Source organism: Pinus tabuliformis, chromosome 7 (genome assembly GCF_031772625.1).
Source record: "Pinus tabuliformis cultivar Carrire ecotype Pingquan chromosome 7, CPIR1, whole genome shotgun sequence".
Taxonomy (NCBI): domain Eukaryota; kingdom Viridiplantae; phylum Streptophyta; class Pinopsida; order Pinales; family Pinaceae; genus Pinus; species Pinus tabuliformis.
The window spans coordinates 1,470,199,136-1,470,343,314 of NC_142293.1; the positions used below are offsets into that span (position 1 = coordinate 1,470,199,136).

The following is a 144,179-nucleotide window of genomic DNA, read 5'->3' on the forward strand; positions in this document are numbered from 1 at the left end:
GAGTTGATGCCACCGCCTAGCTTTGCACAGTTCTGGGATTTTCTGACCATTCTCAATAGGTCTTTTTTTATTGTTGACCAACAAGTCAAAAGAAACCTGACAGAGAACCCATCTGGGCCTGGGGCTTTATCAGGCTCCATGCTGTCCAGAACATCCTTTAGCTCTTCCATACTAATCGGAGCTGTCAGCATGGCGTTATCCGAATCCTGGACGCAATTGGGAATTAAATCCATCGGATAGGCATGAGGATCAATAGCTGGTTCATCAGGAGCCGAATAAAGATCTTGATAGAAGGAATATGCAGCTCTCTTAATGCCTTCGAAGTCCTTAATCGCAGTATTTTGGTAATGAATCTCTGAGACTGTTTTGAAATTCTTTCGGGCTTCGGTTTGCTTATGAAAGAAGCTGGTGTTTTTATCTCCGGACTGCAGCCATAGATTCCTAGACTTCTGTCGCCAAAATTCTTCCTCCTCCCTGCTAGATCTATGTACCTCTTTTTGAAGCTCGACTTCTTTTTGGAGCAGGCTATGAGAAACAGGACTATGCTCCATATCTAACTGATGAGCAGCAAGCCTGTTTAGAGTTTCTTTTCTTTTGGCTGTAGGGGATTTCAATTTTTTGGCCCAATCTTTAAGGTTTCTTTTTAGGACCCTCATTTTCTCTTCCCACACAAAGAAAGGAGAACCGTGAACGGGCCTATTCCAGGATTCAGAGACCACCTCTTGGAATCCTTCTTGCTGGATCCAAAGAGGGCTGAACCGAAAAGGAATGGGGCCTAGATTGCAGTCCAGGGAAAGCTCGAGGAGGATGGGCTTATGATCAGAGGTGAGATTTGGAAGAATTTTAGAGGTTGCCATAAGACCGCAAGTCAGGAAAGTAGAGTGGACAAGGAATCTATCCAAGCGGGCAGCAATGTGATTAGGGGCTATTCTTTTGTTGGACCAGGTGAATTTACCTGAAGAAGGTTTAATGTCCTCCAGGTCCCAGCCCAGCATTATATCTTCAACCCATTCTCTGGCAGGGTCCCTGACAATGGAGCCTCCCTTTTTCTCATCAAGAGCAAGGGTGACATTCAGGTCACCTGCAATGATGATATTCCCAGGATTTTGCTCTAAAAGAAATGAATGAAGCGAGTTCCAACAGCTTTTTTTCTCGCTTGGCAAAACAAGAGCATAAACATTAAACATACTTACTTGCTGACCAGAATCCTTGTGGAGAAGCTGAATGAAGAGCCAGTGGGGGCTGCTTTTTTCTTGAATAAAGTCATATATGTCGCTGTTCCAGAAGGTGGCTATTCCACCAGAGGCGCCTCTTGCACTAACCGCTCTTCCTTGGCCTTTTTTCCAAAAAACTTTACTGGAATGGAGGAGAGGAAGATCCTCCAGCTTTGTCTCCTGGATGAGGAGGATTTCAGGCGAGTATATTCTCACTATATCTTTCATGGCTTCCTCTTTCGACCTGCTACCTAAACCTCTGCAGTTCCAGGAGACGTATTTCATTATTTACTGGTTTGGGGGGATGAGGCTCCTATTGGAGCCTTGTTACTCTTGCGCCCAGATCTAGTATTCATCATTGCTTTGAGAGTTTTTTGGGAACCTTGGAGGACATCTATGTAGGTTTTTTCCTCTCTCTGTTTCTTCTTGGACATCCGCCCTCTAGTCGTCTTGATTGGGGTGACTAACGAGTTGTCAGTTTCAGAATCTCTCTCTTCTGATTCTCCCTCAGAGTCTGAGGCTAGACTGATGTGTTTTTCGTTGCCATCATTTCCCCTCTGATTGTCCTCAGCTGGAGGAACTGATGGTTCAACTTCATTTACTTTCACTTGTTTCTCCTTATTTTCTGTTTCCTCTTGGGTCTCCTTGACATCCACCTTTTCTCCTGAGGAGGGGTCATCTTTCGAGGCTGCAGCGGCTTTTGGATTGAATGGAGGCTTCCCCATCGGGACGTAGTTGTTCTGTCCCGGAGGCTTTGGAACAGCCTTTCCCTTTATGATTTCTTTCCATCCTTCTTCTTCAACCGTGTTCCCTGTTGGAGCTTTTGGGCAGTTTCTCTGGAAGTGTCCGTGCTCATGACAGGTTCGGCATTTGAACGACAACTGCTCGTAGTCCAGCTTCTGGTAGTGCTGCCATTCTCCAACCTTGAGTTTGATCGCTTCTGGTAGACCGGCTTCCAAGTCGACTTCCACGCAGATTCTAGCGCATGTATATTGGCCCTTGTGATCAGCTTTGTCAATGAATCGACCCAACCCATTACCAATCTTCTGCAGAGATTGATAGCTCCAACAGTGTAACGGGAGATTAGGTAACCGAACCCAGACCGGCGCCTCCTTAGGGACATCGACGGATGGGTCAAAGTCCGGACTCCATTTGTTGAGATACAGTCCCTGATTTCCCATAAAATACGACCCGTTTCTGAACACCAGGTCGCGATCTTCTTTGGTGGTGAATTCAAAAATGAAATAGCCTCGTCCCACAGCATAACAAATCACGTTATTTTTCAGCTGAGGTCTTCAGTTTCGCTGAATCCATTCGTCTGTGGTTTTAGTGGACGGCCATCGGCCCATAAACTGCCCTACCAGGCCTCTGTCAGACAGAGCAAGAGCTATTTTGATCGGCTGTTCCTCTGGAAGTGCTATCTCTGGTATTTCTTCAAGCTTTTTTATGAATTTTGGTACCTCGGAATTCTGTTGCTTCTTCCCTTTCTGCGTTAAGAGTCTGCGAAATGCCTCTTCAGAGGACGATGGTGGGGTGGGAGCGGACTCCCCACCCCCAGGGCCACTCATGGCTGCGTCCAAGATGTGGCGGCGGTAAACCTAAACTCGTCTTCGCGGTTCAGAGCAGAGCGCGCGATCAAATTTCTTTTAATATTTACTTTGTTATTGTTATTAAAAATAAACAATATTTTAGAGTTTAAAGATTTAACTTCTAATTAATCAAATACAAATGATTAGAATTTTTGGTTAATCAAATACACATGGTTAGTATATTAGGATAAGGTAATGTAGTTTATTGGTATTATATATATATATATATATTATTATCGAAAAGTATATAGATTATAATTAAGAGTAAGAAATTTAATTTATATTAATATGTGAGAAATTAAATAATATCACATATATATTTTAAATTCGAAAATATTAAGTATAGTTGGTATATTATATTTTATTGGAGTTCAATATAATATTATATAAGATACAAATAAAGAAATTAGTACAAATGTGAATTTTGAGTTTCTCACATCATTTTAATGTCATATATATTTTAAATTGGAAAATATTAAGTACAAATGGTATGTTATATTTTATTTTATTTTATTGGAGTTCAATATAATACAATATAATATAAAGATAAAGAAATTAGTACAAATGTGAATTTTGAATTCTCACATCATTTTAATATTATATATATATTTTAAATTGGAAAATATTAAGTACAAATGGTATATTATATTTTATTGGAGTTCAATATAATATAATATAAAATAAAAATAAAGAAATTAGTATAAATGTGAATTTTGAATTGTCGCATAGTTTTATATCAAATGTATATTGTAGTAAGTAAAATATGAAACTCTAAATTAGATTAGATTTGTGGATTTTAATAAATGGAAATAAAAGTAAGTTTTAGAATAATTTTTTTAATTATTTATTTTTTAATATATATATATATATATATATATATATATATATATAAAATAAAATTATTTAAATTAAAATAATAATAACAATATGATTTTGGCAATAAGAAAAATTAGAACAATAATACAATTATTCTTAATGAAGGGTAAGTATAAGAATTGCAATAATAATATAAGTATATTTTTATAGATAAATTTAAATTTAGATAAATATGTTGCATAAATTTATTTTTTATCATAAATTTTAAAAAGAGAAATTAAAGAGTGGAAAAGTTTAAATATTTGAAGAAAAATTGTAAAATATAATTTATAGAGTTATAGTTTAAAATTTTAGTTTCATGAATAAAAGTTATTAAATTTATTGAAATAGTTATCAAATTTTTAATTTTGTTGTATATTTACAAAAGTAAATATATAAAAAGTGTCATTTAAACCTATAATAACTTTTAAGTTTATCGTTTTCTCCCTATTTATATTTCTTAATCATAATTAAACTTGTTATAAAAAAATTAAGATGGACAATTTTGGAATGCTTGCTATATGATTTGTATATACAAAATTTATTTTCATTCTTTTTTGAAATTAAATCACAAATGAAACTCAAACTTAAAAGATCCTTATTAATATTAAATATGAACATGGAAGGAATAATATCCATTTAATATGATATTTTGATTGGTTTTGCTTTAATACTTTATTTTATATATTACATATTAAGTATTTTATTCTCTATTAAAATAATATATATTTAATAAATTAGGGATTAAGATTTTTAATTGTGAAATAAAAGACGAATAATTAAATGAAAAATGATTTAATAGATTTAATTTTCAGTCAAATCTAGCCGTTGTCAATATAGGCCTTGGAATCAGCCGTTGGAGTTTCTGCTCTATCTATTTAATCATACTAAGCCTAATTTGCTCATTCAACTCCTCCTGACGATGAACCACACTTATTGGTTCGAAACAGGTGGACAAATAAAATTTCTGCTCATTCAACTTCTCCTGACGATGAACCACACTTATTGGTTCGAAACGCGTGGACAAATAAAATTTCTTGTGATTTACGCAGAAGAAACTCTTTTATATTTGATATGGATCACAGAAGCCTCAATTCAACAAAAGAAATTTTAATTTTGAAATAATTTTTATATATTAAATTTTTTATTAGTAAATGCATTCATTATAATATTAATGAATAAATAAAAATAATTTTTTAATTAATTATCAATTATTTAATCACTAAATTACATCTATATAAAAGTTACTTTGACATCATGTTCTATTTTCCTTAATCAATTATAAACACATACATTTAAATTCAAATTATAATCTCTTTAGTTTTTTTGGGTCAATTTTCATTATAATTTTGTTTCATAACTATCTAGAATGTTTTCTTTAAGTACTTTTCCAATAATGTTGTGGTGATGTCTTAATTTTATATATTTGAAATCAATGATTTTATATCCTCTTTTTCCAAAATCACTAAATTATTAATGAAAAAAAATTAATGAATATAATTATAAAATTAAGATAAATATTATTTGATGAGTTATTTATATAGTTAATTATTTATAATATATTATTACATTAATTTTCATATTATTAATAATATTATGATTATATTGAGCTTATTTAAGTATATTTATAATTCAATATATTAATTTGGTATAGATTTTATTATATTGTAATAAGGTTTATCACATGAAATATAAAAAATACTATATAAAAATACTAAAAAAATTATTAGATTTACTTGTAAATACATCATCTCATTAATAATAATTATTGATGATGATGATGATGGTGGTGGTGGTTAACGTCCACTGAGACCAAATTTTGGCCTATCGGAGCTAAAGAAACAAATTATTTAGTTTTATTTAAGATTTTATTCCTATGCTCAAAGAGCTTGGAGAGAAGCCTCTCGAGCACACTATAATTTTGACATCGTAAAAGGCTAGGAAGGTTAGTATTGCGAATAATTACATTTTATATTAAATATTTCTTATTACAATATTATTCATAAGATAAATTATATATATAAAATGAATGTATATATTGTTACCCATTATCAATAATATATTTTTTATTAATTTTTTATGATGATATTATTGATAATTATATTTTAGTTAATTAATAAATTAATAACTAGATAAATTAATAGGTTGACTAAATTTGTTTTAAATGATTTATTAAATAAATTTAATATGATGATTTAATATGTTTTAAATAATTTGTAGGAAAAAATTATTTAATTTATAACATATATATTTTATATAATACTTTAATAAGTATATATTAAAATTAATAATAATTATTATAATAAATATTAAATTAATATTAAATAATTTTATATATTTATAAAATACGTTAAAAATATAAAGAATAATTATTTAATTATTTTATATAATATAAATAACCCAATAAAAATATATTCTTATTTATATTTCAAAATTAAATCTAGAATAAAAAAATTAAGGGATGGAAGCAGCATTACCTTTTGATTCAGAACCTTAAGCAACAAGTCTAGAAACAATCGAGCACACATCAGTGGTTTAAGCAGCATAGGCAGAGGCAGGGGCAACAGTTACAGAGATGCAAAGTGAGATTTCCCCGGAGTCGATTTTGTCGTTTATTTAATTGATCCATCAGCCTTTGATTCATTTGACCAAGTGGCATTCGTGTAAGTATCTAGTTTTTTATAAAAATTTCCTCTGACGTTAGCAAATTTTCACAATATTGTTTTAGCTCGTACAGGAGGCAAAAGCTATTATTATTGTTATCATGTATTTTACAGGTGTCGGTGTGAGATAAACGTCCGAGCGCTAGAATGGCGGAGCAGGAAACAGAGGAAGTTGCTGAAGAAGAGCAGAGAGGGGAAATTCGTAACGCAGAAGTATTTCTGGGCTGTTTGAAAGATAAAGCAAATTGGCCAACAAAATGTCCATTCAGGTAAAAGAAATTTGGTTTCCCTGTATTAGCAGCTATCTAATTGTCAGGTTTCGGTTTCTTTTTTATTTTGAGTTAATGTTGTTGGTTTGTTTAATGATTTCCGGTTTCCAGATTTTCTTCCATTATATAGAGAACGTTCATAATACTGTGCAAAGGGCGGGATAATTTTCTACAAATTATACAGGGTACAGTCTAGCTCCTTCCCAAACACCTCCCTATTTGTGCTTGTTTGTAGTGTTATTATGATTTCATTTTTTAAAATTAATAACAAATTTGTAAGTATTTTATTAATTCAGTTTTAAATTTTTATGTGGGTTGGCTTCCAATGTCTCTGCTAGCATACAAACGAGTAGGCACTACGACAAAGGAAGGAATGAACACTACTATTATGGACCAATGGGCAAGGTTTTTAAGGTACTCTGCCGTTGCTCCTCAAATATCTTAGTGCTGGCTGGTGTTGTGATTGATCACATTCATTTGTGTTAATATAAAAGCCAAATTTATTATGAATGTGTTAATATAAAAGCCAAATTTATTGCTAAGAAATAGTTATGAAAATTAAGTTAAGAAATAATTATGAAAACTAAATTAGTGTGCGAATGTTCTCTAAATCAATCATAATGAAATATAGTCTTACAAACAAATTGTCTAAATAAATACAGTGTGTTCTGCTTGTATAATCATAAAATTTAAGAAAAAATCCACAATTCTAACTAATTTTAGTGGCAGTTCCACACTTTCACACTTACTCTTATTTTAGTCTAGTCTCCACATTTCATGTTGGCTATCATCAAAGAAAATATATTCATGTAATTATATTTGGGTTCATGAGAACTATATATCTAGGGGAGCGCAGTGGATTTTGGTTATTTTTGTTGCAGACTACCTTGTTTCACACTTAATTTTACAGATCCAGGGTCATTTCCTCTCGTAAATTACTGAATCTTAATAATCGTCCATTACTGAAATTTATGACTCGAACTAGCAAACACTTTCGAGACTCATCATCTTGAAGCCTGAAACTTATGGAATCTGAAAGACTCGAACTTAGAACACAGACTGGACATAGAAAGTAGAAGAGTGAGAGTTAGAATATTTTCAACTCTACGAATAAATTAGAGCATTGGTCTGACGGTACAATTTTTACCTTATTAACATATTCTCTTTCTACTTAACCTTCTCAATTTTATTTCTCAATCTTTGGCTTCATCAGCATGGCCTCACTGCCATTGTCTACACATTTATCTATTCAAATCCATAACAGTTTTATATCTTCCCTCCATTGGAGCCAGGGCAATAGGGATTTGAACTTGAAACTTCCTGCTTTCTCAAAAATCGCTCTCCATTATGATTATTGGTTTTAGCTGACATGTGTTGTGTACATACTTGGCATCTCTGTGCATTTTTATCTGACTTGTACAATGGAACCTGGTTATGACCCAATTGTTCAATAAACTCAAAAATCAATGGGTCACGTGTTTTGTTGTAAGCCTAACTGAGACTTAGACCAGCAAGCAAGTTAAATTTTAGGTCATCATGATTAAGGGGAGGTGTTAGACCATTAATCACAACGACCGTATGACAGGGATAGTCGACGTACTCATGAGAGTTAGTCGACGTAAAGAAATTAGAATTCAACAAAAGCTTTTAATGTAGTTTCTAGAAATGTTGACAAAGGGGCAAGCTTCTCCAGGAAGCTCCTCACGGCTCCAACGTTTAACACACAGTCTCCTCCAAGATTCACAACAGCGGCGCTTCTGCGGCTCTCAAGCTCTCAACGCACAACGCCCTCTTTTACCAGCGCTTCGCAGCTCCTCCTGGGAAATCCCCAGCTCCTTCAGCAAGCGGCTCTCCTCGACCCTCCAGGCTCCACACAGGGTGCTTCAATGATTCTCTTTCAACAGCACTCTGCAACAAACAGCGTTTAAAAAAATACTCCAGGGGGCACACAATCCACCATTCTTCAGACCCAAATAGGATCTCGCTCCTTGAGACCTTCACACAACCGAGACCTCTTTTAAGCAGCCCAGCAACACAGGGCTCAACTCGTCCTCAACACACAAGATTCGACTTGGTGATTGACACGCTGGCAGATGCACATCAAGACTAGCCACACCGCTCCGCCTCACCTCACACAGTCTGCACTTAACACAACACTCTTCTAACTCAGATCCGGCCTCACGCAGACACTACTGGGCCTTCCTCACAGCTCACCTGAGTGAGCCAACCACTGGCTGAGCACACAACTCCCAACTATATGAGCACACAGCTCCCAACTAGATGAGCACACAGCTCCACCACACGCACAACTCCTTCTCAAGTTCACAGCCACACCATAACGCAGCACAGTTCTTACAAACATATCTCTCCAGGCGGCAACAAATCCGAGCTCAAACCCTTAGCTCTTCACTCCACCGAGCCCTCACTCCTGAGCTCTCGGCTCAGTCGCCCTCACTCACGGCTCACCAATACTCACTGAGCTCACACCCTCAGCTCTGATACCATGACAAAGGGAGAGAGCAGGAATGCAAACACAGAAATGCAGAACAAAAATTAAACTCCACAACACAACTTACTTTCATTCATTGATCATACAAGTATATATACAAGCTGGAGAAGTTTTTGGAGAACAATTCAGGCGGTGGCTTCCTGGAGAAGCTTGCCCCTTTGTCAACATTTCTAGAAACTACATTAAAAACTTCTATTGAATTCTAATTGCTCTACGCCGACTAACTCTGATGACTACGCCGACTATGCCTATCATACAGTCGTTGTGATTAATGGTCTAACATCACGTTGTCATTTTCTCTAAGGTGTACAGTGGAACGACCATTTTCTCTGATGTGTAGAGTGAGACCCGGCCCTCAATCGACTAGCTCGAGCACCATTGAGGATAGTGTAGCTTACATGCTCAGACTTGCCCTAAGTTTCAGTAGCATACATATCCAGGCTTGTCCGCTCATTTTTGGCTTAAAAGTATAAGAAGACTTCTTAAGGTTTAATTTTCTATTAATCAAATTCAAATGGTTAGGGGTGTATTAATGAAATGTTTGTAGTTTGTTTATTATTTTTTATTTATTTTAAATAAAGTTGAATTCAAGTGAGGGAAGAATGATCTCGGTTTAATTTTATGTTAATCAAATTCAAATGGTTAGGGGTGTATTAATGAAATGTTTATAGTTTGTTTATCATTTTTTATTTATTTTAAATAAAGTAGAATTTAAGTGAGGGAAGAATGATCTATTTATAATGAGATTCTTATTTACTTTGTTATTATGTTAAGATTTAAAATTTTGTTTAGAAGATAATAACTATTTCATTTAATCAATAAAGATGATATCAATTAACTTGTGTTAATTTTTTGTAATAATATTATTTATTATTATTATTATTATCTAATTTTAATTCGCACAATGATTTGACTACTAAGTTTAGGAAGGCATACATATTTTACCCTTTCTAGTTTTTAATCTATGACCTCGTAGGAGGAAACACATGCTCTTAACCATTAAGGCCACTCAACTTAGTTAATGAATAAATTAATAAATTTAATAGTTTATTTAAATTTATTTTTAAATGATTAGGAAAATAAATTTATCCTCCTTATCTTAAATAAGAGTAATAATAATAATTATTATTATAGAATTAATATTAAATAGTTTTATATATATTTATAAAATATAAAAAGTAGCTTAGTTATTTTATTTTATGTAATACAAATAAAATAATGAAAATATATATTATTAATATTTTAAAAAATTATAATGTTAAATAATATTTAGTAATTATATTTTTAAATTAATTTATATGAATGATTAATAGTAAATTTAAGATAATAAAATTAATAATTAATAATTCATATAAAAACTTTAATGATCTTGAATAATATAAAAAAAGTTATTAAATTAAAAAAAATATGTTGTTTATTATTATTCTAATAAAAATATTTTATATTAAAAATAAATAATAAATTTAATACAGTAAAATTAAATTTATTTATAAAAAATAACGTACGTCAAACTACGGAGATGATCGTATGTTAATAGCGAGAAATTATTGGATTTATCAATTTTAAAATAAGGATTATTATTAAGAATTTTTAATAAAATAATTTAATACTTAAAAAAACTTAATATGTTAATTTTAAAATAAGGAGTATTATTAAGAATTTTTAATAAAATAATTTAATACTTAAAAAAACTTAATATGTTAATTTGTGTTTTCTTAAGTAGATAAAATGTATCCAATATGTTAATTTGTGTTTTCTTAAGTATATAAAATGTATCCATTGTATTCTATTTTAATTTCCAATTATAATATATGTGTTTTTGGTTTACGTGTATTTCAATTTAAAAATAAAGATCATTATAAAGACTTTGTAATAAAATAATTTAATATGTTAATTTAGGTTTTCCCAAGGTAGTTAAGTAGATAAAATCTATCTTCTTTATTATATTTCAATTCCCATTTATAATATAGGTGTTTTTGGTTACCCCAATAGTGATGGGAGCATAAGACACAAACTTTGATTCTCAGTTGGTGAAATTTGGATAGAGGACGGAGGACAAAAGTTGGGAGGGTGGCCTTGGCGTCACTTGGATAAAAGCATTAAGAAGACGATATTCTTTATATTCCTGCAACTCGACAGACTTAGCATTATATTGTTTCTTGTATGTGGGGGAGGGTGAGTGGTTTCAATTCGAATGACTATGCACAATGTTATCACTTGTGCATACCCGTCGAATTGGTAAGCTCAAAAATGAGGGAAGCTAGCAAGGGAGAGTATGCTTACAGGGTGGTTTTTGTCCAAGTGAATTTTAGGGCAGTGTGGGATCCTAGAGAGTGGGTTTGGTGGTGCATTTAGAATGCATTCGAGCTACAAAATGAATCTTTGGCAATGAGCATTCACACAAAAGTGCTCGGTGTTGGGTGTCAATTCTGAGCCACAAATGGTATTTTGGTAAGTGAAGATTCTCCTTCGAGTTTCAATTATTCCTTGCCTTACATTCCTGGTCCGGGTTTGGTAGTTTTGGCTCTATCCCTTTCCTGGGAGGGGGCAATTTTATTTCAAAAATTTGTCTTAGGAGTTTGGGGGAGCAGCATTGTGTCGACCTCATCCACAAACAGTTCTGCAAAGGACCCCTCTGCAAGGGTTGATGATAATTTGATATACGGTTGGTGTGTTGATTGGGGTTGTGGCCATAACATTTTATGGGTGGCGAGCCGTCTGTAGTGGGTTGGAGAGGCCATGTTTGTGGGAGTAGACTAGGTGTTCTTTCTCCTTGGCAGCTTTGCTGTCTTAGCAAGTTGGTGGCAATGCTTCACCAAAGAGGGCAGGCTAGGCGAGGAGCAGGCCCTCGGGGCCAGCCCGGGGGGAGAGTAGACCGACCGAATGAAATGGAGGGCAACGTGGCAGGGGGTGTGGGCTTGGAGGGAGAAGTTTCTCAAGCCTGCACCAAGCCTTCGTCCCATGTGGAACAACTGCCCACGCTTGCCTCCATAGCAGAACATTTGCGAGACATCTTAGCAAGTCTCAAGGTCATTCGCTAGCAGAGATATGAGGATTGCAATGAGGCCATTGCGTACATCAATGCCTCCAATTAAGCCAGGGTGACATCGTGGATTGTTTGATTTCCATCTGACGAAGCCAACATTGCTCCAACGAGCGGTTGGATGAGATCGAAGCTCGGCTGATGCATATAGATTTTCATGTCTATGAAGGCCATGGCCCTCCAAGGGCCCCGGGTGTTGGTCATGCACCACCCTCTCCTCCTTGAAATGCTATATGTTGATTGTTTTTTGGTCTTACAAGTGTTTTGGGCCATTTGAATTTTTTGCCTTTGGAACTCATGTAAAAAATGACAATATCTACTCTGTTTTTGCATCGCTCACCTTTCTAACAAATCTGGTTGGAGTGAAGCCATGAGAGCAAGGGGTACGCTTATTATAAATTGCGCTTTTTTGATGAATTAATGAAAGTCTTTTGGTCGACAAAAGAAAATATATGTGTTTTTGGTTTATAGAACCTCAAATCCCTCAAAGTGTAAACCTTTCTTTTATTGGAAAACTTAAGGAAAAGTTTGCACCTCAAGGGATTTGATCCCTCTTAACACTCATAGATCTCGAGTTAAAAATGGATCTACTTGTTATTATTATTATTATCCAATTTTAAGTCTACGAAGGCATACATATTGTACCCCTCTGATTTTGAAACTGTGACCTCTTAAAAGAAAACACATGTTCTTAACCATTAAACCCACTCAAAATATATATATATATATATATATATATATATATATATATATATTATTTTTATGTAATTTCAGCAAGACAAAATATTTAAATAACACAACATAATATTATTACAGTGTCTCTTCCATATAAAACAAAAAAAAAATTCAACACAATTTTTTTTTTTTTCGAAGGTGGCAAAACCTATCAAACTCAGGTGTCAAACCAACAGTGAGGACAACCATCTCTGGCTGTTATCTGCGAATGTCGGTTTGACTCATCACTGTTATCAAGGAAAACCACGCCACCTTTAATAACCCGCTGGTGGTCCGTAAGGGAGCAGGCTTTCGCTCCTGCCAGATGCCTCTGGGTCTTGGGTCGTTACCCTGTTTCCTTACGTCCGAGGAAGACGAACTCTTAGCCAAGCAGAAACACATAAAATTAAACAAAATATATTTTAATATTATTATTAATTAAAATTATCGTAATAAAATTCACACCATATATAAATTAATAAAAAAATACTTAATCTTTTATATACACATATAATTTAATGTAAATAAAATAATAAAAAATATTATATGGCTAAATAAAAAAAGTAATATTCAAATAAATATAATAAAATTGATATTAAATATTAATAAACCCAAATCCATCTTATACTGTATGAGAAAATAACAGAACATTTTGATTATGAATATAATAGGGGAGGGATTCCTATTCTTGTGCAGGGACCAGTAGTTGATATAATACTGGTCCCACCAAACCACCAGTGATTAAGACTTGTGAAACCAAATTTAAACAGAAATAAATAACATTATGTATAAATAAGTTTTAAATTATGTCCAAAAATCACCCATACATTGACTGGGCCCACAACTGTCCATAAATAGTATTTTACTACTTAATATTGCAAAACATATTGACCCAAGTAGAAAACAGCTAGAGCCATAAAGGCTTCCAAACTGGTCTATTCCAGAAGTACAAAACAGCAGTCACTTCAACCCCCACTCATGAGAACTCCAACTTTGCATCCCAAATAAATATGCCTACCTGCACATAACAAAAGGAATGTATGTCAGCCATAACTGCTGTGTTGTTCAACAACTAAGCACCCTATGTTCAATAAATGACACCCAACCCAATAACAATTAAATCCAATTTGTTCAATAAATGACACCCAACCCAATAACAATTAAATCCACTTTGTTCAATAAATGACACCCAGACCCAATAACTGCAATAAATGACACCCAACTCATTGTATTTCTCATTAAAACAAATCAAAGCACATGGATCAACAAATAAACAATTCCCAACCATTAGATCACAGCAAATTAAATCCATACCACACATTCAAAATGAAGCCATTGCAATCCATGTGCATCCATGTCCACCAATTAAAATCAAGTCCCCAAAACTATAAAACAAATCCACCCACTGTTGAAGTTGCATCTTATGCTTTCAAACTATTCAGCAAACTTGAAGACAACATCACAAAACAGTGGCCAATATATTCAAGTTAGTTATATCTTCTTACAGTTCTGTTTTCATTTATCAGATTTTTCTTACATTACAGTTCTGTTTTCATTGTTTTCATTTATCAGATTTCTTACATTACAGTTCTGTCCATTCATTTATCAGATTTCTTACATTACAGTTCTGTCCATAGGGTGGTGACAGTTAACCTATACAGTTACAATTAACCTTTTTTATACAGAGTTTATAGATCATTTTTTCTAGGATTACAAACAAATTAGTGCAGTAAGCTATCAAACATATTGCTCAGAAAGACAGCAAATCAAATAAGAGGACAAGATGCTATTAGATTTTAAGTCTGCTTAATAAAACAGGTGTTTTTAAGTTTAAAAATACTTGGGCTAGGGGAGGGACGCCATTACCTGTGCGCCCTCCCCTCCACCTGGCGGACAAGCACGTTGCAGGCACGTGGCCTCGTACGACACCACGCCAACTCAATCCGCCACCTGTTAAGGAACGTGTCAAGGGTTTAGTGTTTATTTAACGACCATGGAGGAGCTCATTTCCACCTTTACCGCGCGATGTATGCTCCGACTGTGGGTTGTTTTTAAGTCTGCTTAATAAAACAGGTGTTTTTAAGTTTAAAAATACTTGGGCTACATTAGTAATCCAGCTCGCTATTAAGCCATAGCTGCAAAACTCAAAACTTTAAAGGTGCCAATTTCAGAAATACTAGTTTAAGTTCAGTTACATTTTACAATGGTCGCGCTTAAGTGGTATACCAGGAAAAACAGATACTGAAGAAACCCGTGAACTTACATGATTACGAGAGAAAATTTCACAAATATATCAAAATATAATGAAAAGTGAGACCTCTCAGCCGAATTTTAAGTTCAGTCACATTTTACAAAGGTCGCGCTTATTTTTGCTCATGCAACAAGCACATGGAACAAACTAAATAGGATTTTAGTGAACTATCGGTGAAGTAATATGAGGAGATGCAAGCCATTTGTTTCAAAAAGCCTAAGGACAAATTAATTGAAAGAAGAGACAGAGTAACTGTAAAGGAAACAATCAAAACAGGGCACTGAATCCAAATTTCCAGTAAGCATGGTAAACACCAATAAAATACTAAGCACTGAAGCAATAATTTCAACGATTCAAATTTCCAGTAAGCATGGTAAACACCAATAAAATACTAAGCACTGAAGCAATAATTTCAACTCTTTTGAAATTATGTAAAGATAGAGAAAAAGACTCATTTAGACATTACATGAAAAACTAAAATCAAACTCACAAATTCCATATCAGTCAAGTGGGAAGCATTTCTAAGTTTTTGTAACCAGATATGCGAAGCAGAGGAAGACATGTCCCAATAATGTAAATAAAAGCACAAGTTTACCTCCATCGTAAAAATCTTGTTTTGACCTTATTTGTTGACCTTATTTGTTGCTTACCTTACAGGAAGCACTGAAGCAATAATTTCAACTCTTTTGAAATTATGTAAAGATAGAGAAAAAGACTCATTTAGACATTACATGAAAAACTAAAATCAAACTCACAAATTCCATATCAGTCAAGTGGGAAGCATTTCTAAGTTTTTGTAACCAGATATGCGAAGCAGAGGAAGACATGTCCCAATAATGTAAATAAAAGCACAAGTTTACCTCCATCGTAAAAATCTTGTTTTGACCTTATTTGTTGACCTTATTTGTTGCTTACCTTACAGGAATTGAAGGTTAGCTTACAGGAATTATTCGATCATCAGCTTCATAGGGATAATTTTTGCAGAAGTAATAAAGCATAATTTAACATATATTCTAATGTCTAAATGCATGCAATAATTTTATAGGTTGTTTCATCTATGGCAAAAGGAAGTTACTCTGCTCGTACAAGGAGAAGTGGCAGGAGAGTGACAAGGGGTGCGCAGCTGCGATGCACATCGTCCGATGATGACAGGCCAGCTGATGTCGATGCCAGCAATGCACCAGGGAACATTGTTGAAGATGACCATGTGACAGCTGCTGATGTTAACACACCATCAGCCACAGAACCACCATCAACAACAGTCCAAGGGGCAAGCTCAACTAAAAAAATCAGTGCTATAAGAGGATGGACAAAAGAACAAATGTTAGTTGCAATTGACGACATAGAGTTTAATGGATACTCAGTTCGGGCATCTGCAAAAAAACATGGTATTCCTCCCTCATCAATACATTATTGGATAAATGGACTGACTCATACAAAACGTAGAGGGCCTCTTACAGTTATGACTGAGGATGAGGAGGCCGAGGTGGTTGAGTGGTGTAAAGAGATGGCCCAACTGGGACATGGGCTAGAGTTGATACAACTCAAATCAACAGTTGCTCAAATCTGTCAAGGGAGGCCAAACCCATTCAAAGATGGGTTTCCTGGTAAATCATGGTGGTTTGGGTTTAAAAAAAGGCATCCAGAACTTGTATTGCGTACTGCTGAGGGCCTTGACAGAGACAGAGCATTAAATTTGCGCCCTGCAGTTGTGCAAAAATTCTATGACACACTTTCTAGTGCTTATGATAAACATTCTTATGGAGCAGACCATATATGGAACTGTGATGAAACAGGTTTACAGGCAGGGAGGAATTGTGGCATGCGGGTAATTGCCAAGAGAGGGAGCCGAAATGTGCCAAAGATTTTGCCCAAGAGCAGGGAGTGGATAACTATTTTATGTTGTGTTAATGCAATTGGTACTTCAATCCCAGGATTTTATCTATTCAAAGGTAAAAATCAACTGAAAAACTATATACAGAACTGCGAACCAGGTGCATGCATGGCTGCACATCCCCATGCATGGATGACTAAAGAACTGTTTCTAAGTTGGCTTTTTCACTTTGCTGCATCGGTACCAGGTGGCGTCTCGCCTAATAACAGACACCTTTTGATATTAGATGGCCATGGGAGCCACATGGCTGTACAAACAATTGAGGAAGCAAACAATTTAGGCATCGACCTATTGACATTGCCAGCTCATACCACTCATAGACTGCAACCCCTTGATGTTAGTGTGTTTGGCCCTTTCAAGAACTATTTCAGGTCGGAGCGTGCTGCATGGATGGCAAAGAATCCAGGGGTTGAGGTGAAAAGGTTTGAGCTAGCAGAGCTTGCAAGTAAAGCTTTTAAAAGGGCTTTGACACCATCAAATATCAAGGCTGGCTTTAGGAGGACAGGAATCTGGCCACTGAACTATGATGCTCTCATGCATGATACTGGTTGTAGCCAAGCGTTTCATGTGGATGGTCAGGAAGAAGGGAATGCCCAAACAGGTGTTGAAGTGCAAGAAGTAGATGACCAAGATGATGTTGTTGCAGCTGGTAATATGATTTCCTTGTCTCAAGGACACTTATATGCTGAAGATGATGAAACTGTATGTGAAACACAATATAACAATGAACAAATTCGCAGTAACATGGAGATTGTTCCACCAACTCAAGAACATGAAATTCCTGTTGTTGATATTGTTAATGTTATTGCTGAACATGCAGTTGACAATGACCAATTGACATTGCCAAGCCAAGTAACCCCACCTTCATGGCTAGCAGAAGCAATGATCAATATGAATGCACATAGTGTCTCAGCAACCAATGAAGAAAGCATGAACATGCCCTCACAACCAGCAGAATTGAACAGTGAAATTGTTCATTTTTTTGTGGACAATATATCAATGGAAGAAGATGAAGGACATAATGAGGCATCAAATGAAGATAATGATATAGTTCAATCAGTTCCAACAGAAACTGGAAGGGAAGTACCAAGCAATGACATGCGGGTGGGAGGGGTGGAGAAGACACTTGGACAATTCCTAAAGCTACCAGTACAGAGAGTATCAATGAAAAAAAAGCAAGGTGCACCAGGTAGTCTTCGTCTGGGCCGAAGCTCACAGTTACTCACCTCAGAGGACTATATAACCCTGTTAGTTGAGTCTGAAAAAAAGAAATTTGAAATGCAAGAATTAAAACAGAAAAAGAAGGATCTAGTCAAGGAGAAGAAGGCAGCAAGGATTGTTGCCGCACAACATCGAGCAGATGAAAAGATTGAAAGAGATAAAGCAAGGCAAATTAAGGACCAACAAAAGCAAATGGCAAGACAGGAAAAGGAAAAACGAAAGGCACAACAAATGCTTGAAAAGGAACAAGGGATGATCAATATGGTTGACAATGATACAAGAATAGCTAATGAAACCAGAATTATTTCAAACTCATTGGACTCCATTGCAGATAATACACCATTATTCCAAGATCTCATAAACATTCAAGTGCCTCACTATACTACTGAGGGTTTACCCACTTGCCTTATTCCTACCAGAGTTGGTGCCAATTCTATGTATGCTCATTACACACCTCCACTTAATGCAGGGACCAGTAGTGCAAATGTGAGGTATGGGTACTCAATACCTCCATGGTTGGAAGCTGCAAATTGGAGTCAATCATATGGCAGCAATCAACCATTTCCTAATCAACCCTTGACAGGTAGGCCAACCTACTTGGCTCAAGAAGGTAACTCGGGGAGTTTTGGCACTCAAGATTCTCAGGGCCATAAAGAATAGGGGTGTCATATGTTTTTGTTTGTAACCACATTATGATGTGGATTTTGGATGGATTGTGTCTTTTTCTTGTCACAAAAACATTCTGGCTTACAACCTAGGTTGTTTTATTGCTTTGAAACACTAACAACATTATGGTGCTATGCATTCACTACATTGAAAAGCCAACAGCAGCTTGGTTGGTTGTAAAGTAGTTTTATTTGCGAGTTAAGCACAAATGATATCAGTCCACAAAAGACACTACAATGATAACTTAGATACTTATTTCCCTTTTGAAATTGTTATGTCAATTCATATTATGTCTTGGGGCATCTTTTTCCACTGCAAAGATGAACTATATTTCACAAAATAAATCACTTAATACTTCACCATTAGCTTCAAAATGATGCTCCCAACACTGATAAGTGATTTCTTATGGATATTAAACCTTAGCAAATTGATTTCTTCTTACTAAAACAAGTACACCAGATCTCGAAAAGCATATTTCAGATATCAGAAAACATATACCAGACCTTAGATAAACACTTGGAAAGTCACCAACAGAAAAACATATGACTTTATTAGTCTCTTATGGTCAATGTGCAGTGGTCTTGGGCTTATTATTATTGTCTTATGGTATTTATGCAGTCACCGTAGCAATATGCTTTAGATCTAATTATTCATTGCAGTCAACAAGTATCATAGAAAGCAGGCCACTGTAAGCAGTTTTTCAACTTTGAAAGAATAACCTAGATCTAAGTAAGCTTACCTACAAGCACATACTTCTGTAAAATATCCCAACTCTCAAACACATCCATCTTCTATTGAATACAGAAAGAAGTCAATACACAACAATAGCTCAAAACCAAAACTGAACTAAACTTAAAGCCTACACAACATATTTACTCCACAAAGATCATAAAGAGTTACAATTGGAACTACTGGACTCTTTGAAGTCATTTTCTTCATTTTTGAAGTAATTATTATTTAAATTTGTTGAAGAAAACCTGAAACACTGAGATAATAAGACACAGAGCTGCAAATAAATTCTCAACCATAAATAAGTAAATAAATCTAACAAATCTGATTTTAATATAATCAAATATGTAGTCATATATAGTTCTAAAATAATTGAGCTAAGTATTTTTCCAAGGAAACGAACAAAATGCATGTGATAGACAAAATTGAATGGCATAGGCAAACATGGGAGATAGTCTTTAGGAACCTAACCCAAACTACTGCAAGCACTATATCGGTATTCATCAGATTAGTCCCATGGAAGTGAGAAGCTAACACAATGCTTGAATAAGAGTACTCATTGTAATCAATTCAATGGGAATCAGAGCCATATGTGTGAAATAGTTATAGGTATAAATGTATTACAGCTTCTACTAATATGGAGTTTAAGCTTAGTCAATTATATATGGTACATCAATTGATCCCGTGTAAGTGATTAGACTATACGCTTCATATTCCATATCCTTACATTGAGCTTATATCAGTAATATGTAAGAGTTATGATATCACTGTAATCAAGCTATACTAATACAGGAACAAGAGCTTATCGTAATTAAGGCATGTAGATTATGTGAACACTGTCCATAAGGTTATGCATTGTGATTACTAGTAACCAATACAGAGAAACAAGCTATCATAATATATGAATAATACATAAGCTGCTTACACCATAGGCTCTAGTATCCTTCAAGAAGCAAACCAACATTCCGAAGAAGGACAGAGACAATCTGAAGATGGTCTGAGACATTAGCTTAGAAGGACTGAGGAAGCTAGATCTTTGGAATGAAACACTAGACCTTGAATCCTTACAATACCTGCTTAGGAAGGAATCCGCATACCTTCTTATCTGTATAACTCCCTTCAAACCCTCAGAACAAGACTAGACGCAGTAGAACCCTAGAAACAGCTTAGCCACCTTAAGACAGTCTGACAAACTTCCTACAAGCAAACAACCTTACATCTCATAGAAAACATAAGGTGGAAAAACAAAAAGAAAACATCCTAGAGCATGCGTTAAGGTCCCAAAATATTGTGAAAAAAGAATATAAGAAAGTGAAACAATCTAGTAGTCATAAGTTAGACTACTCGTAAGCTCAACCACGCTTCAAGAAGATCCATGTAATGATAGTGTAACTTTAGCCACTATTTATTACTTTATGGTTCCATATAAACATCAATTCAATTCTTGTATTGCGTTATGGCCTTGGGCAACTCCTCCAAAGTCTTTGATATTTCTGTAGACTTTATCCCTATTCAACTCCTAGTAGAGTAAATGTAAGAGAAACAATGTTAGAGCTACTTGTTGTTGGAGATACTTTCCATCTAGCGATACAAACAAAATACCACAACAATCTTTATTGGACAGAACTAGCGATAAGAATAAAATACAACAACAATCATTATTGGACAGAACTAGTGGGGTACTCAATTAACACTGTTCAAAGCTTAGGTATGATAGTGTTAACACATATAAGATGTATTCAAATTAGTAGCAGTAACCTTGTTCAAATCATGATATCAAAGAACTAGTGGTTCAATTCCAATACCTGCTTAGGAAGGAATCCGCATACCATCTTATCTGTATAACTCCCTTCAAACCCTCAGAACAAGACTAGACGCAGTAGAACCCTAGAAACAGCTTAGCCACCTTAAGACAGTCTGACAAACTTCCTACAAGCAAACAACTTAGAACACCACCGGCTTAGGAGTCTTACAATTCATGAAGTATGCCTAAATTATATGGAATGGTACAGAAGCTCGAAAGGCAGTTGAAACATTCTCTGTTCATGCTCCAATATTGAAAGGCAGCCTATAATATGGCAGGGACCTGAAGCCTCACAATCTCCTGGTGGATACGCGAAGAGGTGTAGTAAAAATAGCATATCTTGGCCTCGGAAGAGCATTTACAATTCCTATTAAGAAATATACACATGAGAATCCAAAACCCTAAACCCTTCAACAAAGCAGCTAATAAATTATACCTTCAACAAAACCAGAGGGCTACCATTATATCAGAAAACCATTATATCAGAAAAAAGCACAAGACCTTAACACCGAAAAGCTACAACATCATTTCCGTATGTTCCGAGTCTCACACTAGCTGCAAGCTTTGGAGATGGCAACCAAAACCAAGCTGCCATTAGAATCCAAAACCCTAAACCCTTCAACAAAGCAGCTAATAAATTATACATTCAACAAAACCAGAGGGCTACCATTATATCAGAAAAACCAAGCTGCCATTAGAATCCAAAACCCTAAACCCTTCAACAAAGCAGCTAATAAATTATACATTCAACAAAACCAGAGGGCTACCATTATATCAGAAAAAAGCACAAGACCTTAACACCGAAAAAAGCACAAGACCTTAACACCGAAAAGCTACAACAAAACTTCCAATAAGCGAGGTGAGGTGTTGAGAAACACACGGTGAGAGGTGTTGAAAAACACTTCAGAAAATGGCTGGTAGGATAAAAATCCTACCGGATAGAAGCCATCAGTCCAGAGCTCGCCACACATTCGGCGGACCTTCTCCAGTGCTCGCCGGACCTGCCACACCTGCAACAATTGGAAAAAATTAACAAATGAGCAAATGCAGAAGAAAAAAACCCAAAAAACCAGTCAAATACCACCGAAATTTGCAGTTACCTGTAAATTGGTACTGGCTCCTCCCCAAACAGCAAATAGCACGAATTAAACCACCGACGGTCCTGGCTGAACAGCAATTGGCGGACATGAGCTCAATAATGGCGGACCACCCTAAACCACCGACGGTCCTGGCTGAATAGCGATTGGCGGACATGAGCTCAACAATGGCGGACCACCCTAAACCACCGGCGGTCCTGGCTGAACAGCAATGGGCGGACAGGAGCTCAACAATGGCGGACCTCATGCACAGGTAATGGAGCCCTCCCGCGCCATCATCGGCGGAGGGCTTCGAACAACCACCAGACCCGAACAGAAAACCCACAGTCGGAGCATACATCGCGCGGTAAAGGCGGAAATGAGCCCCTCCATGCTCGTTTAATAAACCCTAAACCCTTGACACGTTCGGCAACAGGTGGCGGATTGAGTTGGCGTGGTGTCGTACGAGGCCACGTGCCTGCAACGTGCCCGTCCGCCAGGTGGAGGGGAGGGCGCACAGGTAATGGCGTCCCTCCCCTAGCATGAAACCAATATCATCCAAAATATATTTAGGCAATGCAAGCACAAAAAAAATTCTATGAACATAATTATTAAACGTATCACTTATAGGCCCTAGTTGACGCGTGGTGTCCCTAAGGATTCACGTTACCATCAATGCGATTAACACTTTAATGCCACCATAGTCTGAGATGCTCAAAATCCAGATTACAATGAAGCAATGGAAGCCCTGTTCACTTTTTATTCAGAACCTCCATCAACCTGACGAGAAACATCCGTCAGCCGGTGATGCATTTGACCAGGTGACATCCTAAGTATCTATATTTTTTATTAATGTTTTCTCTGCCGTTATTTGATAATTTTTCACATATTTTAGGAGGTAAAAGCTACTCTTATTGTGTTTTGTGAGACGAATGTCCCAGAGCTAGAGCTCTAGCATGGCACAAAGGGAGAAGTTGTTGAACAAAAGCAGAGAGGGAAAATTCCTAAAGCAGAGGTATTTATTTCTGGGCCGTTCGATAGCTGAAGTAAACTGGCCAACACAATGTCCATTCCTCTTCTCATTAGATGGATGAGGTGAAGGAAATTTGATTTCCTTATATCAGCAGCATTTGCCATATCTAATCCTCTGGTTTTAGTTCAAGCAACCTTAAATATTTCTGGACTTTTTGCCTTAATGTTGTTGGTTTGTTTATCAATGCCATATCTAATTCTCTGATTTTCGTTTTAGCAACTTTAAATATTTTTAGACTTTTCGCATTAATGTTGTTGGTTTGTTTATCGATTTGCTGTTTCTAGCTTTTCTTCGACTACATAAAGAACTTGCATAGTGACGGAATAATATTCTACAAGATATACAGGTACACTGCAGCTCCTTCTCAACACCTCATGTTTGTGCTTCTTTGTGGTGTTATTACGATTTGATTTCTTTAAATTGACAGTAATTGCAACTTGTAAGTAATTCATTCATTTATTTATGGATTTTGATGTTGTTTATTTATTTTTGCTACCATCATTTTCTAGCTTCTCTGCTAGCATATAGAGAGGATATAGGACTGAGACGATAGCATATAAAGGGTAGAGGACTGATTGCAAAGAGCAGAGCAAGCACTAACACAAAGGAAGGAATCATCACTACTGCTATGAAGCAATGTTTATAAGGTAATGTGCAGATGCTCTTCAACATCTTCTGGCTCATAGTTGATAGCGTTTATTTGGGGTTAAAAATATAAAAGTTGTTTTAAATTTCTTCCTAAGTGATTAAAAGTGGTTAGCATCGATAGGATGCCTCGACAGGAGAACCACTCATCCTGTCCATAAGTCGCCACGGGGTATCACAGGGGAAGGCTGAACCATTCACCCTGTACAGAGCGCACCACTAGGGGAGGATGAGCGCACCACTAGGGGAGGATAAGTCGCCCTATGGTCGCTTGTTGCTCCAAAAAGTACCCCAAGCCCCCCGAAGCTCCTAGAGCTTGATGCAGCATCATACAGGACCCTCATAAGAGGGTCTCTCTCCTCGGAAAGTCAAGAATTTGACCAGGGGCTTCGTCAGAATGTCAGCAACCTGCTCATCTATACCGATATGATGGAGCCTTATTGCTCCTCATTGTACCATATCTTGGATAAAGTGGTACCTAATATCGATATGTTTGGAGCGATCATGAAATACGAGATTCTCTGATAAATGAATCCCACTGTGGTTGTCACACAGGATCACGGTAGTATCCAATGTATATCCAAACAGCTCTTTGAAGAGCTTCCACAACTAGACAGCCTCACAAGAGGCCATACTTGCAACAATGTACTCTATCTCAGTGGTGCTCAAAGCCATCGACTTCTACTTGCAGATCCATCAAGGATATCGAGGCAGATCCATCCAGGATATCGAGGCAGATCCCAAAGAGAAACAACACCCGGAAGTGCTCTTTCGGTCCACCACACTGCATACCCAATCAACATTGGTATATCCATGTAGTCTCACATCTTCAGCAGTGTATCTCAACCCATGAGTGATTGTGCCACGAAGATATCTCAACAGATTCTTGGCACCAATCCAATGTGAGTGGTGAGGCTCAACCATATGTTTGCTCAACGTGTTGACTGCAAAACATATATCTGGACGGGAGTTCGCTAAGAACATCTATGCTCCTATGAGTTGACGATACTCGGTAGCATTTCCCAAAACAGGTCCGGCAGCACTACCGCTTAACTTCTTAAAGTCAAGCTCCATCGAGGTAGTCACGGGCTTTCAGTCCACCATACCGAATCTCTCCAATATCTTCACCACATATTTTCCTTGAGATAGGAAAATCTCCCCTGGCTTCTGCCAGACTTCCAGCCCTAGGAAATAGTGCATCAGTGCTAGGTCCTTCAGCTCAAATTTGGAAGCCAACTCCCTCTTACATTTGTGAATGAGAGGCTTTACACCTGTCAGAAAGAGGTCGTCAACATACAACACCAGTGTGAGAGGCTTATCATCGTCAACCTTAAAGTAAAGGTTTGGATCAACTTCACTCCTAGTGAATCCCAACTTCATCAAGTAGCTATCGATCCTCTCATACCAAGCTCGGGGTGCTTGCTTCAGCCCATAGAGGACTTTCTTCAACCTGCACACGTGAGATTCCCGATCATGAATCTCAAATCCCTTGGGTTGTTCCACATAGACTTCCTCTTTGATCGAACCATGCAAGAACGCGGTCTTGACATCCATCTGATGTAGGTTCCATCCTTGCGAAGCAGCAAGGGCTATGATTGAGTGGATGGTGGTGTATTGGGCAACAGGTGCAAATATATCGTCATAATCTATACCTTCCTTTTGAGAGAAGCCAAGAGCGACAAAATAAGCCTTATACTTTTCAACACTTCCATCAGCTCCATGCTTTATCTTGTAAAGCCATTTCAAAGTGACAATTGTTTTGTCCTGGGGTCTGGGGACCACATCCCAGACATCGTTCTTCATGATGGACTTGTATTCCTTAGTCATAGCATCCTTCCATACTTGATGCTTTACGACTTCTGCGAATGATGAGGGCTCATTTGAATGATTATGCTCATAATGGTCAAGTATCCTTGATACCTGGTCAGCTTCTTACTTTCACGGAAAGTCCCTCTGGGTGCAATGTGTCCTTTGGCATCATCAAGTGTCCCCCTAAGCCATGAGGGCCCCTTCCTAGAAGAGAAAGGCTCTTGCGGAGGGGGATCAATAGGGTCCATAGGTTCTTCCACTTCGAGCATCATCTCATCTTTCTTTTCCTCCGGTTTCCTGGTGTCAGCTTCTCCAGGTTTTCTTAGTATTGGAAGATTGTCAACTTTGCTAAGAACCATATCTTCGTCAAAGGTGACATCATGGCTAATCTCGACTTCCCTTTGACGAGCCACATAGATTCTATAGCCCTTAGTATTTTCGTTATAGCCCACGAAGATTCCCTTCTTTCCAAATGCACCCAATTTATTCTTTTTCTCTTTCGGCACATGAAAATATACAGGACTTTCAAAAATTCTAAAATGAGATATATTAGGTTTCTTACCAGTGAACATCTCTTCGGGAGTCTTGGAATCCAATGCTTGATGAGGGCATCAATTTTGAACATGTACAGTGGTACTCGCAACTTCGGCCCATAGAAACTTTGGAAGCCTTTGATCATAGAGCATGGAACAAACAGCTTCCAAAATCGTACGGTTCTTCCTTTCCGCCACACCATTATGCTTAGGAGTGTATGGTGTTGTGGTCTCCCTCTTAATGCCAACTTCTTTGCAAAAGTCATGGAACTCATTGGATTCATACTCGGTCCCATTATCAGTCCTTAAGATCTTGATCTTCTTCTCAATTTGATTCTCGATCAAGTCTTTGAAGTGACGGAACCAGGAGAACACTTCATCCTTCTTTTTCAAGAAGTATATCCAAGTCTCGCGAGAATAATCATCTGTAAAAGTGATGTAATATAAATAACCTCCCAAAGAGTTCACAGGCATCATACTAGATATGTTGGAGTGAACCCACTACAATATATCGGAGGTATTGCTATGGCTTGAGGGGAATGGTCCCCTTTTGAGTTTTCCTTCGGCACACCCCAGACATACACCTTCTTGCTCCACTTTAAACTCGGGCATACCGGTCAACATTTGTCTCACATCGGGTAGAGCCTTATAGTGAAGGTGGGAAAACCTCTGGTGCCATAGTTCAGACTGAAGAGTTGTGTTGCAAGACATGACTCCCAACGGACTTCCTCCGACTTGATATAGAGAGTCAACCTAAAACCCAAGAGTGAAAGCATCTTTAAAAATCTTTTTCCATACACGTACCTTGCCATCGATGAAGGACACCTTGAAGCCTTTGTCTTCCATTGCCGAAATGGATACCAGGTTCTTCTTGAGATCAGGTACATATAGGACTTTTTGCAAATGAATTGTGTTACCTTGATTTAATTGAAGAGTAACATTCCCCACACCCTTCACGGGATAGGTGGTGTTGTCTCCAAGAATAATTTCCAGGTTGGTCTCCTTCTCTATTAGATTAGAGAGAGCTTCCTTGTAATCAGTGAAGTGCCTTGAGGCACCATTATCAATAAGCCAATTTCCCAACGAGTCCGAAGGAGAAGTAGTGGAAAGGGCCAATATCAGATAATATTCATCTTAGTTATTGTTGACAACATTAGATTCATATTTGGAGTTTCTTGCCTTCTTGGAATTCCTTTTATTGTGGTTGGAATTGCCTCGGGAGTGATTTTGATCATCATTGTGAGATGCGTCCTTTATATTAGGACACTCCCTCGCATAGTGGCCAATCTTGTTGCAAATGAAACATCTTCCTTTCCTTCCACCTTTCGATCCGGCCTTTCGTTTAGATTTTGACCCAAAATTATTTCTCCTTTTAGCATGAGAGGAGAAAGCAGTGGGGTTGCCTATAAATGCAGGCATTTCCTGCTCTTCCATCCTTGTATCTTCTTGAATGCATCTCGCCATCAATTCCTCAAATCTTGGAATTACATTATTGTTGAGAAGAGTGGTTCTAAATACATACCATTCGAATGGGAACCCTCCAAGAGTTGTGATGGTTAGTTCCCTATCAGGAATGACTTCCCTAATCGATGGGAGATCATTCTTGATCTCGGTGATCCTTAAGAAGTAGGCTTGCATATTCTCATCTTTGCCCTTCTTTATTTCCTTCAGCTTATTCTTAAGGAACAAAACTTGATTTGCATCACTAACTTTAAACAAGCTTACCTGTCTATCGTAGATTTCCTTGGAGGTGTTCAACTCGAAAATGTAGGCTACCAGGCGCTTGTCGATAGAGTCTCGGATGATCTTCTTTGCTTTGACTTCACCCTTGGTCCACTTGTTCCTTGCAGCAACTGGTGCATTTGATGGAGGCTTAACAATTCTGCCTCTCACATAGTCCAACACTTCCTGCTCTTCTAATGTCAGATCGAGAGACATCTTCCATCCGTGATAGTTAGACTTCTCACGGAGCTTGTCTTTGGCGGGGAAGTGCAATGAGGAACCCATGAAGTCTTTAAGAATTGTTCCAACAGTCTTCGGTGATTGCTCTTGCTCTTGCTCTTGCTTGGACTTTATCTTCACCTCAGCTTTGATTCCATGTTAAGTTATGGTATATTCTATGCTTAGTGCAATTTACTTCAATTTCTTCTTATTAGTCCAATGTCATTCACTATTTAGCAATGACATTAACATAAAGTAAAATGTTGATAGAACATAAATAGATCAACAGAAAATAAGCGAAGACAAGAGACACCAGATGTGGCGGCTAGCCAGGGACAAACCCCAATGTGGGGAAACCCTTTGATCAATTCTTCTATAATCTTCAATAGTTCAGCAGAGAGAGAAATAGTACAAATATACAAATCTGTAATTTTATGGCAGCAGCAACAAACCCTAACCGGCAAAGTCAAAGCTGGTCAAACAAGATAGAATTGACCTCCAATCAACTTGGTCAATATCCCAGTCAATAGCAAGGAGAGGCAGCCCAAAAACAGCCCGAAAAACCTAGTCAAATGAAGTCAACAGAAGTGAACATGCTGTGAGCAATTAGGGCAGTCAATGCTGGTCAAACCTGAGGTGAGATTGCCTTGTTTTGCGTGCCAAAATTTGCGGCCTACCTAGGAGAGACAACCACACCAAAACTGCAGCCCTAGAAAGTCCACGTTGGTCAACGTTGGTCAAAGAGACCTTTTGCAGCCCTAGTCAAACTCGGTCAATGCAGTGAAACAGTTCTGCGTCCTCCTTCTTCCCACGTGAGAGCTGCTCCCTGTGTGTACCCAATCAACCAAGGAGAGAGAAGAATGTGAGAGATGAGATGAGTGAATAATGCCTCAAGGTAACTTGTATTTATGAGTCGTTGAGGATGTGTGCCACACATTTAGTTGCTGGTTGACCTTGACAAATTGTCAAGTAAATACAAATAAATTCATATCCCCATAAATACATGTCGGAATCGGATGATCGTTAAATCAATCCTACACCTCTCGACCAGAGGAATCCAAGAAAAGTATCAGCTGCCATAAATAAGATGAACCACATGGATTTTGGCCCTAGTTGCCAATTTTAACAATTCTAGACCCCCATGTTGGTGCTGCCACTCATGACTAGATCCTTGATACAGGGATCTCCACTCGGTCACAATTTTATTGGTACATGCAAGTGGTCAACATTTACTAGCATACCAAAATTCTCATGGGGCGATTAATCATTGACCGAGCAGACAATCAACAAGAAAATGCAATTAGATTTGCAAAGCTTGAGGACAAAATCTATCACATTGATCGAAAATTGACTATTCTGGCTAGGAGGTCAACAAATGTCTCATTTTCCTCAAATGAGGATGGTGATTGGCAACTACAGATGCCTGGAGTTTTTTCCGACTAGCTATTATGATTTACTGTTTTTTTGTTTACATCTCTAGCAATCATTTTTGTTTAGCCATGTTTCAGCATGTAAAGTTTTGGTACAACCAACCTGCTTATATTAGTTTTTGTTTAAAATATGCTCTAGTTAGACGAGGTTTTAGTAACCTAAAAGCTTTGAACCTATGATATTGTAATAGTTTCCCTTCAAGTAGTGTAGTAGAAAATAATAACGGTTTATGTAATCTTATTTTGATGTAATGCAAAGTGCCTAACCTTACAAAAAAATAATAAAATTTTAGAGAAACCAACCCTTGTGGACCTATTCTATAATCACAAACAAAAAAGGGAGACACTAAATGTTGCAAAACTGTAAATATTCAAACCAAAACTATGTAGTAAGATTTGCAAAATTATAGTGAAAATAGATGTGAAATTGTATGAATCTAGGGCTGAAACATATGTAAATCTGAAAATTTGTAGCCACTTATCAAATCTGAATTACACGAACAAGACAAGCATGCATGATGATCTAATTACCCTAATTAAATGCTTGTGGGACGGCCAAATAGATTTCCACAAAACATAACTTTTAGCTCAAAATAAAGGGAATCTATCAAATGATCTAGGGTTTCTAGGGATGATTTTTTATTTGCAAGTAACAATTTCCAGATCTACTTAAAACAAAGGAAAAGATGAAAAATATGATTTTTTGTTTGACTAGAAGAAGTGACTAGTGGCTACCTATTGGTTTGCATAGGGGGCTCAACTAAGGCTCTTCTTGAGAAGCTCAAGGTGGAATAAAAAGATACACAGGGCATAAACTCTCAAGCCCTATGAAATTGCTTTTGCAACTTAAGTGATTTCAAGAATGTCAAAGGAAAATCCTAGAACAAATTTTTTCACAAGACTTGAGAGGGAATCTACTAAGCAACAACTAAGATGACATACAACCAAATTTTGAGAAATATAACCACACTTAACTATTCCAAAAGTAAACACCACAAAATTTTTAGAGAAGGATCTTACCCAAAAATTGACACACAAGACCATACATTGAACATTCATCCATCAAATAAGTATCCACATGAATAAGTCCTCCAATAATGTGCTCTAGCTATCCATCCATAGCATCAAATTTGCGCCTAGACAAAATGTTTTGGGAGTTTCTTGTCCATAAGCTTGTAGAAAAATTTAAAATGATAGAAGTTTATGTTATATAGAGAAGAAAACCAACAACCTCCTCAATAGAATAGAAATAAAATCCTATATCTAGTCTAGAAATTCATAAAGAACCATTATCTCTTAAACTAACTAGTGAGATATGGTTAACAATACAATAAAATATGAAGTTCTTATGCCACCTATACAAAGGTGTCCAATTAAAGGGAGAAAGTGGTCAAAAGAGCCCCAGGTTTCCTGTTCAAACAAAGGTAGCAACCTCAACAACCAAGTCGACCCCCAAAAGAGATGAAACGACCCACATGAGTGGTATGTGGGAGCACTCCAAGGTGAGTAGCTCTCCAAGTTGCTCCAATAAACATGAGGGTGATTTCTCCAAGGCATTACAACCTCAAAGATCCATGTAAGCAACATCCTCAACATGCTAATGATAATGTCACAATTCCTAGTGCATATCACAATGCCCAATGTATGTGTCTCCTCAATAGTGATGATAATTTCCTCCAGATATGGGTCAAGGGGTGTTAAATCATTATGTGACATCTTTTAATAGTTCAAGGACTCTTAATTTTTATCCCTTCCTAACTTGACCATGGTGTAGACATCATTAACTTTAATTACATGTGGAAACCCCTATTATAAGATGTATTTACTAGGACTCCAAGTTAGGTGCAGGCGATGTGATGAATGTGGTACAAGGGAAAATGTGTTTTCATGAGTTAACCCTCATAGTTATGTAGGATAATCGAAGAGGTTTTCCCCTTAGCTCTCAAGAGCTAGGAGTTATCATTTATTGTTCCACGTGCCTCTTTAGAAGGAACACTTAGCATAGAGTTACCATTCCTTGAGTCTCTTTTTCTTGCTACCCCTTTTCTTTCCTATTTATTTTTAATTTGCTTGGTCCCCCACTTTTTTAATTTGAGAATGAGACTTGGGGAAATTGAGCTCTTAGTTTTCTTTTTAATAGGCATTTTCATACGCGAAATTTTTGTTTTGGACCTTGGTGTAGTGGCATCTGATAAGTCAATCAAGAAAGGGGAAAATGAAAATGCATGAAAATGGTGATGGAATGACAAGTCTTGGAAAACGACTATGGAAAATGACTACAAAAAATGACTTGAAACACTACCTAGGTTGCTAGTAGTACAAATTGAATTATAAGGTAACACACTTATCTAGAGGTAACTTATGAAAACCCTAGAGTAAAACCTAGTAAGAGACAACAATTTAGAGTGTTAGGTGCAATTATAAAATACACCATTGACCACTGTGTCCTATCACCCACATATAAAGAACAACATCATCATGTGTGAAAGAAAGAGGAAAAGGTGCAACATCATGAGGTTCATTTGAGCAAATGATGGGAATAATCTTTGGAAAATATCCATGCATAACCATAGATCTTATTTGTGGAACTATTGATTGTGATAAAAATCACAAGTGAATCAATATTCTAGTTACCCCTACATGCTAGTGGATAACAAGGCCATAATTGGTAAATCCCTCAAAAAAGTAAAAGGTTGTTATACCATAATTTGAATAGATTCCCTATTTCAAACAATGTAAGGTATAATTAGGAGCTTTCATTGGGGAGAATCTTTATTGATTGTACAGGGCCATTTTGCACTGACAACACACATGAGCTACTTGAAGGTGCGTACTATGTTTCTACCAGTGTTTTGTTATCTCGATCCATTTAACAATGTATACTCTTTTGTCCTTTCCCCCTAATTCCTACCTCTTCCCCTTAAATGTCCCCCCCTTGAACCACCATCTTGTTCAATGATGGGGATTTAGATTCTTATTCTTCCCACCTTCACATGTTCCTCCCTCCCCTTTCCCATTTCTTGTCTCTTGAGTTAGTTTCATCTAAATATGATATTCTCTCTTTGACCATTTGGGAAGTATTCCTTATCTCTTATACCCATGTCACTAAATTTGCCTCCTTGTCTCCCAATTCTAAGTCATACCCTTTGATTTGTTGGTATGATGTTGTGATGTTCCTTTTTCTAGTGTTCCTTATGGATGGATTTTCAGGGTTGGAGGCATGCAAGTCACCAATGCACGTTTACGTCATCAGGGGGCCCAAGGGCTTTTGGAGACATTTCATGGGTTTTTAGGAGTTTCTATGGGATTCGATGGCATTTGCTTTTCATATTTCATGATCTGCACAACTTGCCTTTCATTCTGTTGCATTCTGACAACTTTTAAGAAACAGGGTTATTATTGGGCTTAACTCAATTAATTACGCTAAAGGTGGCATTCCGAGGGGAATACTTGACATAACACCTTAGTGCAATAGTTGGTTGGAACCAGAACGAGGAGATCTACATGATGGGATGGTTAGAAGTGATTTTTAGTGACCTGAAGAGGCATGGTGGCCAATTTACCATTTTCCCACATTAAAAAGAATATTTTAATTGAAATAAAAAGAGGGAAATGTGCTCAATGATTAAAATAATAATAAAATAGAAGGTTCTAGAGGGGTCCATCAGATTTATTAAAGAGAAGGAGGAGGCCATTAGAGGACATCTTGGATTTGATCTTCTTATTGTATGAGAGGTTTGAGAACTTGGTTCATTACTAATGTGTAGCCCCATGACGGAAACCCTTGGATGATTCAGTGAAATTGGACGAGTACCCATCTCCCCTTGGTGAATTCATCTAGAATTCACAGGAGAGCTTAGCAGTGCATTTCATGTCAGTTTGGAGGGCCAGTGCAGTGCAATAGACTATCTTGGCAGCCAACTTTTCATCTCATCTATTTTGGTTGTATATGCATGTAACCCCAGTTTATCTATTATAATAAAAGATGAGACTGCTCCTCTTCACCTTGTTGTTATTTTGCCATATTTTTTGTGATTATATTTTACAGGGCAATTTTATGTTGAATGAATGGTCATTTTATGGAGAAATTTGGTTGAGTTGGATTTCTGCAAAATTGGTCAAAAATTTCCCGTTTGGGATATTATAGTGGTATCTGAGCTATGCATCCTGCTAGCCTGAGGGTTTATTGCAGAACAACCTCGGAGAAAATCAAGGGTCTCAGGTTTCAAAAAATTTCCCGTGCAGAAAATAGATCAAAATCGCTGAAGATTTTATGCATCTGACAATTTGTTTCAAATTGTTGAATCAATAATAGTTGGCCGAGGGTTTAATTTTTCCCATTGCATTATTGGAAGGCCGAAATATTTCCTTTTAAAAAAGGGTCATCGCATTGTTGGGAGGCACAAATATTTCATTTTAAAGTGGGTTGTGAAGTTTTTTTAAAATTATTAAAGGATTGCCAAATCCTATTAACATGGCCAAATTATTATTGCCAGCTGTATTGAATCTCTAAGGGGCCATTGATCCCTAGCGAATTGTTTTCCTTCTAAAGGAGGACCAAGTCGCTGAACATAAATCGCAATTTGTGGGAGCCAAATTTCATGTGGGAGATGAATTTCATGTTAAAGGGGTCGAGTATTAATTCTTTTTGAAGCGCTACAAATTAAATTTTCAATGCGTTGTCTATCCAGTAGTCGGTGGCCAAATTGTGAATGTGTATTCATTTAAGTGTTGTTAAACAGTCGGGGCCTCCATTCCAATTCCAGGTAAAGGTTTCCATTGTGGGCATTAGAGGACGAGCCACCATTGTAACTACGTTGTTGTGCACAAGTCAAAGGGTCAATAGAATAAAGAACTAGGTCGCATTTTTTATGATATTCAAAGGTTGCATGATCAAAAGGTTGACTTGTTTTTAAATCTTTAAAGGGGCCACATAAAATTAAAATTGTAAAGCCACGCGTTCATCAAATCTAGTCGATTCTTCCCTTTTCAGGAAGCACGCACCAAATCTTGGAGTTCCCTATGGCTTTGTATTCTTAGAAATTTAATATCAGCTCATATCAAAGGGCACAATTCTTAAGATTTTCAAGGAACCAACACATATTTTGGTGAAATTATATTTTTTGAAGGTCGTTGTCATATTAAATTTGGAGGGAGATGTAAGGTTTGAGAAGCAACCATTTAAATTGTGAAGGGTCAAATTTACTAAAATGTGTGGTCATTGCTATATCGACGACGGATTCACTAGCAGTGGAATACAATTCTCCTCTGGGTGTGATTTTCCCTAATTGTTAGTAGATCAAATTACCTTTGTTGTAGCAGCCCTGTCAACCAAGGTGGATTAGGGGCCTGAAAGGTTTACGAGTTGCTTGAAATTTTTTGAGTGGGGTAGAACAAATAATCTCAGAACAGAGGACAAGTTTCACTGCTTTTTGAGGGTCAGTTTTCTCCCTACAGTTGGAAGGAGTAGTGAATTTATAGGGACTTCTTTCAGTGCCAAAGAGAAATCTGTCTCCTCTGATTGAAGTGCCACACATCAGATCTGGGCATGTTATCCATGTGTTGAATGTGTCTGCTCCTGGGAATAGCGAATTTTGGAGTGGATGAGCACAATATTCCTGAGCCAGATGCTCATTTGCTGAAACATCCAAGTGCTAAACAAAGTTAATGATCTATGCATTACTGTAACAAGTACCCAGAACCGAGAAAAAAAGGGGCATTCATCATCATTGTTAGAGTTGTATGGGGCTAACTAGGTTCTACTGTATGCATATTTCATATGACTCTGTTATATAGAAGCCATCTATAGAAATGTGCACGTGAATACCTAACTGAAGAATCACTGTGAAACTCAGAAAATTGTGGTTATATGAGACATTTTCCTTAGGGGGGATTTTTACATTCCATTCTAGTTTTGTCCATTGGCCCCAGAAAGGACCGAATTTTGCATCAGTGTTGTAGCAGATTGCTCTTTGGAAGTCGAGTTATATTGAGCTGAAGGATAATACAAATTGCAGTTACCTTGCTTGAATTCTGAAAGCATGTTTGGGTTGCTCAACAAACTAGTGAATTTTGACTTGAATTTGTCTACGTGCATTAAGGTGTTGAAGCAAGACCATTTGATCAGAGATTGGGCTACGTTTCCAGCCATAAGGACCCTGTGCATGGAGGAGTATACGGGAAGTCACAACTCAGGTTCCATCATTTCATATACTCTGTTGTGTTTATAATTTGGTCAATTATTGCTCATATAATTGTTGTCCAATAGATAGGTTGTTCCCTTACATTATTAAGGTTCTTTTCCACATCTGAGCATTATTTCTTGGGGTTAAAGGGATAGAAATTCTTATGATAGCATTACATTAAAATATTCCTCATTTACCAACCTTGTATTGAGTCACAATTGCTGTAGTGTTTGTATGGCTGAGTGCATGTATTGTCCACATATAGTCACAAGCATTGTACAATCAAGTCTTGATATTGATGATGTTGCTAGGATCAAATAGTTCAACAAGAGTATGTGACAATTGTTGCTAGGAGAGCTGAATCTTTTATGTTGCAAATAGAGTATTGTATGCATACATCTTCTTGATTCAAGATATGTTAAATTTGTTCATTGGAGTTTTTAAGACACCTTATGAACCAACACAACAGTACAATAATCGATGCCTTAAACCAAAAGTTTCCTTGTTTCATAGTTTGATCTCATTTTTGATGGATTTCAGTTTGTGCTGGAATTTATATATCTTGTTTTTAGTTTGGGACATCGGTTTACTCCACCGTTCTTTCATTTTTTCCATGAAATCCGGGTGCTCCATCCAAAAGGATTCAAATCTAAAGGGTTTATTCTTCGGGCCAGAGGAAATGTGAACCTTCAAGGATATTGGCCAATGGTCGGATCCTGATTGAGGGAGAATTCTTGCCTCCATTTCCCATGAGGTGAGATAGATCTCTTCTGAAAGAAGGAATTGGTCGAGCCTGGAAGCAATTTTCCTATCTCCTCGTCTATTATTCCAAGTGAAAATTCCATTGTTCGTAGGGATGTCAATTAGACTAAGGCTCTCGATGGTGGACTAAAAGGCCTTAGATTCCTTCTCAAGTTTTCTTATGCCTCCATTCTTTTTGCCGAGGTTTATCACCATGTTGAAGTCATCCGCAACAATTTTGAAAAGGTGGAATCAAGGAGTTTAGATATGCTCTGCAACATCTTGATTCGTTCCACCACTCTGTGTGGAGCGTAGATATTGGTGACACAGATGCTATCATTGGTGCCAATGATTTTCAAAACAGTGGTGATGGAGTGTTTTGTGGCAACAAAGGAGGTAAGATCATACTGAGAGATTTTCCACATGGTCATGATTCCCCCTGTTGATCCAGTGGCCGAGTTCGTGGTGTAACTGTATTGCTTGAAACAATTTTTTTGAAGGAGAGTGAGGTGAGCCATGTCAAGTTTGGTTTCTTGAATTAAAAGGATATTTGGTTTATCAACTAGGAGTCTATTTTTCAAGACTCTTTTCTTTCCGGGACCATTAAGTCCTCTAATATTCCAAGAGATGCAATTCATTGGTAAAGAGTGGGAGTTAGGGCTAGGGCCTTTACCTTTCCTTCCTTAATGAGTCTGGCACCAAGTTCCTGAAGAAGCTGACTGGTTTTTTTCCTTCCTCTTTTTTGACTTGGGCCTTTTGGGTTGTATTTTCCTGCTACCATGTTTGCCAGAATGCCATTAACTGCGTTGTTTTTAGGTGGTGTTTGACTTGAGATTTGCTTTAATTCCTCTTGAAGGAGGTAGGCTCCTTCAATTTTTTGGATTTGGTCTTTTGGAATCGTAACCAAACCATTTTTCTTCCATTCCTCTGCTACTGATAAGAGGTCAACTCCTTCCAATGCCTCTTCTATTGTGTTTTCCTCTGGGGTAGAGTCCACCAGTACTTGTTCCATTTCTATGTCTTCCTGTAAATTCTCGTCTTCCTTGTTGTTGTGATCCAAGTAATGATCCTCTTGCCTCTGGTTTGCTGTGTTTTGTTTATCCTCTTTGGCCTCCTCGTCATTTGAGCTATTTGAGAGTGGTTGTTCTTGCAAATTATTCAGAGCTTCAAATTTGTTTAGGCTAGCTTCCTGGTGTTGTTCTTTCTTTGTGTTAGTTTTCCTGTTGTTTTTATTCCTTGTGTTTACTCTAGTGAAACCCTATTCATCCTTTTTCTTGCTAACCTGCTCACTGCTTTGAGGCATTTTATTTTGCGGACAGTCCCTAAAGAGGTGTCCATGCTCATGGCATTTTCTACACCGGAATGGGATGTGTTCATAGTAAATGCTCTGAACCAGACCTCATCCCTAAATATTAGTTTTATGGATTCCGAAAGGACTCCAGAGACATCGATGTAAACAAGTATTCTAGCATGTGAAACATAATGTTTGCTTCGTGTGCCCTCAGACATTTTTATATATTCACCTAGTTGGTCTCCAATGCCTTTAAGGATAGAAGGAACCCAATAATCAGTTGGCAAGGAGTAGAGGCGAACCCAAACTGGGACCCTAGTGAAGTCCTCTTTCCCAGGAGTGAATTTTTCTTTCCATAATATCATATACAGTCCTGTTGAGTTGAAGAATTAGGGTCCTCCCTCAAATATCCTGTCTCTGTCTTCTAAGAGATCGAAGATGACTGTAAAGAACCCCTTTGAACCTAGTTGTAGTCTGATTTCTCCCTTTGGTTTCCATTTGGCTTGAATCCACCAATTTAGTGCTTTCTTTGTGGGCCAAATTCCCATGAATTTGCATATTAATACATGTTCTTGCATATAGTCTCTATAAACATCTAGTCTTGGATTTCCAACTCCGAGAGTTTTTTGGATTTTGGGCTGCAGGTTCTTCTTAGTTTTGTTCTTGCCTTTTGCAGTTGTTCCTCTGTGGTTTCTGTCTCCATCATTGCTGACATATTTGCAGAGGTGGCGCATGTGGTAGTTTGAGCCTCTACATTTTTCCCTTTATCCTTCCATTTAGCCCTTACTTCTGGGCTCGTTTGGAGGACTAAAAGGTTGTGCATGAAGCTTACTTGGTGAAAAAAGAAGATTCCTACTCATGTGGTCGACTAGTAACCATGTCGTGAAAGGAGGGGGCCTCAGGGCCATCATCTGGCTCCTCCGTGGAAGAAGGATAGGCGAGGGAAATCTCAGGCAGCCAAACACCTCGACGCTCCAAGGGCAGCCTCTGGGAGAGCACAAAGGGTGCAATACCTAGAGCTTTAGATTTTTAGAGTCGTAGTCGCTCAAGTTGATTAAATGTTTCAAGCTTAGCTCATGCATTCATTAACCATTCTTCAACAAATCAAATTATATCAAGAGCCATAAATATTGTACATCATATAACCAACAAATGAACAACATATAAACCATGATAGAATAACCATCAAATCCAAATAATAACAAGTGAGGGTACTCATAATACATTAGAGAAATAGCTCTTATTAACATATGCAAAAGTCAACCAAGTCAGGGACTTCCACGTACCACCTGACCATAGATTGGGTTGAACCAAATCTCTCTTTCAATAGATCACCCTTGTTATCACTCCTCCAGATCCCTAAGGCTGAGGAAGAGTCCAGATGAGGTAACCACAAACCAAACTTTTGACTTGGTAGCGAGCCCTACCAAGATGGAGAGGGCTCTCTCCAAAGGATCACAGCCAAGAGGGCTGGATAGATTAGGGTTTTAGGCTAGATATAGTAGCTCAGGGTTTGTTTGATTTTATTTGATTGGGGTAGTCACTGGATGAGTGAATTAGGTAAGAGAGTGAACTAGGTCAGGGCAAAAGATAATCAGAATTGCAAAAATCTGATGGGGCAAGGTAGGCAAGTTACTTTGACACTTTGTAGTATAGTGATGAAATGGTTTAGACTGCTGAGGTGCTAAAAAGAGCATGAAAACCATGAATTCTTTTTAAACTGAAGAAATGAAACAATTTATGATGATTTTCCCAAAACAAAGCATAGAAGATGAATTCTGCTTATCACACCTTGAAAATCAAACATATTTAGAGTGAAATGGATCATGAAAGGTACAAAACATTCATGCATATGTAACTGAAGAGAAAACAATATCAAAATACCATGCCACAAGAATCCCACCAAAATAGCTACAACTCATCCAATATATTCCATGCCAAAGTCTGAAACACTAATACAATATCCAACGGAGTCCAACCTGTAGAATGACTGAGAAATTACAAGATATGGGCCTCAAACCAACTCATCCTAGCCTCAGGGGTCGAATCCATGAGAGGAGGAGTAGTTACAACAAAAACTGAATTGATAGCTAGAGTGTAGGGTGGTCAAAGTTACTCATCCCTAACTTAAGCAAATTGATTCATTACAAGCAATGGAGGCCATTTACCTAATGCATTTACCCTAGATAGTAGTAAAAACATAATAATTACATCAACCACATCAATTACAACAATAAAACAATGATTTCCCATAGGTAAAAATCAATTTTGGAGAGAAACGGTGAAAAATTGGGGTAACTGTCAAACGCGTAGTGCCAGTGTCAAACACGTATCACCATCTTCAAGATGACTTTTGCCTACCTTCTTGATGTCCAAATTTAGCCCAGGATATCTCATTGGAATGATGATCCTGTCTAGTTTCCAAAACTTCCCTTGGTTTTCAAAATGGGCTTGATTTCCCCCCTCATAATTCCATTCTTCCAAGACTACTCAAACGCATAGTGCCTGGTCCAAAAAAGAGGCAAAAACATGATTTTTAGGTGGTTTTTTTGCCTTTTTCACCTACCAGTTTTGCTTTCCAGGGCTGGAAACATGGTTTTCATGGATGTCTTGGTCCTTCTGAATCCACTAGCATTTTCCATTCCTCCAAAAAATGCCTCATAGGCGCTGCGCGCTTGACCAAACTGCTGATATGAAATTCCCTTAAAAAAGACAGGAAAGACAACTTTACCAAAAATGAGCCAAAAGTCTTCAAAATTGGGCAAGAAGCTGATGTTTGATGTTGCTAGGCATGGAGTGAAACCTCTGCAAGTATATCAAGCTTGTTCTTCTCCCCTTGGTGAATTAGGGCTTCAATTCTTGCCTTGGTAGCCTTGAGATTTGCCCTAACTATTTGATTTCTTTGGAAATAATACTTTTCCATCTTTCTTTGAATGTTATTATCCCTTTTGGCCTTGTCTAGGAGGTTTTCAATATGGCTGTTCACCCTCTCAAGCCAATGCTCCTGGTTCTCATTGACCATTTTGGCAAATTGTTCACTTAGGGTGAGCTCATTAGCTAGTTCAACCTCTCTCTGTTTTTCTAGCTCCAGTGCTCTTTTTAGGCCTCCGGTGCTTGGCCGCCTTCTTGGTACATGTTCCTCCAATTGGTCACTATATTCTCCATATGCTTCATCAAGTAAAGCCTTAGCTTTTTCAGCCTCCCTCTTTGCCTTGATGAGCTGAATCTCCATGAGCTCATGTTTGGTCTCAAACTGCTTGTTCTCCTGCTCATAGTATGAAATGATGTATTTTTCCCTCTGCAAGTTGACCTGGAGCTCCCCTATGAGTGCATCCTTTTCTTTGATGACAATTCTTGTGTTTTCACTGTCATCATGCTCACTTAGGTCAACTAAGTGAAAATCTTGTTCTGTCTCATGGAGGTCCTCCTCCTGCTGGATCTTTGTCTCTATCATCTTCTCCTTGCCTTTCTGTACCTGCTTTGCTAATGAAGAAGGCAAGGCCCCTCCCACAATCTGGGGGAAAACACTTGCCTATGTCCCCTCTAATAAGTATGTGTCAAAATGCCCAAATCAGCCCCTTTAGGTTTGTTGACCTCAACTTGTTCAATGTGCTCTTGCTCTCTGAATTCATCTCTATTAGGTGAATGAATATGCTCATGGAATGTTGATGATGGAGGTGATGGTCTGGCTGACTCATCAGATGATGATGAATTCTCAATGGGATTAGATGGAGGTATGGAAGTGGAAGGATTAGATGATGAAGGGATGCTTTAAACATTCTGAGTAGATGCATGAGTGAATATGGGATTAGCTATGAAGGTGCTCCAAGCAATGTTGAGTTCCTTGAGATGATAAAGAACTATGATTTTAATGAGGGAATGATGAAATAAGCTCTTCATTTGATCTTTGTACTCCCTCCTTTGGGCAATGTAGGCCATCTTCTCAACACTTCGGAAAAGATAGTAGGGTATATTGAGCATTTTTACCCTAGTGAAATGCATTAAAAGCCGGATATGATAAGAATAGACCTTGGAAAATCTACCTTCACATGAAAAATATTTCATAATAATCTTCATCATTGGGGCATATCTGTCAAGGAGGTGTGAAAAAGGAAAATAGCCCCTTCTTTCATTTCTATACCTTGGTTTCATGTAAGGCTCATAATAATGCCTCTCCAAATCACCTTGTTTAAACCATTTCTCCCCAACATCTGGGATCCCGGTGGAAGCTGATATAATGGCAGTAGATAGAGTAAATGTGATACTTGGTAGAGTGATCTAGTGATCTTGGAGTTTAGATATGAAGAGCCTAGTCAACTCAGGATGGTGTTGGACTGCCTGAACTTGCTCACAGAAATCATAACAGCCTAGCCATTTGAAGGATGTCACAGTCATAGGGGATGCTAAGAGTTCCCTAAGATCTGTGGGCTCAAATCTGTGTATCTAGCCTCCTTTGTGAGCTTTCTTTACCTATGTTTCTTCTCTATCAGTTTCCTCTTCCTCATTGTGTGGTTTGTATTCCTCATCTGCCATGGTGTTTAGTATCAAACCCTAGGGAGGTGTAAGGTAGTGGGAATGTAGTTTTTAGGAAATATGGTGTATGGGGAAGGGTAAATATGAAGATGATGGGTAAAGGGATATATGTATTGGAGAGGGATATAGGGTAGTAGTATGATAGCTTGGGGATGGGGGGAAATTGTTTGCAATATAGGGGGTTTGGGAGCCTAGGTGGTTGTGGCACCTAGGACTTAGGGTTTTGGGACAAAGGGTTAGAGGGTATCTGGGATAAAATGATTTAGGGAAAGGGAAGGAAGGTGTAGGGGAGTGTATGAAAGGGATTGAGAGTGCAAGGAAGTTTTGGCGGGGAGATCTATGGTTTATATATAAACTTAAACCAAATCTTCAATTAAGTCTTTCAAACACTTAGGGAGTGACTTGAGGAGGAAGAAAAACACCTTCCCAAGCAGGTACTTACTTGTTTTGAGGTTGCATGGACCTTGGAGGAGTTGAGGAGGTAACTAGAGCCTTCTTGGACAAACGGGCAATGCCAATGCAGAGTGCGCAATGCCTCAGGCAAGTGCGCAATGCCTTAGGCAAGCGCGCAATGTCTTAAGGAAACACGCAGCGCCATGTAAACGTGTAGCGCCAACTCTATTCAGCTGATTTTCACCTTGAACTGTGGAAAGGGTCTCTTGGGGTTATCTCAATCAGTGGTAAGAGGCAAATGAGGCTGAGTTTAAAGCCAAGAGATCCTTTATAGCTGATTGAATTTGATCTATTAGATTCAAAACCCACTTTCTAATGTTTCCTTTCACCTTTTTTTAACCTCTTTTCTGATTTGTTTTCTGACTTCTTCCTTTGCAGGTGGATGATGCTAAAGTTTTGGCAATCCTCACTTTTGAATTTTGCTTGGATGATGTTGGCAATAAAATTTGAGTTAACAACTAGAATAGTTACTTATTACATATGATAAACATAAAATTACATAAATAAATAAAAATATTACATTTCTCTTTTTGAAATAAAATTACAATCTAAAACAAAACTTTCACTTTTGGAATGAAAATTAGAGATTTGGAAACCATAGTTACATGTTGCAAATCCTTTTTTGAATGAAAAATGATATTATTTCTTTCACTCTCATGTTTTTGTTGGCCTTATGCAGTGAAATGGTGTTTTATTGGACCTTGAAAAAATGAAACCTAGAGACCTAATGAAAACCTTGAATGAGGAGACTTCATGTAGACTTGACTGACATAAGACATGATGAAATGAGATTTTAAAATGAATGTATGCTCAGTAAGACACAAGAAGGTGGGCAAAAAATATTGATTTTTTGAGGGAGAGTGGGATTTTGACTTGGGCTACCATCAGTGAGTAAATTTTTGAATGAGGACCTAGGTGGAATGACAAAAATTTCTGAGCGAGACCCTAATACGATATGAAAAGAGGATTTTTGATCACTGATGGCAGTATGCAAACACTGACTCTAACAATCCTCACGCCATATTCGAAGCACGAATGTGGGATCTCATGGAATAAGCTAATAAAAATCAAACTAGGGCTTCTAGAGGCCAAACCACCTCAAACCTCAACCATTGATTCCACCTCACGGTTGGACATCACTAACACCAAACAAATCAGTGTCTACCCAACTGTCTAGGGCTCCAATAACTAGTAACTCAACCCACAGCCTTCCAGGGCTCCAAATCGTTTGTCTAGCATGGTGGATCCGGGATTAGTAACTCAACCCATCAAGGGCTCCAGATCATTTGTCAAACCTAGGCTCCAGGACTAGTAATTCAACCCACCAAGGGCTCCAGAGCATTTGTCCAACCTAGGCTTTAGGACTAGTAACTCAACCCAAGTTGTTCCAGGGCTTCTAGAGTGTCTGTTCCAACCCAAAACCAAAAGGAACTATGAGAACCAAACATAAAAAAATCATGTGGAAACACCCAAAACACCATGGCTATCCAGGAAATGGCAAGGCAAGACTAAAACCACTATCAGTCCAGGAAATCCTCCATGCTGATGACATATCATAACCAAATAATTGCATGCATATACCATGCATCCATAAATCAACACGGAAATCACACATGCAACCTATTACCTGTAAATAAATCTAGTTGTAGTTGTTGATCCACCTGTTCCCTTGCACTTTCTCACTTTCCTTTACCTTCTTCCTCCAAATCCAAAGTATACCATATTGCTCCAAGAGTGCTCCAAGAAAACTCTAAATGTGAAAGAGTATGAGAATGAGAGAATGGAGTGAGGGCTCCACCATAGAACTGTCAAAAGCTGTGAACTGATCCTCGGAAGACTTTTTATCATTGAGGCCTCTATTTTTTTCATTTTCCATTATTTTTCCTTCAATTTTCCTCACATGCAATTCTATGACCTTTCACCTCCTTTTTCTCTTTTTTTCCATTATTTTCATAAATAAAATGCCAATTAATTCCACTTTTCCTTTGCCAATTTCCATAGCCATTAATTAATCAAAAGTGATCCCCATAACTATGTTTTTGCCCAACATTTAGCTTGGAATACGTGTCCCATGACCTTGGTCTTATTTTACCTTTATTAACTTTATTGCATGAATTTTTAACTTGGGGTTGTTACAAATTCTCGGGGATGTATGTCGGTATCTCATTGTTATGTGTTGTCAGCTGCATGGGCGAAAAAACACTAAGGTGTTTGAGGAAAACTGGATATATATTATCAACATGTTGGTTATCCGTGGTAAGATCTTCAATTGGGTAGATATATTATCATTTGAGTTGCAACATCATGTGGGACAAGAAGACGCATCTTTGAGGGAAAACCAGGCACAAAAATTCTATATGTATGCATTTCTATTAGATGGAATCTGTGCACAATATGCTTTCTCAGGAAAACAAGTGTCCAGTCTATTTCCACTACAGGTTGTTGTCATAATCAAGTTTTAGAGGCGCATACGACAGGTTGGCAGAGAAATTCTTTACAGTCGTATTCCACATGATATATGATATCGATGATCCTTACATGATCGATCAAGTGAAGGAATCACTACAAGATATTGTGGATTGGTTTTCAACACCTGAGGGTACTTATATCAAGTGTTTTGGATGTCATATTTCCCCTCATCTCATGCCATGATATGTTTTCAATAAGGTGTTCTTACAAAACATCACCATAAGAAATTGACACATGAATCCTTGTAAAAGTAGCCTTCAACCTTTATCATTCACTAAAACTTAATGAAAATGTACAATGCACAATGTTTCTTCTATCAAACCCTGACTAAACAACCTTTTGCACACTAAAATTCATGAAATATATACAATTATCTCATCCTTGGACTCAAGGGGTCAATCTCAACCATTTCCCCAAAGATAAAGTTAGTTACATTAGATTTAGAAACTGCCTGCTAGGAAATAGGGACCAAATTTCTGGAAAATAGGGGTAAAATATTAGATCATATCTCTCGAATCATGATAGTTGTTAGAAAATCAAAGGAGTTTTTTGTAGATGAGATTGTGCTTGAGAGAAACCTCTCAGTGTTTGAAAATTCTTCTCTAGCTCCTCGGAATCCGTGCCGAAGGATCATGACTAAAACATGAATTGATGAAATCTGCAAAATAGGTTGTAAAGATTCATTCGAATATTCAATATATGACGCCCATGGGAAAACACCTGTCTAAATTGTAAACTTCCATTCATGAAGATCATCACCTACAACAAAAGCGCAACCAATTTCATTTGCATATGTTTGATTAGATGTTGGGGCCTCTGACTGAGTAAAACAATTGGTAGATGATGTTGTTAGCCTTAAAAACTTCCTTTGAACCCTCACATGTGAAAAGAAGAGCAATAACACTATTGTTCCTTCCATTTAATATCCTTTGACAATAGCGTAGCAAGTTAAAGGTTATGGGGGTTGCAAGCTTTACTGGGCGTTTTCATCAATTGCTAAAGATGAATCTATTAGTGAACAACATGAATTACACTAGAAAAGAGAAATTTGGAACATGAGAGTGATCGTGGTACAAGATAATCTCCAATTTGCAGAAGTGCAACAACACCCCTGCAGACAAAGCGCAACAACTTCCTTTCGCTGTTTAGAACATCCGAGGAGGAGGAGAAATTGGTTCGATGGGTAATGCATGCATTTGTCACCTTCCACGCGTTCCAAGCCTCCTTTGTTTACAATGATGAGTTGAAAATTCAAATATCAAAGAGCACGCAAATGATGAGTGTAGCACCAACTTGTAATGATGATGATATGATGACTCGACCCTGCAACCAACTTGACAAGACACCACTGAACTCGACTCAATGATGAAAACTCAATTGCGTTATAATCTTCACTCCTGACTTTATTGACACATTTCCCTAAACTTACTAAACTTAGACCTTAGGAAATCGATGACTATTTCCATCATTATTTGAAACATTTTAAACATAACCCTACTTAGACTCAAACGAGAAGATTATAAGAGGAGGCTTGATGGGCATTTGGAAATTTCATCAAAGAGAGATCAAGAGATCAAATTTCTCAGAGAGGGAAACACAATAGTTGCTATAGAATCGATTGAGGAGATTTCTTGCAGTGAGGGGCAGGGATAGTTCCGGTTAGAGAATTTCCTAATCCGGAATACATTGTATAGGAGGCAGAGAGAGATCTGGAAGAGGCAGTGCAAAGGATATGCTGGGCAGCATAGGATGATGTAAAAGCAACTCAGAGCCTGAAGGGAGATCCATATTTTTATGGAGAAGTCGAGTTCTAAAGCTGGAAGCCGAGGTGTGAGACCGAGAGAGCAGAAGTCGAAGTTCCAGAAGCAAAATAATCGGCCAGAAGAAGTGACATAGGCCCTCGAAGGAGTGACGCAGAACAACGCAGTGCTTGCGCAGAAATTGCATAGAGGCTGCTAGGGGCTAGCCATTCAGAGGCTGGATCAGTCTTGGATCGCCAGTGATAGTGTGAAGTATCTCTCACTAATCTCTTTGTCAGTCAGATTCTCTGTATTGGATAGCCAGTAAGGCATCCAAAGATTGTATTCAGAAAACTACTGCTTAATAATACAAACCCTCAGCTGCTGCACCGGTTTTCCCGCATTGGGTTTTTCTGGGGACATTTGTCCAAAAATAACGGTGTAATGTGTTGTGTATTTCTTTCTTCCTCAGCTTCTTGTTTCCACATTTAATTTAATTGGTGAAGACTGCAATGTATTAGTTTCGGTATTTGTTGTAGGATGCAGTAAATAATTTGTTCAGTAATTAACAAATAGAAGAAGCTCAATCAGTTGCTGTAGTAGTGATTCGGGGATTCTTGAATTTTCACATGGTATCAGAGTTGCAAGTGAAGCAAGAGAGCAGAGCTAGAAGAACCCAGTGTTGAAGAGAAGGAGGGTCGAAGTGTTGCGTAGGCAGCAAATCGACTCCCCAGAGGGCAGCGTTGTCCATGCCAGGAGGGAAAAATTTTCAAGTTCTCTCTTTGAGTGAGTCGACAGAGAGGTAAGACTTATGGATCGAAGTTTGTCAGTGTTAGAGGGAGCAACGCAAAAGCTTTAGCGAAGAGGAGATTTCTGGTGAGACGCAGTTTTCTACAGTAGTTGTTGGGGTAGAAAAGCGTCAGAAGGAAGAAGGAGATATTGTTGAGGGAATTTCTTCCTCAGAGATTTCCTAGCCAGGGAATTCGATTTCTCTATCGCTGAGCAGTGGGAGAGAGGAGCAGATCTACTAACTCCAGTAAGGAGTGCGTAGGCTAGCCTAGTGCTGCGTAGAGGAGAGAGGAGGCAGTTCTACATTTTGTTGGCAGAGATGGCAGCTAATGGGTTGCGAGATCAGGATCAGTTGGAGAGTGCATCCAACTATGTGATCTAGAAGTAAAGGATCTCATGCCTTTTGGATGAGCGCAATCTCAAAACCTATGTCGACAGTATGGTAGCTGTACCCGCGGATCTAGATCCACTCAAGAAGTACAAAGCCGAGATGGCAAAGGCCAAGAGGTTGATCATCGACGAAGTGAGAGATCGTGTAGTGTGTCACATTGTCGTCAATGATACTACCTGACAGATGTGGGAAGCATTGGCCACGTTATACGAAGGATCTTCGGAGTAGCGGAAAATGTACTTGGAGCAGAAGATGAGATCCACATAGATGCAGAAGGGGGAACGCATTGATCCGTTCCTTACAAAGTTTCAGGAGATCCAAGACTCGTTGGCAGCTATGGGGTCAACACCTCAACCTACCGAGATGGTAAGGTTGGCCTTGAATTTATTCTCAGAAGAGTGGCAAGTGTTTGTCCAAAGTATTCTGGGCAGAGAAAGATTGTCAGATTGGGAAGGAATGTGGTCCGCTCTTCAGTAGGAAGAGATGAGGAGAGACTTAGTCAAGTGCATAGTTGCGGGGGAGCGCCCCCCCCCCCCGAACCCGCTCCCGAATCGCGCTCCGGGCGGGAGCGGCTCCAGAGCGCGCTCCCGGAAAAAATTTGCGCTCCCTGCCATTTTCGGGAGTGTTGCAGGGAGCGATCGCTTCGTCGCTCCTGGAGCGATTTTTAATGCCCAGGAGCGATCGCTTCGTCGCTCCTGGAGTGATTTTTAACGCCCAGGAGCGATCGGGGAGCGATCGCTCCCAGGCATTAAAAAACGCTCCGGGAGCGTTTCGACGGGGGCCAATTTTTTTTTTTTTTAAAAGCCCAATGGGCCTAAAAAAATTTCATTATCACTTCATTGAGCAAGAGCTTGGAGCAAGAGCAAGAGCAAAGGAGCGAGGAGCAAGTGCTGAGGAGCGAGGAGCAAGTGCCGAGGAGCGAGGAGCAAGCCTGCAGAGGTAAGTAACTTAGTAATTTAGTTAGGTAGTAATTTAGTTTATTGAGTTTAAAAATCATGAATTTAAATTAAATTAATAAATTAAATTAATTAATCCCAATAAATTAAATTAATTTGCAGATTCAAGAATCAAAACCCTACAAACATCAAACACCATGGACCTGGCTATATTTCTTGGCATTTTCCTCTTCGTGGTCCCTTTTATGGTTATTATGGTGCTGGAGAGGAGGAAACGGAGGGGCCAAACTGAAGAGGGGGATGAAGAAGCTGGAGAAAGTCAAATTGGTGAAAACCCCGGTGAGGAGGAGCTGGAGGAGGGTGAACATGACCCTCAAAAAACTAAACAAGACCAAACTCCATTGTGGAAATATGTTAACAGGGCTGAAACAGGGAGAGGGGGTGGAACCACTAAATTTCATTGCCCCCATTGCAACACTGATTACACAGGTTTATACACCCGTGCTAGAAGACACCTCTGCGAGAAAAGGCCATGGGATGGAGACAAACAAATAGGAATCAAAACTTGTACAGCGGTGTCAGCAGCAAATAGAGCCAAATACATAAGGGAAGAGGAGGAAGCCCAATACAGATCAAAAAAATCAAGGGGTTTCTTTGAACCAAGCTCACACTCACAAAGAACTCCTTCAGCATCCTCCCAAGGCAGTGGATATGGAGGCACAGGGTCATCTTTAAGGTGTAGAACCATATCAGATTTCCTTGATGAGGGGTGTAGGAATGATGTGGATTCAAAGGTTTACTGGTTTCTCTATGCATGTGGGATACCATTCAATGTTCTTCGCTCACCTTATTGGCACGAAATGGTTTCTGCGTTAAATGATGCCCCTAAAGGATACAAGAGCCCTGGGTATGACAAGGCAAGAACCATTGGCCTTGATCATGAAAAAGCAAAAATATCACATTCTTTGAATAGAATGACAAGTTCTTGGACTGACCATGGGGTGTCCATTGTATCTGATGGATGGACAAATGTAAAAGGCAAGCCATTGATAAGTGTTCTTGCTGTGTCTGTTAGTGGTCCCATCTTTCTAACTGCACATGATTACTCAGACAAGTTCAAGACCGCCATCAACATTGCAGAAGCATTACTTGAAACAATTGAGCGTATTGGCCCATACAATGTCATCCAAGTCATTACTGATAATGCTCCTAATTGTAAGGCAACGGGAGCAATTATTGAGGATAAATACCCCAACATATTTTGGTCTGGATGTTTGGTTCACACATTGAACCTTCTGTTGCATGATATTGTCAAGAACAAAAATGAACAATACCAATGGATTGGTGATTTGTACAAGAAAGGCAAACAAATGATAAAATTTATTACAAATCATAGCAATACCCATGGCCTTTTCCGTAGTCACTCGAGATTGGAGTTGTTGAAGATTTCGAAGACCAGATTTGGTAGCTATTACCTCACCTTCAGGCGCCTTTTGAAGGTAAGAGAGGCATTAGCTAGCATGGTATCAAGTCCACATTGGCAGGTATTAAAGGAAAGGGCTACAAATGCAGCTGACATGGGAGGTTTTGAAATGGTGGAGGAGGCCGCTCTTGATGGGCAGTTTTGGACAAGTGTGAGGCAGGTATTGGATTTCACCAAGCCAATTTATCACATGATTCGGTTTGCAGATACAGACAAACCAGTGATTGGCGAGGTGTATGAGCAAATGGATACCATGTTGGGGGAAATAAAAGATATTGTTCATAATAGAGATCCCAACTTGTACTAACTGATTCATGATTGTGTGTGTGAACGGTGGAATAGGCTTAATCTTCCACTACATTGCTTGGCGTATATCCTTACGCCAAAATACTACTCTACATCTTGGTTGGGCCAACTTGTAGCAGGGGGTGGGGTTAGGACCAAACCCCATTTAGATCCAGAGATAACTAAAGGATATTTGGAAGCATTAGAAAAGTTGGTACCTGACAGGGAGGAATGTGCAGCTGTGTGCCTTGAAATAGGCAGATACTTCAGTGGCACTGGTTTGTATGGTAACTTCCATGCAATGGATGACAAAGATAGATTTGATACTCTCACATGGTGGGAAACATATGGCGGCCAGGGACTTTTGCCAAAATTGGCAAAAAAAGTTCTTTCACAGGTTGTAAATACTTCTTCTGCAGAGAGGTGTTGGAGCACCTACAGCTACATACATAATGTGAAAACAAACAGACTCAATGAAAATCGAGCAGAAAGCTTGGTTTATGTGCACTACAACTTGAGGTTGTTGAGTCATTACTGTGATCGGGCTTATGAGGATCCCACATATAAAATTTGGGACAATCACCCAGAGGATGACAATTTGGAGGATGACATTGTACATATTGAAGAACTGGAAGAGGAACTTGTAAGGGATGAAGATGAAGCAGCCATGCCACCTCCACCTCCACCTCCACCATCCAGTAGCAGTGCTCGAGGTCCAAGTCTTGTTCCTTTGCTGTCGCCACCTCCATCTACACCCTCACGTGGAGGTTCTAGTTCTGGTCGTCGGTCTGTGCGGGAGACTCCTAGAAGACCACCACGACCTGCTTATACTCCTGGAGACTCTCGTGGCAAGGGCCACATGTAGATTTACAGTTTACTTGTCTTTTTTAGTTTCTATTAGACTTTAGTTTTCATAGCTGTTGAGTTTTGAGTCCTTGACTCTTGACTCTTGACTCTTTCATATCATAATGATATTTTTTGTAACCAATATATCACTGTGACAATGAAAATTTGAAGTTTGAAGTTGGGCCTTGGCAATTATAACTCATTGGTAATGATTGTGAATTATGAATATGATGCTTCGTGAAAGACTAAAGTTGTTTCATTTCATTTCATTATTCATGTTTCATTTTATAAATTTATAACATTTCATATCATGTTAACAGTTAGAAGTTAGGACTTAGAAATATCTTAGATATTACTTCTTGTAATGGTTAAACTTAGCTTACAAGTACAACTTTGGTGATCAATGATGATAAATGTTATTGAATTTTCAATTTTGAAAGCTTGAAGTTGAAACTTTAAGATTGAATTTGATGAATCATGATTCATGAGACTCAATATGTTGCAGTTGTAATATGTATTTTACTAACTTGTGGACATGGTTGATGACGATTATAATTTCTAGATGATTGATGTGATATGGTTCAATGATCAATCTATGTTTTTTTATGTCTAATTCATCATTCTACATGTTTTTGTTGACATATATGTATCAAAAATTAAAAAATATAAAATATATATATATATATATATATATTTTTTTTTAAAAAATCGCTCCCGGATTCGTTCCTAAACCGGGAGCTTCTGAAAATGGTCGCTCTCGCTCCCGTTTTCACTCCCGCTCCCCGCTCCCGCTCCCGCTCCCGCTCCCGCTCCCAAGCAACATGTGTCAAGTGCAAACTTGATAGTAGCAGTAGCAGCAGTGGGACGAAGCTAAAGGAGGAGGAAGAGAATGCAACCCTTGCATCTAAGGGGCAACAGGAGTAGCGAAAGAAGAAGAAAGATGTCTCGAATATCAAGTGCTTCTAGTGTGGTTAACTTGGTCACTACGCTACACAGTGTCCTCTTAAGAAGAAGGACAAGGACGAGAAACATGATCCGAAGGCTGCATCCACAAAGATCGAGGAGGAGTTTTCCATGGTTGCCCAAATACCTCCAGGGGAGAGGTGGGGTGATTTAGAACTGTAGTTCGAAAGAACTGCAGATGGGTAGGATCCTTGAGGAGTCCACCTCTTGGATCAAGACCTTGCTACAGGAGCCCAAATCAGAAGTAGCAGGATGGACCAGTGTCAGTTGGTGCAGAGGAGTGCCAGAGTGACAGTTGCAGTGGCTAGGAGCGCCAGAGACTGAGAAACGCAGAGTAGAATTGGTAGCAGTGCAGTTGGCACAGTGCAGAGTCAGCAACAACGCAGAGGCTTCAAAGGGTCAGTGCAGAAACTAGCAGCAATCAGAACTCTAGCAACAAATGCATCATGCTGAACACCTGTTCAATAATTTTAGATGTTTTTCCGTTGTTGATGTAGTAGTAGCAACGGTTGGAGAAGGTTGCAATGCAGATGCAATGTTGGCAGTGGCAGGGCCAACAACAACACAGATGCAAAATTTACAAGGGTTGCAATACAGATGCAGTGTTGGCAGTGTTAGGGTTAGTAGTAGTACAGATGTAGCATTTGCGCTGTACTTGGTGGGCAGTGATGTCAAACATCAACAGCGCAGAGGGAGATGTTACAGAGAAGGTGATGCTTCAGCAGGTTGCATTACTAGAGCACATTCCTTGCTAAGAGGGAGTGTTGATTTCTGATAGCATCGGATGTGCTCTAAGCCTCAAAATTTGTAGGGAGGCTTGGACACACGTATTCCGCAATACCCAGAAATCGTTTTGGGAAATTCCACCCAGAGACAGTTTATTAAAATAATTAATTATTTTTAATGGGTGCCTAAGTCTAAACTTAGGAAATTAAAATAATTGAAGGGTATTAATCAAACTGTGGGTTAAACTTCTAGAAGAAGATGAGGATCAAGCCAAAATGATCTGAGCCATTGATTAGAATCTAATCTGCGCTGTTGGTTCTCAACGAGAAGATTATAAGAGGAGGCTTGATGGGAATTTGGAAATTACATCAGAGAGAGATCAAGAAATCAAATTTCTCAGAGAGGGAAGCGCAATTGTTGCTAGAGAATCGATTGAGGAGATTTCTTGCAGTGAGGGGCAGGGATAGTTCCAGCTGGAGAATTTCCTGATCTGGGAATACATCGTAGAGGAGGTAGAGAGAGATCCGAAAGAGGCAGAGCAGAGGCTATGCTGGGCAGCGTAGGTTGACGCGGAAGCAGCGCAGAGCCTGAGAGGAGATTCGTATTTTGCTGGAGAAGTCGAGTTCCGAAGCTGAAAGCTGGGGTGTGAGACCGGGAGAGCAGAAGTCGAAGATCCAAAAGAAAAACGATAAGCCAGAAGGACTGACACAGTTCCCAGATGGAGTGACACAGAACAATGCAGTGGTTGCGCAAAATCTTCGTAGAGGCTGCTAGGGGCTAGCCATTCAGTGGTTCGATCAATCTTGGATCACTAGGGATAGTGTGAGGTATCTCTCACTAATCTCCTTGTTAGTCAAATTCTCTGTATTGGATAGCCAACAAGGCATCCAAAGATTGTATTTAGAAAACTACTTCTTAATAATACAAACCCTCAGCTGCTGCACCAGTTTTCCTGCATTAGGTTTTTCTGGGGACATTTGTCCAAAAATAACGGTGTAATGCGTTTTTTATTTCTTTCTTGGTCAGTTTCTTGTTTCCGCATTTAATTTAATTGGTGAAGGTTGCAGTGTATTAGTTTTCGTATTTGTTGCTTGATGCAGTAAATAATTTGTTTAGTAATTAGCAAATAGAAGAACCTCAATCAGTCGCTGCAGTGGTGATTCGAGGATTCTCAAATTTTCACATGAGCTCCCAGCATGCTTGGGGGATCCAGGGACTCGGTTGGCGAGTGGATCACTCCACTACTCAATGGGAAGGGTTACAATGGAGGGTGATCCAATTCCTTTCGAGGCTGACACATGGGGAGTCGTTGAGACATTCATCATATGGCGAGGTAGGTTGATGCTCTGGATTGAGGCTAGCCGTGGAGTGGTGGACTTGACCATTGTTGAGTTGCCCTTGCAAGTTGGGCATAGCACTGACCGTGATAGGTATAGTGGTCGAGCGTTACTAGAGAGGACGATCCAGTATGAGCATGTTGAGTAGTTGGGCATGACCGGGGTGTGACAATGTCAGCAAGATAAGTTCATTCTGCAACGGTTAGGGATTCTGTCATAACTGGGCTTAGTAATTCAACTCCCCGTAGAGGTGAGATGGTTTCTTTAGGGGAAGGTCATCCATATATTACATTGGGTTTTAGTGATTCATTGATGGTGTGGGGGACTACACCAGTATGGTAGGGTGATTAGCAGGAGGAGATCATGGGAAGCTTAGGCAGACGGGGACTCAATCCCATAGGGATTGGATTGTAGTTTCAGGAGTCAACTCCTGAAGTGCACGAGAGGGACTATTTAGTAGAGCAGTTTCGCGAGGAGATGATTGGGATTTTATTCTACCATGATGCTTTACTTAGCGACGGTATGTAGAGGGTGTCTGGTGACCATGCTGGGTTGGGTGGTGAGGGGAGCGATGGACGCGTTGTGCTGATCAGGATGGCTTGGGATCCTGTTATCAAGGGATTTCCCCATGGAAAGACAGTTTAGATATCCAAGATGAATTGGTGGCACATTTGGGACCCTGATATTGTTTGCAGTGACTCTTTGGGTCAATTGACCGAGAGGGTGCTTGTTTAGGCATTTCTTGAGGACAAGCAATTTTTGGTGGGGAGGACTATAATATCCCCAATTAATCAATTTTGTTAAGAAGAGTTTTCCATTTTTGCAATTTTAACAATTGGGAGATATTTTGGCATTAAAACTTAGGAAAGGGGATAAATCAAAAGAACATTTAATCTTGGGGTAAAGAAAGGGACCCACTTAGAGAAAAAGGAAAATCATGGAGCTAGTGGAAGGTGGGGGCCACTCCATGAGGGAATGCACACCCTGTTAATTTTAGGTATCTTCTATGCTTAGAGCAATTTATTTCAATTTTCACAGTTAGCTCAATATCTTTTCCAGATTAGCAATCACATCAGCATTAAAGTAAACTGCAGATAGAACATAAACATAAATCGCAGAAGACAAGCCAAGACAAGAGGACACAAGATGTGGCGCTAGCCAGGGACAAACCCCAATGTGGGGAAACCCTTGATCAATTCTTCTTATATGTTCTTCAATAGTTCAGTAGAGAGAGAGAGAGAGATAGTACGTTTACAATAGAAGTCAACACTTTGACTTATCTAGATAAGAGCATAGATCATCTCTAAGAAGATGATACATGAGATTAGTTGAAGACATGCTGCTTCAATTGATTCTCCAAGGTGACTCCTTCACCTATTGTTGTGCTGCATTTCGTCATCATGCTGCACCTCACCATGTTGTACCATGCTGCACCCATCATCACTATGCTGCATCTCCTCATGCTTCATTAATCATGATTGTACCCATGATTGTACTGCATTATGTGCCATTGTTGCACCATGTTGCCATACTAACCTATGTGCTGGTTGAACCTTGTTTGCTTGTTGTCCCTTGCTTGATTGTTGTCCTTAGCATGCTTGTTGTTGCATGCTAGGTATCCCTTGCATGCTAGCTGTAACATTGCATGCTTGGTGTATTTGCTGCTAAGTACCATACAACTATTCCAATGTTAGTTAGTTGTCCCTTTCATGTTGCTCTCCTTTGGAGACAGATGCTCCGGTTGTTCCGGCAGTTCTCGGCAATTCCCGCAGTTTTGGCTGTTCCTGGCAGTTCCGATAGTTCCCAGCAGTTCTGCCAATTCCTGGCAGTTTCGACGGTTCCTGGCAGTTCCGATAGTTCCGATAGTTCCAGCAGTTTCGGTAGTTTCAGCAGTTTTAGCTGTTCTCGGCAGTTCCGGCTGTTCCCGGCAGTTCCGACAATTCCGGCTATTCCCGGAAGTTCTAGCTTCTACCCTCTTCGTTAGCTTTCCCGGCAGCTCCAGCAGTTCTCGGCAGTTCCAGCGATTTCGACAGTTTCAGCAGGTCCCGACAGTTTCGGCAATTCCCGATAGTTCTGGCAGTTACGGCTATTCCCGGGAGTTTTGGCTTCTGCCCTCTGTGTCAGCTTTCCCGGCGGTTCCAGCAGTTCCCGACAGTTCCGGCTATTCCCGGCAGTTTCGACTTCTGCCCTCTGCGTCAGCTTTCTCGGCAGTTCTGGCTATTCCGGCAGTTCCGGTAGTTCCCAGCAGTTTCGGCAGTTCCAGCGGTTTTGACAGTTCCGGCTATTTCTGGCAGTTCCGGCTTCTGCCCTCTAGATTAGGGAAGCGTTATCCCTTAGGATCTCTCCTCCTACTAAAACCCAAAGACAACTAGAGAGGAAGAGATCCCAAGTGTTTTTAAATGGCTTGAAGGCCACCTCTATTTATACTAAAACGTTGAGCACATGTGGGGTTTATTTGGTTGCAAACCGACCTTGACGAATTGTCTTATAACACAAATAAATTCATAACTCCATGAATACTTATCAGAATCGGATGATCTTTAGATCAATCCTACACCTCTCGATGAGAGGGGTTCAAGAAAAATATCAGCTGCCATAAATAAGATGACCCACATGGAGTTCGGCCCTAGTTGCCAATTTTAACACTCCCTCTCAACTAGGGAGAACTCCATCTTTGATCCATATGTCTGATTGTACTATCTCTTCCATCAGTGCCTTGCACTGCTCTGCTGAACCATGAAGAAGAAGAATTGATCGAGAATGTCTCATACCATTCTCTACTGACCCGAAGTCAGTTCCATATGAAGAGAGTGTGTCATATCACTCTTACTGACCCGAAGTCAGTTTTATTGATCCTAGATCAATATCACAAGAGAGTGTCTCAAACCACTCATACTGATCTCAGATCAGTTTCATTGATCCCAAATCAATGGAGGTCATCCTAGCATAGGGAGTACGGTAGATACAACGATGCATCCATCGATAGTACTACTATGGTCCCTAACCCCATTTCCCTGCTCATTGATCAGATGAGAGGTACTTCCCATGAGTCCCAGACTGCATGGGTAGGATGCCTCGACAGGAGAACTAATCATCCTATCCACAGGAGAACGAATCATCTTGCCCCACAGTTGCCACGGGAGAACTAATCATCCCGGCCCACAGGAGAACTAATCATCTTGTTTCACAGTTGCCACGGGAGAACTAATCATCCCGGCCCACAGGAGAACTAATCATCCTGTTTCACAGTTTCCACGGGAGAACTAATCATCCCGACCCACAGGAGAACTAATCATCCTGTTCCGTAGTTGCCACGGGAGAACTAATCATCTTGGCCCACAGGAGAACTAATCATCCTGTTCCATAGTTGCCACGAGAGAAGTTGAGAACTAATCATCCCGGCCTACAGGAGAACTAATCATCATGTTCCATAGTTTCCACGGGAGTATTAATCATCCCGGTCCACAGGAGAACAAATCATCCTGTTCCAAAGTCGCCACGGGGTATCACAGGGGAAGGTTGAACCTGGCGCACCACCAGGGGAGGGTGAGTCGCCTTGTGGTCGCATGTTGCTCCAGTAAGTACCCCAAGCCCCCCAGAGCTCCCAAAGCTCAATGCATGCAACATGCAGGACCCTTATAAGAAGGTCTCTCAACGACTCCAATTCGTTCGGGAAAGTCACAGATTTGACCTTTCCCCGAGGCTTTGACAAAATGTCTGCGACCTGTACATCAGTCTCAATGCGATGGAGCCTCCTCGCTCATCGACTTACCATATCCCAGATAAAGCAGTATCTGATGTCTATCTGTTGGAGCAATCATCGAATACGGGATTCTTCAATAATTGAATCCCCCCTCTAGTTGTCACAGAGAATCACAGTGGTATTCATCATGTGTACAAACAACTCACTTAAGAGCTTCCGCAACTAGGCAGCGTCACACGAGATCATACTCGTAGCTATGTATTCGGTCTCGGCGGTGCTTATAGCAACCAACTTCTGCTTCCTGCTCATCCATGATATCGAAGCAGAATCCAAAGAGAACCAGCACTGAGAAGTGCTCTAGTGATCCTCCACACTGCTTGCCCAGTTAGCATTTGAATAATCATGCAGTTTCATATTTCCGACAGTGTATCTTAATCCATGAGAGATTGTGCCCCGAAGATATCTCTGAAGATTCTTGGCACCAATCCAGTGAGGCTCAACCAAATATGAGCTCACCATGCTAACTACAAAACATATGTCCGGACGGAAGTTCACCAAGAACATCAACGCGAATGAGTTTATGAAACTCAGAGGCATTTCCTAAATCTGGTCCGACATCACTACCATATAACTTCTGAAAGTTAAGATCCTCGAGGTAGTCACAAGCTTGCAGTTTATCATTCCACATCCGGAATCCAACTCCCACTTGCTTTTGCAAATGAGAGGGTCTGCATCTGTCAGAAATAGGTTGTCCTCATAAGGTGCCGGTATGAGAGGTCTATCATCCACAACCTTCGGGTAATGGTTTGGATTGGTTTCACTCCTAGTGAATCTCAGCTTCATCAAACAGCTATCAATCCTCTCATACTACGCCTGGGGTGTTTTGCTTCAAGCCATAGAGGGCTTTCTTCCACCTGTATATATGATATTTCCAATCATGAATCTCAAACTCCTCTGGTTGTTCCAAACCGGTGGACATGCTGCATGAGGGGAATGGTCCCCTTATAAGATTTTCCTTCGGTACATCTCAAACATGTACCTTCATGCTCTTCTTGAATTCAGGCATCTCTATCACCATCTGACTCACATCGGGTAGGGCCCCATAGGTAGACCTCCAGTGTTATAGATGCGATATGTCAATTGACATGATCCCCAATGGACCATCCTGCAACTTGATACAAATTTCCAACCCTGAACCCATGAGAAAAAGCATCTTTGAAAATTCTATTTTTTAACACATACCTTTCCATCGATGAATGCCACCCTGAAACCTTTGACTTCCATTTCTGAGATGGACACCAGATTCTTCTTGTGATTAGGTACATAAAACAAATTCTTGTAAATGAATAGAGTTACCCTCATTCAATTGAGGGGTAACATTCCCTACATCCTTTCCGAGATAGGTGGAATCGACTCCAAGTATAATCCCACAATTGTTTCTGTCTCTACCAAATTCGAGAGAGCACCCTTCTATCCGATGAAATGCCTTGAAGCACTACGATCAATAAGCCAGATTCCCAAAGAATTTGACGGAGAGGGCCAATACAAGATAACGCTTCTTTATCTTATCATAAACAACATTTGATTCTTCATACTTGGGGTTCCTTGCTTTCTCTGAAGAGTCGGTCGTTTCCTTGATGACTTGCATTACCTGTCATTCCTTTGATCATTGAAGATGTCCCTGGAATGATTGTTATCATCATCAAGTGATGTGTCCCTACCTCAGACACTCTTTCGCATAATGGTTGAACTTATTACAACCAAGGCATCTGCCTTTCCTTCCACTTTTAGATCTGGACTTCCCATTGAAGTGATCTTTAGGTAGGCCATCAGAAACTTCTGCTGCGCCATTTTAATAATATTCTTTGCTTTGACTTCACCCATGGTGAATTTGAAGAGGGATGAGGAATCCATTGATCCTTTTTTCCTTTCCCAACTATCTTCAATGATTGCTCTTTCACTCTGGCTTGGACATTGCCTTCACCTCAGCTCTAATACCATGTTAATTTAAGGTATGTTCTATGCTTAGAGCAATTTATTTCAATTTTCACAGTTAGCTCAATACCTTTTCCAGATTAGCAATCACATCAGTATTAAAGTAAACTGCAGATAGAACATAAACATAAATTGCAGAGGACAAGCCAAGACAAGAGGACACAAGATGTGGTGCTAGCCAGGGACAAACCCCAATGTGGGGAAACCCTTGATCAATTCTTCTTATATGTTTTTCAATAGTTCAGTAGAGAGAGAGAGATAGTACATTTACAACAGAAGTCAACACTTTGACTTATTTAGAGAAGAGCATAGATCATCTTTAAGAAGATGATACATGAGATTAGTTGAAGACATGCTGCTTCAACTGATTCTCCAAGGTGACTCCTTCACTTATCGTTGTGCTGCATTTCGTCACCATGCTGCACCCATCATCACTATGCTGCATCTCAGCATGCTTCATTAATCATGATTGTACCCATCATTGTACTGCATTATGTGCCATTGTTGCACCATGTTGCCATACTAACCTATGTGCTGGTTGAACTTTGCTTGCTTGTTGTCCCTTGCTTGCTTGTTGTCCCTAGCATGCTTGTTGTCCCTAGCATGCTTGTTGTTGCATGCTAGCTGTAACATTGCATGCTTGGTGTATTTGCTGCTAAGTACCATACAACTGTCACAATGTTAGTTAGTTGTCCCTTGCATGCTGCTCTCCTTCGGAGACAGATGCTCCGGTTGTTCCAGCAGTTCCTGACAGTCCCCGCAATTTCGACTTTTCCCGGCGGTTCTGGCAGTTCTAACAGTTCCTGGAAGTTTCGATAGTTCCAATTGTTCCTGGTAGTTTCGGCAGTTCTGGCATTTCCCAGCAGTTCCGGCAGTTCCCGGCAGTTTCGTTAGTTCCCGACAGTTTTGGTAGTTCTCGCTGTTCCCGGTAGTTCCAGCAATTCTGGCTATCCCTGGAAGTTCCGGCTTCTACCCTCTGTGTTAGCTTTCCTAGCAGTTCCGGCAGTTCCCGACAGTTTCAGCAGTTTCGGTAGTTACGGCTATTCCCGACAGTTCCGACTTCTGCCCTCTGCATCAACTTTCCCAGCAATTTCAATAGTTCCCGATAGTTCCGGCAGTTCTGGCTTCTTCCCTTTGCGTTAGCTTTTTCGGCAGTTCTAGCAGTTTCGGCAGTCCCGGTAGTTCCCAACAGTTCCGAGAGAGTTCCGACTATTTCCGGAACTGCTAGAGAAGAGGAGGGAAAATGAAATTTGTTGGGTGGAGCCCACAAGGAAAGAGAAGGGGCTAGAAATGGAATGTAGAACACTCATTTTGGTGACTTTTGCTCATTTGACATCTAACAGAGTGCTTTTCAGTACACGAGATTTCCACAGGGAAATCTCAACTCCTTCGATGGATTTCAAGTGCCACCCTAGGGGAGTATTGCGATACATCTGAGGCTATACTAGAGGGAGGAGAGAGCTACCGATCAGAGATTTTTCCGGGAAACTTAGAGGCCTATTTTTAGAGTATTTGGCAGCATTTTTGTAGGGGACTTATAGGCTGATTTGGTGGCAGCACTTCAGGCCGAAATTCTCTTCCTGGGCATGCGCAAAAGTGGCCGACTGGGGGCCTGCGCAGTCACTAGAGGAGCAACATTCATTGTGGAGGATAGACTAGAGTTGGGGGTGAGTTGTGCTAGGGGACATCAGGAGAATTATTGGAGGGATTTATCAACTATTTTTGGTGGGAATTTGCAGCAGAATTTTGGGTGGTATGAATTTCCCAGCAAGGGGAGGAGCTCACTCTATTTGGGGGTAATTTTGGAAGGTTGGAATTAGGCCCAAATCTTTCTGGGTTTTTATGGGTATTTGGAGGAGAGGTCCTGGTTAAATTTGCAGAATTTTTTAGGTAGTATTTAGGCCCGAAATCCCATTTTGTTCAACAGTGTGTTTTATTACTCCGCTAGTAGTTTGCACCATTTTGTGGGTTTTCTGGTGTGAAGGATTGGGACCAATTCCTTTCTGGGTCTTGTGGGGAAAATTAAGAGGAGGCTACAGCAGCAATTTTAGGCCAATTTAGGCATTTTGGCAGGGGATTCAAACTATTTTCAGATAGCAACAGTGGGACAATTTCTAGGTAGTGTAGAGGCAATTTGAGGGTCGAAGTTTCTACTCAATTGGGCATCTTTCTCACCTGGGTTTACTTCAGCTTGCTTATGCAAGCCTAGATGCACTTATTCCTTATTATTGTACTCCCATTTATTTTAGTTTTTTAATAAAATGACTCAGCTGTTGTTCTAAAATTTGTGTTGGGTGTTTTGGTGCCTTGTGTGTTAAAACTTTTGGTCATTTTCTAGTTCATGCTTCAGTTATTCACTGCATAATTCCATTATGAATATTACTGTAACCAAAAAATCGGGCAATGAAGGCAAGAATACAAGCCTAACCTACTCTTTCCGCTGAATCCCCCCACCAATTCATGCCAAAAAGTGCCCATGATAAGTAAGGAAAAGTACTCAACTATACCAATGAAAAGTCATACCTTTGGGGTCAGGAGGCCCACCTTCAAACATACATTCATAACATATGGGTGAGGAACCACATGGCTGGCTCAGGTGGCGAAGAAAATGGCACATCGAGCTATCTGGGCGCTGCAAGTGGTTGTTGATTGTCGGCTAAGGAGCATCTAGGAGAAAATTTTTTCTCCAATAGACACTACTCACAAGTGGTGGGTAACAGGGCCCACCTTAAAACATATGATCATGACGAATGGGCTAGGGTGCATAATGGCTGGCTCAGCTGGCGAAGATGATGGCACATCTAGCTGTCTGGTGGCTACAAGGGGCTGCTTGTTGCCGGCTAAATACCATATAGGAGAAAAATTTCTCCTATGGGTGTCACCCACGGGTGGTGGGTAACATCTAGCTCCATCTGGGACATGAGCTCTCAGTAGAGTGCACAAACTTACTTGAACGGGGAGGTCATGAGAACACCACAATCTTTAGGGACCATAGACCTCTTATCTTCACATCGAAGACTTAGCACATGGGGTAACATGTTTTTGTGGCGTCTCATGATCGCCCATGCTTATGTTAGCCCATACAAATCAATAAGAAATAAAAGTTTAATTCTAAATGCAATTCTAATCTAGCATGATAAAAGAATATGATATTAGTTCTAATGCAAAAGTCAGCATGGAATGCATCCTACTCTAATATGCACATTACATCATACTAATGCTAATTGTAATCATAGAACTAATGCAACCAACTTATCATCCAGTGATTCTCAGTAACTGAGTTGGAATGCAATAGTTAGCAGTGGCAGTGCTATGGGCAGCACGAGGCAGCATTTTGAGAGGGAGCTGCAGTACAAATGTAGCAATGACAGTGGCAAAGTCATGGGCAGCAGTACAGGAAGCATCGGTGCAGTGGGTGAAAGGCAACAGACCAAGCATCAGGAGCATAGAGGACCAATGCATTGGATCAATGTAATGTTTCTACGGGGAAGCATTGCTAGCGCACATTCCTCGCTAAGAGGGAGTGTTGATATTTGGTAGCATCGGATGTGCTCTAGCTCCGAAATTTTGTGGAGGGGCTAGTACACATGAGATCTCCAAGACCCAGAAATCGTTTGGAGAAATTCCACCCAAATGAGGAGTTATTAAAATAATTAATAACTTTAATGGGTTCCTAAGTCTAAACTTAGGAAAATAAAAATATTAATGTGTATTAATAAGAATATGGGTGAGATGAATCTAAGTGACGAGGATCAAGCCTGTTTTAATCTTAGCCGTTGATTAGAGATTAGATCACGATTGTTGATTCATAAACAGGAAAAGTATAAGAGGCTTGAGGGTCAGTTGGAGATACACCAAAGAGATCAAGGAGTTCGATTTTTCTAGGGCGAGGTTTGCTGAGGAAATAGAGCTAGTGATATGAGTTGTAGTGAGGGGCAGTTCGGCAGAGGGACTTCAGTACAAGGCCGAATAATACATAATAGAGAGGCAGAGCAACACTAGGACAGACAACGCAGCTCCATAGAGGGTGACGCAGAGGCCAAAGGGGTTGACGCAGAAGTCAGAAGAGCTGACGCATGCCCTTAGAGGCAGCGCTAGGGTTTTTCTGTGGGGCAGAGAGAGTAGTTCAGCATATCAACTTTCTGAGCAAGGGAGGCTCACTGAGAGGGTGACGTAGCTCCTAGAGGAGGTGATGCAGTTCCAGCACAGAGCTTGGAGCAGCCATCGCTACCCAGCACTGGGGACAACATTTTCCATTTGTGGAGTTTGATCATCCAGTTGCTGGATTTGCCAAAATATCTGTCTCCAGATAGAGGTACTTTTGCCAAGGTTATTCTTTGTTGGGTGAGCCACATTTGGCACCCTAGTTGTATTAAAGAATCTGCTTAATAATACAAACCCTCTATATGCTGCACCGGTTTTCCCACATTGGGTTTTTCCAGGGACGATTGTCCAAAAATAACAATGTCCCTTGTGGGATTGTCTCAGTTTATTTCAGTTCATGATATTATGTATGTGTAGGCTGCAATAGTGTTTTTCATCGATATCTACGTAATTAAATAACTTGTTAAATGCAAAGAACAAGTAGGACATGATAAACCAGTGATTGCAGTAGGGGTTTCTGATGTGTAGATTCAGAAATTCTCAGAGTGCGGTGATTTGGAGTTGTAACCTGGAAGGTATCATGGCATTCATGAGGCACAATGATTTTAAATCACACCATCTTTCATACCAGTGGCAGTAATCATTCTTGATTCAACATAAGGAAGTGGTCATAACACCAAGTAGCTGGATCTCATGGTTCAAAAGTATAGCCCAGGCATAAAAAAAACAGGATTTTCACCACCAAGATAATCCAATAATCATGCATTGCCACACATATTCATCACTGTTAGAGGAGACAATGAGTCTCTCGTCTATAAATTATTGTTCTTATTGTAAACATCCTATTTGAGACCAGATCTTCCTTTTCACTTGTGAAAGCATTGAATGGATTTCCCAAAAGATTGAATTCTATTTATATAATGCTTCATGCATTTCCAGTAAAGTACTAAAAGCTAGATGCCAAAGGTGGTTGTTAGATGTTTCTTAGGAATGGATAGATAAGGTTGGTATATTTCATATCTTCTTATTGCAATTATTGAATGCTGAGTCTAACACTTCAACGGTCCATGGATTGAGTTTTAAATTGTTGAGATCTCTGTTTCTACGGAATTGAGCTCAGTAGCTGTTTCTTCTACCCACCAGTGATTTGGGTTGTCATGGGAGAGTCCTCCCCTTATGAATGCCATTGTTGCTGACACACAGCAGCATATAAACATAAGGGAGACCTTAGAGTGAAATGGGTATTTATCCCTTGAGCTTATTCTTGCATATTCTCACACTTTGAAGGCTTGCATACGTGCCAGAAATCATAGGCAAGTACCTAGACTTGGAAGAGAACTCAAAGTGTTATGTAACTACTTAACCCAATTCCAATTCCAAAGGTACATAACTTGATGAATTAGGAACTTCCAGGTTGATGTCAAAATTCAATCCACTCGATATCCCTGCTAGAGTAGGGTATATATCTTATATAATCTAATTGTCATAGTCTTTCCTTAAGATATGAGTTGGGTTGAATATGTGGCATATATAAGGGTACAGGCAGAGACATATATTCAAGAAATTCCACGGTGTTACCTTAGTTGGCTGACGTACCAACCAAAATCCAAAGACTGTCCAGTTAAATACCAGAATGAAGTAGCTATTTCAATGTAAATGATATGTGGAGTAGTGGTCTAAGTCTCTTTACTGATGTTTTTGCCACTTTTGCCAAATAGAGGACACGGGCTTGACCTCATTTATTTGTAGTTGAATAGTTTTAAAACCTTTTCCTTAACCATTGTCAGCACGAGAAGTACTGTTAGAATCTACCTTCCAAGAAAATAAATGGTGTGAATGTCATGATCCATGTTTTGGCTGAGAGAGTTCATACAAGACAGAGATTAATGAGACAGCAACACTTAATGAAAGATTAGTGGATTACTTACAGGAACAGCAGCAAGATGCTAATCAGAATCAGCATTGTGAGAGCTTGCTTGGATAGATTTGACATTAATATTAATCAATAGCAAATTGTGAAAGGAGTTGACATGGTTATTGCACATAGGACAAATTTGCTGTAGGAAAAGGTCAATGATACTCTTTGAAAAAGATAAACCTTCAAAGATTTATCATAGCTTGGATTAATTGCAGATAGACATGAGAATTCTTCTATAGGATTCAGAGTGATCTCAAGTAAAATGTGGAGGTTTTGTAGATGTTGGTCCTTGGTTCAGAAAACTCATGGCACTGGTGGTGTTGGTCTTGTTAAATTTTCTTGGGGCGATATTGTTCTTTGCTATGATAGTTGCATTTCATCATTAATACATTAAGTTCACCCCATATCATCATTGCATTATTCAGATCTACACCATTATACATCGGCATATGCAATTGCATAGAAAGAATCAACATCACCAACATCATCAATGCAGCGGAACATAGTAGAAGAAAAGCATGCACACATATAGAGACATCAGGATTGGTCCAAGGCCAGGGAAAACCCACTATGGGGAAAACCCTTGCAAATATTCTTCTTCTTAGATTGTCATCAAATGATGCAGCAAAAGAGAGTACAATGATCCATAACTTTGTCTATGCAGCAAAAACAATAATGATATCTATGAAACATATCTAATCATGTTAGGAATTTGGATTCTGAACCCTCATACTAATGGTTGTAATGTGTTGTCACAAACTGATGTTACCTGTTGTATACTATTGCCACTGTGCCGAACACTGCTGTCACTATCAATGAGACCAATACATATGTTTGCAATGGATACTAACAAATCAGATCTACAAATTTTCAGATTTGTATAACAGTAGAGAGAAACCTAGATCTACCAGATCACTGAAGTCAATTGAAGCCAAGATACCAAACCCTGGATCTAAAGTCGGGTTGCTCATCGAAACTGCCTGTGTGCAACCGAAACTCCCAGGTCACTCTCTTGAATACTGTATGCAAGCGACTATGACTGCAGAGTCACTCTCAGGAAGCCTTCATGCGTGCGACTGTGGCATAATACTGCTAAAACCCAGAGTCGCTCCCTTACTATTGTTGTGCAAGCGACCGAGATGTCTTGGTCGCTCCCAGGACTACTCTGTGTGAGCGACCAGGGACCGGAACTTTCCAATCTGCCTCTGAAGCCATAGTCGCTCCCATAAGCCTCTGTGCCAACAACCAAGAGTTTATAGTCGCTTTCATAGGCTTGTGTGCCAGCGACCAGGGACCAGAATGCCCTATTCTGTGCCAGCAACCGAGATCCAGAAGACCCTAACCCAGAGCGAACCTTTCGCCTGTGATTTCGGACCCTTGAGCGAACTCCTTCCGTCGAACCTGTGCGAACCAAGACAAAAGAGAAGAGAAGATTTGTCCAAATGATCTTGAGGTCTCTTCTATTTATAGGTTTTCCTAAGGGTTCATTTGGGGTTAAGACTGACCCAAGCAGTTACTCATGTGGTTAGGGCCGACCCATTCCATAATACATGTATGAATAAAATAATTCATAACTCAACTTCCGCTTGACCAAATTGGGTGATCTTTAGGTTGATTTTGGTCCTCTCGAAAAGAGGAATCTAATGCAATCATTATCTTGGTCATTTGAGCTGTCCAAAGTGGAATTTTACCGCAGTTGCAAAAATTAATACTCCCTCTCAACCAGGGAGAATTCCACCTGCCATTATTTGTCCATCGATCAATATGACATTCTGGAATCTTCAAGTGTCATCACATATCATAACTAATCATATTTGTCATGTAGTCATTGTGCCATGCCCATCTCCAGTGTCTCATCATCACAAATCATCATTGTACATCTCGATCTATCCTTTGCTTATTCCTTCTTATCTCTTGATTGTTCTTGCTCGTATGTTGAACATTCTCGGATCTAGAAGAGGAAGAATTTGATATTGGAGGGGAGCTTAAGCTACCACCCTTTATCTATCAAGTTGCTATTTGGAATCTCTGCCAGCGGGCTACTACCCGGATTATCATCAATCATCATTGGAGAGCTTATCATTAGGGAACACATCTTAACCTGGGATCACATCAGGGAGCAATAGCTTCCACCCATACCGAGTAATAGGATAGCTCATCACAGAGGGGAGTAAACCCTCGACCCTGGATTACACAAGGGAGTAAACCCTCAACCCTGGATTACACAAGGGAGTACACCCTCGACCCTGGAATTTCAACAGGGAGCTTTACCCTCAACCCAGAATTTCATCGGGGAGCTTTACCCTCAACCTGAAATCCTATTGCCTACCGATCTTCCCAATAATGACTCTCAGTAGTCATGTGGTAGAACACCTGCATCATAATCGCCTTGGGTTGTACACCCCCATGCACACCCTCAACTCGTTGGCCAAATGAGGAGTAATATTCCCAACAAGCCCTGCTTGTGGGTATGATGCCAACTGGGGTATACTCTGCAAAGATCAAACAGAGGAGTAAAACCCTCAACCCTATGGGGAATAGATAAGGGTAATGCCCTATTGTCTAGAGTTCCCTCTGTGAAAATTCCACAACCGGAACCCCTACTGCAGCAACTGATGATATTACTCCTATTTTTTAAATTCCTTTAAACAAATTACTTGCAGTTTTCTATGACAAATATCGTAATACATACACTAAGCCTTCACTTAATTAAATTATAAGCAAAAACAAGATACTGAGCAAGAAAGAAAATACAACACAATAGACATCGTTATTTTTGGACAAATGTCCCCAGAAAAACCCAATGCGGGAAAACCAGTGCAACAGCTTTGAGGGTTTATTATTATTAAGTAGTAGCGAATTCTGAATACATCTCTGAATACCTCATAGGGTTATTCCGTTACAGAGATAAATATTGGCAAAAATAATTGTGAGGTTACCTCACACTATCACTGGAAATCTTGGTTGATCCAGCGCCTAGACTGATTGCCCCCAGTGTTTCTGCCTGCCTCTGCGCTGTATCTGAGTTAGCCCAGCGTCAAGCTCTCAAGGGACAACGTCAATACTTTGGTTGGTCAATTTGTTGCCTAGGAGATTCGATTTTTGCCTCTCAGTGTCACACTTCGGCTCCCAGCTTCTGAAACTTGAATTCCCTCTGCAAATTTAGACTCCCTTTTGGCTTTTGCGTGGCTTTGCGTCAGCCCCTCTGGCTCAGCGCTACCACTGCTAGATTACTCTCTGCCTCTCTTTGTTGATGATTCTCCAGCTGAGAAAATCACTCTCTCTGGAAGCATCCCTGCCCCTCAACTACAAGAAATCTCCTCGATCGAATTTTCCTCCTAAGAACTTCTCACTTCAAAAAAACGATTTCTTGATCTCTCTTGGTGTATCCTCCAAATGACCCTCAAGCCCCTTTTTATATCTTCCTGTTGGACAAGCAACGACCTATATTAACTCTTAATTGAAGGCTCACATCGTTTTGACTTGATCTCCGTCTTTTTCTAGAAGTTACACCCACAATTAGATTAATACCCATTAATATTTTAATTTTCCTAAGTTTAGACTTAGGAACTCCATTAAAAATATTAATTATTTTAATAAAATTGTCTCTGGGTGGAATTTACCAAAACGTTTCTGGGTTCTTTGGAATGCATGCGCCCAAGCCTCCCTGCAAAATTTGAGGCCTAGAGCACATCCGATACTACACCAAATCAACATTCCCTCTTAGCAAGGAATGTGCTATAGCAATATACTACTGTTGCATATTGCTCTGAATCTGAAGCATTGCCCTCTATGCTACTGATGTCTGACATGCTGTCCACTAGCTACTACACTGTTGCTGCAACTGTACTGCTGCCTTTGACACTACCACTGCCAATGCTACATCTGTACTACAGCTCCCTCTCAAATGCTGCATCTGCTATGCTACTAGTATTGCTACTGCTAACATTGCATCTGTACTGCAACTCAGTTGTTGAGAGAAGCAATTGAAAAAACATCCAAAATTACTGAACTAACTGTGTTCAGTATGATACCACGTGAATGTTGGAATTGACTACTGCTAATCTCTGCACTAACCCTCTAAATCTACTATGCTGTTGTTGACCTCTTCTCTGTGCCATCTGCACTGATGCCAACTCTGCTCTACGCTGCTCAGACTCTGGCGCTCCTAGCCACTGCAACTCTCTCCCCGACACTCCTCGGCACCATCGTACACTAGTCCATCCTGCTACTCCTGATCTGGGCTCCCGTAGCAAGGTATTGGTCTCAGAGGTGGACTCCTCAAGGATCTTGCCCATTTGTAGCTCTACCGAACTACAGCTCCAAATCAGGCCACCTCCCTTCTAGAGGTATCTCGGCTGTCATGGCGAACTGCTGTTCGATCTTCGCAGCTGCAACCTTCGGATCGTGTTTCTCATCCTTATCCTTTTTCTTCAAAGGACACTGGGATGCATAGTGGCCCATCTCGCCACATCTGAAAAACTTCACCTTGGAGCGTCCTTGTTTCGTCTCTGTTGCCCCTATTGTCCCTTCGATGCAAGGGCTACATTATTCTCCTCCTCCTTGGGATTCGACCCACTGCTGCTTCTACTTCCGTCAAGTTTGACCTTGACCAGGTCTCTCCTCAACTCCTCTTGTTTTAGAGTTACCCACATCTCATCTCAATTTGGTAATGCTGCTCTGCTCAGGATACTCTGGACAAAGACTTGCCACTCATCTGAGACAAAATTTAGGGCCAGTCTAACTAACTTTGAATCCTGAGGTGTATGCCCCGCAGCCGACAACTCATCGCGGGTCTCCTTCAGCTTTGTGAGGAATGGATCCACACGCTTTCCCTTTTGCATCTGAGCAGATCTCAACTTCTTCTCCAAGTACATCTTCCACTGCTCGAAAGATCCTTGATACAATGTAGACAATGCTTCCCACATCTCCCTAGAAGTCCCTCTGCTAGCAATGTGACAGATGATATGATCCTTCACTCTGTCGAGGATCATCCTTTTTGCCTTCACCATTTCAACCTTGTATTTCTTCAGTGGATCTGCATCTGCAGGTTCAACCACCACATTGTTGGCGTACATCTTGAGGGCATGCTCATGTAGAAGGAAAGACATTCTAGCCTTCTAGATGACGTAGTTGGATGCTCCGTCCAACCTGTCTTGATCCCTCAAGCCACGGATTGCCATATCTGCCAAAAATGTCAAAAATTCCCTCTCTGCTTCTCGCTGCCATTGTTCGGCCAATGAGAAAACAGACTTATCGGTGGGAAGTATGCTGAGGAAAAGTTTCCTCAAGGTGCTTCTCTTCTTTCTTTTGATGCTTTTTAGCCCAACAAACAGCTTGTTGAATGTTTGCGTCCCACCAGCTCTCCTACGTTGAAACTTCAGTGTTGCTCCCTCTACCCCAGCAAAAGTTCGAACTGGGAGTCCTTCTCTCTGTCGACTCACTCGAAGAGAGACTGCCTTGGAAATCTGCCCTCCTGGCTTGGAACTGCGTCAACCCTCTGGGGGTTTCGAACTACTGCCTTTTGCAGCTTTTTCGAACTCCTCCTTCTGCACAGTGTTGGATCTACCGGCTCTACTCTTCTTGCTTCACCTGCAACTCTGATACCATGTGAAAATTCCACAACCGGAACCCCTATTATAGCAACTGATGATATTACTCCTATTTGTTAAATTTCTTTAAACAAAATACGTGCAGTTTTCTACGAAAAATATCGTAATACATACATTGCAGCCTTCAATTGATTAAATTATAAGTGGAAACAAGATATTGAGCAAGAAAGAAAATACAACACAATAGACACCGTTATTTGTGGACAAATGTCCCCGGAAAAAACCCAATGCGAGAAAACTGGTGCAACAGCTTTGAGAGTTTATTATTATTAAGCAGTAGCAAATTTTGAATACATCTCTGAATACCTCACAGGGTTATTCAGTTACAAAGATAAATACTGGTAGAAAGAATTGCGAGGTTACCTCACATTATCACTGGAAATCCTAGTTGATTCGGCCCCCAGACTGATTTCCCTCGGCATTTATGGCTACCTCTGCGTTGTATCTACGTCAGCCCAACGTCAAGCTCTCAACGAACAACATCAATCCTTTGGTTGGTCGATTGGTTGCCCAGGAGATTCGATTTCTGCCTGTCTGTCTCACACCCCGGCTCCCGGCTTCTGAAACTCGAATTCCCTCTGCAAATTCAGACTCCCTCTTGGCTTCTGCGCTGCCTCTAGTGGCTCTGCATCAACGCCTCTGGGTCAACGTTGCCACTACTGGATTACTTTCCGCCTCTCTCTGCTGATGATTATCTGGCTGAGAAAATCACTCTCTCTCCAGGAGCTATCCCTACACCTCAACTGCAAGAAATCTGCTCAATCAAATTTTCCTCCTGAGAACTTCTCACATCAGAAAATCGATTTCTTGATCTCTCTTAGTGTATCTTCCAAATGACCCTCAAGCCCCTTCTTATATCTTCTTGTTGGACAACCAACAGCCCAGATTAACTCCTAATCAAAGGCTCAGATCGTTTTGACTTGATCTCCATCTTTTTCTAGAAGTTACACCCACAATTAGATTAATACCCATTAATATTTTAATTTTCCTAAGTTTGGACTTAGGAACTCCATTAAAAATATTAATTATTTTAATAAAATCATCTCTGGGTGGAATTTCGCAAAACGGTTTTTGGGTTCTTTGGAATGCATGTTCCCAAGCCTCCTTGCAAAATTTGAGGCCTAGAGCACATCCGATGCTACCCCAAATCAACACCCTCAACCCCAAGAGCCTTTATCCCTCAATTCCTCACCTTGGGAGGTCAAACAAGGGGTAAGAGTTGGCTCAGTGTCCTCAGTCAACGTTGCTCTCATCATACTCGAATCTAGTATCTGCTTGTCTTAATAGTAGTTGTTACCTGTTCATACAGAACATCAAATCAAATATCATGTTAGATCATATATAATCATATAAATCACAAAAGGATACCATAATCATCCTCCCTCTCAAGGGGATGCCAACCACAAGATTGAGCTTGTTTCGAACAACTGCACTATCTCAATATATGAGAGTATCTCGGTCCCAACTATAAATATGGGACTTACTGCCAATCGGATTATCACAATGTATCCATGTCATATCCAGATCATGCTCAAACAACTCTCTAAGGAGCTTCTGTATCCTGCCTCATAGCTAGCCATGCTAGCAACATCATGATCAACCTCAGTCATGCTATGGACCTCTCATCCAAGATATCATGGCAGATCACATACTAAAGAAGCATCCAAATGTGCTTATCAACAATAATCTCAAATATCAGCAATACATCTATGCAGATACATATCATAGGAGAAATATCTCATTCTCAAAATAGAATACCTCATGCAGATATTTCAAAGCATGCTCGGTGGCAACTCTATGTAAGTGAAGAAACTCACTCATGAATTTATTCAAGTTCTATGTACATCATACATATCCAGATGGATGTTCAAAACAGAACATCAATGCTTCAACTGTCGGATGCCATGTCAAGTTCAAGAACATCTTGAATTTCAACTCAGAGTATCCAAGGATTTGCAATTTTCAAAAACATTTTCCAATAGCTTTGCAATATGGAATTTCTTTCCCAAATTCCTGAAATTGATTCATCATGCCATGATACATTATTTCGAGCTTCATCAGCGATCTATCTCTAATTTAGATCATCAGAGGCTCATCACTGATCACAAGTAGATCATCGAGATATAAAATCAAAACCATATCTTGGAACTCATCATCCTAAATTCATCAGATAATTGTCAAATATAGACATATATGGATTATAAGCATAACGCCTTGCTAAGCCATCATAATCATCCTTACATAAATCAGTGTTGTAACATTATATCAACGAAGTCATCTCATCAGAGTTTAGAAGTCAGATCACGACCATTGTTAAAGTCATCATTATCACAGCATCAATACTTTCAACCAGGAGACAGGTAGAGCTCATATCAAATCATGACTTCATTATGCCAACAAGTTGTCATCAACCATGCATCATAAATCTGAAGTTGATCAAGTCATTCTCATAATCGTAATACAAGTCATTTCTGTTACTAGGTGCAAATGCATACACCAAGTATTAGTCATGTAAGTTCCATTTTCATGTTGAATCACAACTATCAATACCTAAACCATTTTTCTAAGAATAAGGAGGCCAATCTCCGAATATCCACATAAGTCATCATGCCCACATAGTATCGATATCAGGTCAAATCAACAATCGTCCAATCAAATCACTAGACATTAGGTCAAGTCTAAATTTCTATCGTAGAGAGATCTATAGTCAGAGCACATCTCAATCATCAATTCAAAGTTATTTCAAGCAACATGACAAAACACTGTTCATATATACTAGTAAGCCAAATCATGCCAACCTCTTGTAGCACAAACATAGTGACATATCTATATGTATGTTCTGGTCACATGCAAACACAAGTTCAGTTTGCATGTTCATGTTATGGCAAACATTCAACCTTTTCCTACTTGCAGATCTAGCCATCTGCAACACATTTGTGGAGCTGACATATTCTAGGTGACCATCCGGTTTCATGCATAATACTTCGTTATGTGATCAACAATTTAATCCAACAACTTCAGAAATCAAATTACAGTGGCAGGATATGTCAAAAACATCTTGATTGAAAGCTTCAGATGATGGTCAACAATAGTCAAACCTTTGGTCGCTCCCTTCAGGTTAGGATGAGAGCGACTTTAGCTGCCTGGATCAATGTTGCACGAAGCGGGAGCGAAGCGGAAGCGCGGAAGCGGAAGCGGGAGCGCGGAAGCGTCATTTTCCAAAAATCTAGGAAGCGAAGCGTCCGCGGAAGCATCTGCTATATATATATATATATATTTATATTTTTTTGCATTTATACTCAAAACAAACATCCCAAATACCAAATTAATTGTAGAAGACATGAAAACATGCATATTTTTGCATAAATCAAGATAGATATGGCATCCATGATTCCATTGTAGTTACTAGTATGTACAACAATCATCTATATTCTAGCTATTACAAACATACATCAAATTTTTAAGCATATTATAAAACATAAAACATTTAAGCATATTATAAAACATAAAACATAGAGCATATTATGATTTATCTAGCAAGTGAGCAACTGTCAACATTTGTCATGTCCAAAATTCAAATAATAATGTTTACAAAATATGTCACTTGGTCACCGCCAAGCCAAAAAGGTTCAAAATTCAAATTCACAAGTCTACAAGTCTAATGAGTAATCTATGACAAAAAGTAGTAGATTGTGAATATATCTACTAATCTCTCCTCCTTCCACCACGAATAGAACGTGATGGCGGGCCTCCACGTGGTGGCAATGAAGAAGATGGTCCCTGTGTAAGTCGTGGCACTGAAACTGATGAAGAAGAACCCCCTGCTGTTGGTGTTGAACCATGGAACCTAGGAACCAAGGGACCAGATGGGGGTGGGGGTGGTGGCATATCATCACGGTCATCATCATCCTAGAATCGCTCAAAAAATTCATGCAAAAAAAAAAAAACACTAGTTAACAAAAAAATAAAAAACATGAATTAGAGAAATGCTTTATAAGGGAAAATTGGAAAATTCATACCACAATGGACATACCTGGATAAGAGCATCCTCTAATTGCTCTAGTCGCAACACTCCATCCTCCAAATTGGGCTCCTCTGGATTCTTGTCCCAAATCAACAAGTCTTTATTAGACTTTGCATCTTCACAGTAATGGGACAACAATCGCAAGTTGTAATGAACATAAACCAAGCTCTCTGCCCGGTCTAAATTCAACCTGTTCCTTTTAACACTGTGGATGAAAGAATAAGAGCTCCAACACCTCTCTGCAGAAGAAGTGTTTACCACCTGTGATAGCACCCGCAATGCCAAACTCTGTAGAAGTGGAGTACCCCCTCCATGCATGTTCCACCACTCAAGAGCAGAAAAAGTATCTCGATCTTGAATTGCATGCATGCTCCCAAATGGACCAGTGTTGAGCGTATAGTTGCTCACCTGTCTCCGTACCAATGCAGCCTCCTCCTCATCAGGGATTAATTTACTCAATGCAGCCATATATTTTTCGTGAACCTCTCTATCTTGGTGTGGTTTTTTCCTGCTTCCCCCCCCAGGTGCTGGTGTTGAAAGCCATGATGGATGATAGTATTTAGGTGTCAAAACATATGCTAATGCATGCAATGGAATATTTAGCATTTCCCATCGGTTTTGCACCTCTACATGAATATAATTGTACAAGGTGGTATCTCTAGGCTCAACAATGTCTTTAATCTGCCCCAACATGCTATCCATTTGCTCATACACCTCCCCAATTACTGGTCGATCTGAATCTGCAAACTTGATCATGTAATAAATTGGTTTGGTGAATTGCAAAACATATTTAACCTGTGACCAAAAGTAACTGTCAAGAACAGTGTCCTTGACTGCATTAGCACCATCTGTGTCAGTGTTAATTTCATCCCATGTTTCAGCACACACCAGATTAGTTAAAGCTTGTCTCACCCTCACTAGCCGCCTAAAGGTGAGGTAATAACTAGCAAATCTTGTCTTTGCAATTTTAAGCAATTGCAACTTAGAGTAAGTGCCATAGAAGTAGTTTACCCTTGTATGCCCTGTGATGAATTTAATGAGCTGCTTCCCTTTCCTGTAAACCTCAGCAATCCACCCACAATCTTTGTGTTTCACAATATCATGCATCAAAAGGTTCAATGTGTGAACCAGGCACCCAGACCAAAAGATGTGTGGATGAGTACGCTCAATAATTTTTCCTGCTGCCTTACAATTTGCTGCATTATCTGTGATCACTTGAACCACATTATTCGGACCAACATCTTTGATTGATTTCAATAGGAGATTTGCAATGTTTTGTGCAGTTGCACTAATGGAGGAGGAGTCATGACATGCAATAAATACTGCACCACTAGAAGAAACACCAAGAACATTTATCAAATGTTGGTTTCTAATATTTGTCCACCCATCTGATACAATGGATACCCCAGAATCCACCCACTCATGTGTAAAACGTGTCAAAGCTCTTTGAACCTTAGCTTTTTCTCTTTCTAATAACACTGTTCTAGCTTTCTCATAGTTGGGGGCCTTGTATCCTTTTGGGGCTTCATTGATGGCCTTTACCATGTCATGCCAATAGGGAGAGCGAAGCACATTGAATGGTACACCGCAAGCACAAAGAAAACGGACTATCTTTCCATCCACATCATCCCTCCCAGCAACATTAAGGAAATCCCCTATTGTTCTTCTACCTCCAGAGGTTGCAGAAGTACCATGAGGAGATGGGCAACTACCAAATTTAGAGGTTGCACTTGATTCAGAATGAGTTTTTTGTTTCTTGTTTTTTTGTTGTGCAGCCATCTCTATTTGGATGTATTTTCTTCTTTCTTCAGTTGAAATGTTTGGGCAAATTTGTACCCCCACAGAACCCTTTTTTTCATCACTGTCCAACACCCCACAAAGATGCCTCCTCAGACGGGTATATGAACCACAATATGGTTTTCCTCCATGACAACCATGAGGGCACACAAATTTGTAAGATCCACCACCCTTTCCCCCATCAAGTTTGGTCACATAGTTCCACAAGGGTGTTGATGTACCTTTCCCATCTTGTGCTTCAGTGTCCCCTTCAAGTTCATCCCCTTCCTCTTCAAACCCTTCCTCCTCATCATACATTGGGTCACTACTATTAGGACCAAGTTCATCCCCTTCCTCTTCCCTTCTATTCCTCACCCTTGCCATCATTAAAACCAAGAGTGGAATGATACATAGAAGCCAAAAGAACACCATCTTGGAATATGGATATAGGTGGTGGACAACCTGTAAATAAAGGAGCAAGTAGAAACAATGGGAAAGAGTAGGAGAGGGAGGAGAAAAATACAAATTTTTTTTCAAAAAAACAAGGGAGTTTGGGGTTTGAACTTACCTCTTTAGCTCTTGTAGATGAAGTCCTCCAAGCTCTTGCTCCAAGCTCCTCCTCCTTCTCCTAGCTCCTCCTTCTTCACTCCTCCAAGCTCTCCTCTCTTCTCCTCTCCTTTCCTCTCTTCTCTTCTCCTCTCCTCTTTTCTCTTCTCCAACTCTCTTAAACTCAAAGTGAGAAAATGAGGAATGAATGGGAGCTTTATGCTTTTCATTCCTCACCCTAAACTCACCCTAAACTCACCCTAACCCACCCCCTCATTGCTAAGTTAAGTTAACTTTAAATTTTTTTTTAAAAAAATGAAGTTTTTTTCCTTGGCCCGCGCGGTTTTTTCGGAAGCGCTCGTGAAGCGTACGCTTCCGGGCCCGAAGCGTGGCGCTTCCGGAGGCCCGAAGCGCCCTTCGGGGCCCACGCTTCTCAAAAACCAGGAAGCGCATAAAAAATTAGGAATCGCGCTTCGGAAAAGTTGGAATCGCGCTTCCTTTGGCGCTTCCGGAACGCTTCCGTACGGGACGCGATTCCAGCCTAGGATCCGGGGGGGGGGGGGGCGCTTCCTGCAACACTGGCCTGGATGCTGTCTAGGCCTTAGCATGCGTGTGTCCAGGGACGAGATATCCTAGATTTGTGACTATCTTTGGAGCAGAAACCCTAATTTCTATAAGGGCTTCAGATCTAAGACTTTGCTGCATCTCAATACTGTCAAATGCACATAAATCATACTTTAGCAACGTAGAATAGTAATAAGGGTAAGAATCTTGAGAAGAGATTCTCCCTCTGACTGGGGATCTGCATCATTCATCTTCATTAGTAGAGTCATGTAAGAGCGACTTTTGCTGCCTAGATGTTGTCTAGGCCTTAGCATGCGTGTGTCCAGGGACGAGATATCCTAGATTTGTGACTATGTCTGGAGCAGAAACCCTAATTTCTATAGGGGCTTCAGATCTAAGACTTTGCTGCATCTCAATACTATCAGATGCACATAAATCATACTTGAGCAGCGTAGAATAGTAATAAGGGTAAGAATCTTGAGAAGAGATTCTCCCTCTGACTGGGGATCTGCATCATTCATCTTCATTAGTAGAGTCATGTAATAGTAGATTTGTTAGATCATAAACATATGGCTATCAACATCATGACATCAATCTTTCATCAAAGGTTAGACTGAAAGAAGCAGATAGATGCAACATCCTATCTCAAAGATTATGAACACAATAACATTTTCTTTGAAGTCATCCCATCAAGTTACTGCATCCAGTTTAACCATATGCCATCAAGACAAGACCACAGGTATTAAGAGATTTGGAATATCAATCTTACACTTATACCTCTCACATCAAGGTTACCATGCACTTCCTGGTGAATGGGGTCATTCAATAAAGATTTATCAAAACAACAAGAGTGTCAATTGCTCTTTCCATATGCTTTCTTCATGCTTATCGCAAGCATTACCAACAGACTCATGTATAGGATTCAATGAACTATACTTCTATATGAGATCCATCATGACAAGCATCAAGAGTACCATTTTCTAGAGCCAAGGTGCTAGCCTTCTTTGTAGGATCAAGATATCCAACAAATAGATCATAGATGTTAGCCAAACATCAAGTGTATCAATTTATCAACATTAGATAGCCTCATAGAATTCAAGAACGCCAAGTGCATGATCTCATCATACCTTAGGGCTTAATAGCTGAAACATACCATGCATACCTTGTGGTATTACCTGTGCACCTTTTTATTAGACATGCGCTGCTTGAAGTACCTCTTTGTCTCTTTCCAGATCTGCATCTCAAAGTGATCCTCAAGAAGGATCCAATGTTGAAAATATCGGTATCGGCAAAATATCAGCGAGGGTCTAGAAAACATCTTATCAACAATATTAGCGAAAATATCGGCAAAATATCAGCAAGCATAAAAAATGCATAATATATTCATTTTTTTCAGATTTCTAAACATATAAAGCAATAACAACATGAACTAAACACATTGGCACATAAATATGAAGAAAGCACTGATATATATGATGTCAAATAGAAATGATACATCAAACTTCAAAGGCGATACCAAATCCTGCTGATCCCTAATAATTGTCCAATCAAGGACTCAAACAAAATAACATCACGTATATAAAACTTTAAAAGTATTTCATCATCATGAGTTATAAACTTATATGTAGCAAAAGTTGCAAAACAAATAAAACTAGCAGCTATCTATCTAAGACCATTGGCCTCTCCCTAACAGCGTTCTTTCTGTCTTGTTCAACAATTGTTTCAAGAGCTTTTTGTATAACCTTCGCACTAGAAACCATACAATTCTTTACATCTGCATCATGTGCAGGGAGTCTAGCCAGATGGTATTTCAATCATGTAACCCCTCCTGACATTTTGGTCCCACACAAGTTGCATGATATATATGCCTGATTTGCCTCACCAACAACCTCCCCATACTCCCAAAATGGGTCCAAGGCTTTTGGCATATTTGACATTTGTAGTGAACTAATTCAAACCTAGGGCACGAAAAAAACAAAAAATTGGCATTAAACCCCCCAACACAAAAAATAATAAGTAATAACCACCTCATTTAAAAGAAATTACTACATTATTTGCATTTTGCAATGTGAATGAAAAATGGCAATAAGAGGGTGCAGAAGAAAGTTCAAAAAGAAATGAAGCTTGCTGTCCAAATATGGAGAAAACCCTTGCATTGGCTCATGGGCATGAAAATCATAACAAATGGAAAAAAAAAACAAAGAAACAAAATGTTGGTAGGCAAAGAAGCAAGCAAGCATAACCCTAAATCTATGAAAAAATCATTAACATAGGAGTTTTTAAGAACATACTTGTTAATGGAAGAAATGAAATTTGTCTCACTGTTCTTCAATCTTTGATCCACAAAAAAATCTTAGTTGGTGGTGATAATCGTTGTTTGATCCTCAAACCCTCCTTTACAACCACCACCACAAAACTCTTCCCCTTCCTTCTCCAACACTCAGAAACATAAATGAAGAAAAAAACGATTTTCCCTTTTTCTAGCCGCGACATAACACGCCTGGCGATATTTTCTATCGTCTCACGATATTTTGTCGAGATATCAGCGATATCTTGGAAATATCACGATATTTTCGGGAGCCAAAATATTACGATATTTTCTCGGCGATCCTTCTACTCATCACATCTCATCAAGGAGGTTAGAAACATCCATATACTCAAATATATATGCAGGAAGTACAAGCAATAAACATAATCATCAGATCCATAAGTATAACAAGTAAGAAGCATCATAAGTCAAGAAATACTTTTCTTCAATGAGAGGTGATCCTCTCCCTCTTGAACCAATCTTCAAGAGCCATCAATGTCCATGGTTCATATACCAATGTTGTCTTCAAGTATCCAACCAGATCTGCTAGGGATTATCCCATTTAGGGATTCATGTCTCATATCGTTTCCATAAACCAAGTCTCTTCAAACCTAACCTCATATAATCCATCAAACCCTAATATCATCAGGATGCCTAGGGTTTTCTTCAAAATCCTAGAATTCTTTTAGGTCTCCACCATCCTCTTCTTGCTTCTGTCAAAGGTGTCATCATAGGGGTGATCTCCATGGCTTTTCTTCAGCCCAACTCTGGTACCATGTTAAATTTTCTTAGGGAGACATTGTTCTTTGCTATGATAGTTGCATTTCATCATTAATACATTAAGTTCACCCCATATCATCATTGCATTATTAAGATCTACACCATTATACATCAACTTATCCAATTACATGGAAAGAAGCAACATCACCAACATCATCATTGTAGTAGAACATAGTAGAATAAAAGCATGCACACATATAAAGACATCAGGATTGGTCCAAGACCAGGGAAAAACCCACTATGGGGAAAACCCTTGCAAATATTGTTCTTCTTAGATCGTCATCAAATGATGCAGCACAAGAGGGTACAATGATCCATAACTTTGTCTATGTGGCCAAATAATATTGATATCTATGAAACAAATCTAATCATGTTAGGAATCTGAACCCTCGTACTGATGGTTGTAATTGGCTGTCACAAATTGATGTCAACTGTTGTATACTACTGCCGATGTGTCGAACACTGTTGTCACTGTAAATGAGCCCAAAACATATGTTTGCAGCGGATACTAACAAATCAGATCTACAGATATTAAGATCTGTATAACAACAGAGAGAAACCCAGATCACTGAAGTCAACTGAAGCCAAGATATCAAACCCTAGATCTGAAGTTGGGTCTCTCTCATCCAAACTGTCTTTGTATGACCGAAACTCCTGGGTCGCTCTCTCAAATACTGTATGCAAGCGACTGTGACTGCAGAGTCGCTCTCAGGAAGCCTTCATGCGTGCGATTGTAGCATAATACTGCTAAAACCCAAAGTCGCTCCCTTACTATTGTTGTGCAAGTGACCGAGATGTCCTGGTCGCTCCCAGGACTACTTTGTGCGAGCGACCGGGGACCGGAACTTTCCGATCTGCCTCTAAAGCCATAGTCGCTCCCATAAACCTCTGTGCCAGCGACCAAGAGTTTATAGTCGCTCTCATAGGCTTGTGTTCTAGCGACCAGGGACCAGAATGCCCTGTTTTGTGCCAGCGACCGAGATCCAGAAGACCCTAACCCAGAGCAAACCTTTCGCCTGTGATTTCGAACCCTTGAGTGAACTCCTTCCATCAAACCAAGACAAAAGAGAAGAGAAGATGTGTCCAAATGATCTTGAGGTATATTCTATTTATAGGCTTTCCTGAGGGTTCACTTGGGGTTAAGACTGACCCAAGCAATTACTCATGTGGTTAGGGCTGACCCATTCCATAATACATGTATGAATAAAATAATTCATAACTCAACTTCCGCTTGACCAAATTGGGTGATCTTTAGGTTGATTTTGGTCCTCTCAAAAAGAGGAATGCAATCATTATCTCGGTCATTTGAGCTGTCCAAGGTGGAATTTTACCACAGTTACAAAAATTAACAGGTCTATGGAAATTATGGAGAGGTTTCAAATTTTGTTGCATTAAAGTAAAAAATTAAAATAAAATAACAAAAATAGGGTATCTTTTGCTCTATTCTTGCTATTGATTTTTCAATTGAGTTGAAAATTTAGAGAAAATAGACCAAGGAGATATTAATTCATTAGTTTTATCTGAGTTGGGTGATGGTTTTTCCTCTTTTTTGTTGTAGACTGTACATTTAGTTTGAAAGCTTGGAAAACTAAAGCAAAGAATTTCATTTTTCTTTGCCTCTGTTGGGTTGTTAGGATATGATTTGTTTTTTGTTTGGTTGGTTTCTGCACTTTGGGAATTTTGGTTTGACTTGAACAGGTTATTAAGAAGAACAAAGGATTGGCATTTTGTTTGGCTCTGTGCAGTTTTGGTCTGGAAACTAGGCCCCTTTGTCGTGGTACCGTTTGTCAAATTTGCATGAATTTACAGGAATGTGGTAAATGGTCTCTGATTTTGAGGCTTCGACTTTGTTCTTCCTGTGTGAAATCCCTAGAGGTTTTTCTTTATTTTTTGTATGGAAGTGGCACAACTTTATGATAATGTAGTTGGTCATGAGTTTCATTTGTCCATGGCAATGGAGAAATCTTCTGCATTAAAGTACACTGCGCTAGCTGAAGTGCTAATGGTTGGTGCTGAGGTTATTCGTCTGACCATAGTTGTTGCATGTGACTATCAACAGTCCAAACAAGGTTTTCCTGTCCTAAAATGGGTATGTAGCCAGTGGTAGAGCAACTCACTAGCTAGGGACAGATACAGGGTTCAATTCCTTCCCTGTCCAAATGCCAACATGGTATCAGAGGAAAGTGTTTGTGGATGGATAGGAGACTTGCTTGAGAGGGGGTGTTGCGATAGCAGCCCACATTCTGATATCATGGCGGTATGGATGCCTGGCCTTGGGCTGCTCTACCACTGAGCTACTTGCCCCTTTCATGCGGGGCACCCTTACCAGTTCACTATAACGGTGTGATTGCTACCACCTAAGATAAAGTGTGGCTTGAGATGGTGTGTTGAGGTAGCAATCCACAGCTTCATATCGAACCATTAAGGGTTCCTTGTGTGTATGTTGCTCTACCACTGAGCTACATGCTCCTCTTACTAGTTTGATATCAAGGTGCAGTTTTCTAACCATGAACAACAGTGTTGAGGGTTATGTCATCTTGTGTATAGAAATGTTTGGGTTGGGATTCTAGTAATAGTGGAATCGATGCAACCCCAAAGTGGCTGAGCATGTTGCACTCAAGAGTCAATAGTGAGTTATGATGTTTGGGCACATTTATTATTGGCAATGGGACCTAAGTAGTCTTGTCTGGAATCAGTATTAGTCCAAGGGAAAATGATCCCAAGGTATTCAGAATTGGGCTATAATTTGTCCAGGGTATTTGGTGGTCGATCTACTATGTAGTATTGTCTAGGCAATTGATGTTTTTCCAAGGATTCTACAAACAATATATGAAGTTATTTTGTTCATAGTGTTAGGTATTATTCAGTCGATAGTGTGGTTATGGAAGCTGGATAACTCCTTTAAAAGGGTCAAACTCTTGTCATGACGTGGGGATATCAAGCTTCAGCCATTCCATGGTGTTAAAGCGTATGGATACCTATTCCTGCAGAAGGAAATCACTCAACCAATTGGTTTGATGCAGCCATCCCATTGTGTCAGGGCCTTGTACTCTGATATCACCATTAATTTCATATGCCTTCATGCAATGTCTTGGGACTGTACAGTTAATATTCTTTGCCATATAAGTTTTGTGAGTAAGGCATGCACTATTGCATTAGTTGGTGCTGCAATGGGAATTGAGCCAGAGGCCTCTATTATTGGCACAACTCCCTAAATTACTGTGTGGACTCTGTGAAAGTGGAACTGGAAAACGTTTTCTCTATATAGCATAAATGTTATTTTAATATTTACAATTTTGCATAAACTTAGGTTCCTCTGCAACAAATTTAACAAGCATTTCTACTGTAAATGCTACTTTGCGTTAATGTTATGCTCTTCTTAACTTTTGATATTGCTCTGTGTCACGCAACCAAAGTTTTCATAAGTGGTGATAAAAGTAAAATAAAATGCTAGTTATCAAATGTATTTTCTACAAGTCTTGTATGCCAAAATTAATTTTATCGAGAGTTATTAACTGGCTAGCAGTTCGATCTCATATTTTATGTTAATTGTCTCATGGACTTGTAGTTGTTCTCTTGTATTCTTCTTTCTTTCCTCTTCTTTGATGTAATATTTGGTTCACGTTTTCTGGTGGATCATGTTGTATTTTGCTTGATGTCTTCTGATTAGCGTTGGGCACCCCTACAGACTAGTATCACTGATTGCACTTTCTAGTCCCATTGACCTTTATCCTGGGCATTTTTTTGACATAATAAAAATATCTTCATCTTTTGTTATGGTTGCATTCTCTAGTTTTGTAGTAGATGAACTCTGTTTTTAGAAGGAATCCTGAATCTCTTTTTGAATTGTTCAGAGCAATCCGTTTAGTTTTCTATTCAGTAATGTTTCAATTGAAGCTTCTCTTTTTCTAGTGCAGTAATTGTCATGTCATATGAATTTGTTGGACTTTTTGGATGTTATTTTTAACCATCTTTGCTTGAGAAGAATAACACCTGAGATCTTTTAGTTGATTCTGCATTTGTGTCAGTAATGTTTCAACTTTCAAGGCTCTTTTTCTTGTGCAGTAAGTTTGATGTAATCTAAACTTTGCTGGAATTGCTAGAGATCATTTTATATCATTTTTGCTTGACAAGAATAAATCTGTGGTCACTTAGCTTTTAGTATATTCTGCATTGGTCTATTTCTCAGTTTATAAAATAATTATTACACACATCTCTGATGAGCACAAAGCACACAAATATTGAGATTGGATTAAGTCAATGTGCTATAGTAAGGCTCAAGCGTGAAGGTAGTGCCCCTTGAACATTCATGCACATAGATTTCCTGTCGATCCTTTTTTAACATAAAGTATGTGTGCCTTTCAGAAATAATTTAGGTTGACGGGGATGCACAAGATAGATCAAGAAGCGTTATAGTCTATAGATATTAGAAACTGGATAGCTGAATGTCTCACAGTGTGGAAATGAGATTGTTCAAGAAAATACACATGTTCTTTTTAATAAAGAGATAGATTGGAGAAATGGCTTAAATAGGAATACAAACTGGATTAGAGGTGGCAACTCGTAATGGATACATGGTTGACATGACATCCCTCTAAAGACTTAAAGCCAACTACTGGTCAGGGAAAGATGTTTTTTTCCTCCATCCTTTTGTAGTTTTTAATTGGAGAAGCCCTTGTCATATTTTGGAGCCACGTGTTGGTACAGTCCTACCTGATGGGCATTTCATACCTGTTTCGGTGTTTTTGGTACTGTTATATGGCCAAACTAGGTGTTTCCTGCCACATAGCCACATTTTCATGCTAAATAATATTATTTAAAAGTTAAAACTAATATATGCCACACAAATGAACTAGTTTTAAGTTGTTTAATTTCCTTGAAATCACTGTTTCCATGCGGTGATAGCAAGTACAAAACTGTTCTACAACTGCATATTTAATAGGTCTGCTTAAATGTCTTCATTAATGTGTTGAACCGGCTTACCTTGAGCTACACGAGCAGTACCTAGACACTGCCAGAGACATCAAATAGCTGCCAATGGGTCACATAAACTTCAAATTTTCCAGAAAGGTGTATGACAGTAATATGACACATCAATTTCCAATTGTATAAGGCGGACTCACACAAGCAATAAAGGGATATGCTGCCCTTCAAATTCACTTCACTGTAAGGTTAATATAAGAATCTCCCATGTACTACAGCAGCCTCTTTATGAGCCTTTCAAATAACATGCAACCTCCATAGCATATGGATATTTACTATGAGCTTGGATATAAGTTATTAGCCTCTAAACAAACAATATTCAAAATGAAATTTCAAATGCATATGGCCACAAATCATAACCTTTCATACAAGTCTTCTACCACTACTTTACTATGTCAAGCATTTAACAGTTTTGGTTCTGGAGTAGGTATAATCTCATGAGTTTTTAGCTACATAGAAGCTATGGAAACTTCTGAAGTGCTTCCAGTGAAAATACATGTGTATTGGCCCCATATTTATAATGTGGGATATTCAATATCTAGCTAAACTTCAACTGACTACAGCTTTATTGTCTAGTCTCTTTTAAAACCTGAAAATATAGCCATGGACAAGCCTTATGAGACATAAAAAATTGATAAAGGGCAGAATTGCACATCTCTGCTTTTAATAGGTATTCAAGTTCAGCACAAATATTCTCAGTTTAGAATCAGTAGCTGCTGGGAGGAAGGCATAATGTGAATGCTTTTTATACAAATATTGAGATTCAATTGAGTTAAGTCGATGTGCCATATTAAGGCTTGAAAGTTGAGGGGGAAGGTAGTATGCCTTGAACATTGCTGCACATAGATTTCCTGCTGGTCCTTCTACATAAAGTACCTGTTTACTTCAAAAATAATTTAGGTTGATGGGGACGCACAAGATACATCAAGAAGCACTAGGAGAAACTAGATAGATAGCTGAAGGTCTTGCAATGTGGAAACAAGACTGTTCAAGAAAATACATGTCTTTATTTTCAGTAAATAGATAGTTTGGAGAGATGGCTTAAGGAGGCATAAAAATTGGATCAGAGGTGGCAACTGGTAACGGATACACAGTGGACATGACATCCCTTCAAAGAGTTAAGGCGAACTGCTACTCAGGGAAAGATGTTTTTGTCCTCTATCTTTTAGTAAATTTTAATTGGAAAAACCTTGTCATATTTTGGAACCATGTGTAGGCATAGTCCTACTTGATAAAGGCAAAAATTGCAGTTCTTCTCCGCTTATATTTAGGTATTCAAGTATCATAAATATTCTCAGTTTGCAATATGTAGTTGGGTGGATGGCAGAATGCGAATGCTTTTTACTGAAGCTAAATATTACAGGTTTTGAACAATCTATTACAGGTTCCTATTCCTTCATCCAAGATCAATCTGTACAGGATGGTGATTGTTCTATGACTTGTGGTCTTGTGTTTTTCTTCCGCTACCAAATATTGAATCCTGTTCACAAGGCTTTTGCACTTTGGTTTACTTTAGTAATATGTGAGATTTGGTTTTCCATATCTTGGATTCTTGATCAGTTTCCTAAATGGCTTCCCATCAATAGGGAAACTTATCTTGACAGGCTTTGTTTGAGGTGAGACTATTTCCTGCAAAAATGCTTCTACTCACATAGTTCTAGGTGTTTTTTAATTTCCTAAAGATACTGTGTAGTCAATGAGAAACTTATACCAAAGTGTTTACAATCCCCATATTTTCTGACAGATACAATAGAGAAGGAGATCCATCTCAGTTGGCTGCTGTTGATATTTTTGTCAGCACAGTTGATCCTATGAAGGAGCCTCCTCTTGTCACGGCAAATACTGTTTTGTCAATTCTTTCTGTGGACTATCCAGTTGATAAAGTTTCATGCTATGTCTCTGACGATGGAGCTTCAATGCTAACATTTGAAACCCTTTCTGAAACCTCAGAATTTGCAAGGAAATGGGAGCCATTTGTTAAAAAAATTGATATTGAACCCAGGGCTCCAGAGTGGTATTTTGCTCAAAAGATAGACTATTCGAAGGATAAAATGCAACCTTCCTTTGTAAAAGAATGCAGAGCAATGAAGGCAAGTAGATGTGAAAGAATTGGCTACCTGTTGCTTGTGCTTTTGTTAATTCCTTGTATTTTGGTTTTTGATCTTTTGATAGGTATCTTGATTGCACTTTTTCTATCATTTCCAGAGAGAATATGAAGAGTTCAAGGTCCAAATCAATGCTCTTGTTGCTAAAGCTCAGAAGGTTGGCCTGGAAATAATACCCGGGACCATCCTGGGATGATACAGGTATTTCATTCTCTTCAATTAGTATTTATATGTTGACATGTTTTCCATTTCATTCCACAGTATTTATGACTACTGTTTTGTTAAAATATTGTTGAAACTGAAACCAATGGTGAGGTTATTTTGCAACTGTGTTCACATTTATCCCTTCTAAATGTATGGTTTCTTTGTGTCTCTCCGTCATAGGTGTTTTAGGTCATAGTGGTAGGCTTGACACCGATGGAAATGAACTACCTTGACTCATATATGTTTCTCATGAAAAGAGACCTGGTTTTGAACACCACAAAAAAGCTGGTGCAATAAATTCATTGGTAAGTAATTTTTTTATCCACATAAAAATGTCATGGTTTTTAATATTCATTGAGAAAAAAATTGCACAATACAGTGGTTACATCAGATTTGTCCATAGATAAGATAAGATAAGATAATTATATTTATTTCCAACTAATGACCACAAAGTAGGTCAAAGGGACTGTTGAGTAAAGGGACTGTTGAGTACACTGATGTATATACAAAGCGGGAAAACCAAACGGTCTCCTATAAAAGATACAATGCATGAAGTAAATCAACATCTGGCCCTAGCGGAGAAGATCCAGGAGCTAATAGGTCTGAGGATCAGACCCATCTCTCTCTCCTAACATCTGAGGCTGAATGAATAACACTGAAGAAACTCAACAAAGTCTGTTGGCCCAATGAAGAGCCGATGGCAAGTGTAGACTATCCACTAAATCCTATCCTGGAGGGGTTCACAAACTGCTGATTGGAGGACCTAGTCTGTCTCCTAGGAACGGATCTAAGACAGAACAACTGCTGAGATCTCGTGTGGCAGGGTGAGGTCCCATGGATCCTCACTAATCTATAGTCTGGATACGTACTGGTATCAATCGATCTCTTGGTGCCCATGTCTGAAGGTAGTACCCTGAAAAATGTCGTGATCCTTTGTGTGGGGTTTAGTCTGATGGGAGGCTGAAGAATATGCGCTCAGAACCTAAGAGCCTCCTGCATATATAGGGCCAAACATCTTTGATCGGGATACCTGAAAAAGTCGGCGAAGGTCTGAGAATCTCTGAACAAGCAATGAAACCTTCCTCTGATCTCGTAGTAGACAGGGCAACCAAGGATGAAGTGCACCTCGGTCTCCACTTGCTGTAAATGACATACCTGGTAGAGTCTGTCTAGTCTATCCACCTGGTGGTCTGTCTCTACCCAAAGTCTATGAGAACCTACTCTGAACTGGCATAGAGAAATGTGAAGAGCATGCATCCAGTGGTGAAACGTATACTGGGGTTGAACAATGAGCCTGTCTCTCAATTCCAAGAAGTGCTCAGCATAGAAGGCCATCTTTGGGCACAACCCTCCAGGAGGATTGACCCAGGTGACTTGGACGAACTTCCAGTAGATGTCCTCCCCGATGATCTTGTTTAGCTCCTGTCTAGTAGGTAAAAGGTGACCAGGAGCATCTAAGGAATATTGGAAAGGAGGGAGATGATTCAACTGAATTCCCACTGATTCTAAGAGGTTTGAAACTCCTGTAAACCAACATCTGGCTCAGCCTGAGGGAGTAGAACGGGCAATAGTCTCAGAAGAGCAATATGCCAAGTAAGGATAACGGTCCCTACTCTTTATCGAGTCTGCCAAGCCCTAGACACGATGCAAGAATGAAACCAATCTGAACACCGTCTCAAGATGAAAGGGCTGAGCTCCAAACTCTGCAAGGATGATGTGTTGCAGCACTGTCAGTTTGCACCTAATGATGCGGCGGAGAAGAAGAATCTGGACTCTCTCAGCTGAAGCCCAGTCTGACTCAAGTAAAGACGGTCCCCAAATCTTTGAGCCATATAGAACAGTGGGACGAATCAAGGTGTCCATGAGGCTCATCTTGGACAAGATGTCCTGGAAGTGATGTCGAAAGCATTGTCTCTCGAGAAGGGCTAAGGATCCATATCCTTTGTTGATCCGAGGCTGAAGCGCTGGTCGCAAACTAAAGCGGGGACCTGAGAATTGCACCCCCAAGTAAGTATACGTGTTGGTGATCTCAATCTCCTCCCCTCTGAATAGAAAGTGAAGGTCTGATGTTTTCTTCACCCCATTGAAGATCATAACCTTGGTTTTACCCAGGTTGACCGTCAACTGTCGATGGTCACAAAACAGAGCTAAGGCATCCAGCTACCTCTATAATCCTTCTAGGGATGAGGAGAGGAGGACCACGTCGTCAGCAAAGAGTAGAATAGATATCAGAACCTGGTGAAGAAGGCAGCCATCAGTGTCCTGGATATGCTTGTGTAGAAATGCTTCCAACTCATCAATATAGATCCCAAACAGGGTAGGGGACAGTGGACAACCCTGTTTAACCCCAATAGTGCTTTGGATGAAATCAGACATCCCATGGGCAACGTGAAGACGACCAAGAACGGACTCATATAGGCGTATAATAGCAGTCAATAGGGTTGTAGAGATGTCAATATCTTTGAGTCTCTGGAGCAAGGCCTCCCTCGGAACGGAGTCAAGAGCTTTTCGAAAATCTACGAAACAACAGTAGACTTTCGAAGAGCAGTGTCGCGCCTCCTCAATCACGGCACGAAGGGTGAAGATGTGGTCAATGGTCTGATGATCCGGTTGAAAACCTGCATGTCCCCTAGCTCTGAGTTGTCTCTGCTCAAGGTCACTGGAGAGCTTCCTATGTAGAACAATAGCCTACAACTTCGAGAACGTGTGACCCACCATGATTGTTCTGTAGTTATTGGGATTTGAGCTGGAACTTAATTTGTGGATCAGATGGATGATGTGGTGTGCCCATGTCAGTGGAAAACCTTCACGAACTACATGGTTGAAGAGAGCAGCCAAGTAGCTAACCAAAGCACGGAAACCGTGATTAAATAACTATGCTTGGTAGCCTTCCTCATCGACTGCTTTGTTGCTGTTCATCACCCAGATGGCCTCTCTAATATCTCTGTCCGAGAATAGATAATAGGAAGAGGGTGGGGAGGTAACATGAATTTGGGCCTGCCCGGGAATATCATAAAGGTTGGAAGTGTGAGAGAACATGGATGTAGGGTCGAGGTCAGGTGGAAGAGGGGAGCGTTGGGGAAGGATGGTACGCCAGAATTGTTTAGGGGAGTGGGCAAGGAGAGAAAAAAGTTCTCGTCTTCTATGGGAGACAAAGAGTCGTTTCTTGTGACGAAGGAGATGACGATAAGAAGCTTTGAGGTCAGAGTAGAAGGGTTGAGAGTGGGTGAAAGCATATCGAAGTTCTCGATGTAGAGTCTTGCATTCATCATCGTACCATTTGTTCATGGGGCAAGATCCAACTTTAGGGGAGATGGAAGTGGAACGAGTGGAGTGGGGGAAGGATTTGAGTGTTGCTTCCCAAATGGTAGCTGAAAGACAGGTGTATTTAGTGGAAGCAGAATCAAGCAAGGAGAACTGGGTTTTCGATGGGAGCATCTTGCGTAGGGTAGAGGAGAAAATGTCAGGGTCTCCTTCGTCAAATCAGAAGGTAGTTCGGGGTGGGCCCCGAGGGGAGGGATGCGGTGGAAGGGAAGGGTCAAACTGGAGAGAGAAGGAAGGAAGTGCATGATCGGCAAGGGGGATGGGGGAGACTGAGAGATGGTGAATAAAAGGGAGCAAGTTATGGCTAGCGATTATATAATCAACTACACTCGCGTCCCCGCCATATGGCCAACAAGTGAAAATGCGAGAGTCTGGGAAATAGGGGAGAGTCGAGACCATTTAAAATCAACAACTCCTGAGATTCCCCCAACTGCAATAGATGTTTACTATAAACTGTAATAGGCCCTAAAGCATCATTTGACATCCGGTGAAGCCCTACTAAATTTGGATCTATCCCCTGGGTACAAAATACATCCTCTGATCGGTCGTGGAGAGGGATCTGGAGATCTCTAGTGCGAGCATTGAAGTCACCTAGGAGGATGACTTCCCCAACAACACAGTACCGGGTGATGTCGGTGTACAAGTCTATAAAGGGATCCCCATTTGAGCCATTATGGACAACAAATAGTGAAGAGGCTGGGGGGAAACTGCAATGTAGATGTCCTTTGGAGGAGAGACTCTGATGCTAATCCGAATCCACATAAACCTAGAAAACTCATCTTCGGCTACCAAAGATACCTTGTTCCGGAGTGAGTCACTAGCCAAACAAGCAACTCCACCTAATCCTCTAACCCCTCCTAAGCTCCTCATCTCCTGCATGCAAACTGAGATCCAATTGTAACCTGCAATATCTGGGAGGGGCCGAACAGGGCTCGCATGAGTCTCCGTCACGAAGAGGATGTCAATTGATTTGAGAGCATCATACAAGAGTCCCGAGGATGACCAGAAAGATCCATTTCCATTCGAACAATGGATAGAAATTCCTATACCATGTCGCCTCTCCAAGTGGGCCCGTCATTTGGAACCTCCAGTTCGGGGTTTCCACCCAGGTGGGAAGGAGTCCCGAATGACTGCCTGGAGATTCCTGATAACCGCCCATTTCCCTGCCTGTCGTGCTACCATAACTTGTTCTTTGGATTGTTTAAGTTCCACAACTTGTGCTCAAGTGAGGTCCTCATCCAAGAAAATCTTGTTGGGAAGAGAAAACAACTTTCGCTTAGCCTTGAGGGCACAGAGTCAATCAGATGCAGTCTGAAACCTGAGGAAGAGAGTGGAGTCGTAGCCCAACCAGGCTTTGTCCAAAGCTATATCGGGGAGGCTAATGGTGTCCGGAAGGAACCTAGCCCCCACTTCCATAGGATTTGGAGAAGGGTGGGGTAAGGGGAGACCTCTCACCTTGAGATTCAATTCTCTTGCCGTCTGTTACGTTCTTCCCCAAGTTTTGCTTGCACCACCTCCTCAATTGTTGCAAGAGGGGTATGAGTTTCATCCTTCCCTCGAACCACCTGTACGCAAGAATTGATGTGTGTCTCTATTTCTTGTTTGAAGTTGGCTTGTTGGGATCAGATTTCTTCTTGCTTCCTTTTAAGGTCAAGAATTTTTGCATACAGTGCACCATATGGAGGATGGAGAATTTTCTGCTCTTTAGTTTCATGTAACATATTCTTAAGGGATAAATTACCCCCCTCCACCTCTGAAACTCTGACAAAGAGGGTGTGTATTTCTGAACGGAGCTGCTCGTTTTCAGTTTCGAGAAATTCCATTTTCTGCAACATTTGTTTTACCAAGGTTGTCCAAAATGAGAAATTGGACTCCGGGGTAACTACCACTTGCTTTTGCTAGTTTTCAACAACTGATAATTCAACAAGGCTAAACATGTCATCTTGGCACAATTCGTCTTGTTGCACAAATCCAATCCTTGGATTTGGAACCCATTCTTTTGTCTATGTTTGTTCCTCGGCAGTGAGATTCATTAAAGGATTTAGAGAAAACTCGTCTGCCTTTCGAAACCCTTGGATTTAGAGAAGAATGTATTACCTTTCGAGATTGAGATCACCTCCTTTTGCTTTCTACAAACCCTTCGATTCAAAACAATCCTATAGAAGATTCTATTAAAACTAGTTACATCGTTCAAATCTGAGCAAAATTGGTGAGAGGCTTGTTCAAAACATCAATCCCATTGGGCCAAAAGAAGAAAGAGTAACACAACATACCTGCCTAGATGGCCTAAACCCAATCCTTCAATGAATGAGTTGAAAAATAAACTAAATATGAGACATATTTCCTCAATCTGGCCCCTTAAGCCTGAGAATTTGGAGGAGACAGATTTAAGGGAATGAAATTTGCCTCCTTACCTTTACAGTTTACCTAATGAAGAAGATGAAACACTATGCAACAAAACACTCCAAGATGAGGACAACTTGGGATTAACCCCCTCTGATGGACCAACATCAGTCAAAAGTTGATGGACCAACATTGGTCAAAGGTTAAAACATTACTGGAAGAAGAAAACACTCCACCATGAAATGAATCGATGCCCACAACTGACTGCTGCTCCAAAGTGGTAATTGCACCCAAAGCTGGAAACAAAACTAGATCCAAGAAAGGAGATACATTGTCCTCAAAGCAATCCGGAAACACACTACTTCCAAATTTTGGATTTGGTGTTTGTGAGCTTTGAAAACATTGGCTATTGCCTAACATTTTCCTCAATGCTCTGCTTCTTTTAGCTCAAGTTTAACTTTGAAGTTTTACCATAGTTTGTTTCTTTGCTTGCAGGTTAAGTCTGTCCCCAAATTTGATTTGTTGCTAACTATATGTATTATATAAGATTAAAAAACATAACCTGGTCACTGATGCCACTTAAGATAGTGAGATAAGTTGTGTAATGTTGACTTGAGAAGACGACCATAAAATATTTCAGTTAATAAATGAATATCCCTCCAAATCAAGCACATCTACTTGTACAACCCCTATGTTATTTGACCCACCAACTCCCAATCGGGCTAACCGTAGCTGTAGGAAAGAGATCTATAACAACAATGCATTGTCATGAAACTTGCATCCCCTCTTTAGGTCACATTCCAAATTGCAGTCTTCAGTAGAGTTACTTGCACATTTTGGAATTGGTGTTCATGAGCTTGAAAACATTGGCTATTTCTTGACATTTTCCTCAATGTTCTGCTTTTGGATGTGGTGTCAAGCATCATCATCCCTGCTTTGTATGATATTTTTGTCAGGTTGCAATTGGGTCACACCATAAAGTGTTGGATTGGATATAGGAACATAGTTCATCAACATCATTGGATGTCACTTGATATTTTCCTCAATACTTTGCTTATGGATTTGGTGTCAAGCATCATGATCCATGCTTTGTATGATATTTTTGTCAGGTTGCAATTGGGTCTCACCATGAAGTGTCAGTGTGAATATAGAAACATAGTTCATCATCATTCCTTGCACTCCTTGAAGTAATTGCGTCTTCCTTCATCAAGTGGGTTGAGCAAGTATTTCATTAACTTAGGATCAAATACCATTTGCCTATTTGAAGACTATTTTGAAGTGGTGTGACTTACCTGCAATGTATCTTAGTGAATTTTTAAATATGACATGAAAGCATCTGCATATTTGATTAAACTTTCCTTGTTGCATCTTCGAAGGTGAAAATCAAAGATCAAGGGATTTCTTTCTATTACAATTAGGTTTATGTGTCTAGTAAGGTTTTTTTTGATGTGGCCTTTTGTAGCACTTATTTTCCAAAGTAAAAAAATACTCACTGGTATGCTTTTCCTAATATTTTATTGGAAATGAAGGTTAAATTGCAGCCCTCTTGTTTGTTGCAAGTCAGCAAATGCAATTATCTTAGTCCTATTTAAAAAGTTCATATTTCGTCAAACCTTAAGTAGTGGCGGATTTGATGGAAAATTTAATTGGCTAGGTGAGTTTTCTTATAAAATTTAAACAACAACGTTGAGATTTTTTTATTTTTTATTCCTGGAAATTTTAAATATAAAAACAAAACCATTATATTCAAATTTGCATGGACCCTATTGTGGTTATGGTTCTATTCTTCGATTTGGACTAATACGGCCCTCGAACTAGTCAAACCAGCCATTTTAGCTAGATCCAATCATGTTTTGATAACATTTGCTTGCCCATTTGTCCAAGGTCATTTTTAGCTTTGTTCCATCTCCTATGTGCTCTAACAAAGGTGTCTATAATGAGATGAGCTGCTTTTGTATTAGCTTTTTAGAAGTTGGAGCCTCCTTGGTAAGACTTGTTTAGATCCTTAATCTATTCCGCCAAACTTGCAGGGACAATTTATTGTTGAGGAGTACCTCTTGCCATAAAGCCCTTGTTATTAATTAGTCTTGAATCTCCTAAGTGGCTAGTGTTGTAACAAATGTCTCTATATGTTTAATTCCCTAACCACCTATATCTATTGGTTGACGTATGGATTCCTAAGTAACTAAGGGCATTCCTCCTTTGCTTCTCTTCTAAAGGTAAGGGAAATATATATGTTTGAGTTTTATGAGGATATGCTTTGGAGGGGAGGCTAAGGAGAGCCCATAGACTAGGGCAACATATAGCATACTCTTTATTGATACAGTTTGGTCAGCTCTAGAAATCCATCTAATGGGTCTAGTGGGAGATTCTAGACTTAACTTTGCTAAGGATCCAAGTCCAATCTTGAATTTTGTAGTTAGGTTTTATATGGAATCTTAGGTATGAATGATTATCCTTGAAACCTTGCAAAGAGAAGGGAAGAAGCTTGTGTATCATGGGAATATGAGATCAAGGAATGAGGTTGAAACGAATAAAGGATTTTGGTTTATTTATCTCCATTGTTGTTGCTAAATAGAAAAGATTATGGATTTTGGCATATTATTTGGCTTGAGAGATGTATCCATTTCCAAATAAGAGGTCATCTACAAACATCAGGTGTGTGATTTGCATGCCCTCAACGAATTTAATACTAGAGATAATCTTGTATATGCTATTTCATAAAGAGATGGGCTGAAAAGGATCAAAATAGCGTGGATTATTTACCTTAGAAATGGTTGTTAGGAAAGTAGAGTTGAAAGCTTGAAGCATGATCCCGTTTTGGCTAGATTCTCTTAGATAGGAAGGGTTTAAGGCAAGCAACATTGATGCTAGAGATAATCTTGTATATGCTATTGCATAAAGAGATGGGTTGAAAATGATCAAAATGGTATGGATGGATTGTATTATATATACCTTAGAAATGGTTGCAAGAAAAGTAGAGTTGAAAGATCAAATCTTGAATGATGAGGTCCCAAAGACCTTTGAAGAAGGCAATGGGAACCTATTTGATCAGATTTGTTGTGTTGCATTTGTAGATGATTTATTTGAGTTTTGGCATGAGATTTAGGTCTGTGAGAGCTTTGTTTGTGTCTTCATCCACCTAGGATGGGAAAGCAGTGACTATTGACATGATGCTTTTGAGTGTCTCTCCAAGAGGACGAATTGTGTGTATAGTTTTCTAGAATGTGATAGCCCTACAACACTAGAGTCAAAATTTTCATAGTGATTCCCTTGTTATCTGTAATCCTCTAAACCAAATTGTATACTTTTCAGATTTCTACTTGCTTAAGGAAGAAAGTGGTGTTTTGGGATCCCTCTTGGAGCCATATAGCCCTAATTTTCATTTGCCAGCAAGCTTCTTCATAATGGAGTAGGGTATTGCGCTCATGTTCTAGCTCTATTATCTCTTGAATTCATTTACGTGAGGGGAATCTAAGGAAGAATTGCTTATTGAGGTAGAATACTGGCTAATTCGCTATTCTCAGCCTCAATGAGGCATCCCCAAATTGTCGTGAGCACCATTCCCTTGATATGTCGTTGATGGAGATTAGGTTCCTATGAAATTGAGTCTTAGTGTCTTCTTGGGTTGTTGGGAGAGGAGTCCAAGAGGAAGAGATTAGTTGAACTAGTCAGGATGGTTAAGCCAATGAGCACTGGATTCAAATGGCAAGGGTTTTTCTTCCTTTGCCTTTATCAAGCTCCAAAATGATTGTGGAATGATTAGAACCACTATTAATGAACACCTCCTATTTGTATATTTATATTAGTATCTTGCTATGGTTGTAGTTTGCATTGGCCTTTTTGGTGGCTCCAATTCTATCTACATGTTTGAGGTAACTGTAATTTGTGCCTTGCGTGCATTATTTAAATACTAACGCCCACATTGAATTTTTACAGTAAAACAAGCTTTCCATGAATGTTTGTCATGTTGCTTATTATGTATGAGTTTTGAAATACTAAGTTGTTACTTCTTCAACATATACTCTTGCATCACATGTGTGTGTTGTGTGGAGAAGTGCATTTGTGTGTTTGCACGTGTTCTCACATCAAAGTATTGTTTTTGTATATATTTTAATTTTCTCCATGTTTAAATGGTAAACTGGTTATTCATATAAAGTTGCTCAAAAACGTTAGAATTGCTACCTCATGGAATTCGATACTGATTGGAATTCGACACATAATAGATTTTGAGTTTATATGGATCTATGATAACTAAAAATCAACAACTCATGTTATATAAGCTTTGATATAAAACATGGTTGTCTTTAATTCTTTTAAAATTTTGAGGAATATTTGTAACAATTAAAGGAATGTGGAAGCATCCATTGGGGAGATTGACAGAGGTTCCCCAATCACTTGTCTACTAGTGTTTCCTCATTTTTATTTATATGAATTTGAAAGAGATGATGCCAAGTACAGTGTACAAATCTCAGGCAATTTTGGCAGAGTTCATATTAGGGAAAATTTGAGGGGTTAAATATAACCATTTTGCTAATTTTGCATTTCTATTTTCACAATAGATTTGCTAATATCCATTTCTTCCCAAAACAATTTACCAATTTTTATTTTATATATCTCTATGTATAGAATATTGCTAAAGTGCTCTAGAATTTTCTCTCTGCAGTCCCTCTCCTTGCATTCACGGGCTTCTCGAAGCATGCCATAATTGATTCCCCTCAGACACAGAACCTAGTCAAAGAAATTTTGTTCTCTACAGTGCAGCTCCTCACATTTACATGTTTCTTGAAGCACTTCAATAAAAGTAAAAAAATCTATAGTTGTCAACTCATTGTACCTATCATCCTCTTCTTAACAACATTTGGATTTTAATTTTAATAGCAGCTAGACTTGCCATGTTATTCAGATTTAGTTGTCCCATGATATGAGATGCAGGTTTTCAAAAACGCTGACTTGTAATCAACACACTTATTGAGCTAGAGTTAAACTTGAGTTGATTGATGCCTCTAATACACTATATGAATACTGGTGTCCTCAGGTGGTTCCTCTATCATCATTAAGGTGTAAATATACCAGCCACTTTTTAAATATTCATCAGCAGTCATCTCTTGGATTAAAAAAAAATGTATAGAATATTTGCAAGCTAAGAAACTATAGCAACAATAAGCACTGTAGCCAAACCAGAAAAAGCCATGCTTATGTTGTTCATTGTGTAGAGGCTATAGCATGTCTATATTTATTCTCAGCAGTATAGGGCAATTTGTTATGAACTCATTACAACCATCAATAATTTTTTATCTTTATCTAGACTGCAATTGCTTGTACATCTACTAGAGTAGGGGTTTGTTTTGTTTTTAATTGTTTTGGTGGATTTGTTTTAGCTAGCTGTCAAACTGAGTCTTGTAGATTTATTTTGGCCTTATACTTTTCCTTGTGTGCATCATTTTTGACACTCAAATTATTATTGAGAGGGCAGATCGTGAGGACCATGATTATGTCAAGCATTCATTGGAACTCTTTATCGATTTTGCTGCAGTTTTTGTTTGATTGCTGATCATAATGGTAAGTTATAATGATGACTAAGTAAATATCTTTCCTCTTTTTCAGATGTTAGTAGGAATGTCTCATTTTGCATGATGTTTTCTCACATCGTCTTTACTTCAAACAAGAAATGCAACTTTGAAATCTGAGAAAGAGAAAAGGAAGCGAAGAGACTGAATCAGAGACTTCATTTCCACAAGGATTTGTGCCGGACAAACTGTGTGCATATTTCTATTTAGAACTTTGTAATGGAAAACCCACTATGCAACCTGTAAAATTGTTTGTTGATTTTCAATTTTATAAGAAGAGATTGTTAGCCATTGCAAATTAGTCTGTATTTAAAAAAATGTTATACTCTCCATGGGATAATATGTTTTATTACATGATGATTTGTATTATTACAGGATGGAAATGTGAAATATCAAAATTTTCTTTTGTAATTGCCAATTATGTGATGATGGATGTTATGTCGGCCTGGGTATCCTTAAAGTTAACTGCATTTTCATTTTACTTTTGGATCACAATTGATTTGTTTTAATCCTATTCAAAGTCTAGATACTTTGTATTTCTAGACATTCTCCTAATTGATTCACATTAATTGTATGTCTTAAAAACTATATGCACACAGTTCATATATACAATTAAGCAGTGGCATACCACCATGTGGCTCTTGTTTAGTAAAAGATTTTCCAAGACTTTAAAAAGTTTTATAATTAATTGAAAGTTGTAGAATTTACAGTTTATAAAGTTTCAAGATATAATTTTTAAAGTCAAATTCATTAAAAGGTATTAGCTCAATGGAAGAGCACTTGCTTTACAAGTAGGAGGTTGGTGGTTCGATTCCATCATGCCCTAATATTCATATGGAATGGTGAAAATCAGTTTTTGGTGACAGAGGCTCTTTTAACCATCACCAATCAACTTATGGTGACATTTTTCGACCCTCGCCAAAATTTGAAATGGTGGCGATCAACGAACGCCACCATATATATGCATCAATAATGACAGTCATGAAACGTCCATCAACATAAATCGTTGTTGTTCATATGAAATGGTGACAATCACTATCTGTCATTATAATCATTATTTGTGATGAACTTTGAATGTCACCACAACGCCTATACTTTTGGCAATGCGACTTTTGGTGACATTCAATTTTTGGTGACGGAGGCTCTTTTTACCATCACCAATGAGCTTGTGATGACATTTTTCAACCCTCACCAAAATATGAAATGGTAACGGTCAATGAACGTCGCCATATATATGCATCAATAGTGACGGCCATGAAAGGTCCATCGCAATAAATCATTATTGTTCATATGAAATGGTGACAAACACCATCTGTCATTATAATCATTATTCATGACAGACTTTGAATGTCACCACAACACCTATACTTTTGGCAACGCCGCCTATAGTGACATTCAATTTTTTGGTGATTGAGGCTAACTTTTGTCACCATTGCTCATGAAATGGTGATGATCACTATCCATCATTATAATAATTTATTATTTGTGACGAACCTTGAATGTCACCAAAACACCTATACTTTTGGCGACGCCACCTTTGGTGACGTTCAATTTTTGCGACAGGTTCTTTTAACCGTCACCAATGAGCTTATGATAACATTTTTCAACCCTCACCAATGTCTTTCTTTCTTGTAGTGGAAATCACAACTTACAAAGAACCGAAGAAGAGAGATCTAATGGAATACCCATAATTTGGTTTTGTTGCAGTAATTCAATCACCAAGTCTCAAGAGCAATAGATTTTTAGGTTAATTACCATATCAAGTTAAAATATTGAGTTTGTAGTAGAGTTGACTAGTTATTTAAAATCAAGAGAAGAGTAGTTCAAGAAAGGTCCAATAAATTGGTCCTCGACAACAGCGCCAAAAAATTCGTTGCTTGATGAGCTAATGAAGACTAATTAGAAGATTATGAATATTATCGTTAACCCTAGCAACAAGAAATTTTTCCCAAGCAATGACGCCAAAGAATGTTGTCGCTCAGATAGTACAGGCACCGCAATAACGACTCAGGGTGGGGGTTGTCACTTTGATCCCCACCCACTCCGTTCTAGTTGTCTCCCAACAGCAGTCTATAGGGGGTATTCCCTATAGAAATGTGAAAGTGGAAGACAAGTTGGCAACCAACCAGCGCAGGAGACATGATTGTGTGGCCTAGCTACATGATTAAATTTAACAAGACTCAAAGATTAGATGTGATTCAAATATGAGACTAGTGCCTCATGGAGTCAAAATTCTTGCTTATTATAATTTAGGACCAAGTAACTGGATGGAAAACCACTGATAAGATGCTTCACTAACCTATATGAGATGCAAGTCTTAAGATCTAAGTGTAATGCAAGGATCTTGGTTATTTTTAAGTTATATGCCTAGTCTAAATGGAAACTCCCTCTTAACTGTTTTGAGACCAGTCTGGGATGGAAGCCAACGGGAAGCAAGCAGATGCTTGATTAACGATACACCCCCCCGTGTTCCAACCACCTAGTGTCTCTGGTGCTGCAAAGACTGTGGCTCTGACGATTGCAAGGTCACTGTGTTAATCACTAAAAAGGTGTTGGATCCCTCAAGCTAGGTGAAAAATGGTGGCCCTAGAAGTCTATCAACCAAGCTTATGCAACTAGGCCTAGAATGTGTATGCAAAATTTATGAGTGAATTCTTGGTTTAAGATTGCCTTAATATTTAAGTACTTAGAGTTATGATTAGATTTCAGTGACAAGAGTACTTAACGATAAATTGTGAAACATTCTTATGACCAAGAAAATGCCAATTTTTTTTGTGTGTTAATGTCACATTCATAACATTCCAATTACGTAAGATATTCTAATGATAATTGTTGGGTAATTTAATTGTCCTTAAATTACTTCATTAATTGTCAACGAAGGTTTGTGTACTTGTGGAATGTATGTGCACCATACATGCTAGGAATTCTATCTTGAAATGAAATTGATATAAGTGTGGATAAATGTTAAATAAAATTAAAGAGTTGTCACACACATGTTCTTTCCATTAAAGCTACATCCAAACCAAATGCCAAACTAAATTGAAAATTAATCTAGAACTTGAAAACTCAACTTATTCTAATTGCAAAATTGAAAGTCTATCTTTAATTGCATAACGGAAAGATTAATTCTAAATTATAGAAAAGAAATCTTAACACTACTTGCAAAAAAGGAAATTTTAACTCTATTTGTAGAAAATGAAACTTAACTCTATTTGCAGAAAATGAATGCTAATGCTAATTGGTTGTAGAAAGAAAGTAAATTAGATAAAAACTTGTAACTTCAAGTGATTACTAATGTGCGCTAATAGCTTTGAAAAACAATCTCTTCATTATCCACAAATTTAACTGAGTTATAAAATTAAATTGTTTGAACGAAATGCATCTATAAATAAATCTTTTTTGTATTTTTGTTTATGAGCACTCTGGAAACAAAACAAAAGATGATTAAAACACAACTGAAATGTAACTATTCCAATTGACAAAAAGAAAACTATATGGAATTGTGAACTGAATATAAACTATCTATCAATGTAAGCAAAAACTAACAAAAACTATCATTACAACTCTCTAAGGGGCCCTCTCGTGAGCGTAAGTCTGTCACTGGTCAAAGATTACTCACCCATGCATTGAAGAACATAGTATTATATTAATCCGCAGAGGTTTTCTTAACCATAGTTTGCAAAATACTAAAAATAAAACTATCTTTTTGGTTTTGGTCGTTTAGCAAAAAGCAAAGTGATTCAGCCTAGCTTGTTCCAAGCTCTTCTTGAAAAATAACTTTAAGACTAGGTATTGAAGGACATCCTATTCTATCATGATTTTCAGTACGTATGCACAAATTTCTATATTATCAAGAGGGCGTTCTCTCAAGGCATGGTTCTTCCTACATTTGGGACAGAAAATAGATAATGTAACATTCTCATTTTTTTGCTTGTTTTGTATCTTAAGAGTATCTAGTTTTTCACTAAAGCTCCCAAGGATATTTGTTTTGAAATTATCAAGCAAATTGCTTATTTAAGTTCTAATAACTGTTCCAGTTGCAGATTTACTAATTATTGACATGACAAGATCTCTTGGACTTTTACTAGTTCCATCCTTGCCTCTTCAGCTATGTTTACACAAATCACATATTTTAGGAAATGAAAGTTGACAAACTTCTCCTTTTCACATTAAATTGAGAAGGTCAATGCATTAATCTCTGATGGATTTTAACAAAAGAGCTTTTAATGTTTACTCATCTAAATCATGCATCCTAGCCCTTTTAACATTATAGGAAAATCTTTCAACTAGGTATTCAAGGCTTTCGTCCTTTTTTTGCATCATCTTAAAGACTTCATCCTTAAGGTTATGGGGCATGCAATAATCTTTATATTTTTTTAAGTACACATTTTTCATTTCTTCCCATGTTCTAATAGTATGTGTTCCTAATTCCATGCACCATTTAAGTGCTTCATCTTTAAGAGTAGCTGGAAATAATTTCAATTTTTGAGGATTAAGTAGTCATAAGATTTACATAAAACTTCAAACTCAAAAAGAAATATTTTTGGATCCTCATTTTTTAAACCATGGAAATTAAGGAGGATAGAGGGTGAAATGTTTTTCATTGTGGTTGTGGTATCTTCATAAAAAATGGGAAATCCATAAGGATCTGGTTCTCTTCTACCACCTCTACCACTTTGTCTTCTTCCTCCTCCTCTATTTCCTCCTTTGCCTCTTCCACCTTCAATCCTAAGTTCACCATCTACATTGTGTACTTCTCCTTCTCCTTCCCTTGCCATTATTCAAAGCTAATATAAGGTTCTATAGTAGGGTTATCTAGCTCTTCTTCTAATTCCTCTAGTAGTGGTATATTAAAATAATTTTCTTCTTCCTCTTCGTTAGGAATCTCTAATTCTTGTCCTAGAATTTGTTCTTCTATTGAAGAGAGAAAGATTACTCCTTCTGTTGGGGATGTAGGTTTTTCAACTACAACTTCAGTAGATGAAGTTAGTGAATATCTTTGTTGGATTTCAGACCTACGCACCTCAGGAAGTCTATGTCTACCTGCAAATGATGGGATGCAAGTGTTAGTGGATGGTGTGGCACTATGAAGTCTAGTAGGGGTGAGTAGTGATGTTGGATTTGAACTTCTACCTCTACTTACAAATTTACCCCTAGAATCCCTTTCTCTATGCATAAATGATTTTTCCCATGCTTTAAATATGAATCTATGATGTTGAATGCACCTAGAAATATATGAAAACCAATAATGGAATCCTATATACACCTTCTCGGCAATGACGCCAAAATGTTGGGTAATTTAATTGTTCTTAAATTACTTCATTAATTGTCAACTAAGATTCGTGTACTTATGAGATGCATGTGTACCATATATGCTAGGAATTCTATCTTGAAATGAAATTGATATACGTGTGGATAAATGTTAAATGAAATTCAAGAGTTGTCACGCACATGTTCTTTTCATTAAAGCTACATCCAAACTAAATGCCAAACTGAATTTAAAATTAATCTAGAACTTGAAATCTCAACTTATTCTAATTTCAAAATTGAAAGTCCATATCTAATTACATGATTAAAATTATATCTTTAATTGCATAAGGGAAAGATTAATTCTAAATTGCAGAAAATAAATCTTAAAACTACTTGCAAAAAAGGAAATTTAACTCTATTTGCAGAAAATGAAACTTAACTCTATTTGCAGAAAAGGAATGCTAATGCTAATTGATTGTAGAAGGAAAGTAAATCAAACAAAAACTTGTAACTTCAAGTGATTACTAATGTGCACTAATAGCTCTGAAAAACCATCTCTTCATTATCCAAAAATTTAACTGAGTTATAAAATTAAATTGCTTGAACGAAATGCATGCTAGAAATATTTTTTTTATATATTTTTTGTTTATGAACATGCTGGAATTAAAACAAAAGATGATTAAAACACAACTGAAATGTTACTATTCCAATTGACAGAAAGAAAACTATATGAAATTGCGAACTAAATGCAAACTATCTATCAATGTAAAAAAAAACTAACAAAAACTAACTATCCTTACAACTCTCCAAGGGGCCCTCCTGTGAGAGTAAGTCTATCACTGGTTAAAGATTATTCAACCACACATTGAAAAACATATTATTATATTAATCCATAGAGGTTTTCTTAAACGAAGTTTGCAAAATACTGAAAATAAACTATGATCAACTTAACTATATTTTTGGTTTCACCTCACGACTTTTATACAATTATTTATCAAATGATTCTAATACTTATGTTTCGATGGGCAATTAAACTGATCTGCCATCTAAGAAGTGAACTTAAATTAAAACTCTATCTCCTCGTGATTTGCTACCGAAAGAGAAAATCATGAGGGATTCTTTTCAAACGTTGCTTCTTAATCGAACAAGTCTTCTCCACGCTCGCTGGATCTCTTCATGATTTTCTGACAATCTTCGCTTGATTGTTGCATCTTCATAACCTGAGTGTTACGGGATAAAACACCCTAGGGTTTGAGTTGAGAACCACAACAGATCGAAGGACATACACCAACAAGAAGTAAGCAAACAAGCAGTCCTAATGCTTAAACTACTAAAGTGGTATGAAGAGATAGTACCCGTAGGTCCTATGTTTGAGGATGTTCTCGTAGGGTCCAAACCCTCTGCTTCCTCCAATGCTTCAAAACCTGCAACTCATTCCATAAAAGCATATATACTAGCAATAGTTCAAAGAATGTTCAAGATATGAATGTTAGATCATATAAGCATATAGATATAAAACATGAAATCATACATAATTAGATCATAACATGAGTTAAAGCATAAATATCATCACATCAGGAACAAGACATAGCTTCTTTATTGATGTTTGCAAAGAATGTGGAAGAATACAACCTGATTCGACCACGGCTCCAAGCGAAACCTTCCTCCGGATCCGTCTAGCTCATGCCTCAACAATCCTCTTTCAAATGCATACACATGTTGAAAAGTGTGCAACAAGAAATGCTAAATTTAGGAAGTGCTAAAAATAGAACTGCAAAAAATAACACTTCTAAAAATAGCAGTTTGGTCAATGAGCATTTTGGCCACCTTGGGTGAGAGGTGAAACTGCTAAAAGTAACATCTTCTAAAAATAGCATTTCTAGGTTCTTTCCTATTTATAGCATTCCTTGGTCTATCTATAGGAAGTAAATTCGAATTTGGTCTTACCAACAGTTTGGAATATTAATTAATTAATTCTCCACGAGTTAATTAGTTAAGGAAAAACAAACTAAGAGTCTTTGTGAGAACATGCAATTATTTCTCCACTAATTGGGGAATGTGTCCTTGACTTACTCCACTGATTAAGGAATTAAGGATGAGTTCTATATTGAGAGGATCAGTTGACTTAGCTTAACTTGGTCAAGTTTAGTTAGATTAATTTAACAAGTTGTTAAATTAATGAGATATAGTTTGTTGATGCTTGCATGCATGTGACAACTATTATTTTCAGATAATTGTCTATTCACTCATGGATAACTGATGCATGTCAGTTCATACAGAGACCCAGTTGAGATTAGAGAAGGGACAGTGTACTATCAGTTGGATGAATATTTTTCCTATAAAGGGAGCTCATCCATGATGAGGATTTATCTTCTTCAGGTTTGTGCAGTTAGATCAGAGGTTAGTGAGTGTGTGAAGAGGCAAATTCACACAGGTGGCAGCATTGGACCCCAAGGAAACTGCACAAGGAAATAGGAGGCTTGGAGGGCAGAGGAGAAGGTTTGTGAGAAGCCTTTAACTGTCTATGAGTAGCAAAGGGATTGTACTAAGAGTTGGATAGCTTCCGAGCTAAGGCTTTGTGTAATCTGAACTATATTTCCACTTATATGATAATACAGAGATGGGGTTTTAGGCAGGTGCTTTCCCCAGGTAAATTCTTTTGTGTTATGTGTGATTGATTCCTTCTTATCAGTTATATGTGTTCTTATTGATGTTGCTCATGGTTGATTAAGCTTCCGCTAAATTGTTTGTAGAAGTAGATCAAGTGTTTTGCTTTAGTACATTGCATTACCAGGTGATCTACATGTAGGAAAAGTTCTACATGGTATTAGAGCTAGTTGATTTGTAGAAAAATTCTACAAAATTTTACATGGTATTAGAGCAAAGGTGATCAAAGGAGAGAACAATATACTGAAAGGATATTTCAAAGTTTTAAGTTTTGGGCCGAGAGTTTGCAGAGCAGATTTGAAAATTTCTGTACAAAATTTTCAGAAACAAATAACAGATTTGGATTCCTTGCAGAAAAAGACCCAAATTCAAAAAAAAAATCGGCTGAATTGGAGTTCAGATGAGGGAGATATCGCTGATTTAAATCAACTCTTTTTCCAGAAAATTTCGTGACGATAGGAAAGTGGAAACATATTGGCATGCTAGCCAAGAACCTATATGCACTTGAGGTACAAGATGCATGCAACACCTTGAGGAGCAAGGCAAAGGTTAGATACTTGGCAGTTGAGAGGGAGAGTAAATTACCTCTCAACATGCAGCGCCAGAAGAAGTCTTAAACAATTGTGGAGGAGCCACAATTGGTAAAGCAGATTCAGGAGGTTGTGGAGAAGCCACAACTGGAGAAGCCGAGAGGAGACATAGTGGAGGCATTCACTCATGCAGAGACCTCCAGTAGGCGGCAACTTCAAGCCAGGTGGGCAGAGGGATCACATGCAGCCATACCTCCAGGTAGGAGGTGGGGCGATGTGGAGTGATCGTCCCAAGGAGGAGGGGCAGGATCCTTGAGGTACCCAACTTTTCTTATTTGACTTTGCTATAGGAGCTCCAATGAGGAATAGCAGGACTGACTGATTGGGTAGAGACAGATGCGGATGGAGTGACAGAGAGAGCTACAGTGCAGGGAATCCTAGGACAGCGCAAAGCATGCAGGCTGCAGCAATGCGAGAGGCACAAGTGTGTTGCACAATGCAGGGTAGCACAGAGAAGGGTGCAACGGTGCGAGATGCATGGAGATGTTGCAATAGCGTAGAGGTCAGAGAGAGAGCACTTGTCAGCAGCAGGTAGAGCTTCAGTATCAGAGTATGTTTCTAGCCCAACAAAGAGGTCAGTTGGGAGTTTTTTTTTTGTTCTGAATGTTGTTGGAGCAACCGCACTTGGTAGATGTGTTGCATGCAGAGCATTGCAGAGTTACTAGATCAGGTTCGAGAGGAAGCCTTTCTTGTTGAGAGGGAGTGTTGAAAAGTGTGCAACAAGAAATGCTAAATTTAGGAAGTGCTAAAAATAGAACTTCTAAAAATAGCACTTTTAAAAATAGCAATTTGGCCAATGAGCATTTTGGCAACCTTGGGTGAGAGGTGGAACTGCTAAAAATAACATCTTCTAAAAATAGCATTTATGGGTCCCTTCCTATTTATAGCAATGCCTGGTCTATCTATAGGAAGTAAATTCGAATTTGGTCTTACCAACAGTTTGGAATATTAATTAATTAATTCTCCATGAGTTAATTGTTAAGGAAAAGCAAACTTGAAGTCTTTGTGAGAACATACAATTATTTCTCCACTAATTGGGGAATGTGTCCTTGATTTACTCCACTGATTAAGGAATTAAGGATGAGTTCTATATTGAGAGGATCAGTTGACTTAGTTTAACTTAGTCAAGTTCAGTTAGATTAATTTAACAATTTGTTAAATTAATGAGATATAGTTTGTTGATGCTTGCATGCATGTGACAACTATTATTTTCAGATAACTGTGTATTCACTCATGAATAACTGATGCATGTCAGTTCATACTGAGACCCAATTGAGATCAGAAAAGGGACAGTGTACTATCAGTTGGATGAATATTTTTCCTATAAAGGAAGCTCATCCATGATGAGGATTTATCTCTTTCAAGTTTGTGCAGTTAGATCAGAAGTTAGTGAGTGTGTGAAGAGGCAAATTCACATAGGTGGCAGTACTGGACCCCAAAGAAACTGCACAAGGAAATAGGAGGATTGGAGGGCAGAGGAGAAGGTTTGTGAGAAGCCTTTGACTGTCTATGAGCAGCAGAGGGATTGTACTGAGAGTTGGATAACTTCCGAGCTAAGGCTTTGTGTAATCCGGACTATATTTCCACTTGTATGATAATACAGAGATGGGGTTTTAGACAGGTGCTTTCCCCGAGTAAATTCTTCTGTGTTGTGTGTGATTGATTCCTTCTTATCAATTATATGTGTTCTTATTGATGTTGCTCATGGTTGATAAGCTTCCGCTAAATTGTTTGTAGAAGTAGATCAAGTGTTTTGCTTTAGTACATTTCATTACCAGGTGATCTACAGGTGGGAAAAGTTCTACATGGTATCAGAGCTAGTTGATTTGTAGAAAAAATCTACAAAATTCTACAACACATAGATGCCATATAAAGGAGATGGACATCTCTATGAGGAAACAAGGGTTTCCTATAGCTAGGAGTGCAGGAGGCACGAGGATAAATCACACTTGATCAGGGACCAATTGGATATAATATCAATATCCTATCTTTCTCCCCTTAAGCCTTCCCATGAGGTGTATTTATATCACCCCAAGCAAATTGTTTAAATTGGGATACAGTTAGGCCACAGGCTCCCGTAGGTGGGCTTCCAATGTAACCCGTAAACTCCGCCCATAAAATAGGGATTTTATATTTTTTTAATATTTCAAATTATATATGCGGGTTGGGTATAGTTGGACCCGCGTGTGCACGCGATATTTGAAGGGCAGAGTTTCATATGGAATTTAAAATAATGTTTTTTAGTAAATGGATCAAGTCTGAAGAGAAAGGGTTGCCCTAGACCATGACTCGGAGCATCAAGTATACAAGGGTGATAAATGATGCTATAACAGATGCCCCCTAATATATGAGGTCAGAAGGGGTACATGATTGCCGAAATATATTAAGTGTATCGAAAGAATATTGCGAGGACTTGGGAGGAGATCACCATATTCCAACCTGCCAAACCAGTGGAAGAGATCATAAAGAAATCTCATGTCTGAGGTGGGCATACCCATGCTTAGAGATAGTAAAGCATGTTTGCATATCAATTTCAAAGCAGATCCAATATGTATACAAGTACAAAGGAAACTGAAAAATACATAGTGGATCATATGATCATAGCCACAAAAGAACATATCAATGCCATGTCACAATATCACATATAAAAGGATTGATTAATGATTTTGAAGGAGATATCTAATCATTGATGTCACATAACTGATCCTCAAAGTACCAAGTCAAAAAGTGGAATAATGGTACTGAATGCAACTCGGGTGCCAACATATAAAATTTTGCTGTGATGAACTGCAACATATAAGGTGGATGGTGTCACTGGAAGAAAACTGGAGGAACTGACAAGTGAACCAAAAAATGTTGATGCAACTCGAGGTCTTCACCGACCACCATGGTACATTTCTACACTATGGGAATAAATGAGCTGAAGTCGACCATGTGAGAAATCATTTGATTACCGGTCATTGATGTATACCGTTAACAAACACAATACAACTCACCGACAATGATGATGAGAGTCAAGGTACCCTAGTACAATCTAACAAATGCGAATAAATGGGTTGAAGTCGAACACTTGAGGAAATATACCAATCGAGAGCCATTGAAGTATTCTCATTGTCGACAACAAAGGAGTCTGCCACTGATGACTACAAACCCTAAGGTACTGAAAAAGGACTCTAGACCTTATGCACATAGCAATGAGTTGGAGTCGATGGGAAAATATCTGCTGGAAGGAAAGCATTAAGGCATCCCACATCAATCCAGCGCGAGTGTAACCAACAGGCCAATAATTTGGAAGGAATCGGATGAAGAAAGATGTAGTAACCATACTGAAGTATGTTTCTGACATACACAAGATGTGGCTAGCACACGATAGAAAACCTCTGAACCAACCAAAATGAAAGCTGACACAGAGGTGAGGAATCCACCAATAGGGTCAAATGGAAACCAAAGTACTACACGAATCTTAATGTGTGATAACGTAAGATGACGTTGAACACAAGGGAGACCACTCAGTCAAAGACCCATGATACTGATCGATGTTGAGTACAAGGTCACCTATCAATGATGGAAATAGGGTCAGGGTGCGGCTCTAGGCCTACTATCAGAGCAATTTGTTGAAGTCGATAATAGTAGACCCGCTAGCAAGAAGTAAATGGAGACCTTCTTAACTAGCACGAGCAAAGGAACAAATAGCTGATGTGATACTAAACATAATTCTAACAGACCGGGTATGGCCAACTGAAAATGAGTCAAGAGACACCACAGAAAGGTCAACTCATGTTTACTTCCATTGAACAAAAGCATGACTCACATGTGACTATATGGAAGCATGTGATAACTTTTTATAAGTTTGTCATGCAGGAGGCATAAACAAACTCTCCATATGATTGGAAGAGATAACCAACCGGAGGAGTACTGACTCAGTGACAAGCTTATGGCTCTCCGAAGTCAAACTAAAGCCCATCCCGTTGGAGGAAAGACTTGCTTTGAGTGTTTTGTTCAAGGGCGACACAATTGACTCTTGCTGCCATCAATTATGGAAGTAAACTCTGCTTCCCGCTCTTTTTTGCAATATTTTTTTTTGTCATTTTCATATTTAAAAAAGCGTGAAAAAGAATAAAATATTGCCTATGGTATAATGGAAAGAACGAGTGTCTAAATATAGATGTGTTAGTTCTTGGGAGTGGAACATTCCTATGCTCAATGCAAGGTGACGAAACTGGTCAATGACACTCAAAGGAATGTTCTTTCCACAAGCATAAGGTGTCAATTTGTAGAGGCTAAGTGATTGCAAGGTTGATTTTGCAGAAAGACATGGTCAAAAAGTGGCTTATACATGAGTCCAAGTGAAACCGTCTTAAGGCCACAAGGTACAAATAGTTAATATGCAACGCTGTAGTACAACTCAACATGTGGGAACCTCTAGGGTATAAAGCTATAAAGATAGCGAAGAAGAAGGAGAATGAAGCTTCATCGCAAAAGTTGTGGCGGGACTAAAGAGAACTCCCGAACCTACTCAATCTTTGCAACATGGGAAACATATGCTAGCGAGGATATAACTAGGAAGCCCATGTAAAGGATGGCTCTACCATCATGTCATGATTTCATAAGTCGACGAGTGAAAATGGTTTAAGAATCATAACATAATGGGGTCGACCCTATGGCAACATATCGTAGCATGGAGGATAGAATGGATAATGCAACAGAAAAAGTGATCTTCCATAACCTATATGTCGATGACGAAAATTATACCTGCCATGACGGGTCAGCAATCATAAAATCGAAGTGGTAAAAAACGTCTCAAAATCTCCAATTTAACCTTAAAAAAAAACCCATAAAAATTGCAAAAGTGGGTTTTTTTTAATTTTTCGAAATTACAACTTATAAATAGACCTTTTGACTTACCAAGCCTCATTTGTGTTTTAGACAATTGAGTGCAAGAGCTCTGGAGCAAAACCCAACAACAACAATCCACCAAATTTCCTAGCAAGAACAACGATCAATCTTCCATGTAATCTCCTAATTCGATTTCTCAATGAAATTTCGTGCATTTCAAGTATTTTTTCAATAATTTTACCACAGTAAATTTATTTTCGGATTTGAACTCTGCATGTACACAGGTTGGGTATATTGAAGTTGCGTATTTGGAAGCCCTATACGCGACTGTGTATTAAGGGAACCCACGTGTGCGTAGTCAAAGATCTAAAATCACAAATTTTAATGGATGAAAATGCTTGAACTTGTAGGATGACAATTACTGGGAGGGAAAGAGAGAAAAATGCAATAGATAATGGAGTTATGAATGATCTATTATCACTGGATGCACTGAGAGGATGCAGATTGTTAAAGTTTTTCAAAATGGTAAACATGAAAACCAATACAAGATTGCTAGAAATGCTCATCAACTACTAGGATCCGGAAGAAGATGCATTCATGATTGATCATATGCCCCTGCGTATTGAAGTAGAAGACATATACTTCATTACTGGACTTTCCCGAAGAGGGGAGCTGGTCAATTTGCAAGGGAAGGCCTAAGGAAGCCTTAATGTGGAGGATTACATTCGCATTTACTTCCCTGGAAACAACGAGAAGGTAGGGACATAGATCCCAATCAAGCATGTGGAGAGTTTTCCCCCAAAGATTATCCTTTTTACCATTGTGAGGGTAGCTAGATCAACCTCATTGCACCAAGATTCTCGTGTTACAATGAGCTTAACAGTAGATTGCCTTACCACAGTTTTTTACTAGTGCACAACCCTTCTAACCAACATGAAAAAACAACTTACTTCCATCAAGAAGAATAATACAAAACATTTTGGGTATGGTACTATTCTTTGTACTTTCTTCTTCGAGAGACTACCAGGACTTCGACCCAAAGTGATTTCCACCATCAACATCCCAAGAAATCCACAAATAGGTATATGGGCTGACTTAATGAAGAGAATAGGGGGTGGTGAGGTCCCTAGAACGACATTCGATGATGAGTTTTTCCTTTGGTGGGAAGAACAAGTCATTTCTATTGAGGACTACCCATATGTAGGCATGGATTTCAAAGCAGATCCAAAACTGGTGCTTCCACTCGGTGTTGCATGGGGTGTCATTGGTAAAATTGTTTTTAAGTTTTTAACATTATTTGATTTTTTTTGGATTTCAAAATTATGAATTGAAATTGTTTTTTATGAGACAAAAATTCTTACAAAATTGTTTGATCATGATATAGATGTGGGACTGTTAAGACCCGAGGGTCTACCTAGGCATAGGCATCGCAGAAGAGACGCAGAGGGTGTCACAACTGAGACTAAGAGAGTTCTCCATGTTGTACAAAGGAACTTGGAGAGATTGACTCACTAGGTACCTATGGAAACAGTAGAGGATCTACCAAAGGCAATGCAGAGACGCGTGGTAGGAGTACCATGCGATTGGGTGCGAATTTTCCGACGGGTGGCTACTTCCATAGTCTTCTTCCAAGATGCACATCCAGGGCAGGGCCCATAGATATAGATTAGAGATGTCTTGATCTTTTTGATATACATGATTGGGCTTAAGCCCTAATTTTGTAGGACATTTTGTCCCGATTTTGTATAATATTTTGAACATATAACTTCTATCTATATACAGACGGTTTCATGATGTGACGACCATATATACATATGATTTTTTGTTATTTTTTATTTTAATGCAATGAATGATTAATATGCCAATCTAATGGTTGATCATTGAGTATGAATAAATGTGATAAAATTAAATGATATTTATAATAAATGCACTCTCAGAAATTGGTGATATAAATAAGGATCTATCACACAATAGATGTTGTTTAACTGAGACAACACCAGTTGTGAATCGAAGTATACTACTAACGAATCAATACCAGAAGATATTTCTTTAGATAGTAAGCTAACAACAACAGTATATTTGGAAACATTGTTTTAAGCAGAGCTGATACATATGCCTCTTGAAGCCAACAACTGAATGGATGGATAATAAATCACCCAAGCCGTGGAAGCCAATGTCGACTAGCACCATTAGCGAACCCTAGATATACTGGATTATTCATCGATCCCTGCCAAAGCAGATAATATATATATATATATATATATATATATATATATATATATCACTATGAAACCTATAGACAGATATGCACAAATATATATGATATCTATAAGACCAAGCAAATGCTAGGCAGAAGCCTAGGCATAATACTTTTTAAGATAGAGCCCATTTTTGGGCTCCGCCAGCTCGTTTCCATTAAAATCAACCAATTCATAAGCTCCTTTTTTCAAGACCTTTTTAATGATAAAAGGACCGTATGACATGGGATTGAACTTGCCTTCCCCCAAGGCGTCTTTGTCTTGGTCATAGACCAGGACAAGTTCACCTTCACAGAAAACCCTAGGACGCACAGACTTATCATATTGGATCTTCACTCTCTTTTTATGAGCTTCGTTAATTGTGGCTACATCTCGATGCTTCTCATCAATATGTTCCAAATAAACGAGACATTCTTCAAGACTGGAAGTGTCTGGAAGAAGTTATACAACTAATTTAAGAGAAGGAATTTCACATTCCACAGGGAAGATCGATTCCAAACCATAAACTAGTAGAAAAGGAGTGAAAACCCTAGCGGTCTTAACTGACATTCGGTATGACCAAAGAGCACGATATAACATGATATGGAAATTGGATCGAGATTTATTAATTGTTCTTTGCAGGATAAATTTCAGGGATTTATTTACGACTTCCACCTGACCATTGGCCTGAGCATAGTAAGGAGATGAATGCTCCTGTCGGAAACCAAACTTGAAAGCCAATTCAGTCATCATCTTGTTCTGGAAATCACTGCCATGGTCAGTGACAATCTCCTTTGGAATACCGAAACAAGAAATGACTTGGTTGAATAGAAATAGGGTTGTTGTTTCACCATCATTCGGAAAAGTGGGCATAGCTTCGACCCACTTAGTAAAGTAGTCCACTGCTACAATAATATACTTATGACCCTTTGCCGAAGGTAGGTTACAAGTTGTAAAATCAATGCCCCACTTTGTGAACGGACCGACAGTAATAACAAGAAAGAGCGGAGCTGGATGAGCGCACATTTTCCGAGTATAAACCTGATAAGGATGGCATTTTTTGACCACTTCAACACAATCTTTGAAAATTGAAGGCCAAAAATAACTTGCACGCAAGATTTTTTGGGTTGTAGAAAACTTAGATTGATGACCAGCACAAGCTCCACTGTGGCAATCATTCAACACTAACTCAACTTATTCTAAGATTAATCAGCCTCTAAGGATTGAAGAAACCCTGCGATGATATAAAGTGTCACCGATAATAACATAACTTTTAGATAAGTGACACAACTTTCTTCGCTCATCCTTTGAAAAAGTGAGAGGAAACTTCGAAGTCTGAAGATATATTATAATATCTCCATACCAAGGATCTTGTGAAGAAATAAGGAAAATATGTTCACCAGGGAATGATTCCTCATAAACCATTTCTTCTTCACAAGGAAACTCTAATATTAATTCCGCAAATACTAAAGATTTCTTAGATCTAGCTGACAAGAACTCGAGATTGGATTCTTGTAAAATATCAATCCTGTAGGTTTTAACCCTGTACAGAAATTACCTGCATACGAATTCTTAAACAAAGAAAATAAACAATACGAGAGAATAACCCATAAAACACATATGCACAAAGATTTTTCCCTGGATCCCAAAACCGGGACTACCAGCTTGATTTTTCATTATGTTCCTTTCAATGTTACAATACATATTTATACATGCCGAAGCATCCAATACCATGGACCGAAAACCATCGTGTCCAATACCATGGACCGAAAACCATCGCGTCCAAAAAACATGTGCGAAAATCATGCACAAAACCATAGGTGGGTCCGCCCAACCTAACATATGGTCCAAAACCAAAATTTTCCGGGGCGCTGCCTCGGACCCCATAAAGTGGGGTTACGTGTGCCCTTCAAACCCCCTATTAACTACGTGGAAAGAATATAACACAACCCAACAATCTCCCACTTGTTGTTTTCTTTCCACAGGGGGCCACAGGAGAGCTTAGTCATTTTTTCAGCCCTGAGATTCCCATTGCTTCTCTACACCAAGAGAACTTCTCAGAGCTCACAGATTTTGTCAATGCATCTGCAGTATTCTTCAAAGTGTCCACCTTTACCAGCAACACCTTTCTGTCTTCTATCATATCCCTCACAAAGTGATACTGAACATCAATGTGCTTTGTCTTTGAATGATAAGCAGGGTTCTTTGCCAAGAAAATTGCACTTTGGCTATCACAGTCTATTCTTATAGCTCCCTGTACTAACCCCATACTTGAACACAATCTCTGCAACCAAACTGCTTCCTTGCTTGCATGAGTGGCTGCCATGTATTCTGCCTCTGTAGTTGATAGTGCCACTACAGATTGTTTCTTACTCATCCAACTGACTGCACCTCCAAATAGGTTAAACACATACCCACTTGTAGATCTTCTCTGATCCAGATCTCCAGCCCAGTCTGCATCAACAAAGCCATGAATATCCAACACTCTGTCCAATCCTAGTCTTCCTTGGTAGCACAAACCATAATCACTAGTGCCACGCAAATACCTGAAAACCCGCTTCACTGCTGTCCAGTGCTCCTTCCCAGGTTTTGACATAAACTTGCTCAATACTCCCACTGCATGTGCAATGTCTGGTCTAGTACAGACCATTGCATACATCAGGCTACCCACTGCACTTGCATATGGAACACGGGACATGTCCTCTTCCTCTTCTTGTGTCTTGGGACACTGTTCAGCAGATAACCTCACACCTACAGGAATAGGAACCTTCACCGGTTTACTATCCTGCATATTAAACCTCTGGAGTATTGTCTCGACATACTTCCTCTGGTTTAACCAGAGCTTCCTCTTTGACCGATCTCTTTTAATTTCCATGCCCAAAATATAGTTTGCAGCACCAAGATCTTTCATGTCGAATTTGGAGGACAATTGGGTCTTCAAATCCTGGATAATTTCTTTGTCATTTCCAACCAGCAACATATCATCCACATACAAGACCAGATAAATAATACGGTCACCAATTAATTTAAAATACACACAATGATCTGCTTTGCTTCTGGTGAAGCCAAGTCCCCATATAAATGTATCAAATTTCTGATACCACATCCTTGGTGACTGTTTTAACCCATACAGAGACTTCTTTAACTTGCATACCAGTTTTTTCTTACCCTTCACCGCAAAGCCTTCAGGTTGCTTCATGTAGATTTCCTCTTCCAAATCCCCATGAAGAAATGCTATCTTCACATCCATCTATTCTACCTCAAAATCAAAAGCAACATCAACAGATAAAAGTAATCTAATAGAAGTTACCTTGGCAACAGGAGAAAAAATATCACCAAAATCAATTCCCGGAACCTGGAAATAACCTTTTGCTACCAATCGAGCTTTGTATTTCTCCACCTTTCCTTCTGCATTTGTCTTCTTCTTGAACACCCATTTGCTGCCAATGGGTTTCCTTCCAGCCGGCAACTCCACCAGATCCCAAGCCTCATTTTTGTGCAAAGATGCCATTTCATCGACCATGGCCTCTTTCCAGAGTTTTCCATCCTCTGAATCCACTGCTTCCTTCACAGTTCTGGGATCATTATTAGTAACAGACAAAGCAAAATTTGAACTGAAAGCAGATGGACTATACCTTTCTGGCTGCCTTCTTTCTCGAACTGATCTTCTCACAACTGGAGTTTGTGGCTCTTCATCTTCTGATTCCTCCTCTGCTGCAGTGTCTGATTCTTCCTCCTTTGGCTCAAACTCTATCTTCTCAGGTTCCTTTGGTTGGACTTCATGTTGTATTCAACATCTTTTACCTCTCTGAACAACACATCTCGGTTGTACACAACCTTCCGTGTGACTGGGTTCCAAAGGTTATAACCCTTTAAACCATCCTTATACCCAATAAAGATGCACTTTTCAGATTTACTATCCAACTTGGTTCGTTTCTCCTTTGGAACATGTACATATGCATCACATCCAAATACCCTTAGATGTGAAAGAGAGGGTTTCTTACCAGTCCATACTTCTTGTGGAGTCTTATCCTCCAACGCTGATGAAGGTGATCTGTTGATCAGGTAACATGCAGTATCCACCGCCTCTGCCCAGAATTCCTGTCCTAACCCGGCACCATTGAGCATGCTTCTTGCCCTTTCCAACAACGTCTTGTTCATTCTTTCTGCGACTCCATTTTGCTGAGGTGTATATGGAGTAGTCTTCTGCCATGCTATACCACACTTCTTACAAAATTCTTCAAATTCCTTGCTGCAAAATTCTCCACCATTATCTGTCCTCAGCACCTTTATCTTCTTCTCTGTCTGATTTTCCACCAGAACCTTAAATTGTTTAAACCTGTCAAAGACTTCAGATTTCTTCTTAAGAAAATATATCCATGTATTCCTTGAGAAGTCATCTATGAATGATACATAGTACACAGACTTACCCAGTGATGGAACCTTCACAGGTCCAAACACATCACTGTGCACAAGCTCTAATATCTGTTTCGTCCTCTTACCACCAGAGGGGAAACTCACTCGATTCTGCTTCCCATATACACAATTTTCACAGAAATCAAAATCCAGAGAGCTATTATTCATACCTTCTACCATACCTTTACCATGAAGTATTCGAAGGCCCTTCTCTCCAATATGTCCAAGCCTTTGATGCCACAACATGGTCTTCTCTCCAGAGACCACTAGATTCTCTACTCCATTTTCAGGAACCATAGAACTATTGCACCCATCAACAACAGTGCTACCTTGTAGCTTGTACAGAGTTCCAATCCAAACTCCCCGCATTAATATCAGTGCTCCTCGAACCATCTTGCAGGTATCTTTCTCGAACACCGTCTTTACACCTGCATCATCCAACTTGCTTATAGAAATCAGATTTCTCGCCAATGCAGGAATATGTAGAACACCCGGAAGTGTTCTAACCCTTCCACCTTGCAACTTCAACTTTACTTTTCCCCGACCAATGATTCTAGCCTTCCTATCATCTCCTAAGAAGACATCACCACCATCGTATTTCTCATACTCGCAGAACCACTCTCTATGGGGAGTGAAGTGAAAGGATGCACCTGAGTCAATCAACCATGCATCATGATCTACATGTGTACTTGAAGAAGCCAAGTACACATCCCCACCTTCATCTGAGGTGGTTTTCGCCTCTGCAGAAGGAGCATCATCAGATCCCTTTCCTTTATCAGGAGCTTTAGATTTACAATCCCTTCTGAAGTGCCCTTCCTTTCCGCATTTCCAGCACACCACCTTTGTAGGTTTTCCTGGAGATTTAGATCTCCCTCTAGATTTAGATCTCCCACTCGATGACTTATTTTTGTTTCTATTCTGGGACCGTCCTCGTACAGACAAGGCATCACCATTATGGTTGTCCATATTTTTCCGTCTCATCTCCTCCGTCAGCAAGGCTGAGACTATTTCATCAAACTGCAAAGCAGTTGCATTACTACGTATTGCAATAACTAGACTATCCCACGAGTCTGGTAGAGAACACAACAGACTGATGCACTTATCTTCATCTGAAATTTTAATATCAACAGATAATAACTGACTTACCACAGTACTAAACGCATTCAGATGCTCTGTCACCAAGTCTCCATCTTTCATCCTCAGGTTATATAACTTTTTCTGCAGCAACAGTTTATTCACCAGAGACTTAGATTGGTACAAAGTCCCTAACTTGACCCACAAAGCCTTTGTCGTAGCTTCCGCTGATACATTCAGCAATACTGAATCCGAGACACACAATCGTATTGTGCTCTTTGCCTTCTGATCCAACTTCTTCCATTCTTCATCGGTCACTCCCGATGGTTTAGTACCCGGATCTACCGCGATCCACTGATCTTTATCCACCAACAGATCCTCCATCTTGAGTTTCCACAACTCAAAATTCTGACCATTGAACTTCTCAATCTCTATCTTTCCATTGCTCGCCATCTTCTTTCACCACCAGAATCGATCTCGCAGATCTCCCACTGAACAGGGTCTACCACAGGCCCGAGTGAAACCCCTCAGCAACAAAGGCGTCCCCTTGAAGCCAAAACAGCTCTGATACCAAATGTAACCCTGTACAAAAATTACCTGCATACGAATTCTTAAACAAAGAAAATAAACAATACGAGAGCATAACCCATAAAACACATATGCACAGAGATTTTTCCCTAGATCCCAAAACCGGGACTACCAGCTTGATTTTTCATTATGTTCCTTTCAATGTTACAATACATATTTATACATGCCGAAGCATCCAATACCATGGACCGAAAACCATCGCGTCCAATACCATGGATCGAAAACCATCGCGTCCAAAAACATGTGCGAAAATCATGCACAAAACCATAGGTGGGTCCGCCCAACCTAACATATGGTCCAAAACCAAAATTTTCTGGGGAGCTGCCCCAGACCCCATAAAGTGGGGTTACGGGTGCCCTTCAAACCCCCTATTAACTACGTGGAAAGAATATAACACACCCAACAAATCCATCTTTTATATTTTCCCCCAATCACTTGCCTATTGAGAACAAACTGAAATGGGTTGACAGTCGCGAAGACAAAAAAAATTCTAAGGAGAATATAGTGTCGAAGTCGTTGGACATCATGAATGGCTACCAAAGCTAATTTCTCTACAGGAGAGTATCGTATTTCAGGATCTACCAAGCCTTGACTCAGATAATAAATCACGTGCTCATGGAGATCATCGGCTTCCTGAACCAGAACCATACCGATGGTTGATTCTGCTGCAACAAGATATAAGAGGAAATCCTTGCTATAATTGGGTGGACTCAGTAAAGGAGCACAAGTCAATGATTTTTTCAAAGCATCAAACGAGTGTTGAGCGAATCGTCCCATAGAAATGGAACTCCTTTTTTCAGCAATCTCATAAATCCCTTTGTGATCTCAACATAATTGACGATAAATCTCCTCAAGAAATTGGCTTTTCCTTGGAGACTTTGAAGTTGAAAGATGGTAGATGGGGGAGGAAATTGAAGTATTGCCTCAACCTTGAAAGGATCTATATGAATCCCTTCATTAGATACTATGAATCCCAATAACTGACCAAACGTGATAGCGAAAACGAATTTATTCGGATTCAACCGGATTTTATAATGACAACATCACTCAAAAATTAATCGAAGATGATGAGGATGATCAATTCTCTTTGAAGAACAAGAAGCTAGGTCATCTAAATAAGCTTCGATGATATGTTTGATATCGTGGAAAGCGTAGGACATGGCCCACTGAAAAGTTGCTCCAACATTTTTAAGGCTAAAAGGCATCTTTTTGTATGCAAAGGTACCCCAGGGGCAGATAAAAGTTGTCTTATGTTGATCTTCAAGACAAATAGTAATTTGATTATAACTCGAGAAACCATCCATGAAGGAGAAAATCTCATTTCCCGCACATTCATCAATAATATGATAAATAAAAGGTGTGGGGAAATTATATTTTGGACAAGCCTTATTTAAATCCCTAAAGTCTATGCATATGCGGATCGTTCCTTGTTTTTTATCAACTGGGACTGGATTTGAGACCCACTTAGTCAACGGAACGGGGTATATGAACCCTGCCTTAAGCAGCTTCTCAACCTCGGCTTTGATAGTTGCCACTTTCCTAGGGTTTATCGGCTAAAGCTTTTTCCATATAGGCTTCACATTTGCGTAAGTCTTGATCTCATGCTGGACTATTGATGGATCAATTCCAGGCATTTCCTCATAAGACCAAGCAAACACATCACGAAACTCTTTAAAAAGATCAGTATAAATTTGAATTTCTTCAGGGGAGCATTCGGCTTCAATGAAAACATTCTCAATTATATTTGGATCCCTGGAGATGTTCACTAGAACTGTTTCAAAAATGATAGACATGTTACCTTCGAGAGAAATCTTTGTTGGAGCGAAAGTGTTTAAAATTGTGTGAACACCACCAGTTGACAAAGGGCTAGACAAACTTGATTCTACTTCATGCAATTCTGGGAGCAAATATGACCGATGATGCAAATCATCCCACAATCTTTCTATACCCATCGTTGCTTATAGGATTGCTTGCTCAAATGGTAAAACAATACCAAGGCAGTCCAAAGAAGAAGTAGAGCCAAGAGTCCAAGCGGGAGCCACATCTCTATCCAAATCCTCCGGTGAAAGAGGAGTAGGATCAGAATCTACAGTGTTAACTATAAATTGGTAATTTCAGGTACAGACATGTGATATGTCATTCCACCCACTTTTTACTTCTTCCAATGTGGTTTTAGAAGAGGGTAAGGGCCAAGGATCCAAAAAATAATGAGTTCTTTCTTCGAGAAGGGACCTTAGATGATGAAATGGAATTTATTTGATCAATAAGAGAAGGAAGATCAAAAGTACCCATCAACAAGGAATACATTCCGACTCCTACATTTTCAATAGGTTGCTTGGCATTCTTCAACAAGGGAACAGTAGAATCAGAGGATGCATTGGATTCTTTCGGAGAATAATCCATCTGATCAACAATAACAATTTTCCCTTCATGGGGAAAGCATAGGATGTGAAATAATGATGATATAATGGCATCCATTTCATAAATCCAATTTCGTCCCAATAAAAGATTATAATCCAAATTCGCATCGACTATTTCCACCTCGATATTGACCACCTTTCCCCCAAAACAGATGGGAAAGGATGGAAGAATTCCATGCAGCCTATGAGAATGACCATCAACTGCAGTCAAGAGAGTGGGTGAAGGAACAACTTGAGGAAATCTGATAGCTTTCCAACATACAATTGACATGACACATGCAGAAGCTCCCTCATCAACTACAATTCGAAAGATATTGGTCTTTTGATATGCAGATTTAATCTAGAAAGCCATGTGATGAGGTAGTCTCTTCTTACTATTTGACATGTCAATATAATAATAAGAGAGTTTTTCAGATCTATTGCTCGGTTCGTAGTGAGCAGCGCACTCCTTTGTCATGGACACGACCGGAGTACCTCTAATGGAAACATCACACACGGACTTTGAGCCAGTTATTCAACAATGGAGTAGTTATGGGCAGCCTTGGAATTAGGGTTGATTGTCGAACATTTTGTAGAGCCTTTCGGCATTCGAGGTTAGGCTCAATTGCGGGCCTTCATGAGCCTCATCATTGGGTAGCTATATGGACCTTAATACACCTCCAAGCTTATTTAAATCAACTCTTCTCATAATTCCTTACATATTTTGATTATATTTTGCTTAATGAGATGAATAAAAGTAAGATGTTATGTCTATTGGACTAATGTGCATTTATTGCATGTTTTTGAGAGAAAATCATGGCAATTTTGGCTAATTAAGGGCAGAAACTCAAATGAGACAAGGAGGAGAGATTGTAGGAGATAGATCCTCCTCATTTAATCCTCACTCATTCAAATATTCCTCCATCAAATCACACTAGCTTGGAGTTGCAAGCAGCCGAGTCATGAAGATCAAAAGGCAGTCGAGCCAGTGACAGTTAAAGAGCCAGTTCATCTTGAGTTTGGGAGCCGAGCCTCCCTAGATTTAAGGAAGTCGTTGGAGACCTTAGTTGTATAAATAAAGAGGCCTAGAGCCTCATTAGGATTCGGATTTTTTATATAAGAGCACTAAGCATTTTGGAGTTCAACACTTGCGAAAGACATTGTTATGTAATTTTTCGATATGATAAAGAGAATGAGTATTTCCTTGATCCAGCATTGAGTTGACTCAGAGGGTTGAAGCTCTTCGGTTAGGGCCCAACCCTAGCAGCAAAGGCTCCTATTCTTGTATTTGTATGTTTAGTTGATTTCATAGATTAATGGTTGAATTGGTTTTAGCATTATTTCATTGCAAGTAGTTATGGATTTGATTAGTTTGCTTCCATTTGTGCATTGCTTTAGCAGTAGGTTAGGAAGATAAAGGAACACCAAAGAGCTGATAGTAGGTAGCTTTGGCCTCACTCCTCCCTTCAGGGACCATGGTTTGAGGAAAGAACTCTTATGCAGCCAAAAACATAGAATTCTGATTTCTCATGGAATTTAGGGTTTTCTGCTACTTAGGCCAGCATCTTTTCAGTTTTCAAGAATAAGATTCAAATGCCATTTCTAATATATTTAGCCTTACATTAGATCTCATAGTGTTTCACATTGTTCTGCAAGTTTTTCCATGCATGAAATAGGCAACTAGATAATGGAATTCAATTTTCTTAGTTGATTGAAAATCTTTCTTGTTTGACATCATCCATGGATGAATACTAGTGATTGATGCAGTGCAGGAGTTTCAACAATGCAAGGAGATATCATGACTAGCAACCCCAACCTAACCTCATTCATCCATGATCATCAAAAGCCACTAAGTCCCTCACCCAATTCATCACTCCATAAGAACAACTTTCTAGGGTTTTTGAGCAAATTCAACCATCTTACAAACTTTGTTTTGGGCTCTGAAGGAGTCCTGACCACTCCCTTTCCTTATTTCTCCCACCATTCACCTTCTCTAAGCCCTACACCACCTTCCAAAACACTCCTATTTCTCTCGAAAGAATCTTGTAGGAATATGTGGGTTCTTGTAGGAGCATTAGGACATCTTGTAGGAGGCGTTAAGACATCATGTAGGACAACCTGTAGCAGCCTGTTTTGATGCCGAATTGTGGAAAAAACATCTTGGAAGATAGGAGAAGACCCATACTTTCCTCCTAAGCCATCTAACCTTCCACCACCATCTCTAACCCACTGCCACATCACCAAGAGGATTTAGCATTCAGATTTTCACACAAAAAGGACGAAAAGGAAAAAAAATTATTGTTTTCATTTACATGCACAACAGTAGAATGTTTGGTTATTTCATATTGCATGCCTAGGATAGTAGGATTACACACATGTTAAATTAGCATTATTTTGAAGCAAAGCCTCTTAGCAATTAGTTAGATCAATGGTGTGTTTGAGTATTTGATTTCAGTCTTTCCTTACTACAGTAGACAAGATTTCAGTTAGTGCAAATTTCCCCTTTCCTGATTGGTAATCAAGCTTATTCTAAATTAATAGAAAGCTAGTTTGAGAAACCATAGTGGTCTATCACCAGCTTAGCAGTGACAAAGAGTGGACCCATCGCATCTACTTGTGTATATAGCACTGTCACCTCCAAGTTTGTACGAACCCCAGGTTGATAAAGTAAAGTTGGTAGCCCCAGGAGTTGCAGCATTCTTACTGCAATACTAGTGTTCATCAAGCCTCTCAATATGGAGCGGCTTTGGAACATCGAGAGCATCCTTAGCCTTAGAGGATTCTGGTTCACCATAATCACTTGATCTTGTAGCAACATCAACATGAGAACTCATCATGTATACATTCGATGGATTTTCCCCTTCCTGGTTGCCCCTTATGGGGATTCCAGTATTAGCATTCGCGCCAAAAAATATTTGCTGCCCTTGGGGAAAAGGTTTATTCAGAACAACCTGGGAGCTAGAAGAACCCTGCTACACTACAAATGTTGAGCATCCAGAATATTAGTGCAAAGCTGAGTTAAATGGTCTCCATTGCACAATTTACAAGGAAACTTAACTTTCTTTTTTGACTCCTTTTTACCCTCCCCAACATTATTATTGGGTTTGTTCGCTTTACCCTTCCCATCCTTATCTTTCTTCTTACCACGTCCCTTTTTCTTCCCATTGTATTGTTGATTTCCTTTGGTGTTAGAAGATTGAACAATGTTAATAATTAAAGGTTCAAAAGGCATAGGCATTGACAACGATGGCTGAATCGAAGAAGCAGTTTGTAAAGACAATTGTTGCAATAGACTTAATAGGTTAGTCGTGTTGTTATCGATCAATATGAATATCCCATCGACATGGGGACATGGCTTCGGTTTGGCTAAATCGATCTCAGTTCAAGGAGCATCAGGAAAAATATAGCATGTTCTTTGGTGAATACCCCGGAGAGTGATACATCCTTAGAAATTTCTTGCTGTAAATATTTTAAAAACCATTTGAGAAGGAATTAATTAGGAATATAGGCTTTAATAAGCCTCTTCCTTCTTCGACATTCCTGAACATGGTCAGAAATTTGAGTTGCCTTATCTTGTTGGAAACTAGCTAATAGCTCAGTTCCAGCATCATATCGAACGGGCAACTGAAATGGCTCAAAAACATAGTAGCCAATTCACCAAATGAAGCAATGGTACCCCCATTAAGCTCTATATACCACTTGGCAGCATTTCCAGTTAAGGTACGCTGGAACAATATCAACCTGATTGAATCATCAAATAGGGAGTTAGATGAACACCATAAATGGAATGTTGTTACATGGTCATCCGGATCCTCCCCAAACTTTCTTTCGAATTTTGGAATATTCGATGGAAGTTTGGTGGGAACCGGAGGCCAAGTCGAATTATATCGATGGATATTGGTGACCACCCGCCAATTCCACTTGGACCCACACCATTGTTTCTTTCAGTTTTTCATTTTCCTTAACTGTGGTACAGTTTACTATGTTTCTCATTTTTATGGGTCCTAAACTTCCAGGGTTGTTTTGAGGCCCTAAATGGGGTATCGTGTGCGTCAAACAGAGATAATATGACCAAGTCATGACCCCGGGAAGTTGGTTGTCCAACTAACCCCAACTGAGGCCATAAACTCTTGGCATTACATCTCCTCGGGTTAAGGGGGTTTGCTCTTATTGTTTAATAATAAAAAGGCCCTTGAGCCTTAGTGTAACACAGTTCAGAGGCATGTAGCTACCACATCTCTTCTCAAAGATAAGTTATCATTGCCCGAGCTAGTCTTATTTCCATTCTATTTGTAAGCATATTTTAGTATTTGATATTAATGAAACGAAGTGTTATTTCTACTGCATCTTTGTATTTACGGTTATATTTGTAATTTGTTGCGTTCATGTTTGAATTCATATCAGTGGTATTAGAGCAGTCTTCTCTTTCTTTGTTTTTCTTTGCATGTCCCCAACGAGGTCGGGATATAAGGAGTTAAGGATCAAACTAGTCGAACCTTTGTAAGAACAGCCTCACAAATCCTGACGGCCTCCCATGGTGGATGAAAAGAAAGACGAGGGGGTAGGAGATCCTATTAAAATATTGCTCGAAGAAGCCCTCGAGTGACAACGGAACGCGATGATGGAAAACTTTGCCCAGATACTTCAACGGCTACCCAAGGGCGACGCATCTACTTTCGGCAACTACTCTGGAAGTGCCACACCCTTTAAGGTACAAGTTAACTTTGACATTCCCATATTTGAGGGTCAGATAGATGTAAACGTTATAGATAAATGGTTAAATCTGCTAGAAGGATATTTTTCCATCGTGATTTTTCCAGTCGGGAAAATATCACTTTTGCACTTCTCAAAGCATCCCCCCATGTCAAGGACTGGTGGTAAACCTACTGTGAGCAGAAGGATGAAAGTATGAACTGACTGTTTTCAGCCGCACCCACTTGGAACTCGTTCTAGGATGCCATCAAGGAGCAATACTGTCCTGTCGGGAGCTATGAGGATAAATACATAAAGTGGACAACGCCACGATAGGGAAGGGACCAAGATGTGTCAGAGTTTACCAATGTTTTTCATACCCTTAGTACGAAGTTGGGTATCAAGGATTCTGAGAAGAATTTGGTTCTCAAGTATCGCGACTGTCTGCACAAATACATCCAGGACGAGATGGAATTCCTAGACATCTCCTCACTCGGCACAACATACGAATATGTCATCAAGATCGAGCAAAAGTTTAAACAGAAGAAGCAAGACTTTGGATATGTGAATCCAAAGCAAGGGATAGGTGCCCCCAAACTGCAAAACAAAGGACAAATCCAAGGCGGGGTGGCCCAGGACAACTCGTCAAAGTTGCAAGCAAAGAACAACATCGCGAAGCCAAAGAAGGACACGAGAAAGTGGTGTGAGTTACATTAGAGCTACACTCACAACACAAGTGAGTGTCAGGCCAAGTAGTCATTGGTGGCCGAGCTAAAGGCTTTGGAATCAGATGCATGTTCTGACTCTGAGTTAGAACCCGACAAGGGGAATGACAAAGGGAAGAAGATTATTGATGCAGAGCACAACGCCACCATGGCCACCACGAAGATCTAGATGGAAGAACCCGAAGATCTAGAGGAGGAGGAGCGCCTCTTCCACTCCCAGATGTGGGTAAAAGGTTCTCCGCTACAGTTAATTGTTGACAGCGGGAGCCAAAAGAACCTCATTTCGGCAGAGGTCGTGAAGCAGTTAGACTTACCGACCACAGCACATCCACAACCGTACACCATCAGGTGGCTTCACCAAGGACAGGATCTTCGCATGAGCCAGTAGTTTCACCTTCCATACAACATCAAGCCCTTCACGAATGAGGTATTATGTGACGTTGCTCCCCTTGATGTTTGTGATATATTATTAGGCGAACCATACTTATGGAAGCGACATGTTTTGTATGAGTCAAGGCCTCGTGTTGTTATTGTTGCTTTGGGAAATAAGTTGTACAAGATACCAGAGGTGGCACTGCCTACCGCCATCTCTTTGTTACTGCAAAACAATACAGTAAGTTCATTTCCAAAACCGGGAAATTTATTTTCCTGATGGTACGCTCTCAGGGAAAGAAGAAGATGGTGGCCATGACCTCCAGAGAGGCCCCCTCTGCACGACAACAACAAATGGACAAGGTCGTGGAGGAGTACGAGGACATCTTCACCTCCCCTGCATGGGTGCCTCTGCACTGTTAGGTCAAGCACTCCATTGATCTGACCCTAGGTGTGTCACTGCCTAATGGACCAATCTATTGGCGCTCCATTCTGGAGAACAATGAAATCAAGAGGCAAATTCAGGAGCTATTGCAGAAAGGTCACACTTGTCCGAGTTCATCGCCATGTGGGAGCCTGATCGTGTTGGTACAAAAGAAGGATGGGACTTGGAGACTTTGAATTAACTATCGGGTGTTGAACAATATCATTGTCCCGAATAGGTACCCGCTCCCACGAATTGATGACCCTATGGACCAACTGAAGGGGGAAAAATATTTCAGCAAGATTGACTTGAAATTAGGATATCACCAGGTACCAATTGAATCCTTCGTTGTGTGAAAGACTGCCTTGAAAACCAAGGAGGGCCTATTCGAATGGTTGGTTATGCCTTTCGAGTTGATGAATGCTCCTACAAACTTCATGAGGCTAACGGATTGCATCTTGTAGCCATGCACCAACTCATTTGTAGTGGTATACTTGGATGACATCCTGATCTTCAGCCAAATTTGGGAAGAGCACCTCCACCACATTTGACAGGTTCTCCAAACACTACGGCAATACAAGCTATGTGCCAATTTGGAGAAATGCACTTTTGGCATGACCCAGGTTCAGTATCTGGGATACATTATTGATGAACAGGGGGTGCATGTGGATCCAGCCAAGATGCAAGTCATTCGGGATTGGCCAGCTCCAACCACTCTAACAGAGCTGCACATCTTTCTGGGTCTTGCCAATTTCTACCACAGGTTTGCGTTGGGATTCGCTCATATCACTAGGCCCTTGAGTCAAGTCACCAAGGGAGGAGCGAAAGCAAAATTCTTTTGGTATGAATCTCAACAGAAGGCATTCATAGAGTTGAAACATCATCCCTGCTCAGCACCAGTGCTCACATTACCATACTTGCAACAACCATTTGAGATCAAGACAGATGCCTCTGACTATGCTATTGGGCCAGTCCTAACTCAATAGGGGCATCCAGTGGCATATCATAATGAGACACTTTCAGACACAGTCTGGAAGTATCCCACTTATGACGAAGAGATGTGTTCCATTGTGCAGGCCTGCCGACAATGGAAGCATTACATTTTGGGGAAGGAAATGGTCATCCACATAGACCACCGGCCTCTGCAGTTCATACAGGTGCAAAGGAAGTTGCAGAATGATTACTATCAGAAGTGGTCCACATACCTACAACATTTCCATTTGAATATCAAGTATAAGAAGGGCAACACCAATAATGTTGTAGATTGCCTTAGCCAACCACCGATCATGGCGTTAACCACCGTGCTCAACTCTTGTGGGCACGAGACTTCTAATTGGCCACTTCTCTACAAAAGCGACCCAGAATTCGGCCACACATACTAAACGCTCTTGGAGAGTCAAAAAGTTCTAGATTTTCACCTCTAGGATGCTCTATTATGCCACCTGGGACACCTTTGTGTTCCTTTAAGCGAGCGTGCCAAGATTATTTGGGAAGAACACTACAGTAGGGCCTCTAGGAATTTCGAGGTCGAGAAATGGTGGTAGTACTGCAGAAGTATTTCTATTCGCTGAATCTTCGACAGGATGTCGGGAAGTACTTCAGATCCTTCACTGCCTGCGCCATTGCCAAACCAACCATCAAGAAGCAAGGCCTCTATACTCCATTGCCTACCCCTAGTCGACCTTGGGAATACATGTCGAGCCTTCCTTCTACTAAGCATAGAAACGACTGTGTTTTTCTGGTCGTCAACAGATTCTCGAAGATGGCCATTATGGCTGCTTGCAAGAAGAATATCACAGCAAAAGCCACTGCTAAACTCTTCTTTGAACGAGTATGGGTACACTTTGGGATCCCATAGTCTATCATCTCAGATCAGGAGAAAAGGTTCCTTGGTACATTTTGTTCCAATGTCTGGTTAACGCTGGACACCAAGCTCACTAAGTCCACAACTTTCCATCCCAAAGCATCCATGCACATGGGATGAGAACCTCCCCTATGTCTAGCACAGCTATAATCGGGCTCTCCATAGCTCGACTGGCCACAACCCTTTTTACGTGGGCTTTGGATTCTAGTCGCTATGTCCCATTGATGTGGCCATGCCGTTTGTAGCTACTCAGGCAGATTCGGCTCATGTCCAGTTCGAAACCGATAAGGCAAACAACTTCATTGAGAACCTCCAACATATCCGCCAGCAGGTCCACAACACTTTGGAGAAATCAAATGCCAAGTACAAGCAGCGACATGATTAACATCGGGTGCCACACATGTTTCAGGTGGGCGACAAAGTCTGGTTGCATTTGCAAAAAGAACACCTTACCGGAGCCTATCGGAAACTCAGACCACTCCGATATGGTCCCTACACGATTACCAAGGCTGTGGGAGACAATGAATTTGAGCCCAACATTCCCCCATTCCTTGGCCTACACCCAATATTCAATGTGGATCATCTTCGACCATACTTCTCACCATTTCTAGACATATCAGACATTGCAGAACAGTCACACCTACAGAGTTAAATCCAGATTGCATGGAATAAGCCACAACTGGTCGGATCATGGACACGCAGATCAAGCACACTCGCCAGCAGAAGATCCAACTGTATCGAATTGTCAAAGCATGCCAACTCCTTCACCAAGGCAAGTGGCTTACCAGGGACCAAGTTCAGCAGAAGTTTCCTCGTCTCATGGAGGAATTCAATGCAATGGAAACCATTGCTTCCTAATGTGGGAGGAATGATCTAGGTGGATATTGGTGACCACTCGCCAATTCCACTTGGACCCCCACCATTGTTTCTTTTAGTTTTTTAGTTTCCTTAATTATAACACAGTTTACTATTTTTAGTAGTTTTTCGGGTCCTAAACTTACGAAGCCGTTTTGAGGCCCTAAATGACGTTTTTTGGCAATCTACCAATAGTGATTTTTTGTTCATATCACCTTTTCCATCGTAGTCCTCAGAGAGATCTTTCTAACGAGGTATCATGTGTGTCAAACGGAGATAATATGACCAAGTCGTGACCCCGAGAAGTTGGTTGTCCAACTAACCCCAACAAGGCCCATAAACTCTTGGCGTTACATCTCCTCGAGTTATGGTTTTGGTTTTTTAGGGTTTGCTCTTATTGTTCAATAATAAAAAGGCCCTTGAGCCTCATTGTAACACAGTTCAGAGGCATGTAGCCACCACATCTCTTCTCATAGATAAGCTATCATCACCTGAGCTAGTCATATTTCCATTCTGTTTGTAAGCATATTTCAGTATTTGATATTAATGAAATGTAGTGTTATTTCTACTGCATCTTTGTATTTATGGTTATATCTGTAATTTGTTGCTTTCCTGTTTAAATTCGGATCAGCTCTATATACCACTTGTGTTAGGATATTCCGACACATAGGAAATAGTTAAGTATAACTTGGTCTAGTGTAAAGATAGGTAAAGTGTGTTTCTTTACTATGTATTTTTGTAACTTACAATCTGATGGTCACGATATGTTCTAGACATGAAGTGATCCGATGGTTCATTCTCTCCTCGGTATTACCAACACTTGATCCGTGGCTTAACACCTGATTGGTCGATGATCTCTATTTAAAGAGCATGGAGGGTCATTTGTAGGGTTCATGAGAGAAACTTATGTAAATTTTCTTTCTTTTATTAATAAATTTCCTGAAGTGACCGCGTTGGCTCAGCCCGTGGACTGTTTCCCTCTTTGAGCGTTTTAACCACGTTACGAATACTGGTGTATTGATCTGTGATCTCTTTGTGAGCGGTGTCCTTTGGTCTTCTATCTGAGGAACTTACCCTGTAAATTCCTACATGGTATCGAAGCTATTTTAGGGCCGCATCCATTGGTGATCCAAATCGGAAGCCGGTACAACTGCATCCGACTGTCGTTTCCTAGATCTACTATTTTTTATTGTTTTTGGGCCGAGATGACTCCTCTACTATCTTAGGAGCATTTGTCCCAGTGAGGAAACCCTTTCATTTCACACGAAAAGGTTTCTAGTAGCCCTAGCTACGTCATTGTTAAGATCTAGAGGTATATAGTCTTTATTTGTCGTTTTAGCTATTTATCTCTTTGTTTATTTCGGTTTTTTATCTCTCTATTTTTTTTATTACTGGTTCTATACCTTTCATTTTTGTGTATTCTCTTTGCCTCGCTACTTTGTGTGATCTGGGAAAATCAAAAATAGAAATGAAGGATTTTTCTCTTGCGCATGCTCTTTTCTGTCGCGCTTTAGTGTGACATCGGAAAGTCAGAAACATTGAGGAAAATATTTAGTTTCCAGCGAAAGCTGACTTCAAGCCACAAGGTTTGGTTTTTTTTGTATGTCCGTGTTGGGTTGTGTGGTTTTTGTTTTGTAGGCAAAAATAGATTTTTCAAGCTTCAGTGATTAAAAAAAAAAACCCTTCCTCTTTTCCAAAAATTACTAACCTTTTAAACTAGCTCACTTGGTCCAAAGTTACTTTATGATAATAGAGGTCTTGAATTCAAGTCTTTCTTTTTGTTGAGTTACCTTTTCAAAAAACACATGTAACTTATGTTTTAAAGTTACTTTATATAAAAGTGTTCTCACCCATTATAAAAAGTGAGTCACTTATACTTCTAAAGTCTGTTTATCTTTTATTTAAATTACAATTTAGTGGGTAGCTCATAAAGTACCATTGTAAAAGTGACTTTCACTTATTTATAAAAGTGGGTCACACAATTATTTTTTAAAAGTGAGCTAACTAGATTAAGTTTGGAAGGAGGGGGGCGGGGGGTGGATTTTTTTTTATAACATTATCATTCATTTCCGCACATTCACGCACTTTGTCGGCATCTTCAACAACTTTTCTTCAAAAAGCCATAACTTCTTCATCTGGAAGCCGTTTTTAGAGTTGTTTTTTTTTAATCAGCCTAATTTTTTGAGATATTTCCATTGGAACACTTAGTTTCAGCATCTATAGCTTCAGTTTCTATTAAAATGGAAGGTCCAGGCAAAGTTATTCTTGATAACACCAACTACTTCCAATGGTGGTCTTACATTGTGGATTTACTTAGAAGTAAAGGTCTTTACAGAATAGCCTCAGACCAAGAAACTAAACTTAAAGATGAAGATAAGGTAGCCAAATGGGAAAATAGGCAAGATCAAGCACGTGGGTTGATAGGGATGTCTATTTATCTAGATTTTAGATTCCATATCGCTGAACTTGATACCCCTAATGAAGCAATGAAACATCTCACTAAAGTTTTTGGAATTAAAAATGAAACTAGAGCTCATCAACTCGAAAATGAGTTGCTAACGTTGGACCCCAATAATTTTTCTTCCATTGAAGATTCTTTGTCCAAGTTCAAGACCCTTATACTTCTCTTTGAAAGTGTTAAGGTTAAGAAAGAAGATGGTAGCCTCATCTATTCCATTCTTACTAAGTTGGGACCAGCCTACTCTGTGTTTGTTTCCACCTTCCATTCTACTAAAGAAGCCTTCATTTCTCAAGGACAAGACTACAAGTCCCCATTTTTGATGCCTTTTGTGATTCTTTGACAAGAGAACAAGAAAAACTCTTATATCTTGGTCCTCTTAATCTTGGAAACTCTTCTAAGAAAGCCTTGGTTGCCCAGAAACAACCAAATTCAAATAATCTTAAGAAGCAATATCCTAAAAAGAATGGTCCTAAACCAAACAAGGGTCCTAAGCAATTTTAATCTCAAAATGAAAAATCATTTCAACAAAAGGATAAGGTAAATAAAAACAATTGGAAGAAGACCGATAGACATTGCCACTTTTGTAATCGAGATGGCCACTTAGAATCCAAATGATTTAAGAAGATGGAAGCCTTGGAAGTAGCAATGAAGAAGCATAACATCCATTTGGATCACTCGTCAACTTCAACTTCATCTTCAGGAATAACACTTTTTGCATGTAGTTTTCAAGCATCTATTTCTGGTTATGCACTAAATGTGTCTTCTTCTTCTCATTCTCATGAGTGGCTCATTGATTCTGGAGCTTCTTATCACATGGACAAAAACAAAGCCATGCTTTCTTCTTTAAATGATTGTAAAACCAAAAATATATATGTTAGTGATGATAGATCTCTTAGTGTTGTGGGGATTGGAATTGTTCATCTAGACAATGGTCAATTTAATGATGTATTATGTGTTAAAACCTTATCCTGCAACCTTCTATCTGTATATCAGATAACTCATTCAGGTGAAGGTAAAACCATTGAATTTTCACCTCACGATGTTGTAATTAAGGACCTAAGAGATCCTAAACAGATTTTAGCTACAGGCATTGTTGATGATTCTACAAGTTTATATAAGTTCAACAACATTGGATCATCAACTCTTCCCTCGATGAAGTGAGCAAACCTTGGCATGAGCAATTTGGTCACTTAAACTATCGCTCCCTTCAAAATCTATGTAAAGAAAATATGGTGACAGGTCTTCCTATGGTATCTTACAGAGATGGTGTTTGTTCCGGATGTGTACTCAGAAAACATCATTAAGATAGTTTTGAAAAGCGTGCCTCTTAGCATGCCTCAGCGCCTTTATAGCTTGTGCATAGTGATTTATGTGGTCCACTTCCAGTTGTTTTATTCTCCGGCTACAAGTATTTCTTAACTTTCATTGATGATTTCTCCAAACGCACTTGGATATTCTTCTTAAAACTCAAGAGTGAAGTATTTAACATATTCTTGGCCTTTAAGGCCTTTGTTGAAAAACAATCTAGACATCAAATTATTAAGCTAAGATCTGATAATGGCGGAGAATGTGTTAACGACAAATTCATCAACTTTTGCACTGAGAATGGAATTCAAATGCAACATATTATTCCATATACTCTAGAACAAAATGGTGTAGCTGAAAGGAAGAATCGCACCTTAAAGGAAATGGCTAATTGTATGCTTCAATCTAAAGGACTTAGTCTTAATTTTTGGGCAAAAGCTATACTGTGCAAATTACATAGTAAATCGCACTCCTACTAAGGTTTTAAAGAATATCAATCGAGAAGAAGCATGGAGCTCAATTAAACCATATGTAAGTCACTTTCGTATTTTTGGAAGTGAAGCATGGGCCTATATTCCAGATGAGAAACATGAAGTTTTAGAACCTAAGAGTGAAAAATGTATTTTTGTTGGATATTCTAAAGATGTCAAAGGATATAGACTTATTCTACTTAAGTCCAAAAATGTTATCATTAGAAGAGATGTAAAGTTTGCTGAAAATATATTGGCCTACAAGCCTAGTTCGCTAGATGTGCCGCCTCTCTCTATCCCTTCTACTTCTGAAACTATTTCTTCTTCAGATGATGACAATGAGGATGACAATCCTCCCCCACCTTCTTAGGATCTTCCTTCAGCTCCTCAACTTCCAAAATGGGTCCATTCTACTCGGGATGCAACAGGTGCTCTTGCAGGTGATCCTACAGATCAACGATGTACATGTTCTCAATTTGATAGAGCCTCTTATTTACTGGCTCAAGCTTCAGTGAATTATGATCCTAACACCTTTGCAGAAGCTTTAGGCCATCCAGATTGGGATGCAACTATGAATGAAGAATATCGTTCATTATTAGCAAATGATACATGGGATCTTGTTCCTCTTCCAAAGAGATGAAAACTTGTTAGATGCAAATGGGTTTACAGAACCAAGTATGGACAAGATGGAAAAGTTGATAAACATAAAGCTTGTCTTGTTGCTAAGGGTTTTTCACAAGTTGAAGGCATTGACTATACTAAAACCTTCTCCCTGTTGCCAAAATGAACTCTGTCTGTCTTGTTCTTTCCCTTTCTACCTTTTTCAAATGGGAAGTCCATCAGATGGATGGTAAATCTGCCTATTTGCATGGGGACTTGCATGAAGAAATCTATATGGAACAACCTACAGGATTTATACAAACAGACTCCAGCCTTGTATGTCGGCTTAAGAAATCCCTTTATGGTCTCAAGCAAGCCCTTCGGGTTTGGTATGCCAAAATGGATAGCTTCCTTTTAGACACTGGCTTTTATAGGTGTCATTCAAACAATATTGTCTACACCAATAAAGTGGGTAAGTCTCTTATCATTCTTGTTCTTTATGTTGATAATCTTATCCTTACTGGTAGTGATCCCAACCTTATAAACCATGTGAAATCCAGCCTTAAAAGGAAGTTTGAAATGACAGACTTAGGACACTTGCATTATTTTCTTGGTCTTCAAGTCTTGCAATCCAAGAAAGGTATTTCCATTTCCCAGTCCAAGTATGCATGTGATCTTCTACACCACTTTCACATGGAAGACTGTAAGCCAGCCCCTTCTCCCTTTCAGTCTGGAGCCAAACTTTCAGCCACTTGTACTTCCCCTGAAGTTGATGCTACTTTATACTGTCAGCTTGTAGGAGAACTTTTGTATCTGACCCATACCTGTCATGACCTTTCCTTTGATGTTGGCCTTATTGCTCGGTTTATGAAAAACTCACATGAAAGTCATTAGAAAGCGGCTAAGAGAATACTTCGTTATGTTCGAAGTACAGTTCAGTTTGGGATTCATTACAGTGCAGAAGCATCTCCTCTATTGGTTGGTTTCACTGATTCCAATTGGGCTAGTGCCCCTAACGATCGGAAGTCTTCTGTAGGTTATGTCTTCACTCTTGGTTCTGGACCTATTACATGGGCTTGCAAGAAACAAAGTGCCATTTTTATTTCTTCAGCAGAAGCAGAGTATCGTGGCGCCGTAGAAGCTAGTAAGGAAGCCCTGTGGCTTCGTTAAATCCTGTCAGAGTTTAGCTTTCAGCAGCAGCATCCGACTACACTTTGGTGTGATAATCAAAGTTCCATTCAATTATGCAAAGATCCAGTCCAACATCAGCGCAACAAACACATTGAACTACACATGAATTTCATCAGAAAGCTCTTTCATGACCATGTTCTTGAAGTGCAATATTGTTCAACCGATGATCAAGTTGCAGACATCTTTACAAAGGCTCTCACAGAGGCAAAGTTTACTAAACTTCGATTTATGGTTGGAGTTAAGGAAGTTGTCACTAAGGGGGGATAGGCTCTAATGCCTCCTTCCTTCTCCTATTGTGTCATATTTGTACATCCTTCAATCCTATCCCAAGTTGTTCTTAAGGGGGGATGTTAGGATATTTTGATACATAGGAAATAGTTAAGTATAACTTGGTCTAGTGTAGAGTTAGGTAAAGTGTGTTTCTTTACTATGTACTTTTGTAACTTACAATCCAACGGTCACAATATGTTCTATACATGAAGTGATCTGATGGTTCATTCTCTCCTCAGTATTACCAACGCTTGATCTGTGGCTTAACACCCAATTGGTCAATGATCTCTATTTAAAGAGCATGGAGGGTCATTTGTAGGGTGACTGTTCATGAGAGGAGCTTATGTATATTTTATTTCTTTTATTAATAAATTGCTTGAAGTGGCCGCGTTGGCTCAGGCCATGGACTATTTCCCTCTTTGAGGTTTTTAACCACGTCAATAACACTGGTGTATTGATCTGTGATATGTTTGTGAGTGGTGTCCTTTGGTCTTCTACCTGAGGAACTCACCCTGTAAATTCCTACAACTTGGAAACATTTCCAGTTAAGGTATGTTGGAACAATCTCAACCTGATTGAATCATCAATTAGGGAGTTAGATGAACACCATAAATGGAATATTGTTACATGGTCAGTCAGATCCTCCCCGGACTTTCCTTCGAATTTTGGAATATTCGAACTAAGTTTGGTGGGAACCAGAGGTCAAGCCGAATTATATCGGATCGAGTCATTTGTCAATTTTAAAAGATATGTAAAATTTACGGTTGTTGGGAATGGTAAGCGTGGAGGAGCTTGGGAATTCCACCCACCATGAGTAGGATTCCCGACATTTTGAAAATAATATCCTGGATTTGTAGAGGCACCAAGTTGTCAAGGATTGTTCATAGAAGAAACTGAACCATAAGGAAAACCTTGTGGTCCAGAAAAATTCAGAGTTTGACCACCTCCTACTGAAAGGTTACCATAACCAGGAAAATTTTCCCCAAGCGAAGTATTAAAAGGAGAGGAGAGCCCTTGGTAAGAGTTCCATGCATTGGCGAACGGGGAATAACCCTAAAAGGTACTTACGGAGGAGTAAGGCATGTTCCCATATTGACCAACAAAAAACTAATTCCCGGATCCTAAACCACTAAAAGCAGGGCTAATCCATCCTTGAACAGGGTTATAACCTTGACCTTGAGCAGAGAAAGGGAGTGATCCTAAAGAAGGGTTAGAATGAGGTATATGGCCACTTCCAAAAGGAAAGACCTGGAAAGAGGTTGAACCACTAGCCATAGAAGTCATAATTGTGGAAATAGCGGATGAGACGGTTAGAGGAACCGAGGGAATTGCACTAGAAGGAATCCCAGAGGGGAAGGAACCAGTGTGGGAAGAAAACGCTTGGGTGCCGCCACTCGAAAATGGAATGGAGGTAGAGCCAAATATTGCAGTACTAGGAGTGATAGTAGATATAGCAATATTCCCTCCTCCTTGAACTGAAAGAGGAGTATTCACACTAGTAGAACTCATAGCCAGATTCATGCTCCTAGTAGTGGTCATCGAAGGAAAAGGACAATAAAGATCAGGGCTTGTCGGCCTGTGACTTGGGGTCCCAACGTATAATAGAACGTCTGGATAATTGGGAGGAAGAGGTGAAGAAGGAGTCACAGGGGACTCAGGAATCTCTTCAACCTCAACTTCGTCTTCCGACTGGAAGAGAACCCTAGAAAGGACTGGAGTGTTCCTATCCAAATCATGACTTACACTAGGTCCACCCTATGAAACTATAGCCTGAAGCGAAGGATCAATCTCCGATGTGTTCGTTGCTACTAATTGAAAATCACCAGCATAATTGCTCCCACGCCTTCTAGAAGAAGGCTCGGAACTTGTAGGTGAGAGCCAATGAAGCCTCCTGGACCGACAAACTAGTCGATCAACCACTTTTAATTATCAAGAGAACTTGTAAAGAATCAAAAAAATTATAAATCTATGGCAATCTAGGAGCAAAGAGCACTCACCGAAATGTCCCTAAAGATGCAACCAATCAAGCTAGTTTCAGGTATTTCTGCTCTGAGTGATTAGGACCGGACACCAAAATACAAGAAAGCAAAGATGAGGACCTTCCGAAGATAGTTTTGGATAATTATGACCCAAGCCTACCAGCGAAGGTAACATAAACAGTTATGCTGACTCCCAGACAAAATCCTTTACCGATGCAAGTACCCGAGCTTCGCAACGACACCCTCCAGAAGTACTAATGAGAGTGATACAATGTCTACCTCAGGTACCATGGGTATTCCCCCCCACAGTCATCTATGTGGTCCCTAGGAATAGCAACTAAGGTCACCAGCTCGTATCGGAAGCCAAGCAGAACAATCTTTGGTCGGGATCCAAAAGGTAGGAGAGGGGGTATCTCTCTTCCCTGCCTTCACTCGCCCTCGTGCTTAACTCCTATAAGAGAAAGAGCTTTCCCGGACAACTTAACGGCAATGGATTTCACTCTTTTAATCAACTTCTATGTTTAAATTCAAAATGGCATTGGAGAGTTAACTCTCCACACACCTATTCCAAGGCCATAAATGACCTATACTAGTTGATATAACTATGTCAAATCAAAAAATTCTAGTTCATTTTAGTTTTAACGCTTGATTTTAATGGTTTTTCTTAAGTCAAAGAAAAATGAAAGTGCAACTTATGATGTTATTTGATGCAAGAATAAATCAATAGAAAACCTGGCTACATGCATATGCAACTCCTTTTCTTCAATGAAAGAGATTTCTACAAAAGGTTTTATGAACAAACTAAGAAAACAAAAAATTATTTTCTTTTTCAAAACATACACTCACACACTCAAAATCTACAAAAAGGCTAAAAATGCTTACAGTGCAACTATCCTAATGCAAACTAAAAATTCTTAATGCAAGATTCTAAACATTACTCTTAAAGCAAGAAAATACGTTTCTCAAATATATCAAGAACCCAAAAATTGACAAAAAGGAGGAACAAATTCAATCACAAACTTTTTCCCAAAATCATGCAAATTCAACCTAATGAAAATACTTCACACTTGATCTAAAATGATAAGAAGACCAAAAACAAAACCAAAAAGAAAAATAAAGGCAACAAAAGATGTTTTTATATTTTTTCTTTTTAAGGGCACAAAGAGTTCTTGAGAAAACAAAAACTACTAAAGACTTCAAGATCAATATTCAAGCATAAAGAACCTCAAATTTCACAAGCCATAGGAATCATTAACATGCTAACCCTTAAAGTGAAAATAGGTTGCAAACTCAAACAAACTCATATGAACAGCGACATAAAAACTCCAACAAATAAGAAAGATTTCAAGAAGACCAAGAAAGACTTTTGAAGATTGCAAGAAAGACTTTCTCAGAAACCAAGAAAAAACTAAATGTGTCAACTTTCAAGAAAGCGAGGAAAAGCAATGTAAAGACTGGGTTATAAGTGAATTGAGACCAATTCCTTGTTCCAAAAGATCACAACAACCAAGAACTTCGCTAAGAAGCACTGAACCCAAACACAAAAAACTAACACTTCACCAAGAAGAAAACACTAGACTAGGTTTTTCCACAAAGAAAGATAGGAAACTGAAAATATGCAAGAAGCAAGACTCTCCCATGCAATCAATGACTAAACAGAAGCAATAAAAATTAGGCAAAACCCTTTACTGGACTCAGAATCTGAAAATTGCATTCAAAACCAAGCATACACGACTGTGCAGTGATGACCTGCACGTATATGTGATTGTACTCAAGGAAACACACATATATGCATGTTTCTTTGGACAAAAATGAGTGTGTATGCAACTGTGTGAATTAAAAACGCATATACAAAAGCCAACAAAGAAAAAATAAAAATCCTAGCCTGATCCAAAAGATCATACTTTTTGCACGGATTGCAAACAAGTCAAAGATTCTGGAAAAACCAAGAAACCAAACAAGAAGGCCCAGATCAAGAGAGACACAAACCAAACAATGAAATACAAGATTTTATTCTCCAGCAAAGTCGTCAATTCTGTT

General features: G+C 39.2%; 3 protein-coding genes across 3 annotated transcripts in view; 1 reads left to right on the forward strand and 2 right to left on the reverse strand.

Moving 5' to 3' along the window:
• LOC149253346 (uncharacterized) overlaps positions 1 to 995 on the reverse strand; it is a 3,741-nt gene extending 2,746 nt beyond the window's left edge. The window contains exon 1 of the mRNA XM_089454453.1: positions 97 to 995. Coding sequence (XP_089310579.1) covers positions 97 to 995 — 899 coding nt within the window. The remainder of the gene's footprint in view (positions 1 to 96) is intronic.
• A 21,690-nt stretch (positions 996 to 22,685) lies between these two features.
• LOC149253347 (putative cellulose synthase A catalytic subunit 8 [UDP-forming]) lies at positions 22,686 to 89,629 on the forward strand. The gene is made up of 3 exons (XM_089454454.1): positions 22,686 to 22,771; positions 89,073 to 89,418; positions 89,534 to 89,629. Exons 1-3 carry the CDS (start codon positions 22,686 to 22,688, stop codon positions 89,627 to 89,629), a joined length of 528 nt encoding a protein of 175 aa, XP_089310580.1.
• Positions 89,630 to 116,574: 26,945 nt separating this feature from the next.
• Positions 116,575 to 117,480, reverse strand: LOC149253348 (uncharacterized). The gene is made up of 2 exons (XM_089454455.1): positions 117,135 to 117,480; positions 116,575 to 116,906 (listed from the first exon to the last, which is right to left on the reverse strand). Exons 1-2 carry the CDS (start codon positions 117,478 to 117,480, stop codon positions 116,575 to 116,577), a joined length of 678 nt encoding a protein of 225 aa, XP_089310581.1.
• Between the last annotated feature and the right edge of the window lie 26,699 nt (positions 117,481 to 144,179).

What these genes read in the sequence shown, in the direction of transcription:
- LOC149253348 (XM_089454455.1), bottom strand. Translation starts at nt 117,480, where the DNA reads ATGTGCGCTCATCCAGCTCCGCTCTTTCTTGTTATTACTGTCGGTCCG. An exon ending in TTACTATGCTCAGGCCAATG is followed by an intron (nt 116,907 to 117,134) that starts GTCAGGTGGAAG and finishes AACTTCTTCCAG; the next exon opens with ACACTTCCAGTCTTGAAGAA.
- LOC149253347 (XM_089454454.1), top strand. Translation starts at nt 22,686, where the DNA reads ATGGCGGACCACCCTAAACCACCGGCGGTCCTGGCTGAACAGCAATGG. An exon ending in ATGGCGGACCTCATGCACAG is followed by an intron (nt 22,772 to 89,072) that starts GTAATGGAGCCC and finishes ATTTTCTGACAG; the next exon opens with ATACAATAGAGAAGGAGATC. An exon ending in AAGAATGCAGAGCAATGAAG is followed by an intron (nt 89,419 to 89,533) that starts GCAAGTAGATGT and finishes TATCATTTCCAG; the next exon opens with AGAGAATATGAAGAGTTCAA.